This window comes from Pelecanus crispus, chromosome 4 (genome assembly GCF_030463565.1).
Source record: "Pelecanus crispus isolate bPelCri1 chromosome 4, bPelCri1.pri, whole genome shotgun sequence".
NCBI lineage: Eukaryota > Metazoa > Chordata > Aves > Pelecaniformes > Pelecanidae > Pelecanus > Pelecanus crispus.
In genome coordinates this window covers 84404673-84548098 of record NC_134646.1, presented here as the reverse complement: position 1 = coordinate 84548098, position 143426 = coordinate 84404673, and the positions used below count along the sequence as shown (strand labels likewise).

Here is a 143426-nt window from a genome sequence, read left to right as displayed (position 1 = left end):
TCTCCATCCCTTCATCCCCCAGCCTGTGTTGATATCGGGGGTTGCCCCATCCCAGGTGCAGGACCTTGCACTTGGCCTTGTTGAACCTCATGAGGTTCACACAGGCCCACCTCTCCAGCTTGTCCAGGTCCCTCTGGATAAAATCTCGTCCTCCCTGTTTAATGGGTTTTGCTGCTTGTTTTTTTTTCTGGCTTCCCAAACCTTTGCTTTCAATTCAGCCTGTAGTACAGCTGGGATTCTTCTCCCGAGTTCTTCTTAAGAAGTGTCAATGGCACAAGCATTTCATCCCTTACAGATGGAGACCTGAGATACAGAAACTCTGGCCCAGATCTACTGACGCTTTTTGACTACCCAAGCCCAGTCTCTCTGACACCTGGACTTGGTGATACACATGCTTTGAGGTGGCTCAGAGGACTGTGCCCACATCTCCACCATCTTAAGCACTGACCACATGGTCAAATTCAACATCACCTCATGAGCATTGCTATCTTTGCATTTGCATCCTACCAGCTTCTGCATTTTAGCTCCAGCCTGGCCAAATGCAGCCTCCTCCCAATCCTTCATCCAGATTTCTGCCTCTGGGGGAGCCCTTGGCCCCTTTTCGTTACTCTTCATCAGCACCTTAGTGCCCCTGTCTTGTTTAAGCTCCTTTTCTTGAACCCCAGCCTTCAGCCCAATTCTCAAGCTTTGTTGCATCCTGAACTGGTCTCAGGAATAGCTATTAGAAAATAATAAAAGCTGGAAGCTGAAGCTGCAGAAAAGATTTGCCCTTGGAGGGGAATTCTGCAGTCACAGGAGGCAGAACTTAGCAGAGGTCCCATGAGAAACCCATCGTCGCAGGAAAGATAGTCATAGTTCATCTCTGCAGTCATCCAACCCCTCAGCGCTTAACTTTACCACCGCACGCTGAGCTGCCATCGGTCCTGGGGGACTGGCATGCTCCCAGAAAATCAAGACAAAGGGTCACAAGAAGATCTAAGTGGCTTTAAAAGCCCCGAGCTCTGCGCAGCATGCTGAATTTTTAATATCCAGTGTGCGCTAGTCTCTGGGCTGCCCACGCCCACGTTCAACGGCATGGGTCTTGCAGAGCAACAGCAAATGTCTTTCCAGCCAAATTTTCTTCACATGCCCCCAAGCCAGGGTAGGGAGCAAGCTCTTCTGGTGTCCACCTCTTGTCTCTATTCAAAACTAAACTTTTGCTGAGTGCAGTTAAGTATCTACAAGGGCTTCAATGAAGCTTATAGATGGAAAGAAAGAAGGGAGGCTGTGAATTTATTGTACTGTGTCTGTTTTGTTGTAACAGTGCATGTGCGCACCTCAGGAACACCAGGCATAAACTGGGATAGCTACATCCATGGCTGACACCTCCTAAGGTCCAATTCTACCTTCATCAATAGTAACCTCAGCATCTGTTGGTATCTTAGCTCAGGATTTAATTATTTGTCTTTATTCTTTGGGAAAACGTGTAAAGATTGCTTGAATTTCACTTGTTGGGAGGCTGGATGAGTGGGAAACGAAGGGACTTTTAGGTAAACAGAGTTTAATTGGTTTGCAAAACTGTAATTTTATTGCTATAATTTGGCTTTTAACTGGGCACTGATCCCATCTTCCAATCCTGCCTGGCAGGGGTGGTAACACGTACAAACCAGCTGCCTGGGAGAGAACACATGGGCAGAAAGAGTTATTTGTAATCAGTTCATGGACTGCCTTCTGATGTCTTACAGACAACAGTGAACCACCAGTGCAAGGTGGGTGACACTTTGCTACAGGATCTGATGCTATCTTCTGGTATAAATGTTTTTATCAAAGCTGTGCCTATAACCACACTTAAAAAAAAAAAAAGAAATTGTTTATTTATGGTACTGAGTAACATGTTCTTAAAAAGCACCTGGGATTTAAAGAAACATTTTATTTTATTCTGTATCTTTTCAAAAGGTTATTTCGAGGATCTTTTAAAATAAAATTGAAGTAAGTTTAAAAAATTAAATGTAACTTTTAAATGAGAAAATTGTAGCATTTTCAAGCAAGAGTGTTAAAATGTTTCAACTGTCAAAATGTTTCATCTTTCGCAGGGCTCTTCCCAACTGAAGTGATGGGTGAATTAACGAATTCATGAAGTGTTTCTGACAACCAGATCAGCTCTTTTGGTAGTATCTCCTATTGCCTCTGACTCTACAGGGAATGCGTCAGATCCTGCACCGCCACAAATTTGAGCTGCTACTCTGGCAATTGCAGCCACGTTTTGAGTGAGATGAGACAAGACTTGACTCACATCACTCCTAGTTGGGATTTTTGACCTCTTGTGCATTTATTTGTCAACTGTCCTGGAGAGTGCGTCTGCAAGCAACAAACCACTGTGCAAGTAATGTTGCATCCTAAAGGAGCTGGTTTTGTGCATATCACAGATGAAAAGGTTGAAAAATGTCAAAACCAGCACAGTGGATGCTGATACCAACCAGAGCCTGAGCTCTGGCTGTTCATGCTGATGGGGATACCACACATAACTCCAGCATTTAGGACAAGGGCTGAGTTCCAGTGCGTTGCCTGGATTCCATCTATGGTCTGCAGGGAGAGGTGGCTTTGATGGGGGCAATTCATGCCATCCTATGGTAAGCAGGTAAAATACAAGGGCCGAATCACCTGCAGGTACCAAGATCTCGTGTCTGTCTACAGAAGGAGCATGGAAAGCTTGCTGAGATAAAATCATAAAATCGAAGAATCATTTAGGTTGGAAAAGACCCTTAAGATCATCAAGTCCAACTGTTGACCTAACACTGCCAAATCAAGATGATACATCTAACATCAGGATGGCTAAAATTAAGTGAGATGTGTCCCATTACAAGGATTTACTGGCTCCCAGTGCTGGCCTAAGCACTGCCATTAGGCACGTGAATTAACAAGAGACCTACCTGCAGTAGGTCCGCACACACCAACAAATGGACAACTTTAATCTGGTATAGGAGATAGCGTGCCCCACAGCTGTGGCAGTTGGACAGGCTCATTTCATCCAATCAGCTGATTTCAGCATCACAGGAAGCAAAATCATGTTTTTTTTCCTTGGAGGCTGGGTACTCATAAGCTTTCATACCGATAGGTGTTAAAACTTATGTTCTCCTCCCCATTGGCACACAATGTCAACAGCATCGCTGCAGATGTGAAATTGGGATAATCCACAAAAATTATCATTATCATGCATTTCTAAGCAGGCACTGAACTGCCATATAGTGTCAGGAGACGACCAGCTTGCTCACTACAGCATCTTCGGCAGGTTTTTCACCCTGTTTGCTCTCCTGACCTGCCAGACCCCAGCCATGCACCCAGCCTTTAGAGCGATGGAGAATCAGGCCACTCTGCACATGGCCAGGCATCATCTCCTGCCGCATGGATGTCCCATGGTGTCCCATCTTACAGCCAGACATAACCTGGACTCAGCCCTCAGCGCTGAGGGGGCAACACGGACTTGGACCTCTGCTCCACCTGTTGCAGAGCCAGCAGGGATGTATCTTCCACTGATGGGTTTTAAAGGGAAACATGTGGCCCTCCCAATGCTTGGACCAATGAGCCAAAACACCTCCAAAGCTCAGAAACTCAAGAGCTAAAATTCATAACTTCTGGATACTAAAAGCCACAAACTCAGCTGTTTATCCTTCACTATAATCTCCCACCTATTATCCTTTTATTTATGACCCTTTTTCTTTTCCCTTTTCCCTCCATGTCCTCCTCCATTGGTATCAACTACCTGCTCTTACAGAGGTGCAAACCTCTCGCCAAACTCTAAGCAAAACAGTCTCAGTTCGGAGATCTGCTGTTTCAATTTCAAACCTAAACACAGACCCAGAAGCCTGTCTGATTTCTTTCACAATTGGTTTAACAAAACATAGTACCTCTACCTACAAACCTTGACCAGCAGAGAGAGATTTGAAGATGGGAGAAATCAGGGATTCTCCACTGTGCTCTCAAAGTCGAGCTATTCAAGATGAAATACTGAAATTCCTATCCTCCTCCACCCCCAAATCTCACCCTAAAGCATAAAGGGACATTTCAGGCCTGAAAACACCTCCATGTCATCAGACAGCAGCTGGGCACATTGGGAAAAGTGCCAGTAGCTCCTGTCACTGGTGGTTTTATTGGCACCATCTTTCCCAGCTCTGATCTCACACCCAGCCTCTCCAGGGCTGAACGAGCCCAGAGCTGGACTTTTGCATGCCCAGGCCAGAACAGCATTTTCATGTTTAAAAAGGACTTGATTACATTAAAAGACCCTTTGAGGATGGAGACTCCCTAGGCATGAGGGAGCCAAAACTCCCGGGTTTCTCTCTAATCAACGTGCGGTGCTAATTTGGGGCTTTCTAGCCTCTTGGAGAAATTTGTAGGCGAGGCACCGGAAAGGCTCCGGAGGCTGCTGTTGAATTTTGATGATGTTCATCCATTATGGATGAAGAGGTTTATGTAAGAGTCTTTCCCTGGTGTTCATCTGAGGCCAGGCTGTCCCAGGCTGCAGGTGGTAATTCGCAGCGCATTGGAAGGGAGAGCAGGGATGGGAGGAGGGAGAGGGGACCCGGAGCTGGGATCTGGGATCGCTGCTTTTCTTCTGACAACTGGGACCACTCAGCTTCTCCCGCAAAAAAAAAAAGACTCCAGCACCGGATACAACCTTGTCTTCTCTGCAAGGTACATCCTTGCTGTGTGAAATATGTATAAAGCTTCTGTTTGGACAAGAACCATGCTGTGGCCTTTTGGATGCAACCACACCTCCATCCATTGCCTTTGCACCTCGTGGAAAGACGGATTTTCCATAGAAGGATTTCCCTCCCTTCCTCTTGGGTGATGCTCTGACCACCTTTCCCCTGAGACTGGGGAGACAGCCAAGCCTTGCTTGCTCTGCTCTTTTTAATCAGGGAGGAGACTAATTAAGCCAGAGAGTTTGCTACTGCATTGTTAGATCTGTCCACAGACAAGGCAGGAAAATGAACCACAGTTAATTAGCAAAGGTATTATTAATTAGACAACCATATCAGAAACTGCCTGGATGGATTATCACTGACTGTCCTCCAGCTCAGACCTAGAAAGCCTGTTAGAGTGCCTTTGGACATCTCTTTTATGTTCTCTTCCTTACCCTGCCATCCATCACAGAGGATTTCCACATATTTGCTCATTGTCCTACAGGGAGATCAAACAGACGACTGAATGATGACTGTCTCCTGTTAACACCCTGCCTGTGTTTGCAGAGCCCATACCGCCTGGCTGCTGAAGAGGCCTGCCTGCCTCCACACTTGTGGACAGGGCATGGAAAGCGGTCAAAGCCCTAGCAGGACCTACAGTGGGATGACAGAGACCACCACTTTTTGCAGAACTGCCCACGGATGTGGACCAGCAAAGCCCTTTGCTTTGTGTATAGTCAACAGGCCTCCAAAGTCAACAGGACATCTCTTCATCCTTAACAAAGCCAAGGATCGGTACGAATGCACATGACAGGGATGTTACTGCAAGACGTCTCTTCCAGGAGCCCAGTCATATCCTGAACATCTGGACCAAATCAGCCAGATCTTTTCACTCTCCCAGTCCTCAGCAAAACCCTGCCTCTAGCCTCCTTTCCTGTAACACATCTCCCACCCAGGAGCAAGCCCTTTCCAGTCCTATATAGGCCCTGTAAAGCCCATTTCCATGGGCAGAGGCATTATTCCAGGTGAAGGTGTCCCTTGGTGGGTAGAAGACACTGTGCTCCCTATCCTATATTCCATCTCTGCTCTCTCATGCCACCAAATATGTTTGTAACTTTGCTGAGCACTGCTACAGATCCAAATGACATCTTCACTGAGCTCATCTGCATTGGAGGCTGCATCTTTGCCTTCCTTTTCCCCCACAAAGGTTTCACTGGTTTCAGAAGTCCTCCATGGGCACAAAGTATATCAATTCAATTTGCATTGCCTTCCGCTCGATTTGAGGCTCCCACCACATCTACCAACGTGGGTGTTCCCAAAATACGTGGAACTCGCTGGAGCAAGGGCAAAGCAGAAACATGGCAGAACAGTTCCTGCGTTTTCCAGGATTTTCTCGTCTTCCTCACAAATTCCCCTAAGTGACCTTGAAATATTATGTTGGTCTCACAAGATTGCAAATGAAAAAATTTGAGCATAAACCTGCTGCCTAGGGAGAAAGCAGCTGCTCATTTCTCTTCCTTGCTTGCTCCTCCCATGAGTTTTATTGTCTTTGCTCTGGGATTTCCTGTACTTTCCTGTATACAGGAATTTCCTGTACAAACCTATAGGTTTGTCTACGCCTTCTTCAGATCCCAGGACAGCCTGTTTATATCCACTTCCCATTGGGTCATCCAAAAATGCAGCTCTAGTTTTAGCCTTCCCCCCCCTCCCCCCCCCATCTAAGCTGAGTTTGACACCCGCTACACCTCAACATCCCCCTACCACCACTGAACAGGCAAACCTGGCTTTTAACACTAGGAGAACCTTTTGCTGTCTTCCCATGAAAAACATCCTGAAAGCATGATGCTTCATTCACCCCAGGGGAAACATATTCTGGGGGAGCAACTCTCTGCTCATCAGCTCTACCAATGCCAGTGGAGCAAACTACCAAAGGGATGGGACTTAACCCCTGCATCCAGGCTGCAAGCATGGGAAAACAGGCAGCAGCGATCCCTGCAATTCCCTGCTCTTGGCTTTTGCCTTATCTGAGCATCTGCTCTTCCTTCCTCCCATAATGCTGCAAGGACCAGCCTGAGATGGGAGGTGAGTTTCCTTAAGACCTGTTCCAGGAAGGTCTAACTCATATCAGATAAGAAAGAGAAGGTGGGGAGCTTTGGGATGAGCTGCAAGACATGAGATGGGTGGAGGTAGGGCTAAGTTAGTGATAGAAATACCACCAAAAGAGACATTCCCAAAGATGCCCACCTTCCCTGCTGGACAAGGAGGTGGCACGTCCTCCTCGCTGTCCCCACTGCCCTCCACAGAATGGAGCGGGGACTCTGCAGGTGGAGGGGGAAGACACCAACAGGGGTACACAGCCTCTGCCAGCAGCATCTCCAACTCTTGGAGGTCAGCATCCTCCCCAGATTTGCTGCCAGGACCATTTCTGTGAATCCTCTCTCAGCACCTCAATCCCAATTAGGTCCAGCAGCCGAAACAGCAGCTCTTTGCTTGACCAGTTCCTTTAGCCGTCGGTGCTGTGCTTGGGTGCTAGTTCGGGTGAACGGTGGCTCAGCCCTGGCAAACGCACATCTGCAGCGGGGTGTCACTCCTGGCGAGTAACAGCTGGACCAGAAACGATGCAGGGCTCCAACCCGCTGCCGTCAGACGGAGGGATAATTAGATCTCTGTCCTGGTCCCCCCAAGGACTTTGTGGGCTGGATGCAAGCTTTTTGGTAGCACGATGCAATCTTTCACTGCGGGGAAGACTTGATTTTCAGGCCATGATCCCTCTTCCTGCCATATTGTTGAGACTTAGCACTGCAGACACTGCCACAGGATGGATGGATGAGCTTGGCTGGCCAAAAAATGGACTGCAGGGGTGTGAGATAGTTACACTGACAGACCACCCCAGCACATGGGGGGATGAAACAGGGCCTTCAAGTGGAAGGGAAGCAAGATTTGTGGGCTGCCATGAATGGGTGGAGGAGGGATGGGAAAGGAGGGATGAGCTTGTGCATGACCCAAACCAGCCAAGGTGTTAAAAAGCCCTGAAAATAGTAGCTCTGGCACTTTACAGCAAGTCGTAACACTCTGAGTGTGGAGAGAAACTGGAGGGCAACACATGAACCCATTTATGTGTCAGAGAGAGGGAGTGCCATTTAAACACAACCAGACGTGGAATGGCCTGAGAGCATCTCTGTGTGCCATCTCTGAGCCACCTTTCCTCTTCCAGCCATGCTCAGAGCTATAACCCAAAAGGAGATGATGGTTTCTGCTGTTGAAAAGTGCAGAAAGCCATGTCCAGGCTAACCCTACAGTGAATGGAAAGAAATGTCCTTTTTCCTCCACTCCACTGGAGAGGGGCTGAATCCTCATCCAGGCTTCAGCTTCCTCATCCATCACCACCCTCTTCTCAGGACAGAGACTCAGGTTAGTGCCCACCACCAAAAACCAGAAGTTTGGTGGGACAAAGGAGGTCTCAAAGCCTCTCATTTGGGTGGAGGTATATGACTGTACTGGCAAGGTGGGGAACTGTGCTGTTGAAGAGGCTCCCTGCAAGAAGAAAAAGGGTCTGGTGCCCAGGCTGGGATAATGTTCGTGTTACAAGATGCTGGACAGTGAAGGTGCAGCCACCCTGTCACACGTCCTGGCTGCATGGCATCAGTGAGCAGAAGTCCTCTGGAGGACCCCACTAGGTTGATACAGCTCTAGATGTGTTTTAGGGAGAGCTTCCCTTCAAATTGAATGGGAAACACAGTGGTAGATGTGCCTGTGGTGGTACTTTTAGCCAGCTGAGCTCCAGGTTGACTTCTAGGCAGGACGGGATCCATGGTAAACATTAGAGACAACGTGAGCGTGTGATCAGAACATGTTTTCTTGCACTTGTAGCTGTTTCCAGCACGAAGCACCTGCTGTCTGGCAAGATTCATGAATCCAGGGAGCAGGGAAGGGAGAAACACCATGCACAGAGACACCTTTCCATCTGCTCGTCTCCAGCAACAGGCAGAAACAGTTGGAAGAGAGCAACATTTTCAGCTAAGATAACAAGTTGTTGCATAGGACATCACCAAACATGCAGCCAATGCCTCTGGGCTCTGTCTGACCTTGGTAAACACCAAGGGGAAATCATCAGCATCGCAACGGAGGGGACAAAACGCCACGGCTTAAAGCACTGCAGCACCTAAATGAGTCAAGATCTCCCAGCAGGTGGATGAAATCAGTCCAGGGATGGCAAAAAAAGGGTTAGAGACGCAATTCCCTGCACGCCCTCTGCCAGCTGTTACAGCACTTCCTCGGTATTTACAAAACCGATGTTTTCTGGTCCCTGGCACAGTTCGGAGGGAACCTGTTCAGCTCCAAGTGTGGAGCAGGCAATTAATGAACCTCCTTTCAGTCCATGAATGTGGACTCACCCTTCAGGAAGCTAATTACAAACCTGGGATCCTGTTTCCAGCAACTGTGTGTGCATCAAATAAATAAATAAATAAATACAGACCATTAAGGTTTCAAGTGTGAGAAACCAGGGACCCAAATGACCAAGGCCCAGGTGTAATTAAGCCACTGATTAGTATGTTTGATGAAAGGGGTTTAAGTTGGGTCTCCCCAGCATAAAGCAGTGCACTGCTAGAAGGAGGCAGCTGGGAAGAGAGGCAGGTAGGTTTTTTTCCCCTTTATGAAGCTAGCAAGTCTCCTCTTCCACAGCAATTATTTGCCTCAGATGCCTAAAAACATAATGCTCTGGGATTTGGAAAACTTCAACTTTTTAAAACAAGGCAAACACTTTGAACTAACACGGCTCTTTGGCATGAAGCAAGTCAGATCTTGCACGGATTTTGTCTCAGTTCAGTCCCAAAGCCTACCCAAAGCCCTATTTCAGTTTAATTTTAGTCTGTTGAGGGTTGTTTTAGGCCTTTCCATCACTTTGGAGGTGTTAACTCTGGGCTTTTGTTAACGTCGGCTTGGCCACAGCCATGTCCCAGGTGCAGGTGATGGAGGGAAGACAGCAGAGCCCTCTCGTTAATTAAGCACAACACCTCGCTGTGCTCAGACGCTGCAGAGATGGTCTCGGCTTGTCACACGACTGAAAACATCCTAGCGGTAGCAGCTGCGGCACTCGTTTTAGCTCCAGGCGTGCCTCCAGCCCATGCGGGTCTGCGGCTTCTCCGCGATGCCGGCGCAGGCTGCCTCTTGCAGACAGAGCACCGGGGAGGCAGGCTGGGCACTAAGAGCAGGGCTGGGAGCACAGTGTGATCACAGATCCCTTTTTTTTATTTTTTATTTTTTTTCTCTCTTGGCCAAGTTCCTAAGGAAACAAGGGCTGTATCTGTGCCTCCTGTTCCCCTCCTGCTCACCCCTCTCCTCTGCTTTTATATTTGCAAGCTGTTGACCAGTTTCAATGGAGAGGAGTGAAAATAGCCTTGCTGGGACCAAGGTATGCTCTTTCAGAGACCAGAGCCCTTCCAGGCACCACCACTCATAGGAGATGGTCATCATGAGCCGGACTCCAGCTTGGGAAGAGCATTCATGTTTCTCATGTTCCCCAGGGGCAGATTTTACATTTTCCTCCTCAAAAGCCTCCCTAGCAGTCATAGAATCATAGAATGCTTTGGGTTGGAAGGGACCTTTAAAGGTCATCTAGCCCAACCCCTGCAGTGCCAGGGACAGCTTTAACCAGAGCAGGGTGCTCAGAGCCCCGTCCAACCTGGCCTGGGATGTTTCCAGGGATGGGGCCTCCACCGCCTCTCTGGGCAACCTGTGCCAGTGCTTCACCACCCTCATGGCAAAAAATTTCTTCCTTGTATCTAGTCTGAATCTATTCTTCTTTTAGTTTAAAACTGCTACCCCCTGTCCTGTTGCTACAGGCCCTGCTAAAAAGTCTGTCCCCATCTTTCTTACAGCCTCCCTTGAACTATCGAAAGGCTACAATAAGGTCTCCCCGGAGCCACCCTTCCTCTGCATTGATGTGTACCAGGCATCCCCAGCCCATGTGTCACCAAGAAGGGAGGGTTAGCTACAGGTTTGTTTTTCACTGTTGTTTACAAAGGGTTTGGAGATCCCAAAGCTTCGGATGTGTGAGTCATTCCAGCGCCTAACCCACCCGTGTCATGTTATAAGCCCTTCCTTAGGAGTCTTTCCGGCTGTTTGGCTTTTAGCTACTGATCCGATGCTCCCAGGCATGTACTTTGCAATCTGCGGGAGGAAATGCTTTCTCAGATCCTCCCAGGTTTGCCCTGAACTCCTCAAGAAACTGGGAAAGGGATAAAACAGCACGTTTCCTGCCAGTGGAGGGGATCTGACCTGGCACTAAACCCATTGCCTGCAGAATAGTCACTGGAGAGAAAAGAAGGGATGGAAAGGAAACACACAAGTCCTTTTCTATTCCGTATGCCTGGGCTCCCAATGATGAAATCCAGTGCCAATGAATTATACAAATGCTTATGCAATTAGAAGGCGCTACAGTCAGTCCTTCTGCAGCCAAAAATAGGTCTGTGCACCAGCAAAGGACCTGCCTGCCTTCACATCTCGTTAGGAAGAGAAAACACTCCGGGCTGCTGAGTGGGAGAAGCTTCAGACAGAACAAAATATTCCTGTCTGCTAACACTGGAGGGCAACGTGATACATGGGCAAAACATATTCCCCGTACCTAAAATCCTCTGCCCGAGGGTCGTGTCCCCCTCTGGGGACACAGGAGGGACATCTCTGGGTGTGCAGATACCCAGAGGTTATCTGCATCCAAAAGGGTGTCTTTTAATGGTGTCTGTCGGGGTGTGCACGGTCCCAGGAGCTCTAGGGTGGTGATCTCTCCATATCAGCATAAGGGATTTGTCTCAAAAAAAAAAAAAAAGGTGGGGGAGTGCTCTGGTCCCTGTAAGCAGGTGCTGGAGGGAGGCCCCTCACAGCCTGCGCGGATAAACCCAGCTCCCTTGGGCTCCTTCCAGACGACCACGCATTGCTCTTGCAGGAGCCTTTAATAGCATTTTTTTTCTCATCCTGCTCCCCAACTTTTTCCTGCAAAATCTGTCCAGGAGGAGATGGTTTCCTGCTGCGAGCCCCCAGCCCTGCCAACGGTGGGGGGAAAGCCATCCCCTTCTCAGCTCCGAGCAGATCAACAGACTGAAGAGGAGGAGGAGGAGAAAAAGGGTTTCTTTCTGCTTTGAGCTGAGATTTTGGGATCTTGCAAGGGAGAGTGCAGACCACGGTGGTGCTTCTGAAGGCTGAGTGCTGGCCCCACCACCGGAAATAAAAATCCCACACCACATTTGCAAAGGATCTCCCTCTCCCGGCACAGAACATTCCATTCCAGCCTCGCATCCCTCCGTTGGGGAGATAATGTTCCCCGGGATGAGTGTGGCCATGCACCCTCCTCTGAGCAACTCTGCCTGCCTCCTGGCACACTCAGGAGAGCTCTGACTGCCACCGTTCCCTCCTGGAGGCTTCTTGGCCATGTTGACTCCTAAGTCCTAGTGCATATTTGCCAAGTCTTTCCTTGCATCCATGACATCTAGAGATTTTTATAGGAAAACTAAGAACCAAGGAAGGAGGGAGCAGCTCAGAAGAGGTGTATTTGTGCGTTGTCTTCACCCAGCTGTCCACACCTGACCCTTGCAGATCATCCAATAAAGGCTTCTAAACCATGGCACAAACAGCATATATTCCCTGCAGCATACACCTAAGGTCTCTTGAGCCTTGAGGAGTTAAATTGTTTCATTATTTGAATAAGAAGCATACAGAAAGATAGCTGTGCTGCGAAAGGCTGGAATTTAGTTGATAACTTTTTTTTCCCCATTTTCTCCTTACCAGCTGCGACCCAGCATCTCTCTGCAGAGCTCGGTGATGGCCAGTTTGTGGGCATGGTTTTTTTAGATGAAACACAAATCCATCCCCAAACTCCATTTGTAAGCATTAAAGATGGAGCCAGCAGCTGGTTTAACCAAAGTGCCCTAAGCAAATTTGGGCTTGAACAATTCTGTAATCTCACCAGTGCAAGGTGATTTATGGTTGGCATCAGCCCACTATAGCCCTGTGCACGTGTGGCTATATGTGACAAGAAATGTCACAGGAGCAAGAGCTGGTGACCTTCCTTGAGTTTGAACCATATCGCTCTTCTGGCACAGTGTATAGAAATACCAAGGAGTGTTTCTGAACAGGGGAAGCAAAGCAAGGCTCAAGGTAACTGCAAACTGCACTGTGCTGCAGAATTGTATCCTGCTCCCTGTCGTCTCTTGCTGTTGGGTATCGCTTTCGAACAGCAGAAAGGGAGGGGATGAATCTCTCATGCGTGGTCTGAAAAAATGTGTTCTTCCAATGGCATGTTTTCACATCTCTCCCAAACATACCATTGTTCAACATCTGGGAGATGGGGCGGGAGGCTGGTGCTCAGTCAAATTATCTGGGGAGCAGCCAGTGAGGTTTGAATGATGGCCCTGAAATTCTCTCCTAAGCATCTACACTCCCACGTTAGAGATGGTTGGAAAAGGGACCACTCCCAGCGATCAGACCTGGGGGAGATGCCTCTGCCATCTTCCTTCTCAAGCTGTTGGGATAACAAGGGAGAGTCCAGTTTGATGGGAAAAGTTGCTGTGGGACAGCACTAAGTGCAGCTCTAACACGGTGCTGGTCTTTGGGCAGAAGGGTATGAGGATGGGGAAGTTATGAAAGCTGGACTTTGTACAACACTATGGGATGTCCTTGGTCATGACAGTGATCTACAGGTTAGATCCATTATAGTCAATAAAGAAGAGAAAATGTTTCTGCGGTGCAAATCATCTCCTTCTAAAGTCAATGTCAAAAAGAGGTGAGTCACCTCCCAGAACTGGCTATCTTTCTGTACTGACTAACCAGGCAGACCTGGATGATGAGCTAAAATGTTGATATTTAGATATTTAGTTTAGATATTTAAAATCAGGTGAGGCAAGCCTTCCCCTTGTGACTGAACTGCATCAGGGCTCTCCAGCCAAAGCAGTAAAAGAATCTGGGTTCTGGAGGGCACCAAACATTTCAGAGGGGAAGTTTGATATTTACTCTGGGAGTACCAGGGCTATTAGCCTGAATTTACAGTAGTCTTCAAAAAGGGATTTGGAGACACCCACCCTCTGTGCTGGCCAGGGCATGGATAGGAGCTTGAAGGAGAAGGGAAGCAGAAGCACCATCTGGGCTTGGCAGACACACTCCTGAGATCCGTGTTCTTGGCAAATCCCAGCACCGCTGAGGCCTTCCAGGATAAAGTGGCAATGGACCAAACGTACCAACTCAGCTGCACTTGGCCGAGGGTGTGGGGAGAGGGGTGGAAGGGGGCCAGAAATGCTCTGGGAGTCCATGGAAGTCACCAGAGGTCTTAAATCTTTCCTGGCAGCAGTGCTGCTGCTGGAGAGGGAGGCGGATGGCTGAGAGTCCCGGAAATGTCACAGTGGCAGGAAGATGTCTAGGTGATACATGGCATTCTTGAACAAGTTTGTAATGCAATTCTGGCCAGTGGAAAGACAAGCAGTTGGCAAACAGGTCTTCTTCTGGTGGTCCATCATATACTGGGAAATATCCCATGGCCACCCCTGCATCCACAGAGCACAGGTTGAAAATCACTGATGAAAAACAATGGCCACAGCGAGGTTTGTAGATGGCAACTGACCCTGGATGTGCAAGCCTGGCTGGGAAACTCCCCTTGCCCACCTGTGTGCCACCTGCCAGCCTCCCAGATACCTGAGGGCTGTCCTGGTTTCAGCTGGGATAGAGTTAATTTCTTCCTAGTAGCAGGCATAGTGCTGTGTTTTGGATTTAGTAGGAGAAGAATGTTGATAACACACTGATGTTTTTAGTTGTTGCTCAGTACTGCTTATGCCAGTCAAGGACTTTTCAGCTTCCCATGCTCTGCCAGGGACACAAGAAGCTGGGAGGGGGCACAGCCAGAATAGCTGATCCAAAATGGCTCAAGGGCTATTCCATACCATAGGATGTCATGGGCAGTATAGAAACTGAGGGGGGTTGGCTGGGGAGCAGCGATCGCTGCTCGGGAACTGTCTGGGTATCGGTCAGTGGGTGGTGAGCAATTGCATTGTGCATCACTTGCTTTGTCTATTGTTATTATTATTATCATTATTATATTATTATTATTATCATTTTACCTTATTTCAATTATTAAACTGCTCTTATCTCAACCCAGGAGTGGGTTTTTTCACTCTTACTCCTCTGATTCTCTCCCCCATCCCATCAGGGTAGGGGGAGTGAGCGAGCGGCTGCGTGGTGCTTAGTTGCTGGCTGGGGCTAAACCACGACAGGGCATCTCAGGTGGCTCCTGGCACAATTGTCAGGCAACCAAATCACACCCCTGCACTGTGGACATGTGGTGTGGGTGTCTCAATGTCGGCAAGACGCCACACTGGTGATGGCAGTGGTGACACCAAAATAAATCACCCTGACCCCAGATACTACACCAAAGAGGGACAAATCCCAAAGATTCCTGGGATTTTATGGCACAGCCTGAGGGAGGTCACTTGGTGCAACGTTTCACATCTCAGTTTGGGAATAAAACAGAGGCTCCAAACTCTGCATCTGGGAGCATGTTTACTATTTGGAAGCGGTAGGTGTTGCACACAGCAGCATCTAGCCAGCCTGCCAGTGAATTTATGTCAAAGTTTCGCTTATGGAAAAAACATATTGTGGTAGATAATGTTCTTGCTGACAAGCCAGATGTCAAAACATGGCAGGATAATGTTACTGAAAGCCTCAGCTGCTATAAAAGGGAAGTAAAGAGACAATTGTTCCTTCGTTAGACATCAAAATTTGATGGCACATCACTGTGACTGAAAGGCTCACGAATGCTCAAAATAAAGCAGGGCTAAAAGGTCCCCAGGATATCAGCTGGAGAGTTTCATGGAAGAGGCCGACCACTTTTGGTCTGTCTTGTGTGCATCCTCATAGCCAGGAGATGTGCAGGGCTGTTGCAAGCTCTGCACACCTCTGGCAAGAGCTGATCTACCACAGACAAGTCAAGACACGGCTGCTCAGGATCAGTGTTTCCTTCCCCTCTGATTCCTCAAGTGCGAAGTATTTCAGGTAGAGCCTGGTCAGCAGGAGCTGTATTGGGTCAAATACCCATCCCGCTCCTATTACCCTGAGCACAGGAATGTAAGAGCAACTGCACTACACTAGAGCAAAGGTCTGTCTAAATCCAAGTCTGACAGCGGCCCACGGTGGGTGGCTTCAGGACAATGTAAGATCTGCAAAGGTCTGGGGCAGTGGCAAGCAGCCCTGTCTTCGCCAGGACACCCCACTGTGGTTGTTCACTGGAGTTACCGTGGGAGAGCTCGCTCAGCCCGTTTCTTGTCCTGTCCTCAGGGCTACTGAACGGCCCTGAGGAAGGGTGGGGAGTAGCTTTGCTCATAGGAGTTTACAACCTAATGGCTAGGGCTTTCTCCAACAGTCAAGGTCTGAATCTGCCATGTCCTTGCCCACCAGGCCAAGAGCTGTAAGAACTGGTGTGTTATGCAGAAAGTATTCATCTCCTCTCTCTTTCAGCATTGGAAAGCTAGACCACATTCAGCACTGTTGGCTATAGTCAAAGAAGAGTTGGTACTTCTGAAAGGTGCTTTTTGCCTCTTAACCTGCATGCCTGTCTCCATATGAGATAGACACAGATGTTGCCTCTAGAAGATGAGTTGGACTTAGACACCAAGCTTTTAGATAGTTTAAGGAGCTGGATCCCATGCATGACTTGCCCACACCTCACCTCTGGCAGAGGAGACCTGACCCATCTCTCCTGAGCCCTGTGTGTCCATCCTCCCTTCACTGGTACCGGTAGCAGCAGGCTGGACATCACCATGTGGTCCTCCAGCAATGGGAAGCAGTGTCATTCCTGGGGGAGGGACGCTCAGGTACCATTTTTGTTTTTGATTAAGCCTTCTGGGAAGGAGGCACATGCAACCATGTCTACATAGTATTGAACCAATCTAAAAACCCTGCCAGATCCCAGCAGCACCTGCCCCCTCTCAGCTATGCTTTGTCACACACCCCCCAGTGCCCTCAATCTGCTCAAATTTCTGAGGATTAGATGACACTGGTGAAAGTCTGCTTGGCCATGACCCCTCTGCAGCTGGAGTCTCCACCCAGCTCAATGCTCCCAGACCATCAGCAGCTCAGTCAAAGGAGTCCCAAATTTTGTTACACCTCCATGACTCTGGTCCCGCAGATAGAGCTGCCACATCGAGAGCACCAGAGAGCAGTGAAGCATCAGCTGGATCATAACTTGCTGTCTTCTGCAGGTTGTAAGGAAACAAGTATCCTGAAGAACATAAAAATGAGAGGGTTTGGGTTGTTTGGTTGGATTCTTTTCCTGAACAAGTGTCTTGCTATTAAACTTTGCTTTTATATGCAGACTCTTTTAATGAGGGCTTCATGTCCCATCTCCTTTGGGCATTGGCTAGCTTATCACGAGTACCTGTTTGCAAACCAAAACACAGAGCATGCTGCAAGTCAGACGGGAAGTTACTGGGAACAGGGGAAATTGCCTGCCCGGTTTGGCAGAGAGCCCTTTGCTCTTGTGCAAATTAAAAGGCTCGAAAAGCCCATGCCTGCTGCCCAAGTTTGCTGCACAGGGTCTGTTTCCCTGTTGTGCCACGCTGCTTCTAGATTGATGTCTGAACATACTGGACAGATGATGCTGGAAGGATAATACTGGACAGACGGACATAAAACATTGCTGAATCTTGCCAAAAACAAGTCAGAAACATCTCCCATGATTTACAGGTAGAGACCTGTAAATCACACCCACAGAGGGGCTCAGGTTAGATCAACATCAAGGACCAGGGTTTGCATCTCACACTGGGAGGGTTGCCCAATTGCCCACCATTTTCTGCCCAGACCAATGTGCCAAACACCAGTGTTAGCTCTGCCATGAAAAACGCGACTCAAGGGTACCATCCAGAGCAATCATCATCCTCTTTACGAGTCACAAGGACAAGCAGCGACTGCTCAGATTGCTTTTGAACTTTGCTGGTATCATTTATCTACATTCAATACTCCAAGCCCCATCTGTCTCACAAAGATTTTCTCTTGACATCAGCCCTGCGTGGCAGTTCTTTATCAACTTCATTGTGTCTTTTAACACAAAGGCAACCTGCCGTGACTCTTCCAGGCGGCTTTGTAGCAAAAGAAAATGAAAATGCTCCTGCTCTTAACACTTTACCTACTTCAAGAGTGATTTATGGGTGTTGTTGCATCATTTGCAGAGATAAATCTCAGTCAGGTATGTGTGGCTTATCTCCTGAACACCTTTTAAGTAAAGAACAAGGAAAAAATCCAAACACAAAACTAGAATAGAGATCAGCATGGAAGAAAGGGGGGTTCTTTGGGTAGCCCATCTTCTGCAGGATCTCAAGACCTGTGTGAGACACATGTAGCTGCCACCTCCCCATTTTACAGATGGGCAAGCAGAGGGAAGGAGAGGTGAAATGCTGTTCCCACTTGCTTATGAAGTGGTTAACTGAGTAAAAAAAAAAAGAATAAAATTACCTTCTTTTCCAGACTTAGGTTTGCCCTCGCATTTTCACAGTTTTGGAGATTCCTCCATTGTGTAAAACAAAAAGCAATAGGACTGTACACTGGACACAGGTTTCAGCTCTAGCTTCCACATCTTCCCAAGCCTATCTAAGCAATTTCTTTTCTCACAAAAAGGAAAAAATACCAGATCGCACATTTACAGCAAAGCAATTCTCCCTTTATCCAGCACTGGCTACTCTGTGTACACCAGAAAGCCTCCCCCCGTGACAAACAGCTCTTTTGGCCAATACAGCTCCAGCTGGTGCTTCCAGGACTTTTATCACTGGTGTAACTGCACGTACACTGGCTATCTGCTGTGCTGCCACCATGGCAAATACAAGTTTGGACGTCCAGAGCCACACCAGATCTGAGCATGCTGACTGCATCTGCCCAGAAAAGACGGGGCGAAGCAGCCAGCCCAAAGCACGCTGTGCATGAAGAACAAAACCCACGCAGAGATGGAGAGAGGACAAGCGGTGGGGCTGGAGGCTCCTCAACCTTGATCTGGTCTCTCCTGTGCTCCTCCTCGGCCATGGGCCTGGGAGCGCCTTGTTCGGCCCCGGGACCCACAGGAGGCATCGGCAGTCCCGCATCCCTATTAATGGCTAAAGCAGAGTTAGTCAAACCTTGAAGAAGCAGGTCCCGACACAACTGAGAGCATCTGCAAATCCCTTTTGCTCTAAGCTGATTGCCTGGGAGCAGCACCGGTATGAACCTCGCATCCTTAATTTCATGCTAAGGCACGTTTCGGTGCTGATCAGAAAGCAAAGTGGGGAGCGGAGCTGGAGCACAAAGCAGCGTTTAGTACTTTTGTTCCTAAAATGATCTACTGTTTTTGAACGACTCGCAAAGACACAGCCCCCATAACCTTCTCCAAACACTTTTTTACATGAAAGCCCTAAAACAGTAGGCAGATCATTTTCTCTGTTTCACAATGACGAAGAGCAGTTTCTTCTTCAGCTGTCGCTTTTTATCACTTCCTTTTAGGGGGTTTTAGACACCTTTTCAGGAAAATAAATCTGGGAATGCTCTTAATAACCCACACGCTTGATTAGCGGTTATTACGCTGAGCCGGGAAGGTGACACCCTGCTACATCCTCACTCTGCGTCTGGGGACCAAGAGGAGAAGTGATTGATGTGAGGTTATCCAGGCTGGCTGTGGAGGGAGCAGGATGCAAGGCCAGGTCTTTGGAGGCTGTGAGGATGTTTTAATGACAGACTCTGCTCTTCTCCCTGGCTCCAAGGGCATACCCCTGCTCCCCAGCTACTCCCAGCAGTGCCAGACACAGAGGCTGTCCTTAGCATTCAAGCCCAGCCACACAGATGTCATCCTTTGCCACCAAAGTGGGACTGCAAATATTTTGGCCACTGACTCTATCAGCACACACCCTTTCAGCCCACATGGCTCCCTCTCACCATCACTACCTACCTCCACCCAAGCGCCATCCCAATTCCCTCCCCTGCTCCTCCATCACATGCAACTTACTGCCGCATGGTCTCCATCCCAGACTGTGTCAGGGAAACTGCTCCAAGATCTTCCTCCTGCCAGAAGCCCTCTTTCCCCAAGACATGTCACCAGGCTTGATGGCAGCCTTCCCCATCCCCATGAGACCCAGCTCTCCTCTTACATCTCTCACCTCTCTTTTAGCACCTCTTCCTCCTCTGCTCTCCTCTTTTGGGAACCCTCCATTCATGCCCTTGGGTGGCCCACCCATGCGGGTCACACAGCAGGCAGCATCCCTCAGCCACAAACCCAAATGAAGCTTGCCAAGGCTTGTGGGCTCCTGGGGACCTTCTGGCCCTGTGTTATCCCCACTCAGCTCAACCAGCCTGGATAAACACCACAGCCAGGCTGAGCACTGACCTGGAGAGGGGCAGATGGAGGTTGAAGAGGGGCAGAGATTGAGAAACACTGGTTCCTGCCCCATCCAGCTCCATTTTTAGACAGTCTTCTTGGTGTGGCCTTCAGCACCCCTCGCTCCTTGCCCACACAGCCCAGAAGATAAAAGCATATCAGCTAGATCATACCAAAAAGCAATCCCCTGCTTTCAGTGCTGATAAATTAAAAGCTCCTTGCCCTCTGAGTGAAAGGAAGTTTTCCCACACAATAGCTCAGATCCCATTAAACCAATGACAAGCAACCACTTTGTGCTTCACTTAAAATTTAGCCAGGAGGGAAAATATTACTTCGGATGGCAAGAAGAGATTGCTTTTAATTGAAACTCTTTCTGAGCTGAGCTGCTGTTGACACTTAGTTTTCAATTAACAGTTCCACGGGTTTTAGTTCAGTTCTGCAAGTCAAGGTTGTAAAGTGAGAAAAAAAAAAAATCAAATAAAATCAGAACTTCTGGCTAATCTTCAAGAAATTCAAAGAGATTTAAATGCAAGTCTGTGTTTGTTTCCCTTCATATCCTTGACTCAGTGGTGTCCTTGCCTCTTCCAAGCTCCACAAGGTTACCTTCACAAACCATTGAACAATTGAGGTTGGGAGGGACAGACATCTGAGGTCTCTAGCCCAACTTATTTCCTCAAAGCAGGGTCAACTTGGAAGTCAGAGCTGGTTGCTCACAACCTTGTCCAGGGCAGATGAATATCTCCAGTGGCAGTAGTTGCACAGCTTTGGTGGGATAAAAGAAAATAAAAATCAGGAAGAAAAGCCGATTTGAAAGTGTCTTAGAGAAGAGGATTTGGAAGAGATGTGGAAGAGATGTGGCCAGCAGGTCGAGGGAGGGGATTCTGCCCCTCTACTCTGCTCTGGTGAGACCTCACCTGGAGCACTGCATCCAGCTCTGGAGCCCTCAGTACAGGACAGACATGGACTTTTCCATCCACCTGTGTGACGAGCTTCAATGTTATATGCCAGACCCAGGGCAATGCCAGGCAGAGAGCTGGCTTTGCCCCCATGCAGGCAGTGTGCAGGACCGGTCTCACCTTGAAGCCACCAACCACCCACTAAGCGAGTTGCTTAGCATTGCTGTCATCTCCTCATCTTTGTTCTCAAAAATGATCAAAAAATTTTAAAAAATATTAAATCAAAGCCCCTTTCTGGGAGCTTCTTCCAGCATTCTTAAACATGAAAAACAATCCTTTCGCCCATGGCCAGGGAGGTCATTTCAAGCATAACCTGTGGGGATTGCTCCAGCCAAGAGCAGGAGGTTGGCTGGAGCATGTTTGCTCCCACTAAGCCCCACCATGGGAAAGCCAGACGGAGAGGAGCAGCCCCTGCAAAGCCAAGCCCTTAAACCGGAGCTCGTGGCAGAGAGTGGTCCAAGCTGCAGTCAGCAAGTCTTCCCAAAGACATTAATCTTCTCATTACGGCCTGATTTAAGCGCTAGAGCTTTTATTGTCTTCGGTCCCTAGAGGTCAATAGAAGGAACGGCCTGATTGTTGGGCAATTTATTTGACTCAATGCAATAACATTTAAATGGGCCATGAAGACAAAACAAGATGCTCCATGCTTAAGTCTATCCGGAGGCTGCTTTTGTCCCTTTTTTTTTTTATCCCTGGTGATAAAAGTGTAACTCTCCCAGGTCCTTCAAGCTATTTGCTCTAATATATTAACAGCCACACTAGGGATCAGTGCAGCTCCATCTCTTACATTTTGTGTGGGTTGCACTTTATTATTTTGGTGAGGCTTTTTGGGAGGGGTGAAAAAGGGAAAAGTTGATTTTATTTGTGGACTTTTCCTTCCCTTTAGTGAAAAAGGATGATTTAGAGATTGTGCTGGTGAGGCTTATATGGGTCCTGTTACCCACCCTGCCAGCAACTCACCCCATGCCCCTGAGAAGGTCACCCAGGCTTAGATTTGAGTGGGCAAACTTGCTGTTGAGCCATGTCTTACTTTGTGAGCAATTCGACATGAATAATCTGGGAAGAGGACCGATCCACTTGAAAAGCCACTGTCTTTTTTTAAGAAAAGCTTATCTGCACAGCAGTGCTGTTGTGAGTCATTAAAATTGACTTGGTGAATTAATTCTTCTAATGATTTAATGGAGAGAAAACAGCCTGTTATCGAAGTGGTCGGTGGGCTGCAGGGAGATCAGGTTGTGGATGTGCTTGGATGAGTCGCCTGGCACCACTCAGCTACACCTGCAGGCTGAGGGGATCTCCCTTCCTCAGAGGGTTTTGGGAGGAGAAAGGCACTGAAGAGCATGAGCAGATCAGGTCCTCTAACAGGAATGATCTGGATGGACTCCAGGGAAATGTGCCTCCATCTGCTGCATGCATCAGAACTGCGGAATGATTGAGGTGGGAAGGGGGATTTGGAGGTCTCCAGTTCAGCTTTCCAATCAAAGATGGGCCATCTTCTAACTCAGTAGTTTGCTCTTGGCCATGCCCAGCAGAGTTCTGAATATCTCCAAGGAAGGAGAATCCACAGCCTCTCTGATCCCCTTTTCCTATGTTTGACCACTCTCACAGTGAAAATTTTTCCTTGCATCCAACTGGAATTTTTTGCCACCTCCTGTCCTTCCCTGTTGCGGCTCTGAGAAGACTACAGTTCCATCTTCTCTATAACCCTCCTTTAGTAGTTGCTGACACAACTTAGATCCACCTTAGACCCTTACCTTTTCTCTACCAATTTGGGATCTCTCCTTCTGAGCGGGCTTGCAGCCAGCAAGGGGATGTTGGCTGTGCTTTGAGACACAGCTGTATTTCACATGTGCACTCCACCACTTAGGTGACCTCACAGGTCCCAGAGGACAGGGTGCCAGGCTTGTCTGCATGACATACAGGTATCTGGGGCATCTCCTTGTGGCTCTTCTGGGCTGAAGCTCTTTTGGCAACTGTCAAAACTAGCTCTGCAGCATACAGTGAGGTTATGAAAAGCTGGTATTTGGCATGTGTCTGGGAATTGGTGGCCTCCCAAGTAATGAAGTCCAGTCCACCTGATTTATTCTCTGGATCAGGATGTGAAGCAAGTAGAAAAAAAAAAGGGGGGGGGGGGGGGGGCGGGGAGGAAGGGGGGAAAAAAAAAAAAGAAAGTAAGGAAAGTAAGGGAGATGTGAATACCAGTATGGAAAGCTATGATGTGTGGTGGCAAAACGTGTCTGCTCAGTTCTCATCTGGATATCTTTCTTTTGAATTTGAATGGAGAAGGATTTCATTCACTGTGACATCCTAGTGTGGTGTCCAGCATGGGTGGGAGAAGATATGCAAGACTGGAGAACTTGGAAATTAACAGCAAATTTTGGAAAGAAATTGAAAATTGCAATTAGAAATGGAGGTGGACTTGCAAACCCTGGAGAAAGGCTGTGGGGACAGGTGAGTAACTGAGGTGAGGCATGGCCATGTGGCATGGCCAGAAGTTCCTCCTGTGGGTCTTCCAGAGCTGGCCTTCCACATGTCCTCGGCAGGACCAGACCACTGCTGCTCTGCTGCTCTCCGAGAGCATCTGTACTTTCTCCTTCCCTGACTTTGCTTCTATTTAAAAAAAAAAGAAAAAAAAAAGTTTTGTTTTGCTGATTATTTTTTTTAACACAGCCTAACAAAACTCCAGATAATTGCAAACAAGTGAGCAAGACTTCTGGCACAAGCAAACGAGATTTAATCTGTCAGCCCGTGGGCGGGTGGAGCAGGATAGTGCTGGCTGTATTCTCTTAAGGTGGCTCCTTCCATCCCCGGAGCTGCTTAAAATAAAGCAGATGGGAATACAGAATTATCCTCAGTGCTGAAATACGGTAGTGCATCCAGAAGGTGTTGCTTTTTGTGGAGTCTCTGATCTGACACACTATATCCACATGAGACACTCAAGCACAGACTGGAAAGCAATTGCCCAGACACTTAAAGTGCCGATGCTGAAGCCAGTGAACCAGCTCCCCAGCAATGTTTGAGCTTGGCTTAGGGGCTGAGAGGGTTGAAATGTATGAAGGAGGCCAGTTAGACTTGAGGCCAAAGAACAGGTTGTGGTTAGTTTGCTGATAGATACAACCACAGTGCACAGACAGACTGAGAAAACACAGAAACACCTCACTTGACGTGGTTTGCACAAGGCTGTTTGGTGTGAGAGCTTCTAGCCCAAGCTGGGGTCTAGCCAAGTGACCTGAGCCAAAATCAAAGAGCTGTTTAAGTCACCCCATGAGCCAGGAGGTGACAGTGGCTGCTCTTCTCCAGGTCCTGCTGAATTTTTTTGGTTCCCTCTGATCTAGACTGTGTTGGGTAGATGAAGATCCAGCTTGGTTCACACCAAAGACCTGTTGCATTAAAGCAATGGGTCACACCAGGGCAGGAGGATGGATGTTTGTCCTCTCTCTACAGGCAAAGGAAAAGTTGGGAGAGGTTAAGTGACTTGCCCAGTGCCACACAGATAAGCAGTGGGAGAAACAGGGATGAACAGAGACCTCTCAACTCCATCAATGACAGGACCCTGAAAGGGGCTGGCTCCATCCATCAGTGGAGGTGCAGAAATAGCTGTGATGTCTTTTAACATGCTCCAGCCCTCCCCCATGCTCCGCCCTGAGGCTTGGCTATTGAAGGTGATGCCATGGTGAACATTGGGACGTCCAAGATATGGTCTAAGCACCATGTGATGACTGCCTGATCCCATGCAGAAGGATGCTCCATCCCCAAGGAATACATGGGGGGAGGAAAACACATCCAGGAAGCAGGGACAGTCAGGGACCAAGGGAGCCTGAGGAGCAAGGGGGACCTTGGGCTTACCCAGGGTCCAGAAGAAGAACAAGCTGCTGCGGGGATGCTGCAAAGGACAGGACTGGCTTTGACACCAGGCTGAGGCTGGGGGTGAAACCTCTTTGAGAAGGCAGAAAACAGGGGTGACGGTGACAAGTTGTCGTGGTTTAGCCTCAGCCAGCAACTCAGCCCCACGCAGCCGCTCGCTCACTGCCCCTGCCCCGGTGGGATGGAGGAGAGAATCAGAGGAGTAAGAGTGAGAAACACTCCTGGGGTGAGATAAGAACAGTTTAATAATTGAAATAAAGTAAAATAGTAATGATAATAATAACAATATAATAATAGTAATAATAATATACAAAGCAAGTGATGCACAATGCAATTACTCACCACCCGCTGACTGATGCCCAGCCTGTCCCTGAGCAGCAATCGCTGCCCCCTGGCCAACCCCCCGCCCCCAGTTTCTATACTGAGCATGACGCCGTATGGTATGGAATAGCCCTTGGGCCAGTTTGGGGCAGTGTCCTGGCTGTGCCCCCTCCCAGCTTCTCGTGCCCCTGGCAGAGCATGGGAAGCTGAAAAGTCCTTGACTAGAGTAAGCAGTACTGAGCAACAACTAAACCATCAGTGTGTTATCAACATTCTTCTCATGCTAAATCCAAAACACAGCACTACACCAGCTACTAGGAAGAAAATTAACTCTACCCCAGCTGAAACCAGGACACAAATGTAGGACCACCAGCCACCCCAAGGGAGCAGGAGGAAGGTGAAGGCCACAACGACAGAGCCTAAGGCTTTGGCTGGCCAGCAGGCTCCATGAAGGACTTTGGAAGGAGAACAGCCAGTTTGGCCAGCACAGACCAAGCCTTAACCAGGAACTGCATGGGTGCTAACCAGATGGGAGGTCATGGGCTCTCGCAGCATCCTTCCACCCTTTATCAACCCCATTTTGCAGATGGGGAAACTGAGGCAGGGAGAGTTGAGACCGACTTGGGGCAAGCAGCAGCCGTCAGAGTGAGATGAGCCCCTTCTCATGCCACCCAGCCTTCCTGCTTGTGTCCTTTAAAAATCTGGGGGTACCTACAGATGAAAATAGGGTCCCATGGGCATTCTCATGCCTAGCGGTGATTAAGCACCTTTTCAGCATCTGCTCCTATACGTCCTGTCCTTGTGCTTCAGAAGGAGTGAGGAGGAGCAAAGACCTTCCCTTTTCCTCTCTCTTGGCTTTCACTGCTCCATGTTTGGTTGGTGGGAATTTGTACAGCTCCTAGCACCAGGGGGGAGACACTGCAAGACCTGCTGCAGGATGGACATCATCAAACCACTGCCTTCAGACCAGTTCAGTGACTTCAAAAGGCAATGACCACAGGATGGCAGCAAAATACATCTCTGGGGAAGTCTCCAAAACCAGTTTTCCCAGTCCTTCTTGGCTGGGTACTGGTGACGGCACCAGGAGACACAGGTGCAGCGGCTGGCTGCAAGGTGAGTGCAGAACCCAGCCTAAGGCTGCAAAGGGACAGGGCTGAGCGGAGGTAAAATGGCCTTTTGGTATTCGCCCGGCTGGGAATATGAGTCTGCTCTCAGCTCCACTTCTCAGGGTTATTTTTGCTCGTCTGTTGAAATGCAAGTCCTAAAAAGATGAATATAACTGCAAAAACACACCTGGATATTTCCACTTCTTTTTGGCTGAATCCCCCAGGGTTGGATGTTTCCTGGGGATGGGGAAGAAGATGGATGGGAGGGCTGAAAAATAAAAATGTTTGCACAAGCTGAGGCCTTTTTTTACAAACATAAATATAGATAAATATGGCAGGGCACGAGATGAAGCTGTAAGATTTAGCTGCACTGAGGCTGCAGCTTTCCCAGGGTGTCTCCCTCCAAGCGCTAACCTCTGCTGATGGTAGGAGAGCAGAAGAAGATGACCACGCCATGTGCGGGGCAGGGAGAACAGGCTGTTCTGCTGAGATGCGGAGATCTCTGGCTAATGAGTTGGCCTGGTTTCCAGAAGGACTGCCAGGATGAAATGGGGTCTCTCCTCCACTTATTCATTGGAATTGGCTGGTTAAAACTTCTCCGTCTGTGTCATTTCTGTGATGAAAAAAAGTGAAATGGGAAGAAAAGGGATGTACTTCCATTTATCTCTCGGTAGGAATTTTGGCTGAACCCCATTAAAACCAAGGTAAATCAGGGCTTTTTATCAGGGCTTTCTGAATGAACATCTACCTAGTATCCTTTCCCTTGCTTGTCTCATTTCTAGAGCAGATAAAAATTGTAGGAGGGAGGAAAAAAACCTAAAGCTGGCTTTTTTTTTTTTTTAAAGTGGGAATTAAATATTTTTAAATAATAATAAAATAATTAACATTTTTATTAAATAATTTTGGGAATTAAATATTTTTAAAATATAAAGTAAACCTTTCCTGACTGACCTTTTTTTCCCCCTTTTTAACCCCCATAAACCTACTGACTCCACACAACTGTAACTGCTGAGTGTTCCATTTGATTCAGGGCATCTCCCAGAACAACGCAATGCAGAGAGCCCTCCTTGAAGAGCTTCCCTTCTGCTCTCAAACATAATGGAGACATGGGTGTCCAGAAAGGCAACAGGCATGAAAAGGAGGCATATGCATGTTCACTACCTGTAATGAATAAATCCTACAGAGACACAAGAAGCCTTTGCATGGAGCTTTCAGCAAGACCTGTCCAGTTGCTGAGTGACCTGGAGCAAGATCAGAGCAAGCCCCAAGCTCCAAAGAAGATGTACTACTCCACCCAGCATCCACGTGGTCACTCCAGAAGATTATTTGTTCCTAGCCACCCTGTTTAGCATCAGTTTGGGTTTAAACTTCCTTCCCGAGCTAATGTTTGCTGCTTTTCAAGGACCACAAGTTTTTCCAAACTCTGATGTATCAACTCCGATGCATTTAAAGACACCTCCAAAGTTTCACTCTGGCAATACTAATACTAATCTAATACTAATATGTTGTCCTCCAAGGTGCTGCACAGCCAAGAACAAGTTTTAAACCAATCTGATGACAACTGAAATGGAACAGCAGCAAAACCGTGCTATGCTGTTGAAAGGAAATGAGGGAAGGTGAAAGCTGTTTGGAATTTCTCTTGCATCAACATGTCCTTGGCTCCAGCAAAACTGCCTTTCCCAGGAGGAGCAGTCTGGTCGCCTCTGATGATATTGTCTCCTCTGCATGCCATTTTCTGACGCTGGGCTCTGCAGAGAGCAGGGCACACTTCAGCCTTATGGACTTTTCTTCCTATATCATAGAATCATAGAATTGTTTAGGTTGGAAAAGACCTTTAAGATCATCCAGTCCAACCATTAACCTAACATTACCAAGTCCACACTAAACCAGTCAAGGGTAGACTAGACTAAACCATGTCCCAAAGTGCCACATCTACCCATTTTTTGAACGTTTCCAGGGATGGTGACTCCACCACCTCTCTGGGCAGCCTGGTCCAATGCTTGGCTACCCTTCCCATGAAGACATTTTTCCTAATATCCAATCTAAACCTCCCTTGGCGCTGCTTGAGCCCGTTTCCTCTCGTCCTATCGCTAACTACGTGGGAGAAGAGGCCAACACCCACCTCACTACACCCTCCTTTCAGGCAGTTGTAGAGAGCAATAAGGTCTCCCCTCAGCCTCCTTTTCTCCAGGCTAAACAACCCCAGTTCCCTCAGCCGCTCCTCATAAGGCCTGTGCTCCAGACCCTTCACCAGCTTCATTGCCCTTCTCTGAATTCCATTCCAAAATAGGGAAGCTATCGTTACAGGCTGCAGGAGAGGTTAGTAGTTTGCTAACCAGCAGTGGGGATTTAAAGTGGGGATCTAAAGACTGTTCTCAGCCCATAGATCAACAGATCTGCTTTTTCATGTTTCCTCCATCCTCTGCATCGAGCTCAGAACAGGAGCAAAGCTCCCTCCTCCTCTTCCTTCCATCCATAGCAATTATTCAGCACCTCAGATCCATGTATCTGAGAGCACTCACAGAGGGGACACTTGCTCCCCACCCATCACAATTTCCAGAAAGGGATTATTTCAATGTAATCGTCTTTACCAGAAGATTCAGCTTGCAAGCCACCCCACCGAGAGAGAATGGCTTCGCTGTATCAATTCGAGGGGTCAGCGTGCATACAAATCAAATTCCTGTCTCTCCAATGTAAAGAGATTTCTTAGGACTGTAGGGTTAGGACTGAAAAGTCTAATAAGGGGAAAGAATTAAGCCTGCAATCACTTGGACTGATTTAAATTAGTTTTTTTTTCCTCTCGCTTTGATTAAAATAAGCCGATTTTCCTTTCCACCTGTGTTTCTTATGCAGGCAGAATTTCCATTAGCTTCAGTCGATGCTTTTTTTAACTTTGTGAAGCTACAACTTCATGGCATCCCTTCATCTGGTTGCCAGGAGTTTCCTTAGCACATTGCCACTCTTGTGATAATAATTATAATATCTCCCTGCTTTATATACCAGTCACCTCTGTTATTAAATGGACCTCCTGCGTGCCTTTCTTCTATCTCATTAAAGGACACTGACCTTTGCTATGCGTTACAGAATTGTAATGAATGTTCATTACAGAATAGTGATGATATTGGGCTTACATTGTCCCCAGGAAGATTTAGGTCAGGCAAAAGGAAATCCTCATTGTGACAGGGACAGTGATGAACTGGAAGGGTTTGGGGGTGGGACAGGGCTCGTGTCCCATCACCGGAGGCTTTCAAGCAGACAGCCAAATATCAGGGGTGCAGCAAGTAGGATGCTGATTTGGGGCAGATAGGTGGGATCCTAGACAGCCCTTGCACTTTTGTACGCTTTCTGTGGAAGTAGGAGTATTGGAAATCTTCCAGTAACTTCTACCAGTAGCCATCCAATAGAAGAAACAGCACAATGTTTAATAGCATAATTTTCAAGCTCTGGACTAATCATACAGTGATTAAATCAAAGAGAAGACAACGTAACCTGGGCAGTCATAACTGGCCATCGATTCGTTCTTCCAGCCCCGCGTTAACAGCACAAAAGACACTATCTGTCCCCACCACCACCAATTTGATGTATTCATTAATCTCCACGCAATCCTCCAGCAGCTACACTGGGCTCAGCTCCTCACTTTGCACTCAGGTTATAGCTGGAATAAAGCCCAGCAATGGGATGGGAAGTGCCTGAGGAGCCGGCTGTGCTCTCAGCTGTGGAGAAGGCTATGGGACCCCCTGGGGCTCTGGCTGGGATGGCCGCTTTCCTGCCTCTCTGTCATGGTTTAACCCCAGTCGGCAACTAAGCTCCACACAGCCGCTTGCTCGCCCTCCCCACCCCAGTGGGATGGGGCAGAGAATTGGAAAAAAAAGTAAAACCTGTGGGTTGAGATAAAAGCAGTTTAATAGGACAGCAGAGGAAGAGAAAGTAATAATAATAACAATGATAAAATAATATACAAAGCAAGTGATGCACAATGCAATTGCTCACCACCCGCCAACCGATACCCAGACAGTTCCTGAGCAGCAATCGCTGCCCCCCAGCCAACTCCCCCCAGTTTCTATACTGAGCATGACGCCGTATGGTATGGAATAGCCCTTGGGCCAGTTTGGATCGACTATTCTGGCTGTGCCCCCTCCCAGCTTCTCGTGCCCCTGGCAGAGCATGGGAAGCTGAAAAGCCCTTGACTAGAGTAAGCAGTACTGAGCAACAACTAAAAACATCAGTGTGTAATCAACATTCTTCTCATACTAAATCCAAAACACAGCACTACATCAGCTACTAGGAAGAAAATTAACTCTATCCCAGCCGAAACCAGGACACTCCCATAGGTATTCACACCATCCTCTTGACTTACAGCAGGCATTGCTTTAAATGGCTTCTAAAGCAAAGATGCAAATCCAGGGAGGAAAGGTCCATTGAAGGCTCTAATGCAGAGACAACTCCAGTCAGGAGAGTCCCAAGCTGCTGATTCCTAAATGCAGAGGAAAGATCTACTGTTTCTTTTTCTCAAGGCATCTGGGTTTGGCCACCATTAAAGGAAGGGTCTTTCAGTAAGAAATACAACACAGGCCAAATATGAGCTCTTGACCTCAGTAGGGGCTGCAATAGGAGCCCTCGTTTGAGTAGCAGGATTATTTACTTCTCCCCATGCTGACATCTGCACAGTCAAAAGCAGAGCACGCTCAGCAAAAGCAGTTAGCCCCAGCAGGTACACAACTGAGCCTCAAAACCACAATATGGTACTGACCTCCATCATGGGGGCCTCCTTCTCTCCCTGTCTGATCCAGCCACCATGAGTCAACATCATTTGGGAATAAAGCTGGGAGGGGATAAAATCAAATGTGTTTTTTCTTGTGTTTCCACTGAAAAAAAATTAGCATGGTTCCACTTCCAATCAGCAAAATAAATGGTCACTTTATCTTGAAAAGTCTGGTAAAATGGAAACAAACTCCCAGGACTAATAGTCTGCATGAAAAAATGCCTCTAAAGTTGAATTATTGCCTTAAAATAAACAAGTACTACAGGAGTCTGAAAGCAAAATGAGCCCTGCATTCTGTTCCTTCTTCTCAGAGAGTTTATTTTAACCACCAACATGTCCATGCAGTCCTCCCCACATCAAAGGATACCCAGAAACCACCACTACAGCAGAACATCCGAGGTAAGTCTGTGCTCCCACCAGCAACAACGCGTCCCTTCCCAAGGAGCATGGAGGGGAGAGCTGGATATGAACTAGGCAGCTTGAGACCCTCTTCCTTTTATTTTAGACAGAAGCAAGGAAACTCAGAAGCTATGACCTGAGCTTCTGTGGGACCCCAGAGCCCCTCTCCCACTCTGACCAGGCTGTTCCTGCCTGCATCCCACTCCAGTCCCAACAGGACTTCATCACAGTCTCTTAAGCAATGACACACAGTGGGATCGAGTGCACCCTCAGCAAGTTTGCAGATGACACCAAGCTGAATGGTGTGATTGACACGCCTGAGGGATGGGATGCCATCCAGAGGGACCTGGACAAGCTTGAGAAGTGGGCCTCCGTGAACCTCATGAGGTTCAACAAGGCCAAGTGCAAGGTCCTGCACCTGGGATGGGGCAACCCCCGATATCAACACAGGCTGGGGGATGAAGGGATGGAGAGCAGCCCTGCGGAGAAGGACTTGGGGATGCTGGTAGATGAAAAGCTGGACATGAGCCGGCAATGTGCGCTGGCAGCCCAGAAAGCCAACCCCATCCTGGGCTGCATCCCCAGCAGCGTGGGCAGCGGGGCGAGGGAGGGGATTCTGCCCCTCTGCTCCGCTCTGGTGAGACCTCACCTGGGGCCCTGCATCCAGCTCTGGGGCCCTCGGCACAAGGACATGGAGCTGTTGGAGCGGGGCCAGGGGAGGGACACAAAAATGATCGGAGGGCTGGAGCCCCTCTGCTGCGGGGCCAGGCTGGGGGAGCTGGGGGTGCTCAGCCTGGAGAGGAGGGGGCTGAGGGGAGGCCTGAGTGCGGCCTGGCAGCGCTGAGAGGGGCCTTGTAAGAAAGATGGGGACAAACTTTTTAGTAGGCCCTGTAACGATAGGACAAGGGGTAATGGTTTTAAACTAAAAGAGGGTAGATTTAGACTAGATATAAGGAAGACATTTTTTATGATGTGATGGTGAAACACTGGCACAGGTTGCCCAAGGAGGATGCAGATCCCCCATCCTTCGAAACCTTCAAGGTCAGGTTGGACGGGGCTCTGAGCACCCTGATCTGGTTAAAGATGTCCCTGCTCATTGCAGGGGTTTGGACTAGGTGACCTTTGAAGGTCCATTCCAACCCAAACTACTCTATGATTTTATAATTCTATGTTTCTATGATTCTATGACTGTAACTTGCACAGTGGGGAGCCAGGAGCCTGGCTGCCAGCCAGCCTCTTCCTAGGAGTGATATGAACCCAGGCAGGCGCTCTGCCTTTAAATGCAAGGGCGGTGTCTGCACCAGATTTTTCCTTTTTTTAACAAAGCAGCTACCACTGTCTCTTGCCAAGGGTCCTTGCACCCAAACTGCTTAGCTGAGCGGGGCATTTCTGTGCATGCCCAGAGGCAGACCTGACAGCCCTGAGGAACTAGGAAATCAAGCTGGAGGGGTCTGATGAGGTTCAGTGCCTGCTGGGTGGGATGGGTGGGAGTACAGGAAGGAGAGGGCCAGACCATAGTTAAGACATAGACCTCTGCATTTCAGTCATGGGCTCTTTTTGATACCTTTTTTCCCCCCCAGCATTTGCTCAGAACGACTCTCCTCTTTCACCTTCACACACACGTGGGCTCACACACCTCCCTGTCCCATCAAGCCAGACTTCATTAACCACCTCCAGCACCATGTGACCAACCACAGCAGGACAGTCTTCCCAGTGCTCAATGCAAGCTTCAAGCTAACTTCAGTTCTCAAGCACTCCCTCCAACCCCACCACTTCTTGCAGGGCTTTTCACTTGCAAACCTTTCTAATTACATATGCAACATTTTCAGCTGCAGCACAGCTCCACCCTCCCTGGCCCTTCTGAGTGAGGTAAGAGCAGCTGCACAGGCAGCAAAGCAAGCAAAGTAGTGGAGCTGTAGTTTTCAAACCTTGGTGAGGAGCAGGGAACGGCCCCATGGAGAGAGGCGATAGCCACAGTGCCACCACCAAGACATGGTGCAGAGGCAGATGTGGTAGGTTCAAGAAGCCAAAGCAAGGAGGAAGAAGTTAGGAAAGCAGCTGGGAAAGGCTATGGGAGCCCCTCTTTAGGCATCAGTTATGGTATGTAACCTTATTTCCATCTTCTTTTATCTTTTGGCATTTACCAGCACAATAGGCAACCTCATTGTGCTCTTTGCCTTTATGAGTGATGCCATCTGGCACAAAGTCCTTCAGCCTTTAGATGGGCTCATTGTCAACATGGCCCTGGTGAACCTCTTACTCTGTTGCTACAAAGAGGTCCCAGTGGTCCTCTCCTTTGCCGGCACCAGTGTTTTTGGTAGGAGGGCGTGCTGCATCCTCCTCTACACATATCACATGCTGAGGCTGATCAGCATCTGGTCAGTGGAGAATCTAAGTTTCCTCCATTTGACAAAGAACCACAGACCTAACCATCGCTGGTCCAGGTTCATCTACAGGCACCAGGAGCAGTACATGAGCACCATCCTTGCTGGCTGCTGGATCTTCAACATCGTCTTACAATTGCCCTACCTTCAGTACAACACAACAGCAGAGAGGATAAGCAAAGAAGCCACTGTGAGCTTGGCTACCGGCACTTGCTTAAGTTCTCCAGGGAGTTTCATCATGAAGTTTACCACCTACATATCCGTCAGCCTGGATGTCATCTTCACCATCCTTGGGATAGTCCTGAATGGATTCATCATCGACCTCCCCTGGAGGCAAAGGAGAAAGATAAGGGCTGCCTCGACCACAGGGAGCACCTGGAACAAGCACATGGCTCAGGCGACCAAGATCTTGCCTTCGCTGCTCTCCATTTATGTTGTCTGTTGGCTCTCCAACAACATCACCTGGATTGTTCTTGTTTCAGGACTCCTTAAGCATAATTTTGAGAACAGCATCCTCAGAGGTCTCTACAGAGTACTGTCCTGCATCTATTACTCGTCCAGTTCCTATGTCACTGTGTTTGGCTACAAGAAAGTCAGACAATACCTCACTGAAGCCTGCTGGTGCCTGAGATGTGAGAAGCCTACCATTGTCCAGAGCATGGACATGTAACGTCCCCAAATCCTTTGTGGGTTCTCCAACTTTCCAGACAGAGAAGCATGTCTGCTATGAGGGACTTCTTCAGGCATTTAAAATAAACCCCTGCCAGCTTTCTGGAAACATCTCTCAGATCATGCTTAAAATTCAGGGGGTTCCCATTGATCATCTTGTATCTTGTGATAGCATTGTGGGGCATCATGAGCCAGGTGAGGGAACTAATCAGAAAATAGATCCAGTAGACATCAAAGAATGGATTCGCCTCGGAGATGTGTCAAAGAAAATATCCCAGAGAAAGCTTATTTCAAAAGGCACAGCAGCAGGTAAACATTTACCTTCAGCCAGATGAAAGCAAATGAAAATACTGTCATCATCGCCAGTCAGAGACAGTCCATAATAAACAGGAAATCAAGTATATATAGTCCCTATACATGTTACTTTTGAAAAGTTTAAGAGGGAAAGTAGGCACTCTTCAGTATCGTCACAGGCAGGCGAGAGTTTCCATTTCCAGAACAGCTCATTGAGAGAGAAAACAAGTAACCAAAAGCCCTTTTGAAAGCCCAGACATTGCATAAATATGTGCAGCCAGCAGAACTGTTAGATTCTAGGAAAAATTACTGCAAGATTATGTTTTCAGACTTCATGATTCTATGAAGATGAAAATACGACCAGGCAAATGGTGCTATTCCTTAGAAGTTTATGGCTTCTAGCACCAAACACTTATTTCTCAACAAAAATGAAGCCACAATGCCAGGGTATGTTTTCTTGTGTCAGGTCATTCTGTGTATAATACAGCTGAGAAAATAAAGGAAAAATGTAACTCCAAACCCGTATGTATCTTTCCTTCCTAGCCCTGAGAGCAGGGGTCTGGGAATAAAAGAAGGAAAACTTCCTGTGTGCCATTCCATCTTCAGAAAAAATTGTTTCCATTATTATTTTTATTTGACTGGTATAATTATGCATAATTAAATGTTAGCTGACACACTAACAGGTGCTTCCCTTCCTTTCTAGCGCTACCTAAAAACCATCTCCTGCTTTTGTGCTCCCCCTCTAAAATAGCAATACCTGCAATGCAGCTACTGGGGCCTTGGGGGTCTCTTCATGTCTGCCTTAGAATCATAGAATCATAGAATGCTTTTGGGTTGGAAGGGACCTTGAGAGATCATCGAGACCAACCCCCCTGCAGTAAGCAGGGATTGTACCTGTGAACTGGGTGTTATTAGCACCATGTTCTAACCAACTGAGCTAACCCAGCTGGTCATTGTCCACACCAGCTTGCCAAATACTTGTATATAGGCATCTTTTGGCATTTTGGGGTGGGGTAGAATAGAATAGAATCATAGAATCGTTGAGGTTGGAAAAGACCTTTAAGATCATCCAGTCCAACCATTCACCTAACACTGCCAACTCCACCACTACACCAGTTAAGGGCAGAGTACCAATTTCATCTTTCCTGGCTTGGTGGCTGGATTATTTTTTAATGAAAGTAAAAACTAGGAATCACTAAGGTTGGAAAGGACCCCTAAGATCACCAGTCCAACCATCAAACCAACACCCCCATGCCCACTAAACCATGTCCCCGAGTGCCACGTCTGCAAGTTTTCAGAACACTTCCAGGGATGGTGACTCCACCACCTCTCTGGGCAGCCTGTTCCAATGCTTGACTACCCTTTCCGTGATTAAATTTTTTCCTAATATCCAATCTAAATCTCCCCTGGCACAGCTTGAGCCCATATAGCCCATTGAGGTATATACCTCTGGGCTCACAACCTGCCTGCAATCCAGAGAGGAGGCTAAGTGCCTGGGGCGTTTTAACAGATGCTCAGCGAGGGATGGGCTATGCAGAAATCGAGCCCAGGAGCTACCCAGCCTCCTACACTGCTTTTTCCCCTGATCATTTGGTTTCTACTGGCAGATGAAATCCAGTGAATCTCTCTTATGGGGTTACTGGTTTTGCACCTCTCTCCAGGGGATCCAGTTTAGCCTATAGAATCATAGAATCATAGAATCGCCTAGGTTGGAAAAGACCTTTAAGATCATCCAGTCCAACCATTAACCTACACTACTAAGTCCACACTAAACCAGTCAAGGGTAGACTAGACTAAACCATGTCCCAAAGTGCCACATCTACCCATTTTTTGAACATTTCCAGGGATGGTGACTCCACCACCTCTCTGGGCAGCCTGGTCCAATGCTTGACTACCCTTCCCATGAAGACATTTTTCCTAATATCCAATCTAAACCTCCCCTGCGGCAGCTTAAGCCCATTTCCTCTCGTCCTATCGCTAACTACGTGGGAGAAGAGACCAACACCCACCTCCCTACAGCCTCCTTTCAGGTAGTTGCAGAGAGCAATAAAGTCTCCCCTCAGTCTCCTCTTCTCCAGACTAAACAACCCCACTTCCCTCCGCCGCTCCCCATCAGCCCTGTGCTCCAGACCCTTCCCCAGCTCCGTTGCCCTTCTCTGAACACGTTCCAGCACCTCAATGTCTTTCTTGTAGTGAGGGGCCCAAAACTGGGCACAGGATTCCAGGTGCAGCCTCACCAGCGCCCAGTACAGGGGCACAATCACCTCCCTGCTCCTGCTGGCCACACTATTCCTGATACAAGCCAGGATGCTGTCGGCCTTCTTGGCCACCTGGGCACACTGCTGGCTCATGTTCAGCCAGCTGTCTACCAACACCCCCAGGTCCTTTTCAGCCAGGCAGCTTTCCAGCCACTCTTCCCCAAGCCTGCAGCGCTGCATGGGGTTGTTGTGACTGAAGTGCAGGACCAGTGCATCTTTTCCTTCAGGCTCTGCAACCCAGAGCAAAGATCATTTCTGGGCATCTTGACCTCTGTTGGAGATAGATCCCTGCAGAAAGTGATTGCTGCAAAAGTGCTTTTCTGACTGCTTTTCAGGGACAAACATTGCCTGGGTTTCCCTGTTCTTTTTTTCAGGGGCTCCAGGCTTTCATGATTCAACGCACAGTGCACATGTAAACTACACAGAGGCAGCAAAAAACTCCTGGTAGCTCCTGGCAAAGGCCACGTATCAGTTCTGACCTCTTCCCACCTACCCGGGGGCTGCAAGCTGCCTTCCCCTGGCTGTCCCTGCAGCCCAGGGTGCCGTGTCAACCCCAACCACTCGCCCCTACGACCCACTGAGGGTCTACACCACCATCAGCAACTCACAACCTCCTAGAGACTCTCAGAAATCTTCCTGATTTTTGAAAGTTGACCCTGCAAGGAAGGCAGACAGGGCAATATTCTGGGAAAAGCTTGAGAAAAGAATTGATTCTTCCTCTGAAGCCTTCTGTACAGCTTTTAAACTGACCCCTGGAAACCTGCCATGTTGGCCATCAGAGAAAGCGAGGTACTAGATTACATGTGCCTTGAGTCTAATCCAGCCTGACAGCCCTCACAATCCTATGTTCCCCCATTTATCCACAGATTAGGTACAGCAGAGACAACTGTTCTGTTCCTCTTCCCACCCTGCCCAATTAACACTAGCTAGGAGCACCGCTTGTTGGAGAGAGAAGGCAATTCAGTTGAGATGTAACACAGGAGATGAATGCAGTACCAGCAAGGATTGGTAACTCACGATCCTGCTGGGCCCTTACTAAGTGCTTTGATTTTAAGAAATTTTTTAAATTTATTTTTAAAGATACTCTGCCTTCTCCTGCTCTCCCCCAACTTCTTCCAGCAACATAATCTACTTGGATTAGCTCCAGGGAGATAAGAGTAGCCTTGCTGCTCTCAGAGTTATCTGTGAACTCCACGCAGTTCAAGTAGAAAAGCAAATATTCCACGTCGGTGATGCAGCTTGCTTAGCTCTTGGCCAGCTGTCAGCAAGGAGCTGCTGAAATGGAGTAGCGTTATTTCAAAGCCAGATAAGGAGACTGTGCATGCTGCATTCAAACTGATCTCTTCTTGTACATGCAATTCCTTCTGTCTTATTTCACAGTCATTTGCAGAATTGCATAAAAATTTAGGCTGGAAGGTACCTTGTCCAGATGAGTGTTGAATACCTCAAAGGAAAGCAAAGCTCCCACCTCTCTGGGCTTTCACCGTCCTCACAGTGAAAACATTTTTCCTTGTATCTCATTGGAATTTCCCTTGCTGCAGCTTACACCCATTGCCTCTTGTCCTTGCGTCGCACACCTCTGAGAGGAGTCAGGCTCTCCCTTCTCTATCATCTTAACTACGTAGTTGAAAAGAGCAATTAGATCTTACTCAGCCTCCTCTTTCCCAGGCTTAACACCAAGCCAGCTCCCTCAGCCTCTACTCCTACATCACGTGCTCCAGCCCCCTGACCATGTTCATCGGGACATTCATATGGTGCTACGGGCGAGGCAAGACTTCATTTGGCCGAGTCATTCATATTCAAGACAGACAGACACATGCAGAAGTGCGGACAAGTCTGGCATCGCTAGGGTACAGAGCAAGAGGACCTGGCCTTGTTCAGCTTCACTGAAGAAGTCTGAAAGGGAGATGAACTCAGGCAGAAGAGAGTCCACTCTTGGGTTACACCAGCATTTTCTAATGTTGTTGTTCCACAGACATGTCTTCTGGTGATAAAAAGGTTATTAGAAGCCAGGATGGGTTCCCTGGCCCATTCCACCACATGCTCATGAGCACAGAGGGAAGGCACAGGTGAAGGGGTGCTGAGAATGGCAGGAAGAAGCATTTAGAGGAAGGGAGGCTTTGCACCAGAGACGACGTCTGGAAGAACCACAATTTAGCCAAGACAAAGTAAAAACGCTTTCTTCTGTGTTGCATCCAGAAAGAGAAATGCAGGCTATGACTCAACCTGCTCATGCCAAAACCAGGATGTTAAATGGTGAGCAACATTCCCATTAAGTGGAATTTGCAATCCAGCTAAGCACGCTTGATTTAAGCAACTTGTCTGGAAACATGGATTTTTGCAGCTAAAGACTTACCTCAAGCAGCAATCGCATTACATTTGCAAATCCCCATCAGTCCCTGGGGACAACCTGAGAGGTATCGCTGGGTTACAGCACCTGCATCCCTGTTTTCTCTACATGCCCATGTGCAGCAAAGAAACCAAACTGCATTTTGACATCTCTCGTTTTCTTTTCCCTTCATGCTGGTGGATGTGTGGAGAGAGAAGAAGAGTTTGTCATTAATTTGTGCTGGAAAGCCTGCTCATCCAGGTCTTCATCGCTACTTGCGTGTTGTCAGCTGAGTCACGGACTTTGCAGGACATTTATTTCAAATGGAGATAACTGCCCTGAAAACGAGATAGCCTTTTTAATTAAATGGGTTTTAATGGAAACATAGGAAGGGACAGGTGAAATTAAACTGGGGCTGCAGTGACAGACTTCTTAACTAATGACTTCTAAATTGGTTACAATTTACATTTTGAAAAGATACAGGAAGCTCATTAATGCTCTAGACAAACAGCTCAGCAGGCCAGAGCAGAGAGGAGAGAGCTCTGCAGTCGGAGCAGCACTGTGTGAAAAAGATAGCCAGGACGATAGCAACTACTGAACATTAACACCACTGCTATTTATATAATGGTTGTCTTCTCCAGGACCGGCTTTGTGTAGAAGGCCAATATTTTTATCTCTGATTTTCAGCTACAAAATGTCCAGCACAAAGAAGTAGCCTGCCTGGTGCTGGGACTAAGCTCAGATGAGCTACACAGAGTTAGTCAAGGATGATTTTCAGCAGAAAACCCAGGTCTAGAAGAACAGGTCTTTTCTGGGAACGTGTCCATTCCCAAGAAACATTGGTTAGGAGCCATCTGGTATAATTTACAGCCAAAAGAGATAAAGGAAACAATGCAGATGAATTGTTGGAAAGACATCCACGCACACAGATGCAGTCACAGCCACATGGTCCAAACCAGGTGGTCAGGGCATTAACCGGGGACAGCCCCTGCTTGAAATCAGGGACATCCAAATCCACACACCCTGCACGGCTTCACGGTTCACCAAAGAGCCTTTGAAAGGTTTTGGTTTTGCTTCAGAGCACACCAGGAAATTTTTGAGAATCACTTCTCACCCACACTGCTCTTGCAGCTTAAGCCAGTGCCCTGTCTGCTGGGCTCCGCTGCGCAGGGCTGAGTCATACCGAAAAGGCAAATCCCCACCTCTGTGGCTATGCGGGAGGAAAGCATCTGAATTTCAATCTTAGGGATTTCACTTCACCGCTTTTTCTTCTTTAATCCTCCATTAGCACAGCAGTCTCCATCTCCAACTATTTTTGAAGACCTGCTCAGGGAAATCCTTGGATTTCTTTTAGAGTTATATTTTTACTGGTATTATCTGTTTCAATTCTTCCCCCAGCTTTTAAGGAGAAAGAGCCTTTAGCTGATCACCAAGTCTCGCTCCCTGCATCACTCAGCCAGTGACACCTGCCCCAGAAGAAGCCTGTGGCTGAACAAGACCGGGCACTCAAATCTTCAGAGCAGAAACAAACCATTATGAAACGCAACACAGTGGGAGAAACCTCGCGATGGCTTCAAACCTTCAAACCTGGAGCACCTTCTGACGTGTCGTGGGCTCTAACGCAGGAAGACAAAAACGAATGGCAACTGCCACACAGTGAGAACCAAGTTTATGCTACCCCATTTGCAAACTGCAGTACAGCTGATGACTGTGATCACCTGAACACCACAGAGAATAGGAGAATGAGGGGAGACAACCATGAGATCCCACCTAGCGGGGTCTTTCTCGTGTGACTTCCAACAAAGCGCTGTTAGCATCCTCACAGCCTAACCAAGGCAGGACCACAAAGCTTCACTTGCATTCAGTGGCAACCTGGGAGCATACAGGGAACAGAAATCCAGGGCTGCAGTTCTGCTTTGCAGGCAGAGCCCTGGCAAATTGACCCCTTTGCATAAAAACGTCAGTAACTCGAACAAGAGACAAATACGAGCAGAACCCAATTTTCCTTTGTCTTGTTTTCATCTTATTTTCGTGCATGTTGTTAACTTTGCAGTTTTGTTATCAAGAATTAAGACTCTTTTGATTGAGTATGCCTGTTACTTTTATTTAAATTTCTCTGTTTAAGGTAAATTTAAAAGTTATCTCAAGGAACAATAAGCCACGTTATTTCTCTTAAAACAAGCAATCCAAGTCGAGCAGCGAGAACAAAGCATCAGGGTCTCAGCAGACCAAGAGAGGTCTCACAAGCCTCTTTAGAGGCTTTGGGGAGGGGCTGAGCTACCACATGGTGCACCCCGGTCCTGGGTGGGGTTCACCCCACGTGTAAGGTTCCCAGTTCATTGCCCTGCGACTATAAAATACATCTGCAGCTCTCTAACTCTGGCACACTGATTCAGACACCTCCCAGCGTCTGATCCAGCAGTCCACGGAGTGCTTCCTGGAAGGTGCTGAAGACCTTTTGTGCCCACTGGTGCAAAGGAGGGGATCCAGAAACGCATGTTTCATTAACACATTTATAGACGAGTATTTGGAAGAATACCAGAGGTCCACATCCAAGTGGGAGGGAGCAGGCAGGCAGCACTTGCGTTATTTCTCCCTGTAAATATATTCTGTTACACGAAGGTTACATCCACGCTGTAAATTCAGGCATGCCCAGGCACTGGGAAGTAATCATCCATGTGAGAAAATCATTAGAAAGTTCCCCAGCATAAATTTGGGTGCCAATTTGCATTTTTCCTAGATAATTCCCAGGCACGGTTCAACGCACAGAACAGTCCAAGAACAACTCCCAGCAGGCAGCTTGCATCCAGCCACCCTCTTCTGGAAGGCAAGACAGTTTACAAGCGTGGAAGAGGGCATTTTGTGCCAGCTGGCCACAGGGCCCAGGATGCATTTGGTTCCTAGACGCACTTAGTTTATTAGCACAGATGAAGCTGAATTGCCTCTACTTAGAGTCTCATTACCGGACATCAATACGTGACGCCAACATACACTTACTGAATCAAACACTCTGGGACTGTACTGCCAGCTGGATTAATTCTCGCTGCTATTACAAAGAAGTGACGATCACTCACGCGAGTGTATACAGTTCCTACATACAATGAGGCATTTGAGAGGGGAATGCGCTATTTGACCTTTCGCCAAAATAAAAACTAATTTGAAAAGCCACGTATTTCCCCCCCAAAACTGCCTGCATCAGGATCAGGCACTGACCTCAAGCTGGCTCAGGAAATCGCACGGGTTTGCAAGTTCTGGATTACTATGATCCCTCGCCAATGCGGCATTTGCAAGACCGAGCGGGACAAGTCGTGCTCCAACGGGCGGTCCTTTAGCGCAATTAACACCCACTGCTCATCACAGCCTTCACATATATTTTCCTCTTGTCCTGGTAGAAAGTCAACCTCAAAATCCTCCGAAATCTACATGGTTATTGAAGAAAACAGAGGGGTTTTCCAGATCTAAACTAGGCAAAACATAAAAGGACATGTGAGAAATACAGCTCAAGGGACGTAAAATGTTTCTGAAGACGACTGTCCTGGTTTCAGCTGGGATAGAGTTAATTTTCTTCCTAGTAGCAGGCACAGTGCTGTGGTTTGGATTTAGTAGGAGAAGAATGTTGATAACACGCTGATGGTTTAGTTGTTGCTCAGTACTGCTTATGCTGGTCAAGGACTTTTCAGCTTCCCATGCTCTGCCAGGGGCACAAGAAGCTGGGAGGGGGCACAGCCAGAATAGCTGATCCAAACTGGCCCAAGGGCTATTCCATACCATACGGCGTCATGGGCAGTATAGAAACTGGGGGGAGTTGGCTGGGGAGCAGCGATCGCTGCTCGGGAACTGGCTGGGCATCGGTTGGCGGGTGGTGAGCAATTGCATTGGGCATCACTTGCTTTGTATATTGTTATTATTATTATCATTATTATATTATTATTATTATCGTTACTATTTTACTTTATTTCAATTATTAAACTGTTCTTATCTCACCCCAGGAGTGTTTCTCACTCTTACTCCTCCGATTCTCTCCCCCATCCCACCGGGGCAGGGGCAGCGAGCGGCTGCGTGGTGCTTAGTTGCTGGCTGGGGCTAAACCACGCCAACGACCCTGGTGTCGTAACCAAACTGAACTGAGCACCCGATGCACTGCCGTTCATCTGTCGAGTTTAAGCTCTGTTTCCGCATGGCAAAATGGTGACACCTACAGGAAAAAACCTCATCTGCTACCTCTGCAGCCCAGAGAGGAGCAGATGACATCACATCATTAATATTATCTCCTTATTAAAGGCCGTAGGGACCGTGCAAGCAGATAAAATACATATCACTCGCACAAGTTAAGTGCTGGCTGCAGGGCAAGATTAGCTGGATGACGAGAAAACAGGATCTGGGAGCCATCAACTCCTTCCACATCTGCTGTAGCCACTGCTACCAAGCAAAGCACAAATGACAGCAGAGTTAAGCAAACTAAAAAAAGTAAAATTTCTGTAATAACGCTTCTTTCTGGATGCCTCTTTTGAGGTTTGCTTGGTATATGCCTGCGTGTGTCTCCAGGAGACGGCTACTTGCGCAGCCAGACCGCCTTGGACTGAGTGGCACTGAGGCTGTGTCCAAACACAGACAGGTTTGTGAGAACACCCCACCGCCTCCCGCGCCTTCGGCGATGAGCTCAGTGCAGTGCAGAGCACACGCTGGTATCTCACGCTTGGCCTCTGCCTGTTTACTGTTTTCTCAGCAGCGTTACAGGATTTGACATTGAGGTGCTGGAGCGTGTCCAGAGAAGGGCAACGGAGCTGGGGAAGGGTCTGGAGCACAGGGCTGGTGGGGAGCGGCTGAGGGAGCTGGGGGTGCTCAGCCTGGAGAAGAGGAGGCTGAGGGGAGACCTCATCGCTCTGCAGCTCCTGGCAGGAGGGGGCAGGGAGGGGGGGTCGGGCTCTTCTCCCAAGTAACAAGCAATAGGATGAGAGGAAACAACCTCACGTTGCACCAGGACAGGTTTAGATTGGCTATTAGGAGAAATTTCTTCATGGAAAGGGTAGTCAAGCATTGAAACAGGCTGCCCAGAGAGGTGAGGGAGTCCCCATCCCTGGAGGGGTTCAAAAAACGGGCAGAGGTGGCACTTTGGGACATGGTTTAGTGGGCATGGGGGTGTTGGGTTGATGGTTGGGCTGATGATCTTAGAGGTCCTTTCCAACCTTAATGATTCCTAGTTTTTAGTTTCCTTAAAAAATAATCCAGCCACCAAGCCAGGAAAGATGAAATTGCTACTCCCCCCTTAACTGGTGTAGTGGTGGAGTTGGCAGTGTTAGGTGAATGGTTGGACTGGATGATCTTAAAGGTCTTTTCCAACCTAAACGATGCGATGATTCTATGATACAGGGCTATAGAAGACCATTCAAACGTTAGAGTACATAGCATTTCTTAGGAAGTTTAGTATGTTCTCTCATCAGAATGGATTTTAAGATGGTGAAATATCTTACAGATAAAATAACTAAAAACATTGTTTTGAACTGCCATTGAAGAGTCACCATTTTCCAAATTTGCAGGCAAAGACGTGGAAGAAAAACCCCAGACATCTGTCATTCAGGTTTTATTTTTACAAGCAATCCTGACCATTACACATGATGTAAAATAACCATTGTCTGAAGCGTACCCTAAAGATAACCACCAGGAAAGCTTCAGTTCATAATTTATCTAATTGTGCCTAGGTGCAATTTCCCTTGTGCCCCAAAAGTTAGCAGAGGACACGTCCTTTCTGACCACACAGTATGAGACTTACCTGGTAAGACAGAAACAGACCACAGACAACACAGTTTGAGCATTTGAGAACAAAGGGGCATTGTCATTGATTTTCAAAAGGAGATTTGAAAGATTATTATTAAAACTTTGTAATAAAGCATCCAGTCTGTAGTTCAGTTCCTTTTTGAGAACTTCCCACTGTGTCGCTGGTTCTACATTGCTAAGACTTAGCAAATTTCTTAGGAGAAGCTGTTTTTTCTGTGGCAGATCTGAATTTGTCTGGAGCTGTCCTGGTTTTGTCTGGGATAGAATTAATTTTCTTCCTAGTAGCAGGCATAGTGCTGTGTTTTGGATTTAGTATGAGAAGAATGTTGATAACACACTGATGTTTTAGTTGTTGCTAAGTAGTGCTTATGCTGGTCAAGGACTTTTCAGCTTCCCATGCTCTGCCAGGGGCACAAGAAGCTGGGAGGGGGCACAGCCAGAATAGTTGATCCAAACTGGACACTGCCCCAAACTGGCCCAAGGGCTATTCCATACCATACAGCGTCATCCTCAGTATAGAAACTGGGGGGAGTTGGCCGGGGGGCTGCAATCACTGCTCGGGAACTGGCTGGGTATCGGTCGGCGGGTGGTGAGAGGTTGCATCACTTGTTTTTTTTTTCCCCTGGGTTTTGTTTCTCTCTCGTTCTCCTTTTCATTATAATTTTTATTAATAATATTATCATTATTATTTTATTTCAATTGTTAAACTGTTCTTATCTCAACCCATGAGTTTTCTTACTTTTGCCCTTCCGATTCTCTCCCCCATCCCACTGGTGGGGAGGGCGAGCGAGCGGCTGCGTGGGGCTTGGTTGCCGACTGGGGCTAAACCACAACACGAGCTCCTGACGGTACGTGCACAGGCAGCTGTGCAGTCCCCAGTAATGACTAATTAGCTAACCCAGATCTTTTGATTATATCTATAAGTCCAATAGTCTCTAATTTCCATTTCTATTTATTAAACCATTTCCCCCAACAACAAACAGTGCCTTAAAAGGCCACGTTAAAGGGATCTCCGAAGCAAGAAAGGGCTAGATCAGCCAGAACTTTACAACCACAAAGCAAGTCAAAACATGTAAAAACTAAAATACTTTCCTCCTCACTCACAGAAGGACTGGGGCAGAGCCCAACGAACGGTTTCAGATCTAACGGTGGGCGACCATCCAAAGCGGGGGAAGTTTGTTCTCCACCCCCAGCTGCAAGTTCCTGCAGCATCTTTTTGTGCTGATGCGTGTTCTGATCTGGCTAAAAAACAAATCCAGGAATAAAAAAAAAAAAGGAAAACAAAAAGTTAGCTCCCTGCTCTGGTCCATTGCGCAGTCACCTGGGAGCATTGCTACCAGCAAAAGGGAAGTGACAGGAGGCAGGTCTTCCATTTGGCTGGAGCCCTGCATTAAATCAGCCTAAAGCAATTATCAGTCTACAGCCAAAGCCCACCCACCTCGCACTGGCTCTGCACAGATTAATGCAAACCTGATTTTTTAAAAATCAGCTTCCTCTGGGCAGCTTGGTTTCCTATGTTTTTACCAAATTAAGCCAGCTTACTACATGAGACAGTTTTGGGCCAGTTCAGGGTCAGCCTCTCGCATTTTGTCAGGGGCAAACCTGATCCGGTTCAGGCCATGTCAGGACATCATTCATAGAATCCGAATCGTTTAGGTTGGAAAAGACCTTTAAGATCATCCAGTCCAACCAGTAACCTAACATTACCAAGTCCACCACTAAACCAATTAAGGGTAGAGTAGCAATTTCATCTTTCCTGGCTTGGTGGCTGGATTATTTTTTAAGGAAACTAAAAACTAGGAATCACTAAGGTTGGAAAGGATCTCTAAGATCAACCAGTCCAACCATCAGCCCAACACCGCCATGCCCACTAAGCCATGTCCCAAAGTGCCACGTCTGCCCGTTTTTTGAAGACTTCTTCCAGGGATGGTGACTCCACCACCTCTCTGGGCAGCCTGTTCCAATGCTTGACTACCCTTTCCATGAAGAAATTTCTCCTAATAGCCAATCTAAACCTGTCCTGGTGCAACGTGAGGTTGTTTCCTCTCATCCTATCGTTTGTTACTTGGGAGAAGAGACTGACCCCTACCTTCCTGCCCCCTCCTGTCAGGCAGCTGTAGAGAGCGGTAAGGATTGCTTCATTGCTTCAGCTGCCTGACCTGCTGCTGAGCCGGGCAGCTTCATCTCCATTCCACACCCACACACCACTGACTTAAAGGCAGCAGGTAGAGATGACTCCTAGGTGTCACTTCAGCTCCCCTGCCATGCCCTGACGGCCGCCATGCTCAGCGCAGCCTGCTGTGGGGCGGGCCTGCTGCTCTTACTGCGGTGCAGGGTCACGGGTGAGGAGAGGGCCACGGGTGGGGAGATGGCCACGGGTGAGAGGGCCACGGGTGAGCTGATGGCCACGGGTGGGGAGAGGGCCACGGGTGAGCTGATGGCCACGGGTGGGGAGAGGGGCACGGGTGAGAGGGCCATGGGTGAGCTGATGGCCACGGGTGAGCTGATGGCCATGGGTGGGGAGAGGGCCACGGGTGAGAGGGCCACGGGTGAGCTGATGGCCACGGGTGGGGAGAGGGCCACGGGGGAGCTGATGGCCACAGGTGGGGAGAGGGGCACGGGTGAGAGGGCCACAGGTGGGGAGAGGGCCACGGGTGAGCTGATGGCCACGGGTGAGCTGATGGCCATGGGTGGGGAGAGGGGCACGGGTGAGAGGGCCACGGGTGAGCTGATGGCCACGGGTGGGGAGAGGGGCACGGGTGAGAGGGCCACAGGTGGGGAGAGGGCCACGGGTGAGCTGATGGCCACGGGTGAGCTGATAGCCATGGGTGGGGAGAGGGCCACGGGGGAGCTGATGGCCACGGGTGGGGAGAGGGGCACGGGTGGGGAGAGGGCCACGGGTGAGCTGATGGCCACGGGTGGGAAGAGGGGCACGGGTGAGAGGGCCACGGGTGGGGACAGGGCCACGGGTGAGCTGATGGCCATGGGTGGGGAGAGGGCCACGGGTGAGATGGCCACGAGTGGGGAGAGGGCCACGGGTGAGATGGCCACGGGTGGGGAGATGGCCACAGGTGAGCTGATGGCCACGGGTGGGGAGAGGGCCACGGGTGGGGAGAGGGCCACGGGTGGAGGGCCACGGGTGGGGACAGGGCCATGGGTGAGCTGATGGCCACGGGTGGGGAGAGGGCCACGGGTGGGGAGAGGGCCACGGGTGGAGGGCCACGGGTGGGGACAGGGCCATGGGTGAGCTGATGGCCACGGGTGGGGAGAGGGCCACGGGTGGGGAGAGGGCCACGGGCGAGCCAGCCCGCCCCACGCACAGCCCCCGCCGCGCTGCTGAGGGAAACGCCTCAGCGCCCGCCCCACAGCCCCACCGCAGCCCTGCCCGGCGGCCAGGCCCACCCGCGCCGCGCTCACGGGTGGGTTTTTCCTCAAGGTTTCCAATGCCACCTTTCCACCCTCCCTGCCGGCAGCACCAGCGGCCGGGCCGCGCCTCCCACGACGCCCGCTGCAGGCACGGGGCGGGCAGCCCGCGCTCGGGGGCCTTCGGCGGGGCGGGACGGGACGTACCAAGTGCCGCCTCTCCCCCCCCCCCCCCCCCCCCCGCGGTGTGGGCGGGCCTGGGCCGGAGGATGGACGCGGCGCTGCTCGCCGCCGCCGCCGTGCTTCTCGCCGTCCTCCTCTTCTTCGCCACCCGCCTCCGCAGCCAGGCGCGGGCAGGTGGGTCGCGGCTCGGTCGGGCCTTCCCCCCCCCCCGCCCGCTTCACTCGGGGCCGCTGCCTGCCCCGGGGGCCTCCGGGGGGGGACGTCTCCATGGAAACCGCGGGGGGGGGGGGGGGGGCGCGCCTCGCCTCAGGCCTTCCCCTGAGGGGGAGCCGCCATGGCGGGGGGGCCCGGTGCTTCCCCCGGATCCCTGCCGTCCTGCCCTTCCCTCAGCCCCCGGGGTGGCAGCGCTGGGAGGCGGCGAGGCCTGCTTGCTGCTGCCGCCGGCCGCGGCCCGGGCCCGGTTGCTGAAGCGAGGCGGTCGCAGGGTGAGGGAGGCCGGGTTTGCCCTGGGGTTTGAGGTCTGGCTGGGTTCCCGCTCGCCGGCGGGGCGGGCGGAGGGAAGGTGTCCCCAGGGCTCCTCCTGCAAACGGGGAGCGCGATCCGCTGGCTGACAGGCGGGTCCTCGCCCCCCGTCCTGCCTGGCAGGTCCTGGGCAATGGCCGGTGAATATTCACAGAACCATGGAATCGCTGAGGTTGGAAAAGGCCTTTAAGATCAGCCAGTCCAACCGCTAATTCCTGTCAGAGGTGAAACCTGAAGGGCAGGCCGGCCCCTCTCCCGCTTCTGACAGCCTGCTTTGCTTGCATTTCACAGAAATTGCTCACTTCTTCTTTTCCACCTCGCTGGACGCTGCGAGGGCTCGCTAGCCGTGCCAGGTTTAGGTGCGGCACTGCGCAGTCCCGTTCTGGGAGCGGGTAGATGATACAGCACTTCCAGTCCTCCTCAAACAGCGAGTATTTTATTGCTGACCAGCGGTTGCGGCAGCGTGAAACCGTGGTGGAAGCGACCTGGTGTGGTTACAAGTTGAATATTACGGGAAGAAGTTGGATGGGGCTGTGAAGTTGTCAGCCTTGTCGTGCTTTTGAAGTGGAAGAAGGGAGGTTGTTTAGCTGCAGGGTCTCAAATTCAGATATTTAGCCAGGACAGTCACTGAAGCCTTTGTCAATATAACACCACCAGTTTCCAGGATTTGGGGTGTTTTGGGGTTAGGTGGTTTTTTTGTTTTGTTTTTCTTTTGGGGTGGGGTAGCTTTGATAACTTCTTTAAGAGGAAAAAAAACCCCAAAACCTCCTCTAGTATAAACACAGTCCTGCCAGTGCAAGAGTGTATGCTGGTAAGGACTTTGTGTTAAAAGCAGTTTTTTGCTGATAATTAAATTTTCCAACACATTTATCTCACACCTTTTCCTGTGTAGACCTGGTCGAAATCTTTCTTAATAGCTTGGAAACTGAGCTTTTGGTAAAAGTGAGTGATGCATGTCCTAGAGAAATGAGACTGCTGGAAATGTGGAATTTCCTGAACTTGACTGTATCATGACTTAGGTAAATCAGGGGCTGTGGGGCTTGGGAGGATTTCTTTTTCTTTTCTTTTTAAGCATACAAAGTTCTAACTAACTTGAAGCCCAAACATTTTTTTAAATAGTCTGAATTCTCAAAAAGCTTTAATACTGTTTTTGAGCAGCTTGGTTAAAGTTAGTTTACATTCAGGAGAACTTAATCATTTTGAAGCCTCTTTTTCAGTGGCATCTTTTTGACACTTGCACATTGGTCCTGCTTTTTTATATTGTGCTTTTAAGATAATTTCTACCTTAATATACTGATTTCTGTCATTATAAAGTCCTTTACAGAAATTCAGACTGAGGGGATGATGTTGTTCTTCTTACACAACAGAAATTATTTTTCAGACCCGTTGGGGAAGTGGTGTATTTAATATCTGCAAAACTTGGTCTCTAACAGGAATTTGCTGTCCTGTTCCTTTTTCTTTATGTGGAAAATGGAAGCTGCTACAATTCTGCTAGTAAATCTGTGTTGTCTCATGGAGAGGATTTGAAGCCTGGGACTCTTGACCCAGAGAACTGGTTGGTAGCTCTCACCTTTTTAGTGTCTGGGGATAAGGGGCAGCAACGTCTTTTTATGCTCCCTCCTGGGGAATTGCCCTTTTAAAAATGTTCAAGACTTGACTGCTTTAGATAATGAAGGGAGCTAAGGATCACAAGAGGTAGATCCTGTAACTGTGTATTTCCTTCGAAAGGTCATTTGGAGCAGCACAGCCTTTCCAGCAAGATCATCCTGGGGCTTGTTCTGCTGAGAATAGGGAAAAAAAAAAAAAAAAAAGTAGCATTGCTGGCTTTTAGACATGGTTGGCGTATCTATTTGTGAACAAGCCCAAATGTGATAAGCTGTACTGGGCAAAAGCACCTCCTCAGGGAAGCCAAGCGTACTTCCACCTGTTGCATTTTGAATCACTTTCTCATTGAATTTCACAGGTCAGGTTAGCATGAAGGTAGAAGATGCTGGATGCTGCAAGCATGGTGGGAATTACCGCTAACGTGTGAGGGTGCAGTAGGTGGAGCTGTCGCTGCGTCGGTGTGGGATGAGGGAGCTCACAAACTAGTAGCCGTGTCTTGCTGGCTTGCCTCAAAACTTGCCGGCCTAGGTGTTTCCCTGATGGACTTGCTTATCTGATGTAACTGAAGGGAATGTGCTGTGTTAGGCAAAGGATTGCTTCTCAAGAAAAAAAATGTCTTTGCTCTGAGCGAGCAGAAGTTTGCAAAGCTTTTGTAAAGGCACAGATTTTTACCTGGGGGATGTAAAATTAGGCCCTAAGTCGTCTGGGCTCCAAAAGATTTCATAGTATTCTTTGCAATGATGTAACAGTGGTGCTTCACATCCAGTTTAGGAGAGAGCTCTGCTTTCAGAGCAGAGTTCTGCTCCCTTCCTCTTTGGGAAGGAGAGTACAATCAGAGTCTCACAGTTGCTGCTGGCTGACAAGTCAGATGAAACAGTCTCCATTCCTGCCGCTGCACTGTGCTGATGTTTCTGAAAATGCAGAGGCAGAGCTGTTTTCTCAGCACAACAGTAAACCTGCTGTCCCCAGAAAAGAGGTGTTGTCTGGTTTCTGAAAGGCTGAGTCAGAAACTGGAGAAGATAGAACATACAGCTTAAAACACAAACTAAACCTGTGTCCATTTTCCGGACATCTGTTTAAGTTTTCTGTTTGTATTGCCTGTTAATTTGAGGGCTTTATCAAATTCATTTCTTCTGGCCTGCCATTCTGCAAACCATGGAGCAACTCGTGGATCAGCTTGTCTCACCTACGTAATGTTGGTCACTGTTTCACTCAGATGGCTCTATATCAAGTCTACTTAGTCCCTGTGTGACTAATCTCTGCATGAACTGGCTAGCCTGGGGTGCCGCTTATGTCTGAGACCTCTGCAGCTACAGGAAAATGAAGAGATGTATTCAGATAAGTGCGGTGGCAAAACCACGCCCTGTGCTGCAGGAGGAGGTGAAAGAAAACACAGGGTCAGACCCCAGGGAAAATTATTCTTGACCTCAAATCTGACAGTCCATCCAGTTCCAAGAGTAAGAGCAAGAGGGTTTTTAAGTGTATCCTCTGTATTCTTTGAAACCACCAGTCACACCCCTCCCTGTGCAGCTCTAGTCAATCTACGATACTTCCAGTTCAGAGGGAGAGAGTGAGCACATCTGTCTGTCTAGATACTGGAATAAATGATGTGTCTTGAGCCACGTAGACAAATCGTTGACCCCTGAAGAACCAGCCAGGTATAAGTTCATGACAGGCAGAGTAAATGATTCTTTTCTCATCCCCCTCATGAAGGATGGGAAGAAATGCAAGGACTAATATGGACGTTTTTCAAATGAATGTCCAGCTGAATGCCTTGCAAACAGAAGCTCTAGGGTAGGGGGGAAATTAAAAAGCTGTATTAAAGCACATCTTTTCCTACCAAATGACAATCCATAATGCCTAGGTGTCTTCAGTTGTTTGTCTGAATATTTTGGAGATCTGACCAAAGTATTTTTCAGCAATTGCCTTGTGTGTTTGAGCACGGTATGGGTCGGGTTTGGTGGGTGTTCCACTACTTTCTGAGCGCTGTTAGCACTCGTCATCTGTGAGGAATTACTGTGTCGCCTGTAGAAAACTAAATTGAGAAAACAGGATAGCTTACTTCACACGTTTGTCTCCATGAGGCTTAAGCACCTTGGTTTGAAATGAGTACGTGGCTTATAAATAGATTCCTCTTTCACAAAATGCAAAACAGTCTCTGTTTCGCAGGACAACGGGAACCAAAAACAAGCCCCAGAATGAATGAGCGCTAGAACTGCGCAGCTGATGCGCTGTGCAGGACCACCTTTGGAAGTTACTGAGACAGACACACTGAAGCTTTCGGGTGAAAAGATGCTAAGGTTTGAATTGCAATGTCTCTCAAGAACTTGTTAAGAGAAATATTGCATTTGTATAGAAAGTCTCTTTGCAGACTAGGTATTTCTGGCATTTAGTAGTGTCCCAATAACTGATCTGCTGCTCTGCCTTTGCAGTATGAGGCTTTCCTATAGCACGTTCTGTAGCATTCAAAATAAGCATTGTCATGCCATAAATAAGACTGGGCAAGTCCTGAAGCAAAATGATGGGATGCCTGGAGCCTGCGCTCTGTAATTTATTGTAGACCTGTTTTGGTCCGCAGATAAAAGGAGTGGATGAGAAGAAGAGGGTGACGGCAGTGTGATAGTGCAGTGACTCAATTCAAAATGTCACGGTGCGTGTTAGTGCTGGAGTTTGCTGGGGGACTGCTAACATCGTTGTTGCAGCAATCCTGAACTGCTAATGGCTTTGCTGGCCAAATACTTCGCCAGATCACTCTGCTTTGCAGCCTGTGCTGAGCTCGGTGCTGCTGCAGCTATGTTGTTATCAGTACCAAAGTTAGCTGCTTTGAAGCTGCTTAAGATATACTGAGATGAGCTGCAAGCACACCTTTGATCATCACATAGATGTAGTCATGATGAGTCTTATTTTCTGATCATAGATACACTAATAGTAGTTTGTTTAGGAAGGCATTGTTTGGAGCAGAGGATGCTGGAGACTTGGCGGAGTGTGGAGAGCATTTTGTGCTCCTGCTGGGACACAACATAATCCAGCAGAGCACAAAAAAACATGTCCTGAGTTTAAGTAAATGAGTAGTTCTGCAGCTTTGCATGAGGCCGTTTGAATATTTGCCTGAATTAAGGCATAGTAGTTAATGCTTTGCAGGATTGAGCAAGTAACAACATAACACAAATATCAGTTACGCTTATCAACAGAATATGCAAAGCAGGTATCAAGGATGATGATATTTTACCATTATCTGATTGTTTCAGCATGACTATTATAGCTGATGGCAACAGGATCATGGAGGTCTCAAAGAAAAACCTGGTGGAGGGTTTTCTATGGAGAACTTGTGAAATGAGCCCACCAGTCCGTCGCTTGCTCCCATGCTCTCTCCCAGCTGCTCCTCTGTTATGATATTCCTCATTTGTCAGATCTTAATTAGTAACTGCAGCAGATGCAGAGAGGATGGCAGTGAGAGCTGCAGTGACCTTTGGTGTTCTGTCTTCCCCTACGTGTGGTTGTTTTGAGACCTGCAGTTTAAATCAGCGTGGTAGAACGAAGTTACCCTGTGTGTATTACGGCTGTAATTTGTACTCCTTATTTGCTATTCCGGTTTTGTTACAGGTATAACAATTTACATATTCCATTCTGAAACATGCACGCTCTGAGGTTTGAATTCAGATGAATCTACTCCTAAGTTACATAAGTACAAAATAAAAATAAAAAAAAAAAATTGAATGCTTTAGAAGGGGATAAAAATAATTCTGGGTCCTTGCCTTTTGGTAACTCAGAAATTATGAGACTTCTAGTCCTGCCAGATACAGGGAATTGTTTTCTAGCAGAAGGGAAAAACAGATTACCAGTTTAGATTAAATAAGAACATTTTTTGAGCACTTGGTGGGGGGGGGGGTCTTTGTTTTGTGGTGTGGTGATTTGTCGGGGGTTTTTTTGAAGCATGTGGTCTCTGTCAGTTCAGATAGCATTAGCAGCACATAGCTATAGCTTTTCTTTATGATGATCTATATGCTATTGCAAAAGAGACCGCTGTCAGGATAAAATCTCCATTGCACAGAGCAATAATAAGAAGGTTCCACTGCATGATCCCACTTAATCCTGGGAAAGCAGCTTGCACATACCTGCTGCCATGCAGGAAAAAAACACGTGAGAGTGGGGAGGCATTCTCCCATTTGGAAAACAGCACTGGTATTGCACTTCTGATTGCAAAAGTTGACTGGCAAAAGGACAACTGCAGCAAGCAGAGATGGCAAATCCCTCATCAGTTATATTTCCCTTTTGCAGCCGATGAGGAACACCAGCAAAATGTGGCGGCAGCAGCAGTGGCCAGGCCTCGGCCCCATGTTGAAGAGCGGGGAGAAGGGATGCCGAGGCGCCGGAGGAACATGGGAAACCGGATGATGGCCCAGAGGAGAGCGCAGCAGGCAGAAGACTGGGTGGAAGGTAACGTTTGGTTCAGTTCATCTTGCAAACGCTGAAATGCGCCTTAACAGCAGGTGCTAAGGTTGGTGAAGGGGTGCGGTTGGCTGCTGAAGAAAGTTTTTCAGTTTTACTGACTGAATTATTTACAGCTTGACTATAATGTATTTGACTGTCCAGCTTCTCTCCGTACTTTATCACCTGTCTTTAGATACCACTTACCTTTAACTGAACTGTTCACCTTCACCACCTCCTGTGGTGAATTGTGGCAGTTTGTTGTGCCAACAGTGCATCACAACATATTCTTCACTTACTTCCTAGAAACTGCCTTTTGTATTTCCTGCTTAGCCATGCAGGTTGAATTTGGGTAAACAGAATCCGCACCTTGCACTAGAATAACAAGCTGTAGTAAAGTATTGGTTTCTTGCAGATCAGTGGGAAGCATTAATTCCCCAATGTAATCTGCAAAATCTGGAGTGTTCTTTCTGAGAAGCCATCCAGGTGGTGATCAGAATCAAGCCGATTAGCTGGAGATCACCACAGACTGCAGCATTTTGTCTTACTGCTAGCAGGTTGTTGATGACGAGTCCTCTGTTCCTGTGATGGATCTACAGTTAATAGCTATACTTCTGTGGTGTGGTTGTAGGCAAGAATATGGTGATAAATAACATCTTTCTACACCCTGCAAGCCTCACTCCCTTTTCTGGTGAAACTTCACACATTATTATCTTTAATGCTAAAGAGATGATATCACCATGATTCACCTAACTGGATTCCTTCTACTTTCAGATTCTGGGTTAAGCATTCGGGGTTTCTGCTGAACTATTGATCAAAGTGGGCTTTGCTTCACTTGAATTTGCAGTGGAGATCAGGGTGTCGTCTTGGTGTGCAGTAGGTGAGAAACAGCGAGCACACATCTCTGTGATGCCTTGATTAGGGGCAAGTTGCACTTTCTTCAGCTTTCCTTGTCTTGCAGTTTGTAGAAAGCATGTTGCCCTCACGTTGGCAGGTAAACGTGCTATTCAAGCTAATTATGTTCAGCAGTTTCACAAAGGGAAAATTGACAGGTCTGAACTTTTCAACTTTGGTTATTTCTTTTCATGTGATAACATTCTGGAAAGAAAATGGAAACTAAAAATCTTTCGCCTTAAACTCCAAACATCAAAAGTTTGAATGCTGAAGGCCGACAGTGAAGCAGTCAAAGCAAACGGCTTATCTTACTTTGTCACTTTAGCAATAGAAGAATCTGTGTCATTGGCTTTATAAATAATTCTTTTGCAGCTTACTGTACATCAGACGCAAGTGCTGTGGCTCTTGCACGAAGTTTTCTTTGAAATGACATCCCTGTTCTATTTGGTTTTCTTAATTTCTTTTTCAAATTAAAACAACTTTGTGCTCTTTGCTTCTGTTTGGTGCTTCTGTGTGTGTGTTTATCCATATTCTGGGATGGTCTTTCCAAGTGCCTGTGCACTGCCACACGACAGTAACACCAAAGCCTTTGGAGACTGAGCACAGGCTTCAGCAGTATCGCTGTGGAGAGAAACATCTGTCCCTGGTTCCCCAGCGCTGAGGTGTGGAACGACCCACGGCCATATTACTTGGGATCAGCCCAGCTCTGTCATGGACTGGCTGCGTCTGTGCTGCAAAGCCCTTAGCCTGGCCCTGAGCTACCCGTATTAGTGCGGAGTTTGGGGTTTTTTTCCCCTTAGAGAAGGATGTGTTACGTGTTTTAAAGCTTACTCTGTGGGCATGTGGTATAGGTCTGGAATCACCTCTTGCATACGCCTCCTTCGTGTGGGAGGCCATGTGCATTTTCTCTGTGTCATTGCGATATAGAGCAGCTTTGTCTAATTCCTGCCTCCATTTGAACCTGTTGAAATAGCAAGTTTTAGCCCCACAGCAGAGTTTTGTGTTATAAAAATTAGTTGACTCACGTGGAAAGAGAGCCCAGAATACACGCGGTGCTATACAGTCCCAGGCAATGCAGGACCAGTTGGGGCACCTGAGGCTCAAGAGCAAAGTTATTTGGCAATGTAGACAGAAACACTGAAGACAAGCCAGTCTGGTTTCTTCAGTCTTGACTTGTAAATGTTCTTGTTGCTTTAGAAGGCTTCTGAACATCTGCAACTGAAATGGATTTTTTTTTTCGTTGTTAAAATATTGTTAAATTTCTTGACATGTTTTACTAGTAAGTTTCTGTTCTGTGTGTGGAATTTCCACTCTGGGCCTGTGTTTAGCTTTGGTCAAAGCTGCCTGATCCTGCTCGGTGTCACTCTGACTTCTGCCACAGGTCGGTGCAGGCATAACAGCAACCCATCGCTGCAAGATTTCTAGCACCAGCCTCAGGAAGGGCACGAGGATGCCCTGGCCATATCTGTGTTACCATTACGGGCATAAAAGTGGAGTCAGGTAGGAACTGCTGTTTTCACCAAAGTTATTCTGCCTGTCGGGAGCCACTTCTGCTGACTCTAGGAAATGGTCTCAAAGCAACACTTGCAGGCTTTGGAGCTGTGGTTAGTGTGAGGGCTTTCTGTTTTCCATCTAACAATCAGATTTCAATTCCAAAATGAGAAAGAAAGCTTCAAGGGTAAAATAGTAGCCCACAGTTTCTGCTGCTTGTGCTAAGTTGTTGTATTGTGCCAGTACTCAAATCACTCGCAGAGTATGGGTGGGGGGAAACCAAACAAATTGTGGCACTGGGATCAGAACCTCGATAGCTTTTTATTGTGCCTTCTGTAGTTGAAATCTTAGTCTTATTTACTTGCAAGTCTGGGTAAGGAGGAGTCATTCAATACAGACAAGGATAGCAAATGACTGTTTTGAATACTCAAATCTCCACTCATTGCCAGCGGAGCTAAACCAGGTTATAATTCTTCCTTTAGCTCGATGAGGTGGGTTAAGACACCTAAACTATTTGCAGACTGTCACAGACAGAAAATAAAGGGTGAAGCGCTAAATGCCTCGACTTTCCTACCAGAATTGCAACCCACGCGGTGTACGTGGGTTCCATGTTCACGGGTTCCATGTGGGCTGCTCTGTACTGTGGGGGCAGGCCCGCTAGCCGGGTGCCTACGCTGGCTCGGTTTGCCTGAGTAATGTTTTTCAGTGGTTAGTTGAGTACTCAAAGGAGGTCATCTGTTGTGAGAATATCAACATCTATTAATATCCTCTGATGGCCAAAGATTGCTGGTGAGATATCTTTCATTGGTGACAAAGTGATTCTCAAAATGACTGACGCTGTGTTCCACCAGCGTGACTTCCAGGCTGGCTTTAGAAAAATGGGTTTGGTTGGCTTATATTGCCCAGCTTAATTCTAGTCATAACACTACTGTCTTTCATGCAGCGCAATGCAATCTAGGCGACTGTTGTTAAAGCCTGTGTGCCTCAGAGGACATCTGCTCTGCACATTGTAGTGGGGTGCCTATGCCTTTCCCTGTGGAAAATGAGTCTGGAAGGAGAGTTCTGTATTCATGTGGTTAGGTTCCTTCTGATATCCCAGCTAGCAGACTTAATTAGCTATGTTGCATCTTAATTTAAATTGAACCCAGACAGAAGTGGCTTTGTGGGGCTAGCTACAGCCAAGACGAAAATAAACTCACAGCAAGGCATGAAAGTGTGTGGATTTCAGGCATTAATCATTTAGGGCAGGAGAGGCCAAGCTAAGCAGTGGAAGGAAGTGGAGGGGGGGAAAGGGAATAAATTGGAGTCTGGTTGAGGGTTGTTTGGGGCATGGGGTGGTGTGAATAAATAGCATTAGCCCTTTTCTAATTTCAGATCCCATTTATTTATTGACTCAGGAGGGTGTCTCTGTCTCTTGTTTTTGCCTGACTGATGCTCTGAGTGCATCCACTTGGACTTTGATCACCTTTGGGTACATGTAAAGATGTTTTGTTGAGAGCTTTTATTTGGTTGCTGGTCATGTGCAGAAAAAGCAGTCGTCCAAGTCTGGAGCTCAGCTTGCGCTTCCGAACCTGCTCATTGGGCCCCGAACACTGCAAAGAGCTCTGCAGTGAAGTAGGTCCTTCTCTTCACGCTACGTTTTTTTGCTGCTTGGAGCAGAAAGTGACCCAGCCAATCCGATGTTTGCATAAAAGTTTTAGTACTGTAATTTCCTATCAAGTGACAAGAAACTTGTGGGGATGAACCTGTCACGGCAAGTACAGTTGGGTCGTCTTGATTCTGCTGTGGTAAAAATAATGAGGAGGATGATCTGAGGCGAATGTCTGTTTGCTCGAAGGACTGTTACACGTTATTTCTGACAGTGACTTTGTACAAACATGTAGTGAGAAAACCTGCCTGCCTCAGCACACGATACAGAGTTTGCGGAGAGACAGAGGCATGCACAGGCAAAGTGCCTTTCCAGGGTGGTTCGTTCAGTCAGTGAGTAGGACACAGATTTTGCAGTCTGGGTTTTCTGTCACTTGGAGTGGTGTCTTGGACCAAAACTTGCTCCTGTTGATTTGAGGGGGCAGCATTTTTGTTGGCTGAAACTGGTGGGTGTCACCACACCATGATTTAGGATAGTTATGAAGAAACCAATTTCTCTAAGAAATGATAGCAATCTCCAAACCACCGAGGAAAACAAAGACCCACTGGGCAACCCTCTGGGTAGAAGGCTTTGGTGGGTGTTGTGGGTGAGGCTGAGCTAGATAAAGGAATGAGGCAGAAGAGAAGGATGTGCCAGGAGAGCCTAAGCAGCCAGAAAATATTTTCAAGGGTTTAATTTTGAAAGATGCTCACTTCCACATCCTACAAACAAATGACTTCTCTGACTTGTTGCAAAAAGTGTTGCCAAAAAGTGGGATTTTGTGTGGATTATTATGTTTCGATTTTCTTCTTAACAAACAGGAAGTAAGGACTGCGTCAAAGAAATAATCTGGTTTTGTCAACGGCCTTTATTCCAAACTGGAACAAACTACAGGCTCTCTACTTTTGGCAGCAGCATATAACTCCAAAAGGTTAAATATCCCAACATCTGCATGCCTTTTCTCTGAGCTTTTAGCCCAGTACCTCTGAGCACAGGTGTAGGAACGTCCAGTACAGTGGGCATTGGGTTAAGTTTCCTTTACTTCCACAGAATCGATAACGATAAAGCCAACAGCTTCTGACAGTCCGAGTGCTCTAGCTTGTAAAAGAAAAAAAATTATAACGCGAAGTTAACAGTTCCAACATAAATTAAATCATAAGTTCCTCTCCTTTTTGCTTGGCAAGACTTGGAGATCAGAATCTCATGTTTTCCTTTATACGTGTTAATCACTGTTGAGGAAGAAAGCACAAAAAAGGTTTTAGAAGTTTAAAAAAAATGCAATATTTGGGCATTTTAAAATGCCCATTATTGCTTTGTGTTGCATCTAAGTCCAGCATTCAAATCTTGCATCTAAAAAAATCTTGCATGAGTGTTTTCTGATAGTTTTGGGGAAAAAATATGTTGAAAATAAGTATATTTTTATATCCCCATTCAGTGATGGATACTGTCCATAACTTGGAGAGAAGAATGTGTTTGTGCTAAAATTTGCCAAAATAAGAAGCACTTTTTCTGAGCATAACATCTACCTCTCGTGTAACGTTGCATGTCCCTGTACTCTGGTGTGCCGAAAGATCTGGAAAATTTATAAACTTAGAAACGCTGATGTGGTCCTATTCTGTTCTTGTGAAACAGCTGGTAATAGAGCTATATAAATTGATGTAGTAGTCGAAATAATTTTAATGCTTAATCAGTAGGAAAACCTTTCTAGTACAGTTAAACTTTGACTACTAATATCCTAACTAGTGAATCAAAAGTTAATTTTGACTTGCTACTATTCATATAGAAAGTGACTTTAGTGTTATCAAAGCATCCACAATGTGTGTCTGCCCTTGAGACATTTCAAGCGCAGATGGTGTGTGGAAGAGGTAGGTGTGTGGTTTCTCAGTTATGCCATATGGCTTTATTCGAGAAAAAACTTAAGTCGTTTGACTTCTGCTCAAAAGGGCTAATGTCCTTTCTTTACTGTCCTTTTTCTGTCCAAAGTGTAGGCTGATTTTGTGGCTTCAGATTAATAAGCCGATGTCTCATTCGGTTCCTAAACTGGATAGCTACCAAATTTAAAAAAAAAAAAACCTTAAAAATTGTTATGACTGTACCCCCGCAGGGCTGTGTTACTCATGAATGCCCACACCTTTCCATATGGTGGACCGATTCCTTTCCAGTGGCTGGTGTCGTACATCTATTCAATGTTAATAACATGCATATGTCTTCTGCCTTCAGGATGAACTGTTTGTTTTGCCTGGCATCTTCCCCCCCCCTTCCTCTTACTCCTTTCGTTAGGTGCTGGATAAATAGTAAAGAAAGCAGCTAGCTGTGCCCAGAGGACTTAATGGCTGGACTGGATGATCCTAAAGGTCTTTTCCAACCTAAACGATTCTGTGATTCTATGATTCTATGATTCTGTGACTTTTTGTGAGTAGCCACGTGTGCAGCTTGCATCCTTTTTCGTGGGTGGGAATCCATTCACTTCACTTCCAAAACTTAATAGGAAGAAAGATGGACCCTTTGACGTAGATGACAAGGGCAACTAAAATATATGATGTGGGTTGTTTCGTTTCGAGTTTTTGCTTATTCTGTACGCGGTAGCTGGTAAATTCCTGTCCTGAAAACCAGCACTCCAGAGCACTTTATAATGGTACTGGGAACTGTTTTTAAAAAGTATGCTGTAAATTTCAAGAGATTCAAATGCCTGTGTGACTGTTAACTGTTTCCTGTTGTCCTGCCTCTCAGTATGTTCAAAACATTAAGGAAAACATTGAGCCAGTAGTGTGGCCAAGTGGCCAAGAAGGCCAACAGCATCCTGGCTTGTATCGGGAATAGTGTGGCCAGCAGGAGCAGGGAGGTGATCGTCCCCCTGTACTCGACGCCGGTGAGGCTGCACCTGGAATCCTGTGTCCAGTTTTGGGCCCCTCACTCCAAGAAGGACATTGAGGTGCTGGAGCGTGTCCAGCGAAGGGCAACGGAGCTGGGGCAGGGTCTGGAGCACAGGGCTGGTGGGGAGCGGCTGAGGGAGCTGGGGGTGTTCAGCCTGGAGAAGAGGAGGCTGAGGGGAGACCTGATCGCTCTCTACAACTCCGACAGGAGGTTGTAGTGAGGTGGGTGTTGGTCTCTTCTCCCAAGTAGTTAGGGATAGGACAAGAGGAAATGGGCTCAAGCTGCGCCAGGGGAGATTTAGATTAGATATTAGGAAAAATTTCTTCATGGAAAGGGTAGTCAAGCATTGGACCAGGCTGCCCAGAGAGGTTGTGGAGTCACCATCCCTGGAAGCGTTCAAAAACCGGGCAGAGGTGGCACTTTGGGACATGGTTTAGAGGGCATGGAGGTGTTGGGTTGATGGTTGGGCTGGTGATCTTACAGATCCTTTCCAATCTTAATGATTCCTAGTTTTTACTTTCATTATAAATGATCCAGCCACCAACACAGGAAACATGGAATTGCTACTCTCCCCTTAATTGGTTTAGTGGTGGAGTTGGCAGTGTCAGGTTAATGGTTGGACTGGATGATCTTAAAGGTCTTTTCCAACCTAAAGGATTCTATGATTCTACGAAAAGCTAAGATTCCCTGAAGGTACCTCTCAGCTGGCGTGCTGAGCAAAACCCATGTTTGTGTAAAACAAAATATGTAAAGTGGTGTGAAAGCATCACTGCAGGTCAGACTATTTCTGCTTTCTGTCTTTTAGAGCTGGAAGCTGGTGCGAATGCTTTGCAAGCTCTGGAAATGTTCATATAGTTATGTTGGACTCTGTAAAGACCAGAAGACATTGGTAGGGTCGTGACTGTGGTTGAAAGCAGTCTCATTATGTCGCATCCAAGCAGTTCAGGTGAAGAGGGTCCCACGTTCCTTGAGGTTTGCTCTTTATCAGCACCATATCGTGAAGCAGGAACAGGACTTTTGTATCGTGTGGTACTGTGAGTGGTTAGGGAAGGTCACTACTGAAAAACTGCTTGTGTCAAGTTTGGAGCACTAAACCTCTCTCCCTTTCCTGCCACAACCCTACGTACATCCCAGCACTGCCGCGTTTTAAGACGTCAGATAAACTGTAGAGAGCGCCACAGAAGATCAGCCTTTAAGCAGAAATACGTTTTCAGCTTTAACTATACGATGATGTCTGATATTGTTAGGTTTCCCAACTGAGCATATACGCAGGCTGGCCAACCGTAGTCCTTTGGGTGGTGATAAACTGCTTTCACAACAAGGGAGCCCAAATAACTGAACGTCTTGCGTCACGTCTGAAGCACAGGGGCAGATGGAGGGTACGTTCCCATGGGCTGACCCCCTGTCAGGTCTGCTAGTGTTGGCAACTATGAATATGTGAAAAGTGATTGTTAAAAGCTGCTGAAACAATAGCTTCTTTATGTTAAAAAAAAAAAAAAATTAAACAAAATCTCGCTGGCTGTGTGCAACATCCACTCTGCTTTTGGTGCAGCTATTCTGCTATAATAACCAGTTGCTTCAGCAAATCCTTTTACCATGTGCTTACATTCTCGTCAGAATGCTCAGGTTTATTTAGCACGTACTAATTGCACCCAGGTTTAGTGTGCTGTTGACCTTTAATGCTCTGCTGAATCATGGGCTGCGTTTGCACCACTGTCTCTGTCTTTTGTGGGATGTAACTCCATGCACTAGAAAAAGCTTGGAGGAAGTGGTACTTAAGAGATCACATCAGATGCTTCAAACGGGAGGAAAGCAAATGCTACCAAACAAAGGCATGTTTGATCCAGGACTGGGAAAAAAGCTTTAAAAGCCTTTCTAGATTTCTGCCTGACCTCTGGCTCAGGTATTCTTCATATAGTTGAAATTTGAGAAGTGCTCAGAGCCTATGAATAGTGTCATAGATGGTTATTTTATACTTGTGGTGTTTTCCAGAAATAATTTTCTAAAGAATTGTACCGGTATTGAACTGTTAATTTTGGAGTAATAACTGCTAATGCTGGGTTGCTCACCCATTGTGTTTGGAACTCCCCTTGGCCTGGTATTTAAAAAATAAACAAAGTTATTTTAAACTTCAGCAGAATTGTAGAAGCAATTGTGTCAAGTCTGAGTGTCCCCTGTTGCTCTCTTTGTTTGTGGTATAGGAAGGGGGAACCCTTTTGATCATCTCAGTAATCAGATACCAGTAATTCTCTGAAGCCCAGTTCAGCAAGCCTGCCTCATATTAACTTCCATATCCTGAAAACAGCTAAGTTATTTGAGAGCCACCTACACAGCTCTCAATTACATTTGTTTCTGATGATGTGTCTCGGTGGCTTAACCATAGTACCATACTGTGTATTGGAATTAGTAAAACAAGAGTGTTTCAAACCTAATTCTACATATAAAAGAAGGGTGAGTCTCGTTCATCCATATGCTCCTTTAACAGCTGCTTTTTTGGGTTCCAAAAAAAGGGGACCAGGCTCCCTGGAGAGAGCGCCCCGCAGAAAACATCCTGCTGCCAGCCCTACCAAACCAATTCTGGTGATTGCCGCAGATCAGCTCCAGGTACAACTGCTGCGGGCTCTCGTGAAACTGCGACGTACAGCGATGGGCTTTTTGTTCTTGTTAGCCTGGCCTTAGAAACCAAGGGCTTGGGGGTTGTGTGAGTGGGGAATTGCGTGTCCCCCCCCCCCCCCCCCCCCCCCGCCCAGTGATGAGGGCTAAAACTTAACTGAGGAAGAACTTCCACTGCACACTTCTCCCTGTCTTCCTCGCTAAATAAACACTGCATTTCAGGAAAATCGCAGGAGCTGGCAGTGCCGTTCTTCCAATTACCCAGCGGACTTCAAGTGTGTGGATCTGAAGTCAGCATCAAGCGCAACAGCACTGTGGTTGCTCAAAGTATAAATTACTTTACCCAAAAAAGGGCTCCATATAATAAAGATCTTTCATTTTGATTCTGCTATCTGATTCAGACGCATGAATCTCTATATATTGTGTAGTGTTTCGTGAAGTGAGCTAATGATTTTTCTTTGAGTGTTGAGGTCAATCCACAGTACTTACGTTGTAGGATGAGGGACTCATTTAGCTTAGCCACTAAAGTGGCCAAATGTTCATGAGACATTGGTCTGGCGGGGGGAGGGGAGGAAATGGCAGTCTTTAAAACCTCTTTAGTCTTACTTAGCCGCTGGGTGAGCAGAAACGTAGTGCATTTGCACACCATTTGAGCATGACACTTTCATATTTCACAGTGGCAGAAATCATCTTTATAAACAACCGGTTGTCATACAACAGGGAGCTATTTACATGAATTGTCGTGCAACAGGGAACTATTTACGTGTAGTTTTGTTGCAGTCAAGCCCACAATTTGCATTGCAGGGATTTTTTTTTTCCGCACCCTCCTCCCTTAAAGGTTAGTTATATCAGGCTAGAACTAGTGGATGAAATGGCATGCCTCTGAATCCCACTTCTGAATGGATGTCTGTTGTGCTAAGCTTAAAGGTAACTGGGAAGAAAGTCTCTGCAGGTGAGTGTTGAGCAGTTATATGACAACCATTAGCACATTTTATGTATAAGAGAAAGTATATCTTTTATTTGTGGAAAGCAGGAAATGTTTATGAAAAGCCTTCCTTCAAAAGATCGAGTGCATTTTTACTTCTGACTTCACTTGAGTGTGTGTTTGCCTTGTTACTTCTACTCTGTGGCTTTGGCAGTCTCATGTGATTTTTTTTTTTTTTGCCTTTTTCCATCTAATAGGTCTTGTCTGAAATGTACGTGTGTCTCCTTTTCATCTGCTGCTTTCCTAGGAAGCAGTGAAGTTTCTCGAAGGGACTTTTTACAGACAATTTAAAATTTGTCATTTATGCAATGTTGCAGAGGAAGATGATGCTGAGGAGGTGCCAGAATTTCAGGTGTCTGGGAAAATTGGAGCAAAGAAGCAGAGGAAATTAGAAGAGAAACAAGCCAGAAAAGCACAGAGAGAGGTAAGCATTTCCTGCCACGTATAGAGCCCAGAGCAGAGCCTGAATAGCAGTACTCAGCAAAGAACTGGTGATGATAGACACCCCAGAAAGGCAAAGGCAGTGTCATTGCTACAACGGTTGTGTTTTTGTTTTAAAAGTGTGAATTCAGCTTTTTAGGTCATATCCCACGAGGGCCATGGAAAATGGTGTCTCGTTTTCTTTCTGTTAGGTTCTCTGGCATTCTCGTGGGGAGGAGAGAGGAGTTAAACTCTTGAATGCTCTTTATTGGATGTTTCCACTGGCTTGCAGCTTAATGTCAGCGCTGTCTCCCCTTAAAAATACACTCAAGCCCACATAGCATTGTTGTAACGCTGGGTCTGTGACCAAAACCATGGGCAGTTCCGAGTAGCATTTCGTGTGCTCTCATAGTGCAAAAACTTTGTATGGGTTTATCTATGTTTAGCCATGTTTATTGTTTTTATGGCTAGGGGGAGATGAAAAGCAGACCCTGTAATCCACTGAAATCTATGATGCAGTCAGATTTTGGTTGAAGTTTGGCCCTTAAACAGAGACCGAGTATACAGAGCGAACACACTGTAGCTTTTCAGTTGTTCTTTCTTAAATCTGTGTGTAAAAGTACTTAAATACTGTTGCATCTTTTCAGTTTTGCCCAGCATTTTGCTGTTAATTCCAGGGAAGCAACGGGCTTTTTGAAACTTACTTTCTGCAGTGTGCTCGTGGGTGGCAGCAGGTTATACATTAATTCCTTCCAGTTGTTCTATATATATATTTTGCAAACTCTGTATTGTTCTGTTAACTCGGAACGTGGGGTTGCAAGAAGTAGGTAAACGGCCTTTGCATAACAGAGGTTGGAGTGCACGGTGGACTTTACACGTTTTACAAAAAGACAGGATCTGTGAAACTACTAACACTTCTAATATGTAGAGGGTCTAAACAAAGCCGGTGAAATGCCATCGTGAGAATTTTAATGTCAGCAGAGGTTTAAATCCAGTTTCTGCTTTACGTTGTAGTGGTGTGCCCTGTAGATAGGGAGGTTGGTAATAAACTTGACTATTACGTTATATATAAACTTCCATTACGATCCTCTTCTCTGTCTCTCTCTGTGCTTGAACCGTTTTGTCATTACTTTCCATATTCATTCTATTTAATTAGCCTCTTTTTTCGTGGAAAATCTGAGCAAAGTTGAATGAAGCTAGATAAGCATCAGTTGGTGGAGTAAGGAATCTTTTGTTTCATTTTAAAACATGCTGATTTTTATTTTCCCATGTAGACAGATAAATTCCTCAGTTAGATCTTTTTCACTGAAACGCTGAAAGCCACAAATCCTCCATTTTAATGTCTTCTGCTTGTTCTCAATATATTTTCAAATTTTAAGTGTACTGAAGAGACTGAAGAACAAAAGTAAAAAAAAAAATCTCTACACGATACACTAAACACCCTTTTTATTTTTTTTCCCATTTTGCAACAATCTCTTAACTAAATCTGGTTTAAAAACAAATAGTAAAATGATTTAAAGAGACCAGTACAACTTTTTCTTTAAGACATTCTGCCCAGGTTAATGATAAATTTGAATGTACTTCAGTTTACAAAGTTTTTATTCTCCTCTCCTTTTTTTCCTCTCCTTAGAGTCCGTTCTAGCTAAATTTTAAGTGAGGAAAAATGGAATGCCATGACACAATATTACTTAATATCACTATAGTAATAAGCTCATATGCATTTACCAAGCTTAAACCCTTATTGAGGTAGAGGTAATGCAAGTGAGAAGGGTAATTTCTAAATTTATTACAGTGTTAAGTATGCTGAAGATTAGGGAGGTGGTGGGGAGTTAAATGATAATGACTTTTTTTTCTTATTCTCTTTACTGTTTCTTTCTAAACATGCATCTAGAAGATAGTAAGAAACACCCCCCATGGTACTATAATATGAAATTTTAAAAAATGTATGTTCAGGAAGAGTAAGGCTTGGCTTGCATAATGTTTTTTTTTTTTTTTTTAGGCTGAAGAAGCAGAGCGAGAAGAACGGAAAAAACTTGAGTCAAAAAGAGAGGAGGAAAGGCGGAAAGAAGAGGAGAGAATACGTCTGGAGGAAGAACGACAGGTGGGATTGGTTGTATTTATAGATGGAAATTTTGAACCAGGTTTGTCGTTGAGTTTGCTTCTGTGTAAGTTCTGTGATCAGCAGAACTCCCTTTGGCTTTCATTCCTGTTGCACACATCTTTGATTTGGGGGGCGTTTGCCTCCGTTTTGTTTGAATTTACTGTAATGCTCAGTTATTTCAACTGTAGATCCCAGCTTTGGTCCCCTAAGTGCTTGGCAGAAGTGAAAACTGCTCCAAACATCAATACACACATTTAGCAGCAAGCACCCACCCACGGTTGAGTCTAGGGCAAAACAACACCGAATCTCCTGGTAGCAGATCTGCTACTGCTGTGTGCCATAGTGACAGATTGTTTGGTCAGTTTGTTATGTTGACAAATGTAGCCGATAAAGTTGGCTCTTATTTCACCTGGAAGCTGTTTAAGTGCAGGTGTGTGAAGGAAGGAGTTGTACCTAGTTGCAAGAGAAGTTTTGGGGGTTGCTTGCTTGGTGTCTGACAGGAGATGTTTGGTTATCACCGAATCATAGAATAATCTATGTTGGAAGGGACCTCTGGAGACCATCTGGTCTGTCCTCCTGCTCCAACCCGTGTCCAGTTAGAGCAGGTTGCGTAGGACCTTGTCCAGCCGAGCTTTGAGTGTCTCTTAACAAAGGAGATTTCGCAGCCTCGCCAGGCCCCTGTTCCATGATGCTGGTTAGCGCTGCCTGCCAGCTGTAACCAGCAGGGCAGAAAGTGAGACATCAGCAACCGATTTTGCAACTGTTGTGTAAAATTATACAACTTTATTCTAATTATACAAATGTACGTGTGCTTCACAATTAAAGATTTCTAAACTATGCATACGAATGTGTGCGTTAGCAGGAGCGACCCAGAAAAACAGGTACTGTGCAATTGAAATGCTTTTGTTGAATACCTTCTCATCAGTGAGGGAGGCAAACTTATTTCAAAGCTGCTTTGTGTATTCTGGGCATCAGTGCTACTGGCTAAGAACTAGGAAGTTTTATGCTCTCTGGTGCTTGAGCAAGTTGTGTGGTAGCTTTGCAACGTGCTTGTGGAGGCAGGGACTGAAGTGTTCTGCACAATCCTATGCTGAATAATTGCTGTCCCAGGGGAGCATAGCCCCCAGCTTTCAGTGTGAATTTTTTGCGATAAGTGTGCATGGAAATTTGTGTCTCTGGTTTGTAGTGAGCAGATTTATTTTAATTTGTTCTAAGCACAGGCTGCGTAAGTGGAGTGTGTTGCTGATAACATTTTAAAAGAGGAAAAGACAATTTGCCCTTTCCTCTGGGGGCATGAAAGCAGGATAAAGCAATTTTAAAAATTTTTTTTTCCATACACTGCGCATGCAGATTGTATCCATGAGATCTTTTGTAGGATGTACATTTACCTCTGGTACATTTACCCACCCCAAAATCCTTTGTCTTCTGAACTCTGTTGTTTCCTTTTCATCAGTAGAAGGCTCCTGAATTTCAGAAACTGAAATGGATGAGGAGAATGTCAGTACTACAACATCGGATACGTAGCATGGTCTGAGACTCTGATTTGTAAAGCAACTTGAACAAACTTCCAGGGGACCAATCATTCCACGGCTGCCCCTCTGAGAAAGATGTACAAATTTAGAGGTACCTGATAGTGGTCCAAGTGTGAACCCTGAGGTTGGATAACTGATCTCAGCTAGCCTGAGCCACTCCTGTGCTTAGCCAAGCTGTTTCCTAACACCAGAACAATCAGCCCTGGCTTCCTGTGGATCCGTGCCTACCGCTTTTCCCCTGCCCACACACTTCAGTAGCACCAGCTTCTGCCTTGTGGTCCCTGCGACCGCTCTGCTTTTCTCCTAAGTATTGCCAATTTCTCCCCCTCATACCTCCAGTTCAGGTGGGAGGTCAGACAAGCTCTGGCTGCCTCTAAAGCACACATCTATTGCCCGTCCTGCTTGCCGTGGGGCTTGGCATAACAGATAGCTCAGGTGGCAGTTTCCCTCCAGTGGTGTATTCTTCTAAGTGTTTTGTCTCCACTCAGTTCCCTGATATTTTTTTCCTAAGATTCTGGGAATTTGATATCCTTGAAACCCTGAAGAGTTGGTTGAAATGAATCAAATTACTCCAATACTCTGGGGGGAATTAGGAGGGCACACTGGCTGGATGCTAGCGTTGTTTAAATGTCACTTCCTTTAGAGGAAGCTAATGAACATAATTTCAATTCCTTCCAGAGTGGTAGCCCGCACTGCAGGTGAATTTCTAAGCAAATTGCAGTTGAGCTTGGCCAGCCTGCTCAAAAGAAGCTGTAGCCCAGGACAAAGATGTTATTCTGTTGATTGCCTACGGGTTTGACCTGGGGTTTAGCAGTGCAGCGGGCTAATCAGGACCAGTCAGGCATGGTTGAAAAGTTGAGTAGAAAATAAGGGTGAAATTCTAACTAGAGGTATCCTCACACAGAAAGAGCTTATTAACATATTTAACTTTTTTTTTTTAATCCACTTCTGTTCAATGTAGGGCTGAGTAATTTATTTTGCTTGAATGAGGAAAATCTCGTTTGTTTTTATTTTAATTTTCAATATTTCTAGTAAAGATTGCACTAAAACACTTCCACCCCCATTTCGCAAGGCTCAGTGAAAAAGAGGAATATAAACTAAGGCTTTGGGGTTTTTATTTTATTTTTTAAATTTTGTGCTCAACAGTCCAAAGGAGCACTTACTAGAATTTTGAAAATTGCTCATATGCCTGACTCTAGCTTGCTATTCACTTTAGGCAATAACTTCCTTGACTACTTAAATTCACTAATTTTGACCTTTTTTTTTTTTTTTTGGTTGGTTCATTTGTTTGTTTATCCCAGTAGTCTTTATCAGGCAGCAAGTCAACCCACCAGGCTATATCATGAATGTTATTCTGCTACTCAGGGGAAAGTGGTTTCAATATTCTATTTTTTTGCTTGGCTCTAAGACAGGTTGATAATCTGTTAATCACTGAACATTTTGAGCATGGATCAAAGTGAACGTGCCTGACAATATTTAATGCCCATCCTCAGCTGCCTTCTGGTAATTTTAGCCTGTGTCTTCATCTGAGTCTTTAACAGGAAACAGAACAATTCAAGACTTGTACATGTTTAGGCTGTGTTGCTCGAGTTTCTGCTTCAGTCAGCAGAGAAAGCAGTATTACTGGGAGCATGGTAATAACAAGACTTCAGTGTTTTAGTCTTGACTGGGTGATAGGAGGGGAAACAAACTGAATGAATAGATACTTGATTACTATCCATGTAAGCATAGCCTGTCCTTATGATGGTAACATGTTATCTTTCATATCTTGTTACAGACTGATCATATGACATAAAAGATACTGCCTCTCTCTCCTAGGCCCCTATAAGCAATAAAGAGATCATTGGATTTGTTGTGTTTTTTATAGAATACATAGGTTAAAATGTCACTTATATCTTCCTCCAGAGAAAGGATTCTTCATTTCCACACGTAAGGTTTTGTCACGAGTAAGCCCTTGCGGACTACCCGTGTGATGGTATTGTTCCCCCATATAAGTTAGAAAATGCAAAGTTAGGAAAGGTAGCTCAAGTAGTGATTGATAGTCATGAGATAAAAACCAGAGGGTAGCTGGTTGTATGGTTTTCGGAGGCAGTTTGATTACTGACGTTTCTGTAGTTTATATAATCCCATAAGGCACGAGAAATTTCGAGTTTACCACTAAAGTTTGTCTGAGAAATGTTACGGTTGTCAGCTTCATTTTTTCCCCTTCCTTTTCCAGTACATCAGAGTATTTCTGCAGGTATAGCAACAGTGGCAAGTGTGTTAGTTTTTATTTCCATCTTACGCAGTGCAGGAAAGGTATTAAGACCACTGATGAATCCTTACTGCCTCCAGGAGAAACAGTGACATAATTGCATGAATTGTTTATTGTTTCACTTGCTGCACATTCAAAGATATGAACTCATAAATTTGGTGGCTATGCTTTATTTAACTTAATTTCAAATAAATTTAAGTGATGGCTTTGTTAGCTAAATTTCAGTTGAACCTTTCTTTCAGTCTCTCCCTCAAGAAGTGCTACCCAAATTGTGCTAACTTCTGTGAACACTGAGATTTGCTTTGTGTAAAGGAAAGTTTCCTTTCAGTGTTTCAGCTACAGCCTTAAAGTGCAATGGGTGATTCCTGCATCATTAAGTACCATCTAAAAGTTCGTCAGATGGTGAGGGAAGCCAAGTAGATTCAGGAGGATAGAAAATCATGTTGCAGCGTGCAGATCTTCTAGAAATTCCTCAGTGTTGATCTTTGACAAAGTCACTGGGACTGTTAACCCCTTCACACACACACCCTCACTCAAGCTTGAGATATGGAGTCTAGTGGAAATAATGAATTCTTGAGTCAGATGAAAACCCACTTTGTTTTATAGGCAAACTGATATATCTCTCCAATTATTTTTGGGCAACTCTACACGGTGCTGTACTACAAGTGGGAACTGTGCCTTCAAGGGAGTTATGGGGGCTAAAATCTTGCATATTCTTGAGAAAAACAACCCCCTGGTTCTATTTAAATATATTTGTATGCACATATAAATAAAATGTGGTTGCCCCTTAGCTCCAGTGTTGCAAACCAGATAATATATTTTTAAATTCAAGTTTCCTTTCCAGTGTTCTGATGACCTGATTGGCTATGCATGTGAGGAAGGTCCTTTATAATTGGCATTTGCTTCAGCTCTGCTTTACCCTGGGGATTTCCCTTTCACTCTTGGAGTTTTTTAGTGGTAAGATGGTTTACCAGCCGCCACCTTATCAATGAGAGCGAACTTCCTCTGATGTTGCAAAACAGTGTCTTCATACAAAGCCTTGCAGGTTGCTTGCACAAGGGCTTTTTTTTCCCTGTGCACAGGGATTTTTGTAGATTTTACTCCCTCAGCCTAGCTTTGCCGTGCTAAGGAAACAGCTTGTGCAGATGCAGGGCCCACAGTCATTACTCTTCTATACTGAAATGCAGTGTTGAACAGGGCATGTTGCCCGCAAATCCATTGCGAAGTGGACTGCTCGCAAAACATAGCTTGATACAGGAGAGAAACTACAGTCTTCCAGCGAGCAAGCTTTCAACTGTTGTGAAATAGAAGGCCACAGCAGGAGTGGGGACTGGTGTTTGTTCACTGTTACATGAAAATGAGATCTGTATTGCTCAAGCAAAGCTGTGCCCTAAGTTTCTAAACTAGGGCAATTTCATTCAGGCTTTCAGTTTTGCATTTAAGTGCCTAAATAAAAATGGTCTGGATCTTCAGAGCTACAGAAATGGAGGATCGGCTAGTGATCCCAGCGGTCCTGTTGAAGCTTTTGAGAACTGAGACCCTAAAGTTTTGGCTCTTTGATATTTGATCATGTAAGAATAGGCAACGAGTTTTAAAATGTTGATTGATACACATTTTATTATGTGCAGCATTATGTGAACATTGAGATTTGTGTGCCTCTCGGCAGAGCTTTTCATTATCTGTTTGGCATTTATATCCACTATTCATACATAAACAGTGCAGTTCTGAAGGCTGATGGAGACAACTGTGTAGTTTCAGTTCAAGCATCAGTTTTAAAGAAAACTGTATACTTCCCTGAAAATTAGTTTCTCCTAAGGAAGTACAGTTGAAAAGCTTGCAGAAAACTCATTCTACTGTGATTTTGAGGGGATGAGGACTGGTAAGAACACTTTCTCTGTCTTTCTAAAGGTCTTTTTTTATTTTGTGGCTAAACAGTCAGGGGGGGAGGAATCCTAGAGGTCCATCTGCTCTATGCCAAATTATATACTGTACAGTCCCTTTTCACTTCCTGTAGAACCTGCACGAACAGCACGAAAACTGGATGTTACACAAGGAGGGTTTCTTTGGACCACGAACCTCAAAGCATTTGGCATGGCAACCAGTATGCTTTTCCTCATTCTGCATGTTAAGGAAACAGCCACAGACAAGGAATGGCTGGTAGCAGGTGGTGGTTGAAGAGACTCCAGCGTTTGCTCTACCTTCCTCACTAGCAATGAGATCTCTTCCACTTAGCAGTCAAATAAGCTGCCTATAAATGATTTGTTTACCAGCAGGTTGGTCCTTTATCTGATTTGGAGGGGAGATGGCACAGCGCGCAACTAGCAGTTTCCTCTCCGGGAAAGCTGCTTAGGCAAAGCTCTCAGAAAAGCTACTTAGTCTATAGGCCAATATCGCGTAGTCCCAGTGTCACCTTAAATGGGTTACTGCAAGGAAAGCTAGAAACGGTGGTTCAATATCTTCTTGCTGGACAGTACTGTAAGGGTCCTCACCCTTTGCTAAAAATAGTGATGCTATTAAACCTTCAAAGGCTATAATCTGTCAACCAGCCAGAATAGTGCAGTTACTCAAGCAGCAACCCAGGACTCCAGAGGGATTTGCGATCCCAAGAGTCAGGGTCTGCTTCCTGCTCTAAGTCTAAAAGAGTTTTGAAGATGCTGTGAGTTTCACCTGGTAGAAGATTGGGCTTTTGTGCAGTTGGCACAATCAGTGTTTTTGATGTCATGGAAATAATCATTGTGATCAAGGTAAGAGGCAAAATGGAATGATTTGAAAGGAGCCTCACAGCAAATCCAGGTCCTTGGTGGGCATGTGGGATGGAGGGAGCCTGGAGAGCAGTGGAAGGACTGGGACTGGTGCAGTGGGAGGTCGGTGCTGACCAGGTCTGGTATAGGAAGGGGTAAGGGTGCTGAAAAGTGTCTCCTAGAGTGCTGGAGATCCATAGGCTGCATGGAGCTCTGGAAGCTCTAGGGTCTCTGCCATGCAAGGTGGCACATGAGACAGCAAACATGTAGAGGTAGAGTCGATCCAGCAGTGATAATGTGGACATTTTGTCAGGAAAAGGAGAGAAGAAAGGTTTGAGTGATTTCCCCCTCCCCAGCCCCCCCCCCCCTATAAAAACGTGATCAAAGTGGGAGAGTTTGGTTTTCACATGCAGTATAGTAAACTGATCAAAAAGAAACCTTTACACTGTAGCAAGCCCCCAGTTTGGGTAGCATTTAGGTGGCAGAGAAGTGAAGCAAACCTGCTTCAAAAAAAAAAAAAAAAGGCAAGCAGCTGAAGGTGAGCATCTGCAGTTACCAAATTTCCACGATGCTGGGATTTCCCCACCACCCCACCCATGGTTGAAGGGAGGTGGCCCAGCTATTATCTCTCCTCTGAGCCACATGCTTTACCACTTAACTCCACAGCAGTTAATGAGATCAGAATGGGGAGAGGCAGAGAAACCCGACTGACAAAGATGTGCTGCTTTTTTTTTTTTTTTTAATTTATATTTGAGCTGAGTGTCCCCTGTATGACTTGCATGAAGCAAGTACAGGTCTCTGTTTTGTTAGCAAACCCCGGGGTGCTCAGAGTGTTTCCATGTGTGAGTTATGCATACAGACAGACTGGTTTTTGTGGGAATGCAACCTGCCTAAATTTGACCCTGCACCTACCATGCAACTGCTGCATGACTTGGGCATGTGAAAGAAGAGTGCTAGCGTGATGGTGAAAAAAATAGCTGAGAATAAGCTGGAGACAGCCTGACTTTGCTAGGGTTGCCCCTGCTCAGCTTCCACTGCTGCTGCTGGTTGCTTCTCTCAGTGCAGTTAAGCAAAGTCATCTCTCCTCTTGGCTTTGAACCAGTTTAGAGTTTGGCTAAACCCTTCTTTTTCTACAGATTGAATCATAGGTGAATTTAGGTAGTAAAGCAGGAAGTGGCTGGGATTTTTAGTTATTAGATGAAAAAGCTTCTGGAAATACTTAGGAGGCTACAACCACCAGAAACATGAGGCTTTGAGGGCTGACACACTTTAGCTACCAAAGCAGTGGCTCAGACCACCTGGAAATGCTCTGCTGATCGTAGCATCAAAATTTAGGATCTGGAAAACAAACTCACGTTGGCTTTTAGGGAGACAGTAAAAGAGGGACTGGTAGCAGAGTGCTTTGCTAGTCTCACAGCAGAGATGCTCTTCTGCACATATTGGAAATGGAAGTACTGATATTAATGAGCTGGTTTGCTTTAATAAAATTGAAGGTACTGTTCTTCAAGTAGGTAAGGCAGGCAGGAATGAGTCTTGTTCATTTGTTGTTAGGCCTTCCAGAAACGTGAAAATATTTCTCAGTTATTGTTGCTCTCAGTTGTAAATGGGACACTGTCTTCTGATTGATTCTTTTTTTTTTTTTAAAAGAACAACCTAGAAGTTATTTGCCAAAGCAATTTTTAGTTTTTGTGATTTTTTTTTTTGTCATTTCAAATCCTGTTGAATTACAACCTCTGTAATAGACCAGGGAAAGAACCTTATTCCTGCATTTCCAGGATCAAGATTAAATTTAATGCACTTACAAGAAAAGAACAATTGTTGTCACTTCCAAGTGAAATATGGTTATGTTGTTCTTGGCACCTGTAGCGCTTATAAGGAAAAAAAATCTGCTGCTGGGTTTTTGCTAATAATCCTTACGGTGATGAATGACCCAGAACATGGTCTTGTTTTGTCTCAAGAGCTTCCTCAGATCTGTAGTTTTTTTCATGAGATAGCTGTTAAAAAAATGGTTTTGACTTTGCACGTACAGCCAGATCCTTTCAGTCCTGTTTTTCTCATACTTCTATGTTGGTAGCATTCCTTCTTGTGACTTTCTGGGAGTTTGATTAGATAGAGTTGGGACCAAATATGTTTTCTCTTCAGTTTTTATTGAAGGGCAACCCTCCCATGACCATTTCTGGTATATTGCTGGTTTTGGCCTTACATGGCATTTTTCAATATACTTAATTACCTGTTCCTGTCTCTTCGTGTTTTAATGGAACAAGTGTTTGTTTTCCAGCCATTTAAGGAAGCAATTACCATATTAGTGTCAAAGATGTAGCATGGCAAGCATTTAGAAATCAATATAATTGTTCTTTAAGAGATCAATTCCTGTGCTAATAGTAAAGGAATGCCCAGAGATTGTCACTGAAATTTGAAGAACTCATCTTTCTAAGTTTTAATCAAGCCTTTGCAATGTGATAGCAACCAGAGGCCAGGCAAATTGTAATCTCATTGTACCAGGTGCCGTACAAACAAATTTCTCTGTGGGAGAAACTGTTGTGTAAGAAAACATTTTTCTTCTGTGTGAAGTTACACGTGTAAAGTGTTTTGGAGAAGAACAAAACAGATTTTTAAAAGAAAATCATGGAATGCTGAAAATTGATGAGCTCCCAGTTAAAACCTGTTCTTCTTTGAAACATTTTTTTTTAAGTAATCTATCACACTCCAAAACTTTTAATGACAATTTCGCTGTGTGAATGTGTGACTATTTTACATTACTTAGTATGCATCACCACGTCACTGATGTCAGGCTTGGAGTTTTCTGGGTTGTTTTTTTCTTTTTTTTTACTTTAACATTTCAGGGTAGGTAACTGAAAGTATTTTTCTTGCAAATAACAAAAACCAGAGCCTGTAGGTTTTGGTTAACAATCAAACATGTGAAAAAAACCTTTTTTTAATACAATCATGCCTTGTATCCTATGCCTAAAATAGTTTCTACAGTTCTTTACATTCCATGTAGACATAGTTTGCTTGTATGTCATAAGAAAGAGATTTTACTTGAAACTCTTTTACAGGCCAGCTTCTTCTTGCACACAGATGGGCACCAGTGTAACTTCACTATTTGTGGTCACTCCCAATGTACACTAGTGTATGTCAGAGCAGAATTGGGGCCAGTTGCTGAGAATGTATATGTTGCATCAAAGTACAGTTAGGGGCAGGGACTTCCTGTCACGGGGTCTGCAGAAGAAACATATTCATGCAAATTAAGAAAGCAGGTTGCTATATAAGAGTGGTTTTCTCCCCTGTGTCAGATCTGTTAAGAACCAGACTAGGTGTTTTGTATGCAAGCTCACACTACCATGTGAGATGGTTACTACCTTAAGGGTGGCTTCTGAAACTAATGATGCCATCAAGAGAGAACTTAGACTCATTTTAGAAACTTTTTATCTGCTGTCTGTCCTAGTAAAACCAGACTGCAGATAAAGAAGATGCTACTTTACTTAAAACCCAATTTGGAGACAAGCAAACTGACCACTTGTCCTCTTTTCTGTTCAGGAAGAGGAAAAAAGGAAGGCAAAGGAAGAAGAGGAGAAGAGGGAGTATGAAGAGTACCTGAAGCTGAAGGAGAGTTTTGTAGTTGAAGAGGAAGGGGTTGAAGAATCAATGACGGAGGAAGAGGTATGTATGTTAGGCTGTTACTGCAGTTTCCTTTATCTTTGTTAGACTCAGGTTGCCCTTACTGCATTCTGTCTCATGTAAGATGAATTTGAAAGTAGGAGTCAGCCAGATGTTTTTGCTTGTAAAAGCTAAATTGTGTATGTGGCACACGTTAACCTGGAGCGTTTCCTGTGGAATGCTACAGTCCCTCATTCCAGACTCCTACAAGTCAGTTTAGAGTACTAAGGCAAATGCATGTCGCTGGAAATGAGTTCTCTCCTTCCTTAATGTAAGGACTGAAATGAAACTCATCCTGGAAGTCAAATACTCTCTTACTGTCATCGGCTTTGCTCTACCCATATACAGTGGGCCAGATGAAAGCAAGGCTAAATATGGAGTTTGGTAGTGCCCACATATCTTGGGAGGAATTGCTTGGTTTTGGTTTTATTTTCTAGCCCAACAGAGCTGCTGTGAAATCAAATGAAAAATGAAGGTCTTGTCTTTAAAAGGCTTCAGTTAAGAGAATTCACAGGTCACAACCTTGTGGGTTGTACACTGGAAAACTGTACATTCAGTGTTGCAAATGATTGCTATGGTTGATAGTATTTCACACTCTGCATAACGGTCTAACACGCTCCTCCTGTGGCTGCCTGCAGACGTGCTGCTGGGGATGGTGGTTGAAATGTGATACTCGACATAATATCACAGCAAACTTGAAAAAGTTCCACTGTTGTGGGAGGCAGTGTTCTTATTCTGTCTGCTGAAAACCTGTTAGACTAATTTTAATTGCTGTCAAATGCTGAAGTTGCTTTTGGGTTGTAGCTGCCAGATTTGAGCTGTCCAATGCATTTCATTATAAGTATTTTTTTCAGGGCCGTGTGTGCGTTTGCTCCTCTGCTAAAGCGAGCCTGTTGAATTGAATGGATTTGCCCTTAGCGTGACTGAGAGTGGCTTTGGGCTGAGGAGCTTGTAGTGAGTCAATACCGCTTGACATTAGTCACAAGTTCTCACTGTGGACCCCTTCCCATTGAGATAAATTCCTCCATCATGCCAGGAGTAACAGCAAGAGAAGTTGTATCTGGTGATGGGGAATTTCCGAAGATGCAGAGAACAGTGAAATGAAAACTTTCTGTTGAAAGTGCCTTCAAAAGTGTGTGCCTATCCTGTTAGAAGTCTGCTTTAGATACCCTTTAAAGCCAGAATGTGTTCATTGTCTGTGTTCCTACAGCTGCCTGTCAAGGAGAAATTAATCTCTCTGTATGTGGGAACAGAGAAGGGTGCTCCTCACTCAAAAGCTTGGCAGGCAGTTGATGATGCCTGGATCTCAACATAAGATATCTTTGGTAGGAGTGAGGAGATAGAACTTTAATAGTAGGCGATTTGAAAGTTCTCTTCAGAAGCAATCACAGGTACGTAGTTACTTGGAGATGGCAGCCTTGCAGAAACGGCAAGCCACCCTTCTGCCTTGTGGTGGATAATGTGCTGGAGCATTTTAGTATCCTGTTACAACAGATGACTCTGCCATGTGTTGTTGAGGCTAGCGCGCTGAAACTCATGCTGAAAATTAAGGTCCTGAGTCCAGAGTGAAGCAGTTAATTAAGGCTGATTGATTTCCAGGGTTGCAGAGTAACTTGATCTCCTGTTACCTTAAATGCATGTTGTTTGCATTGCCTTTGAAAATTGAGCTGCTTGTATTAAAATGCCGGATTTCAGGTGCATAGCTTTGAAAACGGCTTGAGCTTCCACATGTGTTGTGCAGCTGTGTGCTACACTTGACCATCTGCATGAGCTGTCTCCTGAATCACTCTGTACTTTACCTCTGTACAAAACGTCCTCAGTGTGTGTATGTAACTTAATACACGATGCACGATCTCACCCAGATGTGGTTATTTCAGGGTACGTATGATGTGAAGAGTAAAAGATTCAAAGATTTCTTTTCAGAAATCACTTAAACACAAATTGTACTAGAGCCATATTCTGCCTTAGAAAATACGTATCATAAATTCATAGTTAAGATTAAATCTGGATTTTTTTTTTTCTTTTTCCCCCAGTTCAAAATCTCCCTCAGTGTGTATGTTTAAAAGTTCGGAAGTATGCAAGCTAAACACTTTTATAATATTTGTACTCAGCAAGTTTGTGATGCATTTAATGTTCATGAGTTTAAAATAACAATTGTTTTCCTTGCTGTATCCAGTCTCACAGCTTTCTAATGGAATTTCTTGAATATGTTAAGGTAAGCTACAGAAGTCTTTCTTCTCCTTCCACACTTGTTAGATTGTATAAAATCTCTTTGTCAAAGAGCTGAGTTGCAGAAAGAAGGGAAATTGTTACTTCCTCTTCGATTTACTTAAATATTCAACAAGTAACAAAAGTGATACCTTGGATAAAGTCTGCATTATTTACTTAACCACGCGTGAGCATGTCCATTGTTGTTAAAATGGTTTGTAATTATAGCTGTGTCTTGGCTTTTTGGGGCAGGATCATAGCTCTTACCCTGTTTCATAGGGATAGGTGTTACAAACTCTGCACCTGGTGCATCGCCCTCAGAGTTTAGGAACAGCAATGCTTGCTGTTGATTGGGATTTGGGACATTGAGGCTTTTTGTGTGTGAACATCAGCTACTGATTTAGAAAACAGCCTCTACATCTCAGCTCAGCATGAATGAGAATTGCTGTACCAGCGTGTGGCCTGCCGTGCAGGATGTGTTTGTCTGAAACACTGGCATTGCAAAGGTCAATCCAACTTTTCATGCAATTTCTTTTGTTTTTTATCCGTGCAATTTGCAATGTTTAAGGAGAAGATCGCTTGTTTTTAACAGGGTGTGTTAGTCTCCCTTTCATCGTATTGTGTGGTTAGTTAAAACCTGTGCTGTGTTCATGAGGATTTCCACTTTTGATCTGCAAGAACAAACGCTCCTTTCTCCACTGTTGGTGTATTAAAGATGAAGTGCATTTTTCTACTCTTATTCTGACAGTGTTATGCAAATCTTTTGTCCTAATGAATCCTTTTCCTCCTTTACTGGAAATGGGACTCTTACCTGACAACGTTTGGCATATGTGTGAAAGGCTTCATTAGTAAGCAAATCACTTGGATACTTAACTGAAGTCCTAATCATTTTGTTAATCCAGAAGCTCGCACTCTGGGCCAGTTTTGCATGTCCATTACCCCAGCAAAAACCCGGAGTTACAAACAGATTTGTCTCATGGGTAACTCTCCTCAAGCAGTTAATTTGAGTGAGTGACATGCAAGTCTGAACAGCGGCTCGATTGTTCTAGAGTCGCTGCAAAGCTACGGTGCAAGCATCTTGTGCTGGGCTCCTCTCTGCCTCCTGTGTCACTGACACTTTTGGTGGTGTATCCCTTTGCCAGCAGGCCACAGTGAGAGAGGCTGCTAGGTTTGCATCTGTCGGGTGCTTTCGGATCACTGTGATCTCTGGGGGTAATCTGGAAATATCTAAGCTAGTAATACTCGGAGTTAGGACTTACCTTCACTGCTGCAGCCCAAATGAAAATAGCCCCTGTTCAGTAACCAAGTCGCCAGCATAAGCCAGTCGACTCTGATCAGAAGCACTGCCAAAAGCAGATGAGACAGCTGAGAATAGATTGGAAAAGCTATGGGTGACATGCTTAAAGGGCCTAAGTAAAACTGTGGAGCGATGATGAACCATCAGATGGCACATTTCATTTTGCAGCCGTGCAGCGATTTCAATACTCTCTTTTCCACAGAAGCCAGAGGGATTTCTTTGAAAGGGATGGGAACTTTGAAATGGCCATGTCTATTAAGATCACCCTCTGTTTCAATTCCTAACTGTGGAAATGGACTACATGGTACCGTGTGATCCCAGTTCACCCGTTCCCATCTAAGGCTTTCAAGATACTGCCAAGCCCTGGATTAAGGAAAATGTGCTGTTCTTTGTTGATAAACAAGCCACCCTAGGATAACAGTAGGTAGAACAATAGGGTATTTCAATGTCCCTTGGGATCTTCCACTAAAATTGGGAGGGTTTCCAAGGGATAACAGAGAAGGGTCTGATTCTGCACGTTGCCCTGGTGATTGCGATGGGTGGAACAGATTAGTCACAAACTCTCAGTTCAGTGTTTAAGCACATATGTATAGTTTTATATTAGTCACTTCTACTTGACGTCAGAGAAATTAAGCACAGGCTGAAAACCTAATTCAGAAGCACTTCGACACCTGACTTCCTATGTAGAGATGAGTTGCAGAACTGGGACATGACTTTCTTTTACAAGTTTTAGGTTTTTTGGTTTTTTCTTTTAATCTTGAAAGTATGCTTAAATGTATAGATTATGCATAGCCCTCATCGGTTCTATCCACAGAAACTGTTGACATATCAAGAAGCAGTGCTAAGCTGCTAGTAGCTGCCTGAAAAACTTATAAATTAAAAGAGCAATTGGCATTAAAAAAAAATAAAATTGGCTGTTCTGTTGAGTAACTTACTTTACTGGTACAACTGGCTGGAGGTAGCTCACCCCATGCTTCATTCCTAAGGGTGCTTGAAATAAAATGTGGCCTCTTTTCTCTATCTCTGCCTTGTGGGATTGTTTTAAATGGGATTTTTCTCAAAGGCACCAAAAGGATTGACGCCCCCCAATTCCACTTTTCTGAAAGCCGAGCATCTCCCTTCCTTTGGGGTTTTCATAGTAGCCCTTCAACCTCCTTCTGGCTGCTGCAATATCACCACCTCCCACCTTGGGCTGTGGCATTGTCTGTGCTGCAGTCGTTGTCCTGCGTGTTTGCTCCTTACAGTGGCCAGTCCTCAAGTTACAGACCTGACTGCTCTGCAGAATAACCAATTCCTGATGGGAGCCTTAGGGTTTTACTCCGCAGGGCTGTAGCTGCATAACACACCTTACAAACCAGCTCTGTGGGCTCTCTGAGCCCTTAAAAAAACAAAACAAAACAAACCCCCAAACCCACACAAATTAATAATGAAGTGAGCAGAGGTTGAAGAGTGGCTGAGCAGTTCCCTGGCTTTGGAGCCCAGGCTCTGTTGGCCCAGGGAAGTATGAGCCTGTGCTTTGTCCATCAAACTGTTCTCACCCGGCCTGACAGTGTATCATTGAATGCATCTGAATTACAGCCAGTGAATTGAAACAGCAAACTCCACGTTCACTACATTCCTGTTTTTTCTTTAAGAAAAATTATACTTATAAGAAAAAAAAAAATTCTACTCATTTTGAACCTGGGAGCTCTTGCTCTGTTTCATCCCTTGCTGAGGACAACAGCAGAATCATACCTAAAATTAATTAATTCAGTAAAGTATAGATGTGCATGTGTTGCTCTATGGAAGTTAAGCCTGTCTCTAAAACATGAAGCATGTGGTGAAGCGTTTTTGTTCGCTTGGGACCTCACAGTGTCATTATATTTCAGAGTGTGTCCGGGGAGCGCATCCTAATTCCACCCCACCCTGTGGGCTCTTATTCACAGCAGGATCTATCTTGAAAAGCTTCCACTAAACTTGGTCTTTGAGGGCGAATATCTTTAAGTGAAGGTTTAAATCCTGTTTTTCTTGTTTATGTGGCTTTGCATCACCACCCCCCCCCACCACCCCCCATCCTTTTAAAAGAAGATGTGACGAATCTTGGCAGTTCCCAGCTCTGAGAACTGAATTCCATGGACTGGTTCCAATTCCGTGCGTTCAGTCCATGGTATTCAGTTCTCTAGCTTGGCTGCGTCGAGCTTCACAACTACTAAGTCTGTGTGTGGCTTTTTCTCTCTGATGTTATTAATGAAAAAGATTCATCTATTTCAGCCTCTCTTTATTTCTTCAGTGTCCTTCCAGTGTACTTTCAAGATCAGAAACAAATGCATTTATCGTTTGAAGTATTGCATCTGATAATGTAAATGTGGCTTTTGTGGCCATATATATATGGCTCTTAGGAGTGTAGTCCGGAATGTTAACTGAACAGTTTTCAAAAGTTTTCTATTTTCCAAATTCCTTACCAACAGTGCATCCTTTTGCTGCATCTAAATACGTGAGTTTCTAAAACTTTTGCAGATAAGAAAACAGGAACCAAGTAGCTCCAGACGAGTGCACCAGGTGTTTTCTCTGTAATTCTCTGGAGCTACAGAGAAGCATAAAACCAGATGTGAGCAGTGGTGACTGCGTCCTGACTGAGAAAGGCTGCAGTAAGAATCTCTTTCAAAAGCAAACTGAAAATTTGCAGTTCCTGCTTCTGCCTTCGTTCTCAGAGATCATCGCGCTGCCTGCGCAGAAGCGCGCTAGCAGTACGCTTCCAGCACTGACAGTTTTAATAAGGTGTTCACTTGCTTAGGAAGATTATTACAGCATTAATACACATGACATTAGTAAAACAGACTAAAGCACTTAATGCTGCCAGTCTTGTCTGGATTTTTATGTATGTGCTGATATATATACCAGTGATCATTTTAAAACATACTTTGAAACATCTCTCAAACAAAAAGGGATCTTGCTAAAGTGTACTGGAAATGAAAGGAAGCAGTTGAGAAACTCAGGTGGCAGGGAGAACAGAGCCATGGCTGTTTGTTGTGCTTGTGCTCATCCTGTCCTCCTAACGTAAGGAAAGGTTCAGGACAAACGCTGGCAAATGTATTCGAGTCTTCACTTAAGTGGGTCAGAGCATCCAGTCTTTCCACAGAGCAGAGTGGTTTAAGTAAGTTGGAGTTTTTTCTTCAGAGAAAAGTGCTTACTAGGAAAAGTTAGAATGGCAGGTTCTCCTTTGTCTATTAAATACATTTTTTTATTTGAAAGAAAAAGAAATATGCTAACCCTCTAATTCATCAGCTGCATTTAACTCTTGTTTGTTGTCATAGAAAACAAAGGTAATCCAGCTGGAGGACTTGGCTTCCCATTTGGGTTTAAGAACACAGGTAAGTACTGCCTTTGGAGGTGCAAGTACAAGCAATGACTTTAAAAGGACAGGAGAGAAAGGGGATAAATAAGGGTAACATCTATGCCAGAGTCTCAGCATTGCTGAAAATGCTTGGATTTTGGTGAAGTTCAGCAAAATCAGCCCTAAAAATGTGGCCATTCATCAAAGTACCATCCAGCCAATGAAGGATTGTTGGCTTACAAGATTTTCGGTGAGAAGTGCTCAGTCTGCCTCTTGCACAGCTGCCTGTTGGCTAATGGATCCTATAGTGTTTGCAAATCTAGTAATAGAGCAATTCAGGGTACTTGGTAATCAAAAGCAGAGCTAGAAGCAAATTCAGACACTGCCTGCGTAATTGGACAATGTTATGTTTGCAGACAGTCATTATATGAGGTGTTTTGCTCCAATTGCTTGTGTATTCTTAGAATGTTTAACAATTATCGAATAGAATATTTCAGTTGGAAGGGACCTACAAGATCATCTAGTCCAACTGCCTGACCGCTTCAGGGCTGACCAAAAGTTAAAGCATGTTACCAAGGGCATTGTCCAAATGCCTCTTCCACACTGACAGGCTTGGGGCATCGACCACCTCTCTGGAAGCCTGTTCCAGTGTTTGACCACCCTAATTTGTATCTTCTGGTGCATTACTTAAGAATATTGTCCCTCTCGGCACCATATAAGCCTGTCAAAGTGAGCTCATGGCGTGATATCAGTACTCCCCTTCCCGTCCTCTTTCTGTTCTCTAAACATTTTATGTTTTGACTCTGAAGAATAGTCCTGGCTTGGTTTATTTTAATTTGAGCACATTGTATTTCAAACTGACTGACTGTTTTCTGTTGTTCTGTACCTCATCTGATCTTGGGCTGTAGCTTACACTGCTGTAAGTCCAGGCTGCTGTGCCCCTGCCTCTCTCTTAAACCAGAATTTCATTTAAGCATGCAGTGAACCAGTTAAGGGAATTCATCTGGTTGAAATCTAAACTATAACTTCCTTCTGCAGTCACATGAAGGCAAGAAAGGGAGAGAAGCAGAACTGTGGAAAACAGGGCTTAGATACTAGCTTAATGTGTAGTAGAACAGCATGCTTAGAGTAACTATAGAGTTAACCCAGCAAGAAATTCAGCAAGTTGTTCTTTGGGTTGGTAAAAGAGGTTTCCTTTTAAATGGAGCAGGAAAAAAAGTGTAAAAAGCTCTGGAATGTATTGAGTGTAGCCAGGTTCTTGGAGCAGTACCTCAGTGTACTTCATGGAACTTGCGTGTTGTGTTGGCACTATACAGCCTTTTCCCGGGAAGATGTGGATAACCACCCCACTTCCATAAAACTGACAGCTAACTGAGCATTTAGTCTCTTTTGGGGATAGGGAAGTTATTTGAACACCCCAAAATGCAGCAGCTCACCTTGTGCTTCTAAGATGAAAGGGCTTACTGCATCTGCCTGTGTGAAAATACTGATGTACGTCCTTCACTGAACTCTTTAACACCGGGGAATTAAATGTCAGCCTCCATCTGTAGTTTATCTAAACAAGTGAAATGGGTTTTGCCTTCCTCTTGATCAGTTTGTTATTCCTTTTCCCCTTCTGAACAGGATGCAATTAACAGAATCCAGGACCTGATGGCAGATGGCACTCTAACAGGTGACAGCCAAAACACAAAGGGGACTTCGTTTTAGCTGGCAAATAGGTGGTGCAGAAAATGCCTTAACTATGGTAGAGAGGTTTCCAGATTTCTGATTTAAACTGTAGAAGATTCTAGGAGGACTTGATAAATAGATATTTTTATTATCCCTGCTTCAGCTGCCATGAAACTACTGTTTAAAGCACTATGGGATGCTATTGCTCCTATGAGACATTATACAGAGGTGGGGCGTGAATGTCCCCAGCGCTTCAGGAACCAGCACAAGGTTCTGCATGTTGGTTGAGCCTTCAGCTGAAGGCCTTTAGGGGTTGCTGAGCAGCCAGCTGCAAATGATACGTTCTAAATTCAAAAGCATCACTTGGATGTTTTGGGGTAGTTTGCAAGCCTGTTTTAGAGGTGCTGTGGCTAAAGCCAGTACCAGGGTACGGCACACTGTGGGAGAAGCAAACATCCCAGAGCACGCCAGGATGCTGTGGTAAGTGAAGGGCTTGTTCCTAGCCGTGTACCCACACAATCAAAGTTGGAATGTAAGCAGAAACTGAGCACATGGGTAGCTCCCTGTCTGAACAAATCGGTTTTATTGCTGGGCAGTCTTTTTCTTTCCGAGGATGAAGTAGGGCAAACTGCCAAGGCAAACATTTACTGACCCGATATTGTGGTCCTGGCTGGGAAACAATTGTCTTGGTGGGTACATGTGGATGCCCATTCGAGTGACCTAAAAGCGCTCTGAATTGAAGCGTAAGGATGCGTACTGTCCTGGCTGTGTCTGCGGCCTAAAAGACATGCCAATGAGGCGCTCTGTCTCCCATTTGATCCTGTAATGCGTTAAGAACAGAGAGGTCTATTCTCACTCTCGATGGAGCAACTGAAATACGGAAATTGAGCTTCATTCCCTTTTAGAGGGTAAGTTGGAATGGCTGAGCTGGGCCCCACAGTCTCTGAATCACCTCCTACTGCTCTGCCTTTCTCTACCAGCTGCCTGGGCCCAGAACATCAGCACCAAAAACTATATACCTGAAGTAGCTGCTGTGGTACTACCAGCTAGCTGCGGACAATGAAAAGAATGTGTTACTTTGCTGAACAAAATGAGTCTTACCAAGGCACTCGGGTATTGTCATAGCCCTGCTCAAAGACCCAAGAGTAGAGAGGAGATAAAAGCCCAACTGCTAGCACATTGTTCTGCCTGCCCTAGATATGAAATGCAGCCTCAGCAGTTTGAACGTCCCTTCCAAAAGAAGTGACTGATGTCTGTCGGGAAGTGAGAGGAGCCAAAGTGCTGACTTCAAGGTCCTTTCTTTCCCTTCGTAGGTGTGATTGATGACAGAGGAAAGTTCATCTACATCACTCCAGAGGAGATGGCTGCCGTGGCTCAGTATATCAAACAGAGAGGACGAGTCTCCATCGCAGAGCTGGCCCAAGCAAGCAATTCCCTGATCAACCTCCAGCCTGACAGCCGAGCTGTTGCTCCAACTGTGGCATGAAATTGTGGTGTGAGAGAAAAACGGCGAGAGTTTGCCCGTTTAATGAATAAGCCACATAATTGAAAACAAACGAGAACCCCTCTAGTCTATTCACGGTGCTTGAAGATAGGATGCTCATTTTAAGCGTCAGCTGCAAGACTTGATCAAAAGATTTTGCTTTTTGTTCTGCTAGAGCTGGTATAAAATAGGACAGCCATCTGTACAACAGGGGCTAGCTAAGAACTTGGGGCTAAAACACTCTGATGCACCTGTACCCCAGGAATATCAGTAATTTTTCCATGGTTACTTTATCTTGGCAGCCAGTCTCATGTGACTATACCCAAACTTTTTATTGTTTCCAGATTCTGATGTCTGTATCAACTATAATTGGTTTTGATTGCATTCAGAATTCTCCAGGCTTGCTCTGCATTTATGGAGCTGTACAACTTTGTGGCAATGACATGCACAGCCCAGAATAATAGGTGTGTAGGGGTGAGGCTTGCAGATTTTTTTCTTCTGTATCAACATTGAGAGGATAGAGTAAAAAGAAAATACTTGTCTCTGTTCTTGCTGAAATACATACTGAAACTCTAGAAAGAGTGCTTGCTATGTTGTGAGAACTTCCAGAGGTTATTTCAGAAAACCTTTGCTATATAAATATATTTTGCTTGGTTTATATAATGTAAAAATTTTTGCTCGCAGCCAAGCTGCGTTATTTTTCTCTAGCCAGGAGACAGAAACATCTCCAGGGAGAGGCTAACTCGCCTCATTTATTGTGCAGGCCAATTCTGCTGATACCAACCAGATTCTGATGATTCATTCATCCTTTGAAGTAAGAGCCAGCTCAGTGTGTCTGAAGGCCTCGGACACCCCCACCCCACAGCCTTTGTGTTCTGGATGTTTTTTAACAAAAAAAAAAAAAAAAAAAAAAAATTAAAAATTCAGGCACTATGAGTCATGCAATTAATGTTACAAGTAAATGATTATTAATAGATTAATTATAGCGGTCAGTGTATTTCCTGCATAAGAATATTTATATTTTAATAGCCTAATTGGTGCTTTGTTAATTCTCCTTTCTGCAATCAACAGAATCTATGTACCTATACAGTAATTGGAGAGGGCAAGAGGGGCTGGTTTTGTCTCTGCCAAACTTAAAGATAACTTGAGTAGACTAAAAGCTGCGTTATCAGTGAGATGAGATAGCAATAAAACAATGAGAGGAAGCATCTTTCCTTTTTAATCTCTGCACTGCTGCTGAATGTGATAACTCTGCAGGAGCGCAGAGTTACAGTGCAGCACCACGTGTCGTGTCGATGTGGAAGATCGGCACGTCGTTACTGTGTTGCACAACGAGAACCAGCAAAAAGATTGCTTGAGATTTTAGGCTGGTAAAGTCTCTTAATAATTCAAAATTTGATTTTGCCATGATTTTTTTGTTCTGTCCTAAACTATTCTTTTGATAAAATAAATGATATTGAAAGAATTGCAGATATTTGTATTTGAGAGATCTTTTTTAACATGTTAAAGGATTTTATGAGATAGAGGAGCCAGCCAGAAATGCCATAGACTCCAGTGTGCCAGTCAAAGACCAGAGGTATTCCATTAAATCTGCTGAAGTCACACTGAAGTGTGCTCAATTTCTGTGAGTGTAACAAACACCACCACGTCCGCAAGCTTGCTCTGCTAGCAGGAATGCACCAGCAAAACCCCCACTATTTTAGCATGGGCTGGCTCTCTGCCGAGCAGGGTGCGTGCAGTCACCTTTAACACACTTCTGTGTCTTGGCTCGGACAAGATTTATGTCTTGAAATGGTCTAAATTGTTTTTATATTACATTATTGGAGTTTAACGGGGCTGTGCCAAAGCCAAAAGGGTTGTTTGTGACTCAGTGACGGGTCACAGAAAGACTGATGAAAAGCTGCAGTTTAGAGGAGGTGCTAGGCAGAAGAACGCAAAGCTTCTTTGAGTCTATGCCCCCAAAATTATTTCTCTGAGAGAGTTCATAAATATGTGAGAACTCGCATCTCATATATGCCATGAACAGAGGTGCCTAACGGGAAGGCATTTACCCCCGCTGGCACTAAATTAGGGGACACCCCCAGATGTCGTGGCCACGGCCGAGACAGGAGCTGTCCCTGATGTCCTGGGCGAGGATGGAGGCTGAGGATGCTGGCGGAGAGGCGGAATGGTCCATCGGCACCTGGATGCTCGCCTCTCCTCCTCCCTTGGCGTTTAAAACTGGCCCTGACCCTCCCTTGCAGGGAACCGCGGTCCTGCAGGACAGTACCAGATCTGCCCGCTCGTCCAGAGCACTGATCCTCCCCATGTCTGATCCTCCCTGCTCCAGGGTAGGATGGCCCTGCAGAGGGACCTGGACAGGCTGGATCGATGGGCTGAGGCCAGCTGTATGAGACTCAACAAGGCCGAGTGCCGGGTCCTGCACTTGGGTCACAACAACCCCATGCAGCGCTGCAGGCTTGGGGAAGAGTGGCTGGAAAGCTGCCTGGCTGAAAAGGACCTGGGGGTGTTGGTAGACAGCCGGCTGAACGTGAGCCAGCAGTGTGCCCAGGTGGCCAAGAAGGCCAACAGCATCCTGGCTTGTATCGGGAATAGTGTGGCCAGCAGGAGCAGGGAGGTGATTGTCCCCCTGTACTGGGCACTGGTGAGGCTGCACCTGGAATGCTGTGTCCAGTTTTGGGCCCCTCACTCCAAGAAGGACATTGAGGTGCTGGAACTTGTCCAGCGAAGGGCAACGGAGCTGGGGAAGGGTCTGGAGCACAGGGCTGGTGGGGAGCGGCTGAGGGAGCTGGGGGTGTTCAGCCTGGAGAAGAGGAGGCTGAGGGGAGACCTGATCGCTCTGCAGCTCCTGACAGGAGGGGGCAGGGAGGGGGGTGTGGGGCTCTTCTAATTAACAAGCAACAGGACAAGAGGAAACGGCCTCAAGTTGTGTCAGGGGAGATTTAGATTAGATATTAGGAAAAATTTCTTCACAGAAAGGGTGGTCAAGCATTGTAAGAGGCTGCCCAGAGAGGTGGGGGAGTCCCCATCCCTGGAGGTGTTCAAAAAACGGGCAGAGGTGGCACTTTGGGACATGGTTTAGTGGGCATGGGGGTGTTGGGTTGATGGTTGGACTGATGATCTTAGAGATCCTTTCCAATCTTAATGATTCCTAGTTTTTACTTTCATTATAAATGATCCAGCCACCAAGCCAGGAAACATGAAATTGCTACTCTGCCCTTAACTGGTTTAGTGGTGGAGTTGGCAGTATTAGGTTAATGGTTGGACTGGATGATCTTAAAGGTCTTTTCCAACCTAAACGATTCGATAATTCTATGATTCTGTGTGCTTATGGAAAATTTTACGGGGTCGAGCACAATTCCCAGCTACCATGCTCACCTGTGTTAGCGTGGTCCCTTCCGTCACACCTGCCGTAGTTAGTGGTAAAATACAGGGCAGTAAAATACTGGTAAAACAGTAAATGCAGTTAAAATACTGGGATGCACTGTAGATTTGGGGCGTTCTGAATTCCTAAAACTTTAAAAGCCCTTCAGTGACTGCTTTCTTGGAGTATCTACTGGTTTAAAAATGTAAACACATGCTGAAGTTTCTCACAGCTATTTTGGCAAGCGAGCATTAGCTCTTTGTAGCTGACAACTACGAACCGGTGCGGTGCTCAGCCGAGCTCTACCCTGCCTCTTGGCTTAGGGGTGATCTGTATGCCGGTCCCTCATCAAAATCAGCTTTGGGCAAGGGCACCTACTCCCGCTACCCCTCTGTCTTAGAGGCAGGATGGTTTCGCTGTTTTGCTTCCTGCTGCTTTGTCTAATCTACTTTTATCATCTTGAAAAAGCTGGAACATCCCCCTATTATTTGGCTTTAAAAAAAAAAAAAAAAATCCCGATTTTTTGTTAAACTTTGACTCTGCGTTATGCAGCAGCTATCACCGTGTTTTTCCTCTCTGAACTAGTACAAGAGCTCCCAGGTACTCTGCTTGTACATGGAAGGAATAATAATAATAATAATTACTAGCTCATCTGAGCGAGCCTGTCCTAATTTTGCCATTCCACCCGAAGGCAAAGGCTAAAAAATGAGATTGAAAACCTTGTCTTCATATCACACAAGGCGAGATCTAATCAAGGAAAACTCCAGCTTCTTTTTCAGTGAAAGAATACAGTCTATGTGCAGAATTCACAGGTTATAAAAATGTAAAAGCAACAACTGTCACAACTTTTCATTGTATTTGTTTGTGATATGGGTTTGACAGCCCACCAGCCTCATGGTTTCCAGCTTTTCTCGGTGACTATGGATGCTAGGAACAGATTTGGGGGTTTTTTGCTGTTGTTGTTTGGGTTTTTTTTTTTTTAGTTGATACTGTGTGTTGATCCTTTCAGGAAAACGCTAAATATCACAAGATGGCAGTGAATCACGAAGCTGCAATATTCCCCTCTGCGCAGGAACAGCCACGTTCTGAATTCACAGATTTCCTTTTTTTAACCCCAAAAGCAAATTCAGAGCATTAATACCAATCTGTGGCTAGAACGCAAGGATCCCCGCAAAAGAGCTGGTATCCAGGGAAGCTTTGTGCCTGAAGCGCTGTAGGGATGGGACCTTAATTCTTTTCATCTTCTCTGATATTAAAAAACGTGAAAGTCAAGTAAAACAAAGGAGGGGGAAAAAAATCCCCTTCTTTTCCTAAAAATGAAGGAACATTTTATAAGCTCTGTGGATGCATCTGTATTCATCGAATGTGACACTTTCTGTCCCTAGGGACAAGTCATTCGTGAAACATTTGGTGAAACAACAAGTGGCATCAGCTGAACTGCTTTTTGGGAACCTGCGGGGCCAGGCTGGGGGAGCTGGGGGTGCTCAGCCTGGAGAGGAGGGGGCTGCGGGGAGGCCTGAGTGCGGCCTGGCAGTGCTGACAGGGGCTGCAGGAAGGGGGCGGGGACAATCTGTTTAGCAAGGCCTGTTGTGACAGGACAAGGAGTAATGGCTTTAAACTAAAGAAGAATAGATTTAGGCTGGCTATAAGGAAGAAATGTTTTACAGTGAGGGTGGTGAGGCACTGGCAGAGGTTGCCCAGAGAGGCGGTGGAGGCCCCATCCCTGGGAACATCCCAGGCCAGGTTGGCCGGGGCTCTGAGCACCCTGCTCTGGTTAAAGCTGTCCCTGGCACTGCAGGGGCTGGGCTGGGGGGGCTCTGAAGGGCCCTGCCCACCCAAAGCATTCTATGGTTCTATGATTTTCTGGAGGGTCCTTGGCCTGCGACAAGGCCCCGCAGCAGCGGTGTCCCAGCCCTTTTCAGCCCACCCCGTCCAGGTTTATCTTTGCCACCTTCACCCTTCAGAAGGCTTCTCTTTACAGGGCAGGTTGGTTTGGTGGTGAGATAGAGGAACAACTCCAGATTTATTTGTTGACCAGTAACCCAATTCATTTCCCTTTTGAGTCAAAGATCTGCACTTCCCTTTCTGACGCCCGATAACCCCCACCCCGATGTAGCTTATCTCCTTCTGAAAGTGCCTGCACAGCTGTTTGATGTTCTCAGAACTGCTGAGCTTGCACATAACATCAGGACAAACAAGCTTCTGCTGACTGCATCCAAAATTGTTGAACAGCTGGCCTGACCTGCCCCGTCAACAGCCCCTAAGGAGAGGAGCTCCAGGGAAGAGTCCGTTTTGGAGGCAGATCATTACTTGGAAGCCAGCTGGGCTGTGCTCAGGGCTGCTCAGCTGCGGATCTGGCCCAGAAACCTAATCAGATGCCTCGTTAATTGGGTCCAGCAGGACTGGGTCTTCTTCAAGTCAATGGATTTTTCTGTGCAGCTGTACAGATGAACTAAAACTGTGGGATTTAAGAGTGAAGTTATGATGTACTCATTGGTCCTGTGAATGACCAGAACTGTCCTTGCTGCAGGTGGGATCTCGTGCAGGTCTTGGATGGCAGCATTCACACTGCAGTAGAAACATCTCTCCAGCGTTCATCCTGCATTTGGCTTTCTCTCCAGCGTTCATCCTGCATTTGGCTTTCCCTCCAGGGCCTTCACTGGCAGCTCATGGTGGTTTGAGGAATCATCTAATACCTCCCATATCCTCAGCCTAAGTCCTGCTCAGCTGTTTCCAGCCGATGCAACCCAGTTTACCCCAACTTCTGATTACCCCAAAGTCTAAGGAGCAGAAGGTGGAGGCTTTGGGAGCCCATCAACAGAGGATGAGGGGGAGCTGCTATGGGGAGCAGTTCCAGGCATATTTGATTTGCCTTTAGGTGAGAACTTCTAATACCGCACCGCAGGGACAGGGAAGGGTAAAGAAAATAACAGGACCTGGACCCAGCTGCTCTTTCTGTGCATTGGCTCTAATGGAAGGATCAGAGGCACCAAATGCAGGGAATCCCGTGCATGTCGCCAGGAAAACCAGGCACATCATATGCGTGTGCTGCACAGGGCATCTGTACAGCTGGCCACATATGCACAGGAAGTCTGAAACGTTCTCTACCCTTATGGTTTGCATATGCAAGTCACCTCTGCCACTCACTTCTGCAGGCTGCAGCCTCACAGCTCCTACGTATGCGTGCCCTGGGAATATCCCATATGTTAAATGCATGTATATGTCTGTGTATGTGCAATTGTCTTATTGACTCTTCCAGAGGTCCAACGAGTTTTCAGGGACTGCTGGATATCCCTGAATCTCTGGTACATGAGTTTTCATCATTTTCTTAGCCAGACAAAAGGTATGATTTAGGGTTGTATGTTAACACTGAACAGGTCTCAAATGCTGGAGTTTATATAAGAGAAGATCCATGGAACGGGGGCTGCAGGCTGCAAACTGAAGGCAAGACAATGCTAATGAGGTTTTGAGGAAATAGGACTCTGAAGAACTTTGCAAGAGGGGTTTTGAGGGCACAGTAGAGGGTACTAGAAACTGCAGTTATCTGCTGAGCAGGAGTTCTGAAGAAGAACAGTGAACCCAGAAGTACGTATTTGTGGGGGGAAAAGAGAAGGAAAGGCCAGATGGGGGAGGAGAAACATGGGTGAGAAGATGAAGTAAGATGAAGTGAGCAGCAGGCCCCACTGGAAGAGAAGATAGCGTGAGACCAGAGGCCAAAAAGGAACCAGAGGATGCACAGAAAATGGTGAGAAATCACAGCCCAGCTAATGCAGAGGCAAGACAGAAAGGACCAGACATCCACACCAGTGCCAGGTAGAGGACTTGCATGACAGCAGACCTATTTGAGAAAACGCCATTGGTCTGTCAATGGGAGAGGTCCAAACAGAGACTGAAGTGCTGCCTGCTAGGAGCAAACGCGGAGGTCATGGCCACAAGGCTTGGAGGGAACAAGGAGAGCCTGGGCAGAAAATGGCACCACTAGAGCTGCCAGAGCCTTGCGTGAAAGAGAGAGCAAAGGAACTGCGGAAACCACGGTGGGGTGGTGAGTGAACACGCCAAGATGGGACAGGTGCAGGCTGGAGAAATCAATAAATTCAGAGTAAAGTGTTCAGTGGAGGCTCTGGAGGCAGGATACCTCCCCAGCCCTGTGCAAAGCACGGACCACCCAGGTCAGATGTTCTGCAAAGTGCTGGGCAACAGCACACGGGATTTTGGAAAGGAGGGACCCAAGGACCAAACAGAAGATCTCTCCGGGACCTGTTCTCCTTTATTCAGGCACTTGAAGCAATCTGGTTTGCATTGCCTGTTGTATTTATCCCACCTCATGTTCTTCTCTCTTTCTTTTCTCATTTGACAGCACAAGTCATTCCCTTGCACCCAAAGGATTTCAGCTTGTTGCACTTGCTGATAGAAATGGTTTCCTTGGTATCCTCACTGCTGTCCTCCTTGCCTTCACAAAAATCAAATGACTCGCATGAATACGTGCAATAGTCACAGCTGTCCTACCTACTTTGGCAGGTAACTCTGGACAGGGGAAAGTTTTGTTCCCTCTTTTTCTTTTATCACCTACACAAAAGGGGCACTTTCTCTCAGAAGGAGGGTTTTGCCCTTGTTGTGTGTTTTAATTCCCATTCACCCTGATGAAACCCCAGTGCTGGTATTCCTCGGGGAGGGGAGGAAATTGCAGCTGCAGCTGGCGAACCACAGGGTGAAAGTGAGCACGGTTCAAAAGCCAAAGGTGCCGGATGGGTTCGTGCTGTGCAGCCAGGTGTGAATCCTTGCCCTCTCCTGAGGCACCACACGGTTTCTCAGCAGTGGAGGCAAACCCAAAACTCATCAATCCAGAGAGGAAAATTAATTAAATCATAGAATCATAGAATCATTTAGGTTGGAAAAGACCTTTAAGATCATCCAGTCCAACCATTAACCTACACTAACAAGTCCACACTAAACCAATCAAGGGTAGACTAGACTAAACCATGTCCCCAAGTGCCACGTCTGCCCGGTTTTTGAACACTTCCAGGGATGGTGACTCCACCACCTCTCTGGGCAGCCTCTTCCAATGCTTGACTACCCTTTCCATGAAGAAATTTTTCCTAATATCCAGTCTAAACCTCCCCTGGCACAGCTTGAGCCCATTTCCTCTTGTCCTGTCACTAACTACGTGGGAGAAGAGACCAACACCCACCTCCCTGCCCCCTCCTTTCAGGCAGCTGCAGAGAGCGTTAAGGTCTCCCCTCAGCCTCCTCTTCTCCAGGCTGAACACCCCCAGCTCCCTCAGCCGCTCCGCATCAGCCCTGTGCTCCAGACCCTTCCCCAGCTTCGTTGCCCTTCTCTGGACACGCTCCAGCACCTCAATGTCCTTCTTGGTGAAGAAGGCGTAACTCAGGATGCAGAGGGCTGCAGAGCATCTTGGACAGGTGCCATTGTCCCCAAGCAGTTTCAGGGCATTGAAATTGTCTCATCGGTGGCAATGGAAGAGCCTGAACTGCTTTCCAGCCACTGTCTCTGCTTTAGGGCAGCCTTCTTGTGACCAGGGGAGTCACATCCACCCATCACAGGGGCCCTGGACCTCACTCAGCCCCAGTGCCTCCAGTGGCTACTGCTCCTGGAGATAGCTCAGACCCTGCAGCACTTCAGCCTGTGCTCCCAGTTATTTTCCTTTCCCTTCGGCAGCCATGGAAGGGCCCGCAGAGCAGTGGGGTGCTGTGGGAGGGGTGTAGGGTCTCCAGCTCAAATGATCCATTGGACAAACTGGTGGTGGGAACCCTCCCATTTCCCAGGTGTCATCTGAACTTGACAGCTGGTAGATGATCCGATGCAGATCCAGGGCTCACAGCCTCTTTCTGTGGTATGGCTCCATGCAGATAAGAGTTGTGCTCCAAACCTTTCAAAGGTTGGACCCATCTGGGCCCATGCCCTGGTCTCCTGATGCATCCCACGGAGAAAGATGGATAATTGAAGTGCACAGAGGATGGGGTCCCAACCCTCCTCCCTGGGCCATGGACACCCAGCTCAGCTGCACATTGTGCTCCCAGCCAGCTGATGTTGAGGTGGGCAATCTCTCCTCAACACTTGTACCAATGTAAATGGGGGACCAGGTGAATTCAGGGGCTTCTTCAGACAAAGGCTGGATGCAGAGGTGGCAGCCAAGATGCATGACTGCCTGCTCTGGAGGACAGAGAACGGATGCAGCAGGACTTTTAGAGCTATAACCCAATATCTGGGACTTCTACAGCTACAACCCAGTCTTTGGGCATCTTCAGCATAGCAGTTTACCCAGCTGATTTGGTTGTCTCTAAAACCTACAGGTCCTACGCAGACCTGTACTGTAGGATGCAGTCTGATGCAGCAGAGAGGCACAATTCCCTCTGGTCTTTCTTTCAGACCATTTTAGTGGCCTGATATTTAGTTAAGATGACCTAGAAGCAGGACCAAAATGGTTACAGATAGAATCATGCTGTATGCTCACAGACATGAACTGTAGGAGGGACTGGCATCTCCTCCTAAAACACCTCCTGATCAGGTGGATCTGGGGTCACCACAGATGACAGAGATTTCTGGTTCATCTCAAAGGAAAATTTCTGCCAGCATCAAATTAAGGTCAGGGGACAGAGCAGAATGAAGGCCTCATTTCTGCCTGGCAAGGGACTCTGTAATCAGGAGCGTGGGTACCGCAGTCACGTTGGCACTGCATGGTGCAGGACACGGGTGTCCTGGTTGTGCTGGTACCTTTGGACAGTCTCCCATGCCAGAAGAGCTGAGGAATGTTTGTGTGACTTGTTTTCTTCCTCCATCCTCCTGCTAGGAAGATACTTCTCAGGGCTGTCGTGTGTGAGCTTCTCACACTTTGCATGAACTTTTTGGGGAGGGCAGGATTCAGGTGGCGGAGGAGGAGCAGTGGGACTTGTGGAGGGAAGGTTCTGAGCAAGGAGAGAGGCTGAGATGGGGCAACCATTGCGGAAAGGACTGCAGGAGGTGCTGCTGAAGCTGAAGCTGGGCTGCCACTGGGGATGATCCAAGCGTTTCTCATCCATTCCAGTGCAAAGGCAACCCTGGGGTGGGGTGAGGACATCTCAAGGGGGCACAGCAGCTCCTGAGAACACCTTTCCCTGGATGATGATGACCCAGCACAGAGTCAGGTTTCCCCCATTTAAAACCATTTAATACTGCAATGATTTGGGCCATTTTGGCTACAGGAATCCAGGCTGAGTTCCCCATCAGCCGCTCCGCAGTGGGACCCATGTTGGGTCCAGGCCATCTAACATGCCGGCCTGTGGCTCAGCTCACCTTCACTGCAAGGGAGCCATCCGCAGCCTGAGGTTTCCATCCAGATGGAAGCAGCCACTCTGCCCTGTGAGCTGGGGACTCTGATCTCTGTAAGCTGCCTGCTTACAAGAAAGATGAGAGTAAATTGCAATCTACAGAAAAGCTACAGCTCTTGGTCATAACACTGAGAAACAACCATCGGCTGCAGCTTCTAACACGTCCCACATTCATTGTCTGTGTTGCCTCCTCACACGCAGCTAAACCTCACACCCATCCCCTCCCATCTGCCTGATTTATACATCACCCTGTACTACTTGATGTATTTCCTTGATGCCACTTCCATCAGTGCATTAAGGCTGGGAATAACTTGCTCAGGGCTTTCTCTTCCAAGAGTAGTCACCTCCAAGCCCTTCTCCATCCTTGAGCTGACCTCACCAACTCTTCAGGGTCCTTCCAGAGAGCCCAGTCAAGCAGAAGACATGCCCAAAGCTCCCTAGGGTGAAGTTAACCGCAGACAAACCTGGGACCAAAACTACTACTTGGGCAGGTTTGGGCGTGATTTGGCATCATGGCCATTTGAGTCTTTAATGGTTTGTTTGGCAGAGAGTCCACTGATTTTGGGTGATGCTCTGCAAGCTCTGCAAGAGGTGGCACCAGATGAGTGCTGCTGGGGTCTAAACGGCACAGTACCGATGTACCTGGGCCTGGCATGCCTGGATTTGGGCTGAGCCCTTCCTGAAACATCTCCCGAAGCTGCCTGTGCTCTTCCTAAAACACCCCACGCGATCCACGCCTCCTCCAGGAGATGGCAGCAGCAGATCTTGCATTTCTATGGCAACGGGAGTGAAGCATCCCCCAGAGCTTGGAGGGCGACCACAAGGTTAGGGAAAAACCATTGCTTTCCCAGCAAACAGCCCATCTCCCAGCTTCCCTGGCTTGGGGAAAGGTTGAAAGAGGCTGCCTGCCACTTTGCTCCTTGCCCAGCATCACAGCGAAGTAAGTGAGGTGACAACCAGGGCATTGCAGTTGAATTCACCAAGGTTACTGAGTTTTCTTTTACTTCTTTTAACAGGAGGGAAAAGCTACTGCAAAACTTGCACAGCTCCTGGATGGACCAAGGAGGGAAAATGGCAGCACTGACAGCAAAATGTTTACGGCAGCATCAACTGAGTCCAACTGAGTTACGGCCGTCATCAGGGAGCAGCCAGAGCAGGGAAACATTTGTGAGCTTAGATCCCTTCCTGCTGCTCAGTTCATCTTCAGCATTTAGAAAGCTGGCTGCTCCCTCTCGGCTCCCTGCTTTCCAGTGTGCTACCACCCAAACTAAGCTGCTTAGCACATGTGGTATAATCCATCTTCAAGCTTGTGGCAGGAGCAGCAGTGGAAGCTAATTAGCATGCAGTAATATGCATGTTAACAAAATCTAGCTCCTACAGCAGGAAAATTGTTACGGTGGCTGCTGTTTATTTGCACGCTGAATTTTTTGCAATTAAGCACCACGTAACGTTGAGTCGCCGCTGGGGACCTGTCCCTCCGTCTGTGGCTAACGCCACTCACATGAGGGGTGAATTACAGGCAGGTCATGCAGCAGAGCTCTTGGGACCCAGCTCAGACCCGCTCTGAAAAGCTACAAGGAAGGGTTTTTTTTGGCACAAACACGCTATCGTTCCTTGGAGTCAGAGCGTAGCTCAAAGAGTTGTTCAAGAAGGGCAAGGGAGGTGTTTGCAAAGGGATTTGTAGTAAGGTTTCAAGGCTGCTTTGCTGCCTTAATCTTTTACATTTGGCCACTCGATCTGCCGCTTTCAAAACTCCTTCTCAAATGATCGTCCTCTCAGCGCTTGTGAGGATAAGCCAGCAACCGTAACTTGTCCTCCACCTTGTTTGTAGACTCTTAAGCTGAGCCCTGGAGCTGGTTCCTCCTTCTCCTTCCAACAGAGAGCAGGAGTGAAGCAGGTCCTGTCCCAGGGCTGCTCTCTAGTTGCTAGATCTTTCCCTTTGGGACTGTAGCTCCAACAAGAGGTGCTGACCGTGCTGGTGTCACCCTGCTAGGACCTGACACAGCATAACCAGACATTTCTCTTGTGTTGCTCTAGACCTGACTCTGGCTGATGAACTGCTGTGGTTTCAAGTCCGAGCTATGGACTGACACAGCACATATGGCTCTGTAGAGAAAAAAAACCTAAACCCGTGTTGCTGGGCCATCGGGATCCTTAAGTATCTACCAGATGGCTCCTACTCTTCTATAGCTTCAGTTTCCTTCACTGTAAGGATTACATCCACTTTTTCTCCTCTTCAAGAATCAGGTAGATCCCACCTTGTTGAATTTTATAATTTTAACAGCTCTGATGGGCTACAGCTTTTATCAGCTCAACAGCGTGTGATGTGCACTGTCCCAGGCTGCATCCCCAAGGGATGAGGAGCCAGGAGCTGAATGGGATGGCACGGTGTCAGGGCAGGGACTTCACAGGGCAAGGACCTCACCAGTTGGTGCCCAGCTCCACAGGACCTGGGCAAGGCGAGCAGGAAAGGCCCACGGATAGCAGCCATGCTCAACCAAGAGGCCACATCATCAGGCAAGCTGGTGGTGATGAGACAGGTCTGAGGCCAAGCTGTGAAGTCGGGGCCAAAGGGTCCATGGCCAGGCATGGGCATGGCTACGGCTGAGCTGGAGACCAGCACGCCTCCAGTGAAGCTTGGGCGGGGAGTGAGAGCCTGGGGCTGGGCTGAAATGGGAGGGTGCCTGTCAAACACAGCCCTTTGGAAAACTGGTCCTCATTGGCCACGGGACCCATTGACCCACTGGAAAACATTGTGTCATCCTCTATCTTGGGGAATGGATGAGCGAAGAACTGAAGCCAGTTCCCACATCTCTGTCCAACCACAGGAGCGCATCTCCTCTCAGAGACCTCATGAAACGGCAGGCACTTGGCATAGGTCAGGTCTCCTGGCCTGTTTGGTCATTCCCCAGAGATGCTGCATGTCTTTGTTCTTTTTCCTTTCCTAATTTTCCCTGCCATAATTATTTGCCTGACTGGCAGAAGGGATTCACACTGCGTTAGAAGTTTATTCACATACGCAGACATCCTAGAGAACTGCCACTCACCAGCATACCAAGGTATTTTGGGTAAATATGAATGGAATAGGATAGAGTAGAGTAGAGTAGAGTAGAACAGAACAGAACAGAACAGAACAGAACAGAACAGAATAGAATAGAATAGAATAGAATAGAATAGAATAGAATAGAATAGAATAGAATAGAATAGAGCTAGAATACAAAGTAAACTGCTTATGCAGACAGCAGAAAGCACCAGCGATCTTTGCAAAGTACATTGATATCCTCTGCTAGAAGGTTGCTTATGCAAGGACAAGTAATAGCCCACACTGCTGTCCAAAGCAGCGTAAGAAATGACTAGTGGCTGCACTTCATTTCTAAGCTATGATGAGCAGCAGACAACCTCCAGGTCAGCCCAGATACTTCCAAGGAACAAGATCCTGTACTTGAAACCCAGGCATTGCTCCACCCAAGAGCTAATCCCAGCCTTTCGGAGCAAAGAGAGCCTTGCACATTGGAAGTGTTTCTGAAGCTTTCCCTCAGCCTGTCAGGTCTCCTTTTTGTGTGGAAAAGCAAAAAAGGAAACATTCCAACACAGAAATGCACACATAAAAATATCGTAAAGTTCTGTAATGAGAATGTGGTGGGTCACTCCACGTTTCATGTACCAAGGGATCACCTACAGCAAAGACCAAGGGCTCCCTCCCTTGTAGACCATAGGAACTAGGGTTCACCCCCAGCCTGCACTTCTCAAACCTACCTTCCAAGCCCAGACCCTGGTCTATTCCAGACACTGATCTTGGACACAGCAGAAACATGCAATCAAGGCAGACAGACCTTTTCCAGAGGATTTTACCCATGCAAGGAGTCCTTTCACTCTCCCAGCCAGTAGGCAGAGTTATCTGCAGCTCAACAGGGAACATTAGATCTTGAGTTTGATGACATCTGTAGTGAGCCCAAGCCAGAAAAAGGGAGCACAAGGAGTTTTTCTTCCTTCGCAGGGCTTAACACTGGCTGCTGGAAACAGATCCCTCTGCTCCAACTCTGGGTGTTGAAGCTAGCATGTTCTGAAGATGCCTACACACCTTATATGAGGAAAAAAATGTACACTGAGTGGAATAGTTGCAACTGGACTCCCATGGCTTTTTCCTCTGCCAACAGCTCATAGCTTTAAATAGAAACTTTATTCTTTAACATATAGAGGACAAGGACCCTGAAAAATGATGACCCATCAGGATGGGAATGACCTGTGCCACCACAGAGTCTAAGAGGTTGTTCAGGTAGAGGTGGGATCCTTCAGCATCTCTGGCAGCAGGTCAAGATGGGACACCGGCAGGGCAGATCCAAGGGGAAGGAGGAAGATCTGAGAAGAAACCAGGCCCATTCAAAACAAAGGCTGCGCTGGAGCCTGAAATTGTCTCTGCTTCACTCTTCCTCCCTCTCCACCTTCCCAGGAGAGCGTCTGGGTTTGTTAGCAGCTAGGAAAACATTTTGGCCCAGATTCAGGCAGCCTATTAAGAGCCGCAGTCCCAGCGGGAGCTGGAGGCTCCTCAAGGCTGTGTGGATCGGCAAGCCGGAGCCGACGCTGGGGAAAGGCCGCATGGTCCCACCAGCTCCCAGGAAGCAAGGGGGTCTTTCCAGTGTGAAGGGCACCATTAGCGCATCCCCCCATGCCCATCCAGCTCCGTCTGCCCAGCCCTGCTAGCTGCTGTCACACAATCTCCTTAGGTTTGCAGGAGACGTGAGCTCACTTGCCGAGATTAGCCAAACAAAACAAGCTGTGTAAGACTATTCCCAGCTTTTCCTTTGACATTTGCCAGAGGAGATTGCAAGCGCGAGAGCTGCTGTCTCCCCGCCGCACCGCAAAATGCAAATCCGTGGCAACGCAGCATCCCCATCCTCTGGTCCCCTGCCCCGGGAGGTGTCCCCACCTGCATCCCCTCCATCAGTGACACCTGAACGGGTTGTCATAGAAACCGGTGGTCTGCCTGTCGCCCTGTGTTCTGCCTGCCAGGGTATGATGCTCTGCTCCCTTCGGCAGCGGCTATTTGCAGTCCAAGGTACTCAGGGCGGCTGCGGTTTCCCTGTGCATCCGGGAAGGGAGCAGCCCACGTGGCAAGGAGCATGGTCCCAACTGGTGATGCTGCTATACTTGATGGGAAGCAAGGGCAGATGGGGGTCACAGCAAACCCCCCCGGAGTATTTTGCCAGTCACAGGATGCTGTCATCTCAGCGGGCTGCAGCGGTTCCCTCTCTGCTGAATCAAAATGGGCTTGTTCACATCTGCATATTTTGGAAGCCAGTGGGGATATGAATGAACAGAGCCAGCGGCAACGCCTGAATATTGCAGGGAAGCCTTTCATTCAAAAAAAAAGAAAGAGTCCACCCCCTGCCCTCCTCCCCCAAATATCAAAATATTTAGGGTTTTTTTTTAATAAAGCTGCAGAGATTATTGACTACAATTATTTTTAGGATGGGGTGATGCTGTTGGACAAAACCCCATAGCCTCACATTTCTTTTATGACAACAATTTCAGTTTTCAACCTAAATTGTTTTTCTGGGAAACCTTGTTCTGCAATGATCATAACTGTGAAGATGAGACCAAGACACCTGTTGGAAGGCAGCGATCGCCCATCACTCAGTGCCTCAGCTTTTCTCCCTCGTCCCCAGCCAAGACCCCAGGGAAAGGCTGTGCTCAGGGCACCCAACCCCGGCTGTGTCCAGGCAGCAATGCCATGGAGAGCAAAACCTGGTTTTCTTATGGAACCAGGCTAAAAATAACCGAAAGCAAAACACTGTCTTCAAGCCAGCTAAACAACCCCTGAACAGCTTGACTCTTTTGGTTTGTGGCAGGGAACCAGGGTCCAGCAACACCCAGGGCATGAATAAATCATAGAATCATAGAATCATCGAATCATTTAGGTTGGAAAAGACCTTTAAGATCACCCAGTCCAACCATTAACCTACACTAACAAGTCCACACTAAACCAATCAAGGGTAGACTAGACTAAACCACGTCCCCAAGTGCCACGTCTGCCCGTTTTTTGAACACTTCCAGGGATGGTGACTCCACCACCTCTCTGGGCAGCCTCTTCCAATGCTTGACTACCCTTTCCGTGAAGACATTTTTCCTAATATCCAGTCTAAACCTCCCCTGGCACAGCTTGAGCCCATTTCTTCTTGTCCTATTGCTAACTACTTGGGAGAAGAGACCAACACCCACCTCCCTACACCCTCCTTTCAGGTAGTTGTAGAGAGCGATAAGGTCTCCCCTCAGCCTCCTCTTCTCTAGGCTAAACAATCTAGGCTAAATGATCTCCCTGAACCCCTCCTGGCTGCAGCCAAACCCCCCAGGTGGGATGGGATGGGATGGGATGGGATGGGATGGGATGGGATGGGATGGGATGGGATGGGATGGGACGGGACGGGATGGGACGGGATGGGACAGGATGGGATGGGACGGGATGGGATGGGACGGGATGGGAAGAAAAGGAGATGAGTGAGGTTGCACATCAAAGGCATGGAAATGAGGCCAGGAGAAGCATCAGACACACCAGCAGATTTGATTGTCCATGCCTGGCGCTACCCAGGTTCAACCACACTGTCCGGGGTGGATTTGGCCCTGTTGGCAAGGAGGGATGGGGACTTTGCTTCCATCCACCATTCCTCTGTGGGCCACTAACCAGCTGAGTTGTTTGCTCCCAAACATGAGCGCTAATCAGACAGCATGTTGTGTCTAATTAGGACTCGTGACAAAGTGAATCAGCCTCCCCCTGCCCCCCGCAGCAGGACGATGATTTCATCCGAGGCCAGGTGTTAGCAGATGGGTGCCAGCTCCACACGCATGCAGCCAAGCTGCTCTTAGTATGAAAAAAATCCCTCTCCAACAGGCTCTGGGAAGGATGAAACCAGCCTGCTCCTCAACCTGCCTGCCTGGACCTTCTCCCCCATCTCCTCTCACCACCTGAGAGCTGTCTGCTGCTACCTGACTCACTCCTCTGAAGTCCTTTTTTTGGAGGATAAGTCTGTGTTCCATCAAGCAGGACCCGATTCCCACTCCTGATCCTTCCTCCATCCAGCAAAACAAAAGGCAGGAGCCATTTGACTCATCCCCGCCAGGCAGTGAGGCCAAGAACATGCACAGGAGCATCCAGAAGGTCATGAGAAACCTCCACGTGAAAATGGGACCTGGTAACAAAGCAGCAAAAGGGGATGAGGAATGAGACGAGATTTCATGGGACACTCCAAAGCAGCTGGTGGCTTGGAAATGAAACAAATCTGGATTTCTTAAAGAGGCCTGGGACACTGCAGAGGAGGCAGAGATCCACCTTTTTCAAATGAGCTGAAGCTGATACTTAACCAAAAATGGATCAACAGCAGTTTTTTGACAGTATCATCCCATTTTTTTCTAGGGGATGATGCACCCTGGGAGTGGATGGGAAAGGGTAGCTCAGCCAGGAGTTTTATAGCTTTGGATGAGGACTGTATTTCCAGCTTCTTTTCCAGAAAAAAACTGATGCTGAAGAAAGCCCTCTGTCCATTCCCTCCACCCAGCAAGCAGGCAGGTGACAAATTATCAGCCTGCTTCCAGAAAGGCACTCCCAAGCAGAGAGCGGACATGACAGCAGCACGGATACAACTCATCTTCTCCAAGGGAAGAAAACAGCAGCGTGAGGACATTAACACGAGCAAAGGGTAGAAGCCGGGCAGCATTATACAAGAAGACAGGAGCAGCCACTGAAGGCAAAGCGGCCACCTGGAGAAGATAATTAGCTTAGCAGGTCTTTTAACATCAGTAAGGGATTATTGTCCCATTATTATATTCGTCCCATTGTTAAGGGACAATTTTTTCTGCTGGTTCCTGGTCAGAAAAGGCTCTCCCTGACCTCCTGAGCACAGCTGGATGGTCCCTGGAAGCAGATGTTGTTAGGGTGGGTGGTGAGGTGATCAAAAGGCGTCCTCTCCTCCATAGAGACCATCAGCAGTAATGGGACATCTTAGGAAGCTTTAGGACACAAACCTTCCTGTTTAGCTGGAGAAGTGGAAATCTTTCTTCATGGTCTTGTCTGAAGGAGGCTTTTTTGGCTCTGCTTTAATGAAAAACTGAAACTCTGTGCGGAAAGCAAATGTCTCCTCCCAAGGATTTATTTTTCTTCTTGCGGAGCAAACTCCATCACTTCCCATCAAAACTGTTTTTGCAGATTTTTCAGCACACACTGAGCATGTCTCTGCCCTGCTCTGGAGCAGGGGAAACTGAGGCACAGAGCAGAGCACGTCAGGATCTGCCAAATGCTTACACTGACATGGTGGAGAGACCTTCCCAGGACAACCTGCCCTGTGCTGAGATGGCCCCAAAGGGGATATTAAGGTAACTTCTTACATCCAAAAACATTGCAATTGATTTTCAATCCTCATGGCCCTACAGGTTCTCTACTGACCATGCATGGTCAAGTCTTTGCTCTCCACCTCCTATAAAAGGTGCTGGCTGCTTGATTGATTGATGCCAGACCTCCTGGAGTTGTGTTTTGCTTTTAGGAAGGATGATTCCTGGGCCAGAGGGCAAAACCCCCAATATCTCAGCTCTTATTTATCCCTTCTCTTTATAATTAACCACTCTCTGAATGAGAGGCAGCACTTGCAGCACTTGCCCACTCACTGGGTGGGCCCAGCACAAGGAAGCCAGAGGTGTTTTCTGGTTCAGCTGTGCCGGGTTTCCACGCAGACCTCCCCACCCCTCTCCAACCCGCTTCTATTTATGGGTGTCACTGCAAAGCAAGGGATCCAGATGAAGTCAGGGTGCTTATTGCTGTTCTGCGTTGCTGGCCAAATCAAACAGTAGTGTGATGCAACAGCCATGGCTGAGGGTTGCACAAACTTTCCAGCCGGAGGAATTAATCTTTTAAATAGAAATACGGAAAAAAAGCAGTAAGCACAGAGGGCAGGCTCAGGGCGGCTTTCTTGGACCGGGTCTCTGCGAGACAGGCTGCAACACATGTTGTGCTGGCTCTCTTCGGTGAACTTTGCTAACGTCGCGTCAGTATTTGCTGTGGGTGTGCTTGGGTTGACCTGCTGCTTCTCTTCAGGCTCCAGCCTTCCAGGACCTGGTGCTTTGTGGGTGCATTGCAAAGGAGGGACGGTGCTGCCCCAAGCCCTGCAACCAGTCTCTGGGATGACCTTGAGCCAGTCCTCTCCTGGGACTGTCTCCCTGTTCCTCCTCCAGATCTGGCAGATCCATGGATAACACTCCTGGCTGGGAGGAGAAGGTGAGGATCACCCAGGTGAGCAGCTCTTCTGGACACTGGAGTGGGGAAGATCCTGGGGGAACTTTACCCAAAAAAGGGCTCAAATCTCAATACAGCAGCTAGATATGGGACCACATGCCCTCTGTGTCTTACAACACAAGAGTGGACAAACTGGGGCAGACTGATGGCCTCTTCATCCTATAGACCATCCATCCATTCTATGGACCATCCAGCTGATGGTCTGTCTAGAGGTATCCTACCTCTGAGAGCAGGAAAAAGGAAAAAAAAATCAAGCCAATGTGGAGTGATTCCCTCCCAGCCTCCAACAACTTCAAATTCAAACAAACAGAGGTGGGATCTTTGGCTGGAAGGACCTTTTGGGGATGATCAGGTGCTGAGGTTTTGGAAGCCATGTAAACCTTTTGTATTTGCAACATCCTGCAGCAATAATTCCCCAGGTTAACTGTACATGTGGTGGGGAGGAGCTCCCTTTTCTGCCTGAACCTGCCCTACACTAGTGTCACTTAGTAGTTCATTTGATCCCGAGCGCTGGTGTCCTGATAGAGGGGCCAGTGAAGAGTTGTCCCTTGTCCACTTTCCAGCCACTCTTAATTTTGCAGCATCATTTAAATCCTCCTCTGTCGTCCCTGCAACAGGAGCTATCACGTGTCTTTGAACCTTCTTTCACTCCCCTCCGAATCTTCCCCCCAAATTCTTAATGAAATGTGATAAGGGTGAACCAAAAGACCATACATGTGTTACTGGGGTGGTGGAAGACCCCAGGGAGCACGCAGCAGCTGGCCGACACTTCGGTGACTCTCTGATCCTTTATGTAACCACTGACACTGTTTGTTTTTCCTTCCTGACTTTTCTGTGTGTGCTACTCCCGCATTCACTGCTCCTAAAGCCGCTTATAATCGTGCTAAACCCCCAGTTTAGCCAAACACTGCTCTGGGTCCTGGATGACTCACTGAGCCATTTCCTTCTCTCCTCTTGTAAGAAGAAGCCTCCTCCCTCCCTCCAACAGCCCAGAAGGACGCGGCTGGCTCCAGCACCCGCTTCTCCACAAGCACACCCACCAGCTCCAACACTGAAGGGCTTTTTTTCCCCTCTTGCAAGGTCCAGATTCAACATTTGCATGGCTTCTCCCCTGCATGGTGACTCTGATTCAGAACCTGCTGCCCATGAGATGGCCAGGTGGGCTCCTCAAAAGGTTGGCCAAGGTCTTGCTCAGCCTCATAAACACCAGCCTGTAAAATGCGCAGGAGAAAATTACGTTCTTTACAAGGTAATGGCCATTTTCTAATATATAGCACCCAAATATTCTCATCTTGCTAGCATTATTTTGATGAAGAATAACACATGCTGTTCTTGCTTTGTACAATGTTGTCTTCCAAAACCTCTGTTGCATTATGTGTGTGTATCTGCACTCAACAGATGCACACACACATCTGCTACCAAATTTTCTGTTGAAATCCTCCCCTCCTAAAATCCCAGCTATTGCTCATGATTTGCTTTTGCTAAGTCAGTTCAGGAGTTTTGGGGTCTTGCTGAAACCTCTTCACTCTGCAGGATGAATTTGTAGCCCTGGCAGAAGACTATCCTGGTCTTTTTTGTTGATACCTGTGTCTTTACTGGAAAGAAAATGAATTTCCATGTGCCCTGGGGCAAAAGCAGTATCTGGGCTTTGCATCTACTCCAGAAGGGCCGAACCTATTTGCTGCTGGGATAATGTTTCACACCCAGGCAATGACAATTAAACTGAGTGTCCCATACTCCTTGTCCTGGACTTGTGGGAACAGAGGGAGCCTTTGTACACCCTCATGGTGGTTCAGGTTGATCCTCACATCTGGAAACACTGCACCAGGAACTGCCTAAGACTTTCCATGTACAGTATCTCCCTGTTTGATAAGGCATGGGGTGAACCAAGGGGACCTCCAGGATCTCAGGCCAAGGCAAGTGAGTCCTTCAAAGGAAGTTTTAAAAAAGCTTTTGTGATCTTTGTGACTCCTGGATGGTGGCAAGGAAACACAAGACCTCTCACGTGCACTTGGCAGTCTGATTTACTCCTGACACAGGCACAGCCAGGAGCTGGAGAGCCAGCAATGGTCTCAGACAGGGTATTTTTAATGCCATCAACCATGCTGCAGCCTCTCCAGCCCAGTTTCTGACCCTTCCTCCCCCAGACCAGTCTCATAGCAGTGGCTCCAAGGGCTGAGCTTGGAGGCAGGTTTTCCCTTTGTGATGCTAAACATCTAGGAAGGAATAATCAAATTATATCCACATGATTACATGAACAAGTGCGTGAAGCATCCCATAGAGGTTTGTCCCTTGGCGAGGGCCACTGGATCAAATCAAGCTGGCAAAATGCCCCTTTGTGTTTTGAACAGGGAGCTCGGAGGACTGGTTTGGCCACCTTTGGTTGCCTTTCTCGAGTGCTTCTCAATCTGCTCACCTGGCTCCCACCAGCCATAGCATGATGATGCTGTCTTTTCCAGGGCCTTCACCTCTTGCTGCTGTGGTTTTTAGGCACTGCACCCCATCTTGAGCCCTCTGCCCTGGTCCACGTAGTAGCCTGAGCATCGGGTGGTCCCTCTCCCCCCGCCCTGTATGGAGGGTGGTCCCTCCACGCAGCCCCCGTGCTGGTGCACAACAAGTAGGAAACAGATGCTTCCCCGTGCAGCTCCCGCTGGAGCGAGCGGCTGCGAGCGCATCCCGCTCCTGGGGCTTACGCAATTAGTGGATGAATCAGCAGCACATCTGGGCGCCTGATGAGGCTGCACAGTCACATTTTCCTCTCCATCCCATGCCGATGAGCTCTTAAGACCCAGGAAGGCAGCGGGCCAGCCCAGCCCGGCTGCTTGGCTGAGAAGTGGGAGGGAGAGGAAGCTGGGTTGGCTTGCCTTGCAGGGGAAATATTAAAAGCTGCCATCAAAAACTAGGTCATGTCCCCTGCCCTGTGTCTTCTTGATCTGGGGGTAAGAAATCAGGTCTGTTTTCTGTAGACAGTGTTTTCAGATTCCCCCAACCCTGAACTTGTGTATGAAGGGGAGACACGGAGGCTTCCCCCTTCTTCCTCCTGGCTCCAGGCTTCGAAGTAGGAGGTTGCTCCCGAGCTAAGCCCCATAGCACAGAGGCTGGTGTCCTATAGGGCTGGGTTTTATGGAGCCAAGTCAAACCATGGCACCACAGCATGTGACAGCCAACAGCAAGCTTTTCCCAAGCACAGGGTGAGCAGAAGGAGCCAGGAGGCTGGGGATGGAGAAGGGGAGGCTGGGGATGGAGAAAGGGAGGCCTGGGGATGGAGAAGGGACAGCCTTGCTTGTGCTTGAGCCATGAGGAGGTGAAGCCAGGCTGAACAGGCACCTTTCTCCCTCAGCTATTGGGTATATTTCCCCCAGTCCATCACCCAGATCTGCAGGCCACGCGAGTCCCTGTCCCAGAAATGCTCCTGCCCTCCAACACCGCACAGCCCCATCCAAGGGATGATTCTTCACCAGCAAGAGGCTGGAGGCTTTTTTCTAGCCCTGCCGCACCATGTCCCATGTACTACCTCCTCCATCACACCCCAGATCTCTGGGACCTCTCAAACAGCCTCACCCCAAGCTGGAGGGCTGGCCATGGGGAGCAGGGTGCTGATCAGCACCGTGGGAGCAGCTCCCCGGGTGATGGCGTCTCGGCCCCAGCGCTGCAGGAGGGGGAGCGGCTGGCGGGGGGCTGCCGTCTCCCCGCTCCGCACAGTCAAGTGTCGCTCCACATCACCATCACCATGCGCGGCGAAGGGATCGGCCACAAGCAGACAGGACCGGAGGCAGGAGAGACAGTGCGGGGAGAGCATCCCTTCCCCCACCACCCCACTCCTTCCCCCAGCGCTTTCCCTCGGCTGAAATTCAGACCTTTCCCAGGATGCAAAAAGAAAGGCTAACAGGGCAGGAGGGAGGAAGGCGTTTGCCAGCTGAAACAAAGCCGGGGGCGCTCCTCAGTTAGCAATTCCCCTCCTGGGGTATGTAATTTCCTCTCCTGCCCCCTCGTTTCCCCTCTGAAAGAATCAGGAGATCAGCCTGTAAAAGCATGAGAAGGAAAAAGGGGCGCATGGATTCCACGCTATCACAGCACAACCAGCCCCTTCCGCAGCAAAAAACTGCTTTTCTGCAAAAACAATGGGAAGCTGGGGCAGTCTGGGAAGATGTCTCTGCAAATGGAGAGCTGGTTCCTCCAGGCTGTGCATCCCAGAGGTGAATAAGATTTCTTCTGCCAAGAGGCATGAGCGAGCCCATATTGGGCCCTCGGACTTCCCCCAGCAGGATGTGGCCCTGTGCAGCATTGCACATGGGCTGCTGTGTGCGTCCTTCACCTTCAGTCGTGTCCTGGGGCCACCATGCCCATGGGTGATGGAGGGAAGGGGACACCAGTGGGACACCTCCATGCTCCCATTTGGTCTCATTATTAATAAATAATAAATGGTTGATCCAACATGGCTCAGCCACCACCAACCTCCTCTCCCTCAAACCACGTCCTGGGAGGGGAAAGGAGGCAGAGAAGGAGGGAGAATTTCTCCAGCCAACCTAGGTCATGGGCTGTCCTGATTTTTCCATGCACAGCAGGCGATGCCATTTCCAGATTATTATCTTTGAAGTGTTGCACTCAAATTTAGCGGCAGGCAAAAAGGGAGCAGACCTTATGCACAGAGCGGGTAGTTTAGCCTTAGTCTTATTAACGATCAAATCACAATAAAGTGAGTCATTTTTGCTAGCCTCGTTGCAAAGAGACCAACATGTAGCATCCAAATTATCCAATTACTGTTAAATCCCATTAATAATGAAATTACAATTGTTACACATAGACTTCCGAGCATCTCTGGTGCTGTGCTCACCCCTCCTCAGAGTCATCATGGCAAGTCACCAGCACCCTGGACGTTTTGCTGGAGGTGCTGAGGGTGGGAACGTTGCCCTGGTTGGTGTTGGGGGTCACTGGTGCTGTTTTCATCCCTCACCAAGCAGTCTGCTGCTGGCACTTCTGTCTTACCAGTTGGCAGATCAGGTTATAGAATGATCCCTTATATTTTTTAGACCTTTGCTGACTGGTAGAATGTTTTTAGGGTGAAACCACGCAATTGCAAAAAGCTTAGCTAAAGTTAGACACTCATCACCCAACCGCTGGGCAGATTGGCTGTCACAGCCAGCAACGCTCATCTGACCATTGGGCAACACGCTGTTACGGCTAAAACTGGCTAAAAAAAGCTCCAGCCAAGACAAGTCTGCCAAGGCCTCACAAAGCCTTAGCCCTTGTCTTACTAAGCTAAATAAGGCCCGTGACCTGAAGGCAATGGCCATACCTTGTTTTCTGCCAGGCCATAAAAGCAGTGTTGAAAAGGTACAGCCCTCCGTCCTCCCTGGAGCGATGCTTGCACCCGCATGCAGCATCAGCAATGCCAGCTACACCCAGCCATGGAGCTGAGACTGGTCACAGGGTGTCCTCTCCTGCGTGGAGCAGCCCTAGCAGGCTGCAGAGCTGGTGCAGACAGTCTGCGCGATGCCCAGGGAAGAGCAGCACCTCTGCAGGTCCTGCATCCTCCTGCATCTGCATTGCCTTGGGTCCATCCCACCCTCCATGTTCGCCAACCAAGAAGCAGCTGCTCTCAGAGGTCACTAGACCTCCACCTTCCTCTTGGCCTCAAAGGGATACAGGCACAAAACCTTAACATTTACCATGTTGCTGCAGGATTTTTGCTAGCTGAACCCGTCTGAGTCAAGCATGAATGCAAAACAACAAAGCTCGGTGTTTCTTTCTTTCTCATCTCCCTTTGATTATCATTAGTAGCATTCCTTTAATTACCATCACCAAATCTTTTGCACGGTGGGGTAAGTGCCCACCCATTTCCTAGTCAACAGAGCTCAGACGTGATGTGTGTCCTCAGACGTCCCTGCCTAAGAGCGTCAGGCTACTGGTTCAGAGGATGGCCAGAGCAGGGACAGCTGGGGAGGAAGAGCAGGAAGGTTTGCTCTCGGAGCTGGGCTGGAGGAGGATAAAACACTGCTTGCAGTGTGAGCTAATGGCAAGGAGAGATTTTTTTTGAGCTTGCCAGTAGGAAGCATATGGCTGCTGCTGAGCTCTCAGGCTTATTTAGGATTTAGTGCCTATTTGATCTATTTTAATCCAGATGTTCAGCTCATCACATAATGAGATCCCACCAGAGGAACCATATTGTGATGCCTCCCAGACAGCCAAGGCCCCCAAAATGTACTGAGGAGACGGAGCAGCTTCATCAAGGCCATGCATGGCTGAGCATGGGAGGGTGAAGGTGAGGACCACTGAGCTGGGGGAGCTCATGGCTTTCCACTGGGGTGAGATCAACACACCAGTGCTGGGAGTCCAGTCAGCTTCCCAGGTCCTTTTGGCATCCTACCCAAGCAGTTTCTAAAATCTGAAATTTTTATCTCAAAGCACAGAAATTTTGAAGGGTTTCACCAAAGCTTGGACATGCTTCTCTCCAGTCTCCTTTTCCCTGCGTCATGGGTCTTCTGTTCAGATAGAGGCACTGTTCTCCTTATTTCAGTGCAGGGACTGACCACCCTTCTCCTGCACCACTCCATTACAGGCATCAAAACAAAAAAGCAACTGCGAATTGCAGAGTGATGGGAGGGAGGGTGGGAAGCACCAGCATCGCAACCCTGGAGCTGTGATGCTGTATGGAGAATGCGCCCATTGCTGGGCACAACGGATAGCCCAGGATCTCCCATCCTCAGGTTCACGTTGGGATCACTGGGCCATGCTTGGAGTGCTGGGGTGGACAGGGTGGGATCTGGTGGAGATCACCTCACCTGAATTTTGGCCGACGTGCACATGGAGTGTGTCAGCTCCGACTATAGCCTAGGGAGATCGAGGGGAGTCTAGGGCTGGAGTCAATTGCCTGTTCCTATTGCCATCTGAGAAGCCGTGCTAAAGTGCTTTCCAGGCGAAATTGTGGTTATTTTGGAACACTACATTTCTCTGTCTTCCAAGTTGGCTTGTGTTGTGGGCTCCCCAGAAGCTGACAAAAATACATTACATCCTACCAGGGCAACTCCAAAATCCCACTGTCATCATTGCAAGATTTATGTTGAGATTTGAAAGTTTATGAAGATTAAAAACAGCTTTTCCCAGGTGCAATGCTGACTCTGGCCAGGTCTGAGGCTGAAGCAGCAAGCCAGAGAGCCGGTGAAGCTGACCCAAGATGGTGGCCTGGGCCAGGAGCTGTGTGCATTTACAGTTGGCACTGGACCATGGGAAGATGAAGGTGATGAATGTGTCCTGCCTCCAGCCCTCCGTCTTGCCAGCTGCTTTCCACTGTGCTGCCTCCTCTCCTGCTTCACCTCCAAGCCTCCTTGGGAGGACAAATAGTACTGAAATATCCAAACGCCTCCTTTGGGAGCACCAGCACTCAGCATCCAGCCCTCCATCAGCTGCAAGAAAGCACATTGGGCATCTCTCCACATGGGTCACCGTGCCTCTTACAGGGCGTCTTTGATGGGGAGGCATGCAGGAAAGGAGGTGGCTTCAGAGGACTTGGTATGGAGAAGCAACAAAGGCTGGTAGCACCTACCCAAACCTCTGAAGGGTTGTGCCAGGCAGACCTTTGCTGCATGAAAAAAGTTTTGGTCCTTCAGGACATCCCATGCCGATGCAGGCCAGGTCTGGCTTCCCCTGGGGATGATGCCCCAGGACTGGCCATCGCTTTGGAGATGAAGGAGCTGCACCTCAAGCATGGAGGTGGCCAGTTCTAGTAGATCTTTGCAAATAAACCCAAAGTATTTACACCAGATGCAGGCTGGCCATAAGCATTCATCAGTTTTAATTGTGCTGTTTTCTGAGCTCATTTAGGGGGGTTAACAGTTTCATTGCATGAAAAATCATGGAGATAGGTTTTCTTCTGCATTCAACAGACATCATGGTATTCGTCAGTTCTAACAGCCTGGTGAGGTGGGAAGCACAGCATGGGTCAGGGCACAGCCAAGGCAAATTTAAGGCAGTGCCCTGATCCTGTGTGTCCGGAATCCCCATTTTCTCTGCAATTTACTTACCTGAAGCTTTCCCTCCTCCCTACCTCCTCACCACACAGTAATTGACTTGTCTATGAATCTTTCCAAGCACAGGGCTCTTAAAAAAAAAAACCCTGCATATCTTGACATTTAATTAAAGGGATGTGTGCAGTTCATCGGGCATGCAGAGTACTCAGCAGCGGGCCAGGAGAGCCATTAGCTGGGTGCCCTTGATGGAGCTGGAACAAGTTGGTGGGCATGGTGGGGGAGGGGAGGATGCGAAACCCATTTCAATTGAGATGCTGAGGGATGAAAGCTCTCTTGGCCTCACTGCTCTTTGCATTAATGACCCTGGTCTCCCCGCCTCCATCTCAGGTGGTTCCTGGGGGGTTTACCTAGGGCACATCATGGAGCATCCTTGCAGGGAGAGGCAGGAGGAGAGGGGTGGAGGACCAGTAGTATTGGCCAAATGGCGCTGTGTGAGCAAGGCAGGCAGTGCAAGGCAGTGGGCAGAGCAGGGAGGTTGCAAAGCCGTGCTGAGCAATGCTTTTTAGTGGGACCCCGGGGGTGAACGTAGGAACAGCCACCCAGCACCAGCCCTGCCTGCCTCACGGCTGATTTTGCACCAGGGCACGTGTTTTCAAGGCAAACACTGCAAATGAGGGTTTCATTCCTTCTTGTCACCTCCTGCAGGAAAACTTCAGAGAGGAAAAGCATCTCTACTCTCATATGAGACCTCACCTGGGGCCCTGCGCCCAGCTCTGGGGCCCTCAGCACAAGGACATGGAGCTGCTGGAGCGGGTCCAGAGGAGGCCACAAAAATGATCGGAGGGCTGGAGCCCCTCTGCTGCGAGGCCAGGCTGAGAGCTGGGGGTGCTCAGCCTGGAGAGGAGGGGGCTGCGGGGAGGCCTGAGTGCGGCCTGGCAGTGCTGAAAGGGGGCCTGTAGGAAGGGGGGGGGAACCTTTTTAGCAAGGCCTGTTGTGACAAGATGAGGAGTAATGGATTTAAACTAAAGAAGAATAGATTTAGACTGGATATAAGGAAGAAATGTTTTACGCTGAGGGTGGTGAGGCACTGGCAGAGGTTGCCCAGAGAGGCGGTGGAGGCCCCATCCCTGGGAACATCCCAGGCCAAGTTGGCCGGGGCTCTGAGCACCCTGGGCTGGTTAAAGCTGTCCCTGTCCCTGCAGGGGCTGGGCTCGGTGGGCTCTGAAGGGCCCTTCCCACCCAAAGCATTCTCTGATTCTATGAGAAGACATTGTAGCAAACTAGCCCTTCAAGTGAATGTATTTTCAAGGCTTTCTTGCTGGGTTCAAGAGAGCCTGGCAGGCGAGGCTGGCAGGTCCTTCAGCATCCTCCCTCTGGCTCCTAGAGCTGCAAGGCTGAGAGGAGAAAGGAGGAGCACCTCCCAGAGCCATCGAGCCATGGCACCGGACCTGCCCCATCCTCTGACAGCAGGACTCCCTGTTTCCAGACAAGTTGGGCTGGGTTTTGTGGGTGCCAGGCATGTGCATGGGTGAGGGATGAACAGCCACCATCTTCTGAGCTGTGTCAAAAATGGTGTCTTCCAGGGGAGGTTCACGTGCTCAGGTGGGCTCCTGGTCCCACGTCCCACAGTCCTGCTGCAGCACATCCTTTGGCCCTGCTGGGCATGTGTTAATTCCTGATGGCCACTCACCCTCACATCTCAGCCCTTCCTGCTCCAGCCCAGCTAGCAAGCACCTGCGGGATGCTGAGAGGAGCTGCAGCTAGCTGGGACAGCAAAGTACACTTGACCTCCAACAAGATGGACCAAACTAACCCACAGAAGAAGGTCTCAGTCCCTGCAATAATGAGGACAAAGAGGTCCATTCCTTGTGCAAGCACAGGCTTGCACCAAAGCTTCCCCACTGCTCCCATGCAAACAGATGTGGTTGACCCCAGAGCACAGCTGAGCCTGGGACTCCAAAGGCTGTGAGCGTTGGCCACTTGTCTCTGTCCATGCATTTGAACGCCTGGCACCCCACAGCAGCAGGACCCACTGGGATAGCCAGCACTCTTTTGTCTGCATCCTCCCCCAGGCCAAAGAACAGAATCATAGAACCATAGAACCATTTAGGTTGGAAAAGACCTTTAAGATCATCAAGTCCACCCGTTAACCTAACACTGCCAAGTCCACCACTAAACCATGTCCCTAAGCACCACACCTACATGTCTTTTAAATACCTCCAGGGATGGGAACTTAATCACTTTCCCTGTACAGCCTGTTCCAGTGCTTGACAACCCTTTCTGTGAAGAAATTTTTCCTAATATCCAATCTAAACGTCTCCTGAAAGAGGAAGAGATGCCCTTGCTGAGTCCTCCCCTGTGTTAACAAGCCGGGAAGTGCCCTTTGCTACAGGAGATCTATCCTCCTTAATTACTGCGGACAGAGCCTTCCCCAGAGCAGGGGATGTTGAACAGAGGCAGAAATGGAGAAGGAAAGAGATGGATTATCCCATGCTGATTCACATCACTGTCAGGTGCTGGCTATGTCTGGAGGGATGAGAAGCATAAAGGGAATGGATTCAGCACACAGGCCACCATTAATCCCAAGGATCATTGACATTTTAGACTGCATCGTGCTCAGGAATGGGTGAATCTGCACATCTCCACCCTCTCCAGATCCTCCCTCCGTTTAGCACAGCCATTTCGCACCTTTTCCCTGCCTGCCCTGGCAGAAGGTGCTCAGGGCTTATGTGGATCTCTGGGCACATTTGAAATCTTGGGTAATCTTGCAAAGGACCCAGTTTCTCTGGAATTGCTGGTGTTTCCCATCAGTTCTGGGTGCTCCCAGGCTGCACCCCTGGAATAAGAGAGGACAACCTGCCATGCAGTTGTCTCTGATTTGGCCAAGGTCAGGAAAGGTAACACTAGAAGTGGGATCCTGCTGGATCAGGCGCTCAGCAGCCTTCAGCAGGATTTGGTAGAGATGCTGTAAGGCTTATAATAGTGGACTCCTTCCCCCAGCCGCCCCCAAATATGGCACGTGCAGATCATCTGCTAAAAGCCTGATGTGGGCAGGCAGCCCACGGTTGTTTCTCTAAATAAACCTTCCCCTCCCTGGCTGACTCTCCATCTCTCTGCAATGGGATGGATTTATTTCTTGGGTTCATATCAGGGCCTGGGTGTCTCCTGGAGCTTTCTCAGCGCCAGCCCCACTCCCTGGAAGGAACCTGCAACTCCTCACTCCCTTTGGACTTCTCTTGCTCTAGCAAAGTCATTTTCTGCCTTCTCCCTCCTGCCATGAAAATGCAGGACCCAGTGTGCCCTGTAATACATTGCAGAGCCTTTGGTAGCAGGGATAACTCATATATCAAGTAAGTATGTTGCCATGGCCCCTTATAAAGTGGGAAATGCCCCCAGGCCATGAGTTACAAGCATGGTGCTGCTCTCAAAACCTCTTTTGCTTGTGGCCGGGCCCCCCAGCTCCCCAACAAGCTGAGGCGTTGCTCCTGCAGAAAGGGTAGGTCTGAGCAGCCGGGCGATGCCGGGGAACCTCATCTGCAAGAGCCTCTCAGCATGGCGATCTCTGTGCCAGCAGCATTAAGGCAATTTACCGCCTGACCCCAGCTTGAAAATGAAATCTATCATGCTTGACTTGACCTGTTGGCCGAATCATCATTATGTGGGGAACATTTTTTTTTTTTCCACCGTGTAAAAACAAGAAAGAGGGGGAGGGAGAGAGGAAGAAAGAGGCAGTGGGGAGGAGAGGCATGGTGCCTGGCTGTCTCCTCTGCTCAAGTGTCCCTCACCGCGGCCAGTCCACAGAGAGCACGTGGGATCCGGTGGAGCATCAGTAAGTGCTTTATGGAGGGGATTGCCTGCTGCCCCTTGTGCCCTGGCCCTGGTCAGCAGCAAGCCAGGCGGTGGGAGGCTGACCCACCTGCCCTTGCTGTATGTCTGTCTGCCCCTTTCCCGTTGTTTGCACCGCCCAGCATTGCAGGCACTGCTGCTCCCCACAGCATCTCCTACAGCCTCTTCACCCTTCCCAACGCCGCATCCTGGCAGAAGCTCTGGATGGGTCCCTGGTGCTCTGCAGGGACCATGGTTTGCTTCTCCACTCCAGAACCATCTGGGGCTGAGTTTCCTTAAGAAAGCACAATCCAAAAATTATCCCCCTTCGCCTCCCTGGCATGTGTTTATTACAGTTCTTTTTGCCAAAATCATGCAGTTTCACAAATTCAAAAGCCAGATTCAGCACAAGAAATTACTAGCTTCGGTGAAGGAACAGGAGAGTCATCTTTGCCTTCTTGTCTTAACCATCTGCCCACGTACAAGTTTTGGCATTAGCGAGAGCAGGCATGGGAACAGCACGGGGCTGAACATCAGTAGCAATGCCTCATTCCATTGTGGCTGGTGATGCTCTTCCAGGAAGGGTTGGGTTAAGGAATGAGATAACTCAGCCCTGCTAAGAAAACACCTGCAAAAACATTTAGCGAGCCCCAGTCATCTGGCTTAAGCCAAACCTGTCCCAAGCATTTTCCAGAGGAGAGGGACAGAGAAATACTAACAGCAGCTTTCCCAAGAGTCCTTTGTTCAGGATTTCTGGCACAGCTGGGGATGTCAGGAGTTATTTATGGGTTGTTTCTTTTTTAGCCTGCTGGGATCAATAGGTGTGACCCATTGCACAATCCAATACCATATCAGCAATCATAGCAGGAGAGCAAAAAATTTCCTCTCTGCAGTTATAATGCCAGGCACTGAGTCGTCCTTTGAGGAGGGGAAGAAACAGTCGCTCCCTCCACACTGCAGAGAAGCACTGGCACCCTCCTCCTTTTATTCCTGCGGGTTTCCAACAGGCCACTGCTACATGCTTCAGTGTTTCATGAGACTTATGGACCTGGTCACCTGCTAAAATAACCCCAGGGACAAATAACAAATGAACCCAGCAAGCCTGTAGTGAAATGGGAGAAGCAAGACCCAGCTGGAGCACATCTAGCACTACCTGTGCTGCTGAAGCTCCTGATTATCCAGCCGTGGCTATGGCATCCCTCACCTCCAGGTCTTCCTTAGCATGCCACCTGGGTCAGCAAGTTCCTTCCAGACTGCAGTAGCAGGCAACAGTAATGTGGGGAGTCAACCATGCTTTTCTGCTCAAACTGGTGCAGACAACCTGTATCTTGCAGAAGGGATGTGTTAGGGGGCAGGGTGCTGCTCCTGATCTCTACTCATGGTGCAAACAGACCTCCCAAGGGTGCGACCACAGAGGAGGAGGAGGAGGCAGTGTTGAGCAGCTGTCAGAGGACCTGCTCCCAAGCAAGGGTCAGGTCTCCAAAGAAAGGGTCCTCACCAAGCACACACAGCACTTTGGTCCCCAACCCAGTCCTGGGTCTCGTTGGGGTTCACCCCACCATGGGACAGGACATGACATTGTTGCCTTCATCGGTGATACCCCCATTAGATGAACTGGGACCTCGCACAGACAGAGCTGAGACACTCTCTGGCTCTCGTCCAGCAATGACATCTGAAGATTTACAGCCTGCGTCCCTCTCAAATTGCTGTCCTTAAGTAAATTGCATGAGTTATCTTTGACACCAAGTGATGAAAGTGAAGGTCTCATCTTCTCTCCGCAGCTACCTCGACTCGTTGCTTCAGGAGCAGCAGCAGTTGCAGTGCACTGCACCAGCAAAGACCTCCACTGACTGTTCAGCCAGGTTCCTTGGATCAAGCTCCTGCATCTCACTGTTTCTTCCCCTCTGGTTTTGCTAAGTGATTTTGGCGTTTCCTCCCCCATGGCTCCCCGTGCTCCCCCATCTTTCAGGACATCCATAGGCTGTTGCTGGAGTGATCATTACTGGTTGTTGCAGGCAGCCTCCCAAAGCTGTTGTTCTGGCACAGACCAAGGGTGCAGCATCCACTGCTCCAGACCCTGGAGACTTTACCACCCAAATACATGAGGAAGACAAACGGCGGGGTGCAGGGAGCTGACGGATGGCACAGAGAAATTGCATGAAGCAGGGTTTTGGCTGTCTCCAGAAAAGGTCTTCGAAAGCACTTTGTCAGACACTGGTATAAAGTCCTACCAGCACATGCTAAAGGACATCAGAGAGCCTCAATCACCCCTACTGATGGGGACACTGAGATACCCAAATTAGAAGCACAGTCATTATAAGCCACTCTCCAGCAGACGGAAAACACTCTTTATGGGTGAAAACCTTCCTTCTCTCTGCTTGGCTATGTGATTTAATACCCACAGGACACCATTCTGCATTTGAAAGCTCACCACCACACATCTGATTTTTCCTGAGAATTGGTAAAACTAGGAGCAAAGTTACAACCTCATAGCTACCCTCCCCAGCCCACACCCCCACCCCCCCACCCCCCGCCCCAGTATCATCTTATGCTCCTTGCAAGGACAAGGATCTCTTTTTCTTTATTATAGTGGGAACGCACAGGCTCCTGTTCCCATCCCAGATGGCATACCCAAGAGCAACGGCTCCGGATGGACATGTCACAATAAAATATCCTTTCTATTTATACAGTGCCTATGACCTTCAGCTGTTGCTACATCACGCTAGGCGTAGCACAAACATATTTTAAAACATCCTGGAGTTTGTTTCTGAAAGGTGCATAGGCTCATTATGTTTTCCAAGGGGTTGTCATGTGCATCTGCTCTGAACCTTTTCAGAATGTGGCTAACAACTTAATTTTTTCTGTCCAGATCATAATTTTCTGGGGTTAAACTTAATACTTAAAAACACAGATGGGCTCAGTTTAAAGACTGGGAGAGGATCCAATTGTACGTTGTCCAGCTGGTAAAACACCCTCACTGTTGAAAAACGGGTGAACTTGGGAATTCAGGCAGCTACATCTTCCCATCGTTGCCTCTCACTGTGCCTTTTCCCAGCTACGCTGATGAGCTATGAACCCCCAGAAAGGTCTTCACAGTGCAAATGGTGTCAGCCCGTGACCCACTCACCACTTAACCTCCTCTTGCACAAACCTGACTGCCCTCTTTACATTTCTGGCCATGAATCAGGTTTCTCAGGCCATTATAAATGTGGTGTTTTCGTGAACTTCCTTCAATTTTTCTTTGTTCCCTTTGAACCGCAGGCACATGAGCAGGATGTGGGATTGACCCTTGGTGGGACGTGGAGCTCTTTGGCTGATGCATCCCTCAGCCTCTCAGCTACCTTTGCTCATAAGCATATTACATACAATAATGTATGAATTTGTGACATGAATGGGCATCAAGCATCTTCTCTGTGAAACTGGGCTCAAAACCCAGCTCTTGTCCATGGGGAGGAGCACACAGTAGCCTTAGCTTTGACTACATGGTGCTCTAGCATCAGAAGGGGCCCTTGGTGGGCTTTACATGGCCCAACAGTGAGCTGTGCTGGGAGGAGGGATTACAGAGGATGTCCTCAGCCTGCCTCCTCTAAGAACTAGGAGAGTTGCTGGTTTATGGCACCTTCCTTCAGGAGAGATGCAGGATGAGGAAGAGGCAGGGAAGGATTGCAAGGGGAACAAGGTCTTCCAGGAGGGCTCAAAGTCCATTAATCTAAGCTTGGGGGAAGTCTGGGACTTGTAGTCCAGCTACATAAAGAAAGCAACGTCTGCTGGGAGAGGAATTGGTGTAAAAGCAAGCTGTGTTTGCTATTTTGGATGTTTTGGGGAGGAAGAAGATAGATGATGGGAGGGGCTGGGGTGTTTATTGGGATGCATGTGAAATAAGGATCCTATCAGGTGATGCAGTCAGGAAAGAAATCCTGGGTTTAAAGAGAATGAGGGGAGAATATCTGAAGATCAAATGAGTTTGGGGACTGAGCCCTGTGCAAGAAAGAGGGATTAACTCTCCCTGCTTCAGCGGAGCCTCAGGGTGGCATTTCCACTTAAAAAAATAGAGGTCTTTTCAGTCAAAACCTGTTTTGGCTCCCCTTGCCTGGCTTTGTGCAGGGGGGAGCTGGCCAGTCTGGTGGCCGGAAGGACAGGGGCACAGGCATGATCAGCAAGCCATCCCCTTGTGATGGGACAGAAGCCCAGGGCTGATCCTCTTCAGGCTGCTTGAGTCCAGGGCTCTCATTTAGGGCCCCTGGTTTGCTTTTAGCAGAGTGAAATCACTGAAGAGAGTGGCTTAGATCAAGCTAAAGTCCTGCTGACTTTCAAAAGAACTCAGTTATTGATTTCTGGGGACTGTGCTTCTCCCTGGAGGACTGGAAAAAGCCCAAGGCAGTTGCCTAGGATGCCTGTAAACTCTGGCTCTGAGAACAACCGTGTTTAATGGGACCTTTCTTAATGCAATTTGAGTCTAAGGTCATTCCCCCAGGCTGCTCTCCAGCAAGCAGACAGCGAGGGGCTGGAGGATCTGCTAGCCAAGGCTACCCTCCCCGAAAGGGGATCTGAAAAGCGAGTTAGAAAGCGAGTTAATGACAATTTCTCCCAAAAGCCTTTCTGTGGCAAAAAGCCAGGGATTTCCACCTGCTGAAGTGGCTGATCTGGTGATCCCAGGGCGAAGCCTACACAAGGTAGAGATAGAAGACATTTGTTTACCATCCAGAGATGTGGTGGAGTGGGAGACGAGACAGCTGCTAAAGTCACCCCAGAAACCAGTCTGCGGGTTTGATACGAAAGCCAGCTGCGGACATCTGAAACAAGTATGGATATGGGCATGAACAGTGCAGATGTCTCCAGCACAGGCAGCTGAGATGGCCAAAGCTCCTCAGTTTCCCACCTCGAATAGCTGGACGTAAACACTTGTCAACACAGATGCCAGCTCATACGTAGGCTGGTATCTTAGTTGCAAGAGAAAACAGACAGTCTTTGGTCTCCAGCAAGGATCACCACCAGAGGTGATGCTAACAGAGACCCTATGCCACATCTACCTGCTCTGTGTAGGTGCCTCAGATACCCCAGGACACCTACAGTGTTATTAGACATGGGCTCGGCAGCTGAACCGAGCTCCAACCAACACAGCCAATGCAGCTTGGAGAGCTGCTCACCTGGTGAAGATGTAGATGCCGAGGTACAGTCAGCTGAATGACACCCAGACACCACTGACAAAGAGCAAGTGCATTTACTCATCTGAAGCTGGGTGCCTTAATGCAGCTCAATCCCAGGCCAGCAAAGTCCTTGTAACATCAGCTGTTATTTTCTTTGATGCTGTATCAAGGTCTATAGGCTATTTTTACTGCAGAAACGCAGTACCTCAGTGATCCCTCCTTGTGGAGTGACATAGCCCTGGGGAGCAGGTAGTCTACATCCATCCTTGCCCTCTTGAATACTGAACACTGTAGTAGGAAGTCTGAAAATAGCCCTCGATACCCAGGTCTTTACTATCTTTAACGACTCAAAGCTTCCCACTGATTTCAGCGTGATTTCAAGGATGGCCCTGTAGCCTCCTTGACTGCGCGCCCCTTGCAACACATTCACAAAAAAAAAGGTCCCCACTCTTTCCCCGCTAAACGTGAACCCAAAGCTGTAGAAAGCTGCCAAAACTGAGCTCTGCCTGCAGGTTGGCATGACGGATGGCAGAGCTCAGCTGCGAGCTGTTTAATTTGGGTGAAAGACACTGTGTGGGAAGCAACCCTGCCTGAGCTCCCAAGGTGTGTAGGAGCCAGCTCGGTTTCATCTCAGCTGATTCTAGCGGCAACGTGTTGCTTTGGAGAAAACGAAATGGCAGGAGCTGTGGAGGGGGGTGGAGGTTAGGGACAAGTCTCTCCATTCACTGCTGCGGGGATGAGAGCAGCAGCAAAGCTTTCAATGGAAGCCTGGGAGTTTCTCCACTGAAGGACTGTGGCAGATCTTGTGTGGCACTCAAAGAGGAGATAATCTGGAGCATGGCTGTCTTGGCCAGCTCTCCAGGCTTGCATCCTTGGATTCTTACACGGAGAAAGCCCTGAGACTTTTGCCTAGCAAAACCAGCATGGCCTCTCTCAGTGTCCCTTCAGCATCAGTGCTGCAAATTCCCTTGGACTCAGGGAGGGAAGATTTGACATAGAACCCCGTACTTTGCATAATACCCCAAAGATCTCCACTTCTGCTCCTTCTCTTCAAAAGCCAACCAAAAGCTGAAACCATCAATATCTCCAAGAGTTGCTCAGAGCCTCCTGCGTCCCCCCTTCCTTGGAGAGACCCTCTTTGGTCTTGAGCATGTTCAGCACGCCATGAAGCTCTAGCTGGGATGAGACAGCCCTTGGCATTGGTATTTCTGAGCACCCCCAAACCATCTGCTCTAGTTTCATCCTTCTTCTGGGTCCCTGTGAGGAGGAGGAGACTCCAGCTGAGAGAAAGGGACAGGCCGCCCACTTGTGCTGAGTAACCATTGCCAAATTGGATGCCAGCACATACACACACACACACACATACACACACAAAAATATTTCCACTGAGGTTGCTATGAACAATGGTCTCTTGATTATTTGCTGTCTTAAACACATATGCCTTTGGCAGTCCTCCACGGAGAACAGGCAGCTCAAGCGCTGACCCTCCCGCTCTTGGACAGACTTGTTGACATTTCCACATCCAAGGCTCCCAGCTGATGGGGTGTTTCGTCAGCGAAGAACAGGACATGACCCCTGCCCTGGGAGTTTGCAAGCTGAAGGCAGACATGTGGGCAAGGGCAGAGCCGCGTCCTAATGGACGGTGGTGAGAAAACACCTCTTGCCCATATCCTTAGACACAACCCCAAACCCACCTTGTTATCATCTTCCAACCCTTCCTTAAAACGTTGCCATGGTGTCTGCAAATACCAGGGAAGAAGTTAGGGAGAGTCCGGCTACCAGCTGAGGTTTGTCAGTCCTGTTTCCAAGGACATGCTGGGAGAGCAGACACCCCGGCTGGCTCTGTGCCAGGCAGCCTTAGTTCCAGGTGCACTTGAGTCTTGTCCCAACCATGTCCTGCCTGAGCGATGAGCTGATGGGGGAAGCACCGGAAGATGTTTGAACCAGGGGATGTAAGGAGCGGAGCAAAGTCCTGCTTTCACAAGGTGTGAATGTGTTCATGGTTCGTGTGGCAGAGAAACAAAGTGACCGTCCAGTGCTGGCCGCTTCCTAAAGCAAAGAGCAAAAGGACTGAGGTTCTTGGAGGCAAAGCGTTTGATCTGAACGTTATTTGTGATACTCATGGAGGTCTTCACTCAGCCCTAGGCTGTATTCCCTGCTAGTTCCTCCATGCCTGGAGAGACACTTCCAGAGCGTCCATCAGTCCCCAGCTATCCAAGATTCTGCACTGCCTACAAATAGTTGGTACTTGCTGAAAAGAGCAGATCTGAAACCACAGTTGGCAAATTGCTTCAACAAGCATATTCTCAGTGAGGCATTGTTCCAGTTTGTATATGTCTGAAAAGAACTGTTCAGGCATATGTTAAAGTTGGCACCTTCTCCCTGGGACTCGCTACAATCTGACGGCTGGAGCATGATAACTACATCAAGATGCACAAAACACTCAGCAAATAAGGGAAAACAAAGTCCACTTGAGATGTTAGCAGGGCTGTGATGAGGACAAGGAGCAGAGGCAGAGAAATGTCCTCTGGAGAGAGGACATACGTCCTGGCCTGACGTAGAAAACAACGACATCTGCAAGCACTTCTTGGAAAGGGATCAACAGCAGCGTAGAAGAGGAGACCAGAAAACCTGCTGCCCCAACGCTAGTCCCCAGGATAATCCTTATAAAAAGACATGGCAGTTGAAAGGGGGAGAGGAGGACAGTGCTGTGTGAACCCAAACCATGCGAAGTGTCCTACAGGCTCTGGGCTTCAGCCCACGCCGCATTCAGTGCTGCTTCAACCCAATGCCTTGCAGTGGGGACGGACTCAGTGGGGACACACACAGCACATGAAGGGCTCTCAGCCCTCACGGAGGTCTGGACCCTGCAAAAACCTGTCCTTTGCAGCAGTGGGGAAGAGGAGCTGGGAAACGCTGCTGCTCCAGCCATCACGGGTACCTCCATCGGGCGCTTGCTCTGCCCGGGCATCTCTGTAGACAGCTCACCCTCTGGAAACCCCCTGAACTGAAAATGGTTGGAGAGTGCTAGGGGGAAATATTGTCCTGGTTTTGCTTTTCCGTAGGTGTCCATGTACAGCTGCTGCTAGGGATAGGATGCTGGGCTGACCTGGTGGAGCTGCAACATCATCGGAGCATCCTCTCAGCTACAAAACTGGCCCTGCCCCAGCCTAAGCATGTCCCATCATTGGGTGGGGGGACACATGCAGATTCCCTCTTCATTGCCTCCCACCCCCTCAGGGTGTCCAGGAGCACCCCAGTGCCCCTTGGAGGGTTGGAGAGGGGAGCTGGAGCCCAACTCCTCATGGGTGCATCTGTCTCAGCGTTGGTGCTCAATCCTGGAGGTGTGTGGCTGGGTGAGAGGGGTTCATCTGAGGCTGGCAGCAGTGTGGGAGGCTCACGTGTGAGGCAGCCCATACCCTTGCACGTCCCCTGAAAGAGGCTGCACCTCCCTGCTCAGAGGAGACCAGGCTGCCTGTGAGCAAGGGGCTGCATTGCACGGACAGGGCTAATCCTGCTGGGTCCTGGGCAGGTCTTCATTTCTGGTGGGGCAGTCCCAGCTGACACATCTGACTTGACCTTCTCCATCCCCTATCTGCAGGCCTGCTCTCTCCCTTCGCCCCACCAGGTTTAACAGCCAGAAGGACCACCCAGCTCTCCATGCAGGACCTGCACTGCTCCATCGCTTGGCAGTGCTGGTGGGAAGCGGCAGAATCCCACCCACAGGAGAGACAGCTTTGTCTCCAAAGATGGCTCCAATCCTGGTCCCCAAAGGTGACTATAAGTAAGTCAGAGGGCCTCAGTTGCCCTTTCCACCCAAGAGGGATCACACACAGCCCCTGGAGCTCTGCCAGCAACAACCTATGCAGAGAGATACTCGCAGCCTGCAATTCTGTGGGAGCAGTCGAGCGCCTGTCAGGCATTATTAGCAGGAATAATTAATTACCTGACCTGCCATTTCACTGGAAAGCAGCAGAAAGATGTGGCAGCAACTCTTGCCTCTCCTCCCCCTCTCAACAGGAGTGGTGTAACCACCGCGCGTCCGTGGAAGGGGACAAGGGGAGAACCAGAGCCTGGTGGGGTGTGTTGCAGGATCTAACCCTCCTGCAGCAACCCCAGGGCTGGGGTGAGGCTGGGAGCAGGGGCACGTGCCACCGACATCTCCATGTGTCGGAGCTCCTCTCCATGGAGAGCTTCACGAGCTTTTTCTTTTCCTTTTCCCTCTGGCACCTCTCATTTCTCCTTGGAGAAGGCAGCTCCACGCTACGTCACCGTCAGGAGATGCCCTGCCTTCAGTTTGAGTCCTTGGCCAAATCCGCACGCCTGTTTGCGTGTCCCTTTTCTAGCTGATTTGTGTGAGAGGGAGTTTGGGGAGTTGACTCCCCCTGCTAGCTGCGGTCCTTGGCCTCTCCATGGGATGGGAAAAGAAGTTTTCACCTCCCACATCGACTTCATTTCCCCATCCCAACCCTGCTGGAGGACCCCAGGCGTTCAGGCTGGGCTCTGCTCCTGGAAATAGGGGGGCGGGGAGGGGGACACACCAAGGGCCAAATGGGTTTCAAGGTGGACACGGGCAGACAGACACGGCTCCCACCCCCAGCCACCCACCGTGGGGCTGCCCGTGCCCCCCAAACACCAGCCACAGCCCCGAGCCGACCCACATCTCCTCTGCCCCACTGTGTGGGGCAATGTCTGGGCTCAGCTGTATTGGGGGGGCTTTTTTTTTTTTTTCGGGACACAGACAGCGACGAGACACGGCGAGACTGCTGGGGACGGAGCCAAGGCACCACCAGCCCCCAAATGTCCCCTGTCCCCAGAGCCCTGCGGGGGAATGGTGCCGGGGGGGGGGGGGGGGGGGGGGGGGGGGACGACATGGAGCATCCCACCATCCCCAGGCGGGGATATGGCCTGACCCGGTGGAGCCCTGTCCTGGGGGGGGTGGCGAGGGAAGAGTTAAAGGGAAGGCGAGCAGAATCCTCCCTCCATCCTTCCCTTCCTCGCTGTTAGGCTGCTGCTTTGACAGGGGGTGGGGTCGGGGGTGGCCGCCGTTTGCCGCAAGAAGTGGGGGGGGAAACGTGGCTGGGAGCGTGTGTGTTGGTGACATATGACAAAAATGAGATGAGACCCCTCGGACGGGAGCGGCCACCCGGCTGCGCAACCCACGCCGCTTGAGCCCCACAGCCCGCTCCCTGCCCCACCGCTGCCCACCGCGCCGGGGACCGGCGAGACCCCCGAGCATCCCCGCCAAGAGTAAGGCTGGGGAGGGGACTGGGAGGGACTGGGAAGCGGTACTGGGAAGGGAGGACGTGGGACGGGGTGGAGGGGGGACAAGGGTTGTGGTGCCGGGAGGGTGGGAGAGATGTGGGGTGCACAGAGAGCAAGAAGGGGAAGGGGGGGGGACCTGATGCTGGAGTTTCGCTTGCCACCCACCCAGATATAATTTGGGGGGGGGAAGGGGAAGATTTTGGCAGTTGGGGGGGGGAGTGGAGGATGGGCTGCCAGCGCCGATTTCTGGTGTGATGGAGGGGAGGGAGGCTTGTTTGTGCCGAAAGTCGCAGCTGCCTGGATTTGGCCCCGCGGGGCCTTTTGGATATGACAGCACCCAAAAATAGAGTGCAAGGAGGGGAGGGGCGGGGGTGTCAGACCTGTTTGCCAGTGCCCAGCAGGATCAGGTTATTCCCCCCGCTCCCGCCTTCCTCAGCTTTTTTTTTATTATTATTATTTATTGATTTATTTATTTATTTATTTCGCAGCGATGTCGGGGAGGGGAGCGGTGGCCGGGGATGGGGGTTGGACCCAAGCAAAGGAGGTTGCTGGCAGCCGAGTGATTAACGTGCAGTTGCTGGGAATTATGTCATCTGCCTCGGTGCTGGGTGGCCCTCGCCCAGCAGCGGCGGGGAAGGAGGGAGGGAGGATGCTGGGGCGGGGGGACGTCACGCCACGGGGCTCCCCGCTTGCGACTTTACCCGAGGAGATCACCGATGCTTCCCCGGCTTTGCGAGGACGCGGGCATCGCGCGTTCCCCCCCACCCGTTGCAACCCCCCCCAAAGCCACGGGTGCGCGCTGGCAGGGCTGTGGGTGCAAAGCCACCCCACTGCCTGCGGCTGCCCGGGGTGCCCAGGGCCACGGGCTCCATCCCCACGCAGGAGAGGAACAAGTTGCCGCTCTTCCCGATGGCTCATCCTGCTCACTGGCCCAGCAGCCGGGTTTGGAGCAGCTGGAGAGGGTGTTGTGATGAAGGAAGGATGAAGGCAGGCATCCCCTCTGCCAGCTCCCGGCGAGGAAGCAGGGCTGGAGCTGCTGCACTGCAGCAGAGAGCCCCAGCCGGGGATGCGGGTGTGCCCACCCGGGAGGGCAGAGACCCCCTCTGCCACCCCCCTCCACTCCCCAGAGCCAAGGCGAGAGCCTGGGGACCTGTGGCTGCCAGCGGCTCCCCAGGCCGGCCAGTCCCAACGCGCCAGAGGAGACCGTGGGTCTCTCCACAGCGTCCTGAGCATCCCCCTGAGCATCCCCCTGTGCATCCCCCTGAGCATCCCCCGAGCATGCCCTCGCTGGGGAGGGAGGGCAAGGCCTGCCAGCTGAGCCAGGCGTGGGCCCCCACTGCACATCGACACCCGCTTCCCTCTGCCCCGGACCCTGTGCAGCCCCATGCAGCCCCATGCAGCTCCGTGCAGCCCCATGCAGCTCCGTGCAGCCCCATGCAGCTCCATGCAGCCCCGTGCAGCCCCATGCATCCCCATGCAGCCCCGTGCAGGCCCATGCAGCTCCATGCAGCCCCGTGCAGCCCCATGCATCCCCATGCAGCCCCGTGCAGGCCCATGCAGCCCCATGCAGCCCCATGCAGCTCCGTGCAGCCCCGTGCAGGCCCATGCAGCTCCGTGCAGCCCCGTGCAGGCCCATGCAGCTCCGTGCAGCCCCATGCAGCTCCGTGCAGCTCCATGCAGCCCCATGCAGCTCTGTGCAGCTCCGTGCAGCCCCATGCAGCCCTGTGCAGCTCCATGCAGCTCCGTGCAGCCCCATGCAGCCCCATGCAGCTCCGTGCAGCCCCATGGAGCTCCGTGCAGCTCCATGCATCCCCATGCAGCTCCGTGCAGCTCCGTGCAGCCCCATGCAGCCCCGTGCAGCCCCATGCACTGCAGGGAGAGCAGGCAGATGCAAGCAGGAGGGCTGCAGGGAGCCGTGGAGCGGAGGCAGGAGGGGTGGGCAGAGGCTGCGGCAGGGCCGTGCTGGCATTTTTCTGCCCCACATCATGGTAGGCGAGAGGGGTGATGGCAACACCTTCTTTAATTCAAGCTGGGAGTCAGCGGGGGTAATTCAAGCCAGGGGATGCCACTTGCCCCACGGGATAACCTTTGGCAACTCCCTTAGCTCTTCTGTGTCCTGCTTTCAACACCCTCCAGCACATCCTTCATCGGCAAACCCACTTGGGCAGTGGATTATGCCAGCAGCCGAGCCCTCGAGGGAGATGCTGGCATTAAAAGAAGGTGCAGGATCCCAAAGCACCCCCCAGTCTCAAGCAGCCAGGGGTGGGAGGCTCCTCCATCACGCGCGGTTCGTTCGCCTGTCCCCTCTCCACGCAGGGAACCGTGCGCCGTGTGGTTTGTTTATGTGTGGCCCTGGTTCGAGCGGCGATCTGCCGTGGCTATATATAGCATGCGATGCTGTCATCCGAGTTCAGCCTGGCTGGGGAATTTATTTTCTGCAAAGGCTGGGAGGCGAACGGTCTGAAAACAGGCGTGGAAACACCAGAGCGGTGGGATTCCCTGTCTGTGGTGTCCGGGCTCCCGCATGGGAACTGGGCATGTTGTCCTGAGTGTTGGCTTTGCGATGGCAACGGGGCAGAGGAGGAATTTGTGGAGGGGCTGAAATTTCCCCACTGGCTCCCTGCTGCAGGAGTGGGCATTTAAAAAGCGGTGCAGCAGCGTGCATGGGCTCCACGCAGGGATGAGACTCCCTCCTCCTCGAGCTCTTCTTTGGTGGGTCACTGGGATGATGTCCTAAGGGTCAAACCCCCAGCCCCCAGATCCAAAAGAAGGAGGTAGGAAAGCATCTGAAAGGCCAACATCTGGTTGCAGGAGCCTAGATATTTAGGAGGTGGCAGCAGCTTGTCCTACCAGAACTGGGAGAGCCCCAGCCTGCATGGGGGCTGCAGCATCAGCCCCCGGCACCCGCCGCAGCACCCATCGCAGGGGCGTCACCATGTCATGGTGCACGAGGAGGGCATCTCTCGCTCGCCCATCCCTCCCCGGAGGAGGAAAGATGGTCTCCTGCCTCGCAAAAAAAGGCAGATGGGGAGGGTGGTTTCCAAATGCACTGTGAGAAACCACATTGCATCAGCAGTCAGAGGCACTCGCTGCATGATAACTCAGTGTGGCGCAGGAATCTGGATAAACCGGGCTGCAAAAAGTTTCTGAAGGGAGTCATGTCCCAACAGGGAAGCTTCAGAGTTAAGAGAGTGTTGCTGGAGTTGTCACAGGGCTTAAAATCTGCTTTCTTTTGAAGGGGAACTGAGCACACCAAGGAAAGCTGAGCCATGCCCAGGGCTGTCAGAGAAATCCAGCAAACAAAGGGTGAAACGAGGAGACTTCTTGTTTCCCTTCGCAGAGGATCTTTCCCCATTAGTCATTCTTGTCACAGGAGCTGGCAAACACTGTTATTATTTGAGGGATCTGAAAGTGAAATGGAGGCGTGCATCCAGGAGCCCAGACATCCCTGCCCCCTGGGGCCGGGGGGAGTGGGCAGGGACCCCCCCAGCCCCACCAGCTCACCCACGCTTCTCCTCCATGGGTAAAACCTTTATACCCCATGTCGGGTCACTGCCTTCCGCCTTTGGTTGGGCTTTCCCTGGCCTGGGGGTCCTTTCCTTGCAGGACACGGTAGCACCAGGAGCCACAGGCAGGCTGTGATGGTCCATCCTGGAGGTGGTGGTGGTCCGAGCGCTTTGAGACCCTGCAACAAGCCGGGTGGTTCCTGGCAGGGAGCAACGTGCGCCCGAAACTCAGCTCTCCCTTTGCCCCGCAGCCCCAAGCACCACTGTGGGGGGCAAAAGGCCAGGGGCACTGGCCCCAAAAAATGACACACACCCCCATTTTTTGGAAGCCGGGGGCTGGACTTTTGCCTTTTCCCACTGTTCCCACATGGGAACATAAAATGATAGAATCATAGAATCATGGAATCATGGAATCATAGAATGCTTTGGGTGGGCAGGGCCCTTCAGAGCCCACCCAGCGCAGCCCCTGCAGTGCCAGGGACAGCTTTAACCAGAGCAGGGTGCTCAGAGCCCCGGCCAACCTGGCCTGGGATGTTCCCAGGGATGGGGCCTCCACCGCCTCTCTGGGCAACCTCTGCCAGTGCCTCACCACCCTCAGCGTAAAACATTTCTTCCTTATATCCAGTCTAAATCTATTCTTCTTTAGTTTAAATCCATTACTCCTTGTCCTGTCACAACAGGCCTTGCTAAAAAGGTTGCCCCCATCCTTCCTATAGGCCCCCTTTATGTCTCTAAGTCAACATGTCTTGGTGGGGTGGAGGACACCTCTTCTGAGACCCTCACAGTGGTGGGCCCGGAGCAGCAGGCAGCACGAGCGCAGCCAGGAGGAGGTTCACCTTCCTGGGGGGCAAGAAGACCCCCATAGCTCCTTAAACAGCAAGTGAAGCAAACACAAACATTAAAGCAGCCATCAGGAAAGAGGGAGATGGCTTATGCCTTACAATCCAGGGTTGGCTGGAGCCAAGAGCTCTCCTGGCAGAGGATGCTGAAAGTCCCCTTGACCCGGTGGAGGAGCTGCAGAAGCTCCTGCTTCATCTCGGTGGAGTTGCTGCAGGGCTTGAAATCAGGCTCCCAGCTCTCCTACCCGAGTTTCCCCCTTGCAAAATTGTTTTTGCAATTAATATGTGGATCTTACTGGTTTTATCTGGCTCCTGAGTCAGAAGGACGGGTTTTGTCTGAGCCTTGCTGGAGTTTGACCCAAGATGAGACTGGGTGGCCAGATCTCTGCCGTCCCCCCTGTCTCCGCTGACCGCTGCTGTGGCTGGCACCTTCCTTCTCACGTGCACGCATTGACTTTTGGGGTGGTCACAAGGACTGGAAACGTTTCAGGTTTTCCTTTGGATGAAAGCAGGGGGGCTGTGGGATAACGTGACTCCAGCAGCTGGAGCTTTACTGGAGCACGGAGACCATGGGCAGCTCTTGCGGGCAGAAGGATCCAGGATGGCTACACCCACAGCAGCCTGGGCTAGCCAGGACATCAGAGAAACTCTCCTGGTCTCCAGCAATTGGTAGCTCAGGGATTTATTCAATGATCTGAGCTTTCCTTTTTGCTCCATGAATTTTTCCGTTGCTTTCTGAGCCCCTGCGTGCCCTTTAGCATCCTCTGGCATCCTCCCTGCTCCCACCGCCCGTGCAACAGCCACGTCCAGCCTTTTGGTCCTCAGCTGGTCCCAGTGGGTGCTGCCACAATCTGAACTGCAGCATTGATCGATGCAAAATGAACTCACATGCCTCGTCCTCACACCAGTATGGAGACAAGCAACCCTCCCCTTCTTTTGGGGCCAGATCCTGATCGTGGGCCAGCAAGATGCTCCAGGTTCAAGACAGATGTAACGGAGCCTGTTCTCTTTGTAGGAAGCTCAGAAGAAAGACCATCATATTATTAACACATGCCGCTCTTCACACAAACAACCTCGCAAATATTTATCAGCTGGAGAAATACACGGGCTCGGAAGTTGCCAAGTAACATAACAAGAGGCGCTTTTAAATAAATATATGTGCGTCTGCGGGTGACGAATTAACCAAATCCCTTGGTATGAGGCCCAAAGACATGTTTTTCGCTGGAAGCCCAGCACCAGTAATAATAATAATAATGATCCAAGCCAGGAAAAAAAACCTGCGCTAAGCAATTTCTGACTGTGTGTCCAGTGAATCCTAGTGAATCCTGGGGGAAACTGGTTCCCGGCTGGGAAGCTCCACAAGTGGAGCAATGCGTGCTGATCCATGTCTGCCAGGGAGAAATCGGGAAGCAGGATGGGAAGGGGGTGTTTATTTTTCAGGGGAGGTGAGAGCGAGCCCAGTGCACTTGGTTGGGCTTCATCCTGCCTTGACGCACCTCTCCGATATACCTATAGGACCGCCCTTCTCTATAGGCTCAGGTTTGCAAGATACCTTGTCGTAGACCCTGTATCGCTCAGTGATTCTCCACGTTTCCTTCCTTCCAGCCCCGAGGCCAAGCAGCAAGGCACATCGGACCTCTTCCTCCCCAAACCAGGTGGCTATGTTCGATAAATCCAGCAGGAATATCGCCCGCTCCAGCCTGCCCGGGCATGCTCTGCACTCTCCAGATGGCCAGGGTTTTCCTGTTTCCCTGTTGCGAAATCCTCCTAAATCCTTGCTGTGAGGCCAGTTTGCAAGTTTTGGGGGGTTATTAGGGGAGTAAGTGTACTTCTGTACAGTGCCAAGCACAGCATGGCCCTGATGGGCTCTGCAAGTGCTGCCAGAAGAGACAAGGTGGGTTTGCAGATGAACGGAGATCTTGTCCCACTCCTCTTTCCATGGGGAAGCCTTGGCTTGTGGGGTTGGGATTTGGTGAAGATGTTCGCATAGGAGTCCACCATCTCCTCCCACCATCACCAGAGAGCATGGCCTGAGGGTTTTGCAAGAGGGCTGTCATTTTGGGAGCACTTTGGGGTTCTCGCCTGAACCAATGCATGAAGAGAAGCTCCCTGGGCATGAAACCGGTAGGCAAAGTCAACTGGGTGACATCCCCAGCTGTGTGGTTTTGGGGAGGATGGACACTGCCCACCCTCGGCATGCCCGGGGGAAGGGGACAAGAGGAGGCAGAGTGGCCGAAGCGATGGCAGCAGATGTTGCCCAGAGAGGTTGTAGATGCCCCATCCCTGGAAACGTTCAAGGATGGGAGCTCCTCCCCGAGCTCACGGCCATCGCAGTGCCCTGCAGACACGCGCCAGAGATGATGCACAAGGGGAGGTCAGAGCTTTTATTAGCCCAGCTGCTGGAGCTGGAAAAAACAGACCAGCTTTCGGGCACAGGAGCTCATCTCCTTGTCCCTGCTTTCTAATTATATCAGTTGATCTAGTACAAGCTCATTCCACTCCCTGTGGACCATGCCTTCGTTACATCCCCAGCTCTGCCCTTCGTTACATCCCATCCCCTCTGTGCTCTGCAAGCACTTGGAGTAACAGCCAAGCCATCCCACCTGAGATGTTGGGGATGGAAAGACCGGCCATCCCACCTCAGACATTTCCCTGCAGCAGGGTTTTCTGCCTCCAGCGATGCAAGGAATTGCAAGGGAAGAGGGGACAGGGGACAGGGACATGTTGGTGTTGGTTTTGGCCAGACCACGCATCTTGCCCACGCTGTTTTCCACCCAGGGTGATTGCTCCCAGCAGTGTGGGGTGAAAAGCCAGGGAGGCCTGTCCCTGAAATGGCTTCTCCGTGCAGCTCAGAGAGGCCAGGACAGAAAGGAGAGGAGGAAAATATCCTGAAATCTATCAGGGATGCTGGGCTGAGACAGGCAGAGCTGCACCCCCATATCCCTTGCACTGCCCAAAGCGGCTCCCTGACTCCCACAGCTCCCCAGGCACCGTGGTCCCGCTCACCCTGCCCAGGGCAGGGGGGCTCTGGGAAAGACCAGGACCTGTTCCTGGCTCAAATTTCTCAAAAGGCCTCTAGGAGAAGCCACAGCTCCACCCGGTTTCAGCTCAGCAAGGGCATAAATACCCATCTCCAGGAGCAAGCTGAATACCGTCCATAAAACCTGGCTCTCGTGCCAGTCTCAGGGAGAACCTGATGTTCTCCACAGCTTCCAGCTCCTCCTGTAATGCAAATAATAAATCACTGCTGCTGAGCTGGTCCCCAGCCAGCCATTGCACAGCAGGAGTCTGCTCTCCTCCTTCCTCCGATCTGCGGGCTGCTGTGCTCTTCTTCCCTCCCGGTGGTTTTCCAAGCCAGGATGCAGTTGCATTTGCAGACCCCAGGCGTCGATCTCTTTGGGGATCAGGATGTCCCCAACAGCCAGGAGTGGTTTTAGCGGTGCTGAGTCCCGAGTGGAGAGTTTGTTCTCTGTTTTGTGCTCTGCTACTGACATTTTGTGTGGCCCCTGGCACATTCCTTAACCCTGCAGATCTCCATTTCCCTCTGCTAGGCTGTACTGCAGCCCCCCAAGCCCAGGGCAGCAGTGGTAGGGGATTGTACTGAGTGGGCACTAAACTGGGGACAACAGTGAGATATTTTAAAACCTGATCTTGTGGCTAAAGCAGTGAATGTACGACCTGGACATGTTTGGGGCAGGTAATCCCCCGCAGTTAATGACCAGTCTGTTCTCCAGCAGAGCCCGAACAAACTCAGCTCACCTGTGATCTGTGGCTCGGGAGAGCCGTGCGACGCCGCCGGGACCGGCCAAACCAACCTACAGCCTGTTGACATTCCTCAGTGCCAGCCAAGGGCTTTGTCTTCCCCTCCATGCTCTCAAGGGCCCAAATTAGCTTTTAATAATAATACAAAAAAAAGAAAAAAATCCCTGGGCAAACAATCCAGCCCAGGCGCCCACCGGGACTGCAAACACTCCCCGAGGGGCACCAGGTGCGGTGCATTCCTGATAGCCGGAACAGAAAGGAGGGATTATTTCCCTCTCGCTGCAATGCACTGGGTGAGCAGTACCGGCCGGCAGCAGAGGACCCACCCCGGCTCCAAGCAGGGCTGGGTTGTGCCCAGCATCGTGGGAGGTGGGTACCTGGCTTTGGGAAGAGGTCCCTCAGCCAAGGCGTGAGCAAAGCCTTCAAGCTCCAGACGTGATTAATGGTGGCGTTTCTTGGTTAAATAAGTTTCCCCCCATCGGGGGTGCAGGGTTTCAGGCGATAAAAGGGATCTGTTTATTTTAAAAACAAGTCCTACAAGTCACCCGAGCAGCCTCCCCGTGCCATGAAGGCCCGCGTAGCCTGCACAGCTTACCTCAGCATCAGGCTGCATGGATGTATCCAGCACCTGGAGGTTATTCCTCGAAGCTGGAAAACTGATTTGTGCCTTCTTTAATGAACTTTCCCATCAATCTGTTGATGTCTTTTCCCCGCCTCCTTAGCCCCCAAAGAAGCAGAAGTGTGTTAATGGCTTTACCTGCGCTGGCTCCCATCACGTGAATGAGCAGAGAAGTCGAGGATAGGTAGGACAGCCCAGCTTTGGCCAGGACAGGACCTGGGTGAAATCCTTTTGCTTCAGATCTCCACCCATGACGTGGGGGTGAAAAACAATTTTTCACCCCTCCAGGGCTTTAGAGATAGGCAGAGATTTGGGATGCTGGATAATGTTTCGCTGGGCCAGCTGCCGTGATAAAACCAGGGCATCTGCCAGCTCCAGAGCCAGGCAGCAAAACTCCCCGCCTGAAAGTCCAGCACGAGATGACAGCAGGCATCCCTTTCCTCCGAGGGAGAACACGCAGGAGATAACACCAGCCTCCCCACCCCCTGGCACATCCCAGCGGGGGCCGTGTCTCTATTTCATGCCCTGCCATGGGAAGGAGAATCCCTTCATTTCCTTCGGACACTTATCCTCTAAGGATCTTGATCCCGGGGACGAACGACACAAACACCCTTTAAATCCATCACAGCGGGCTTAGGGGCGGATTAGCCAGTGCCTCTGCAGGCTTTACACCAGACTCTGGCTCCGGGTTGGAGCTGGTCCCTGAGCCCTGCACCCCACCCTGGCAGCCCCATCCAGCTTCAGGTTTGCATTTTCCAAAGAAGATGCTTGCAGAAAGAAACGGAGCAAGCTTGGCTCTAACTCCTGTCAGGAGATCGTTGCATCCCAAGCAAGCACAGGCTGCCAATTCACTTCCAAAAGTGGCAATCATTTTTCATTGCAGAGCTGGTTCTGGTGTGGGTGGAGGACGTGGATGAGCGTTATCTCCTGCCCTTTGCCTGCACTGTGCCTGTGGCCGGGGAGGAGAGCTCTTCCCAGGCTCTTTGACCCCGGCATTGCCAGGGAAGGGAGAACCCCCCCTCTCCCCTCCCTTGGGGGAGTTTCCTACAAAGAAGTCTGGATATTTCTGTGATGAAGTGCTTGCTGCCTTCTTCCCACTCATCCTGACCTGGCTGGCTGGTGGGCATCATCCCTTTGTCATCCCCTTCTTGTTTGCAAGCAATTACCTGGACCACTTTAGTTTCCAACACCATTCCTCCTTACTTTGTCTGAGCGATGGGTTTTTTCCCCTTAGTTACACTGCTACCCACTGCATCCCCTCTAATTCTTCCCATTTCCCATCCCTGAGGGCTTTTTGGTTCCAACAGCTCTCACAGACCCTCCAGGTATGGCTTTACTCCAGGACAGGCAAGTTTGCATAATAGCTGTTGACACCATAACTTCATTTGAATCGATCTTGTGGGCTAATTAGCTGATTGCAGTAATTGGCATGAATTACCTTGGGGGATTCTGCCTCCTGGGCGTTGGCAGTGGCCAGGGTGTCCCACGTAAAGAGGTGGGAATCGCAGCAGTGAGATGGCTTCTGCTCCAGGGCCACCTCTTACAGGTATCCCTGTGACTTGTTGAGATGCAGAGGAGTTACAAGAGGAGAACCAGAGCCGAGTACAGTGATTTTCAATTCACAGAGTGCCTGAGAGGCACCAAAAACTCAAGCATATTCAGAGTAGCTACTATAGAGCCTAAAATGGATTAAAGTGCCTGTTACAGCATGAAGCGATGAGTGGATGCAACTCTTTGCTTTTCCTCAAAATGCAACTGGAGATCACTCAAATATTGGGTTAAGATAAACCAAATGAAGTAGCTTTTCTCAGAGGATGTAATTCCCTTGCAAAAACTCACTGCCAAAAATTCATGGAGAACAAAATGCCATTAGGTTGGGTGAGGAGGCACCAGGCAGTGTCATGGAGAGTGAGTGCCCTCTGATGGCATCAAACCATTTGGGGGGTCCAAAGGCAACCTCAGGTGTGGGGCATCCCTGACAAGCTTTGTGGCAGGGGAGATATGGGGAATGATCAGTGAGTTTTTCCTCTTCCTAGTCCTTCGAAGCACCAGCTGCACAGGGAGGATAGAGACTGGGAGGACCTTCATGGAGCCTGGCTAGAGACATCCCTGTCCCAGCCCCTTGGCATCATCCCCTCAAGATCCATCACTTCACCACTCCCCATCATATACTTTCATGATAACTCATACTCATTTTTTAACCAGAATAACCATGTCACTCCAAACCAAAGCACCTCACATGAGCATATTTCCATCTGTGAAGCTGCCTGAGCCATCTAATATAGCCTGCCCCAAACGAAGTTGAACGAATCAGCAAAGTCCCGTTTTGCATGAGCCATCTATTTATATTGACAGCTTCCCACGCTCCATCCCTCCAGTCCTGCATCACTTTCTGCCAGGCTAAGCTACATCACTCCAGTTCTTCTTCTTTCCCCTTTTCCTGAATATTGCCCTGCAATTATCATCTTTCCAGTCTTTTGGGATCAGAGAGAAATCCCAGGACTTCTTAGAGAGGATGAGCAGCAGACCACGCCACTCCTCACCCTGCTTCTAGGGGACTCTTGGGAGCAAATTAACCTGACCCCAGTGTTTAAAAATGTTTATCCCTAGGCCATGTCATTTAGTGTCTTCCTAGGTTACTAATGGACTAGAAAACACTCCGTTGCGCCTGTGTAATATGAGAGCATCAGCCTGCTTTTGCCAAAGCCAGAAGGGAAATTATTGAGCGTTTCTGCTTTTTCTCCATTGTTATCAGCAATTTTCTGATCTCCAGCTTGGGGACAGGGAACGCTGTTGCAGGTCAGTTATTTCGCTGCTCTCCCTTTTGCAAAATCAAATTAAAAGTCACTTCCTCCCTGTTGTCTGTGAACCTCCAGGAGAGATCTGATCACCAGTGCTTGGGAAGGGGATTCATTCATTGCAGACTGAATTGCAGAGTAAATGCCATAACCTTCTTGAGACTGAATACCAACAAGCTATTGTCCTCGTAGCCAATGTTGATTCTTCTGTATTTTGGGTGGAGAAAAGACAGCCCAAATGAAACTGGGGTCTGCAAGACCTTTTGACTCTGCCAGTGCTGCCAAAAGGCCAGATTGTTAGCCAGACCTTTTATTCTTTATTTTAAGAGGGTAAAATTATTAGCTGGGCATCCACTGGCTGAATAAACATCATAAACAGGTCTCAAACACATGTAACACCATCAGTTGCTGCCAGCAACCCCAGCTGCAGAACCTTGCCATCTGTGTGGGTCACCTGTCCTCCTCTAATCACATAGGCAGTCCATAGGGGATCCCAGGGCCAAGTGTCATGGTCGCAGCAGATACAACCCATCCCTGCAGCCAGGTTTGCAGGTCTGCATCACCTGAGGCTCCCATTACCCTCTGTAACCATCTCTGGTACATTCTGAGCACCTGGCAGAGGTAGAAAGCAGGCGGTGGTGGATACTAAGGGAGATCCCGGGTTTGCACTATTTACCTGGTGGTTGAGTCTCCAAACACCAAGCAGCAGCTGGACCCATCTGTGAGGTCTCAGCAGCACAAGGGAAATGCTGGGACTTTGTGATGACTTGTATTCACTGCAGCAGAGGGGTGAAGATCCCTGGCAGCTCACAAAAAGTCTGCGTCAGACCCGGCCAGGTACGAGCTGGCCAAAAGATGGATACCCCATTTTTACTGCTGCGGAGGAGTTTTGCTGGTGGAGCTGTTGTTGAACAGCTCTGCGAAGGATGAGTGGCATGCGTGGGGGTGGCTGGCTCGTTTGATCTAAGGGAGGAGTTGGGTGCTCAGCCCACCCTCCTTTCAAGCTCTCCTCTGCTGGGATGCTGACACATCTCCCCCGGTCCCTGTTAGCACCATCTCCCACTCCATCATCCCTGCATGCTTGTGAGGACAGGGCTGTCCCTCAGAGGATGACCAAGGGTCACTCTGGAGACAAACACACAGTCTGTTTGGAGCAGCGCAGAGAAAGGCCATTTCCCCACAGCCCGTCACATGTCTCAGGAATTCGCGGTCTGTCTCGGGTGAGTCAATGTGAGCGGGAAAAGTCTGGCTATTTTTAAGACCACTGATATTTGGGGGGTGTTAACCCCTCTCCCTCCTCCCACAGCCAGCATCTCAGCAGTGCCTTG

The 143426-nt window shown here is 48.3% G+C and overlaps 1 protein-coding gene across 1 annotated transcript; it reads left to right on the top strand.

Moving 5' to 3' along the window:
• The first annotated feature begins 48777 nt into the window (after positions 1-48777).
• DDRGK1 (DDRGK domain containing 1) lies at positions 48778-89846 on the top strand. The gene is made up of 9 exons (XM_075709434.1): positions 48778-48865; positions 55097-55255; positions 66048-66154; positions 68150-68251; positions 78316-78438; positions 80612-80650; positions 85234-85290; positions 86877-86925; positions 88235-89846. The coding sequence occupies exons 1-9, from the start codon at positions 48778-48780 to the stop codon at positions 88405-88407; spliced, it is 897 nt and encodes a 298-aa protein (XP_075565549.1). The 3' UTR covers positions 88408-89846.
• The last annotated feature ends 53580 nt before the right edge of the window (positions 89847-143426 follow it).

Bases quoted from the DNA above. Each gene is read 5' to 3' on its own strand.
- DDRGK1 (XM_075709434.1), top strand. From the start codon at position 48,778: ATGGACGCGGCGCTGCTCGCCGCCGCCGCCGTGCTTCTCGCCGTCCTC. The intron at 68,252-78,315 runs GTGGGATTGGTT...TTTTCTGTTCAG, and splicing joins GTCTGGAGGAAGAACGACAG to GAAGAGGAAAAAAGGAAGGC. The intron at 78,439-80,611 runs GTATGTATGTTA...TGCTGTATCCAG, and splicing joins AATCAATGACGGAGGAAGAG to TCTCACAGCTTTCTAATGGA.